The 144,179-nt window shown below is 44.1% G+C and overlaps 2 protein-coding genes across 6 annotated transcripts; both read left to right on the forward strand.

Moving 5' to 3' along the window:
- The first annotated feature begins 8,777 nt into the window (after positions 1 to 8,777).
- Positions 8,778 to 70,265, forward strand: F13A1 (coagulation factor XIII A chain). 4 transcript variants are annotated; one of them, XM_019287877.2, is made up of 15 exons: positions 8,778 to 9,070; positions 10,934 to 11,104; positions 17,005 to 17,193; positions 28,764 to 29,015; positions 35,528 to 35,646; positions 41,289 to 41,396; positions 43,894 to 44,068; positions 47,766 to 47,904; positions 54,189 to 54,292; positions 55,091 to 55,179; positions 56,033 to 56,186; positions 56,770 to 57,057; positions 61,253 to 61,413; positions 64,202 to 64,338; positions 68,310 to 70,265. In XM_019287877.2, the coding sequence occupies exons 2-15, from the start codon at positions 10,957 to 10,959 to the stop codon at positions 68,452 to 68,454; spliced, it is 2,208 nt and encodes a 735-aa protein (XP_019143422.1). In that variant the 5' UTR covers positions 8,778 to 9,070; positions 10,934 to 10,956; the 3' UTR covers positions 68,455 to 70,265. The 4 variants fall into 4 exon arrangements, with proteins under 4 accessions (XP_019143422.1, XP_019143421.3, XP_010401137.1 ...); XM_019287876.3 differs by having other exon boundaries at positions 8,948 to 9,070; positions 10,951 to 11,104; XM_010402835.3 differs by lacking the exon at positions 8,778 to 9,070 and adding an exon at positions 9,915 to 10,057.
- Positions 70,266 to 111,222: 40,957 nt separating this feature from the next.
- Positions 111,223 to 127,912, forward strand: NRN1 (neuritin 1). 2 transcript variants are annotated; one of them, XR_005601484.1, is made up of 6 exons: positions 111,223 to 111,794; positions 115,712 to 115,856; positions 118,693 to 119,404; positions 124,447 to 124,573; positions 125,768 to 125,818; positions 126,151 to 127,912. XR_005601484.1 is itself a non-coding variant. In XM_039549460.1 (3 exons), exons 1-3 carry the CDS (start codon positions 111,740 to 111,742, stop codon positions 118,922 to 118,924), a joined length of 432 nt encoding a protein of 143 aa, XP_039405394.1. In that variant the 5' UTR covers positions 111,223 to 111,739; the 3' UTR covers positions 118,925 to 119,877. The 2 variants fall into 2 exon arrangements, 1 of the variants encoding a protein (XP_039405394.1); XM_039549460.1 differs by lacking the exons at positions 124,447 to 124,573; positions 125,768 to 125,818; positions 126,151 to 127,912 and having other exon boundaries at positions 118,693 to 119,877.
- Positions 127,913 to 144,179: the final 16,267 nt, after the last annotated feature.

A 144,179-nucleotide genomic window follows, 5' to 3' on the forward strand; every position in this document is an offset into this window, starting at 1 on the left:
ATGTAATAGACTTCAGTTTAGAGGTACCAAGTTTGCAAAAAAACAACTTCTATTTAAATAATGTGTAGGAGTGAAAGCTTCCTGGTGAAGTGTATGTCTTTAGACTATCAGCTGATACTGGTAAGTACCATGACCAGCTGTTGCTTCAACATGAAGTGTTTTGCTTCTTTCAATTAATCAAGAGTCTCTTGGAAGTTGCCATAGCAGGACATTCATTACAGGGAGGTTTAATGAGTAGAATATTTGTCATTTGCATAGAGAGAGGCTTCAGCAGTGATAGCCAGGTACTCAGGCACTCTGTGTATCTGTTGGGTGAAGGAGGGGAGGCAGATGGGACCAATTTTTCACAATGTCTGACATTAAATTTCCCACGTGGTCTTCCAGACAGAGATTCAAAGAGGCTGGAACCTCCCTCTCCTGATGACTGTGAATGAAGACTGCAGTATACTCTGCTACAAGTCCATCTGCTCTTTAACGTTATTAAAAAAAAAACCCAAAAAAACCAGTGTGTTTTTACTTTGAATTTTCCAGCACCATTTATGAAGGCTCAAAAGGGATATTATTCATATGTTTCAGATGAAGAAAGCTGAACTGTCAAAGTAACAACAGACTTGAGAATAGCCAGTATTCTCCAAGGCATCAGTATTTAGAAGGACCTGGGAAAAGATCCTGTGCTTACCAGGAAATTTCACTGATCTCATCAAGCCCCAAAACACAGGAAGGAGAAAAAATCTGCACAAATGAAGAAGTGCCCAGCAGACCATGCTATCTTGTTGAAAACCCCAGTGGTAAAAATTGTTCATAAAATGAAAGGTATCTGCTTCTGTGGGATTATTTTTAGCAGTAAAAGAGTAGACAGTGTAAGACAAGTGAAGAGGGATTCCATAATTCCATAAATAACTGCAAGTGTTTCAGTTACATGTTTGGCATTGTCTTAATTGTTACAACAAACAGCACAAGATGACAAAAATTTAACACCTTTCTACTCAGAAGATAAACTGCTCTTAAAAAAGAGAGGAACCTAACTCATCTCTATGATTTCTAGTATCCCAGTTAATTAAAATGGACATGACTGGAGAAGCACAGACACCTGAGCAGCTTTCAAGACACTTTTCTGGCATATTCTTACTGACTCCAAGACCTTATTTCCAGCCACAGTGTCTGCTCATCTTAAGCCAACACCCTTCAAACCAACCTTCCCCAAAGGATCCAGCAGATATGGTCTGAGAAAAGAGCTGAGCACAAGCTGGTAGGTTCTCACTGCAGGGAGTTTTAAGTGCTGTGGGATTTAGTCAAACAGTAAAGTATAAGCTTCTATGATGACTCATCTGGTGTAAAACTAGTGCTAAGTATTGTACATAATTAAGACAACATTATTACAGTGAGATGGCACTTCTTTTTTTGGTGTGGTTAAAGTCTTGAAAAGGTGTAATGTTTTCAGCCTTCAGAGCTGTGAAGATGAGGAGTTCTGATAGGAGTTTGTTCTAAAAGATATCATGGCTCCAGTGAGTTTAGATCATAATTTGCGTTATTGCTGCAGCTTTGCATGCATACTTCTGTTGCCTTTGTGAAAAGCTGTGGTATTTGTGAGAATAAACACGACCTTAGAGTCGTGTTCATTAGATAACACTTGCAACACTGGCCTCTCTACACATTCCAAGGGTTTTCATAATTTTTATACCCACAAATCAAGCATTTCATTTTGAACCACATTTCTTGAAGAGGTCCTATTGGTTTTTCAAGTAACAGGCGCAAAAAATTATATTTGCCATTGAATGCAACAGAAAATGCTGGTGACAGTAGTGTCACTGAACTAGAGATTCAACAGTTGAACACTGACTGTCAGCAGGTACAGAAGTATTAGTAAGACATTGTCCCTACCAATGGGAAAAGTTGAACAAGTAGGTCATTCCAATTTGCTCATTTGCCCCAACTTTTTCCTTCAGAGGTCCACAAATCAACTTTGCTTTTAGTGAATGCATGTTCCTGGTTAAAATGTATTGTATAATAATAATGCCAAGAAATTCAGCTTATTGGTCATTCTAAAGCCATTTGTTCAAGTTACTTGGTTCTCATTATCCTTGACTAGAAACTCTGTGGTGCTATGATATTCTTTCTCTTCATTGATTATCTGTGACTTGCGAGGGAGAGGTGGTAAATCCGACTGCAAAATGGTGACATGGGCCATTTTAAGGGACAGGACTTTAAAAGAACCCATTTCCACCTGTGTGTTCCAATGGATGCCTTTGAAGTATGCTTATGCTCTTGGCTACTCCATCGGCTACTTCTTCAACCTAACTTTCACCACTTTTCTTATAGTTTCCTAACATGCTGTTTATACCATGTTTCATGCACATCTCCAAGGAATTATTTGTGTAAGTTACAGGAACTACAGTCTCAGGACGAATGCCAGGCAAACAGTGAACTTGGGGGAAGACATGTCAACTACAGCCAGTAAACCCTTTCTTTTTGTATGAGTTGAACAAACTATAATATTTTACAAGTCTGAAGATTAAGAATTCCAAGGGCCTTTCTGAAAAAAAAAAAAAGATCATTTAATATAAAAGATCAATTCCTGTTTTGTTTGTACTGCTGCTTTCCAGATGAGTTTCCAATCTATTAGTGAAGCAGTAAATGCTCCCCCAGCAACCAACCATCGATGTTTTGAAAGCAGTGTAAGGCTGTTGAAGAAAAGGGCTTGAAAGGAAAAGAGTGAAAGATCATACCATTCCTATGGTAGCTGCAAGAGTTTGTGAAGATTGCAGCTGAGAGAGAAATGGGCCAGAGACCAGAGAGAGACCAAGGCATCAAGGACAAGGTATCTGCCTGCAGAATTTTGTCCTAACATGCCTTCTTGCAACCTCACAGCCTAAACAGTGCAACTAAAACTTTGTAGGGTTGATCTGTCAGGGGCACACCATCAGAGGTGGAATTGTGTGAGAGGATGGATAAGTCTCAAATGGAGAGAGCACCTGTTGACCATGGTTATTACCTTGGACTTTGTTCAGCCCTGACAGGATTTACAGAGACTCTGGATGAGTAAGAGAAGTACTGTGCATGCCTATTCTTTGTATCATAGGGTTTTCACTTCAGCGGAGGGGCCAGGGACCTTGCTGTGGGTGCATGCCTGAGATGCACTCTCAGCTGCTCTGACTTTTATCTTTATTCCAACCATGAGCTCACTACAAGCCCAAAGGGAAAAGTATTTGTATTCCACTGTGCACATTGACAGTAATTTTGTGGATGCAGCACAGCACTGTAGAAAGAGACAGGTATATGGAGCATTTAGAAGGCAATAATTTCTTCTAACTTTTTTATTATTTTTTTTAGGCACACTGCAAAGGTTATAGTGGGAATAGCAAAGGAAAGAACTTGCAGACTTCACAAAAATCAAAGCCTACAGCTTGTGCTGGATGGGTTTATTTGGCACACATCTGTGATTATGAAACAAATTTTGAATTGCTTTTGAACTTCATCTGGATAATGATTCATTCTTTTGATTTCGCTTTTCCCTCCAGAACATCCGCCATTAACAATCCAACAAGTTGCAATGTTGTGCAATCCACATTTGAACCTATTTCTCAAAAGATTGCACATTTCCTTGAATAAACAATTACTCAGCTCATTTGCTCAGAGATAAGGTCAGTCTCGGGACTGAAAAATGAATCAACAACCTTCACTGGCAACCATGTTTGAAAGGGTCAAGAAGCAATTGCAGTAGAAACATGTTAAACTGCAACTTCATGTTGCAGAAATGCAACATCAGCAGGCAGCTTGAGTGTTTCTGTAGAAACAGATATTGTACAGCCTTGGTTTGGTTGAGTTGAGCCCATTACAGGGTTTAGGCACATGCCTGAAGATGGAATTACACGACAGAAGTTAAGATGTGCTTAAGTGTTTTGTTGTGTATGGGCCTACACACTGCATCTGTGTTTGTATTAAGAAGAAAAGCTGTTCTACAAGACATTCAGGCATTTTAAAATATATTTTTGTTCTGAACTGGAACAGGAAGTTTTATCTTTTAATGAAATTTAGGAGATCTTTAATTCCAGAAATCTTGTAATTGAGCATACTTGAAACATTCTGTGTCAGTAATGTTGAAACTATTTGAGACATTAAGATTGAAATATTGCATGTCCACATATGTTACTAAATTAATTAGAAGCAACTGCCGGGATTGCCTGGGTATGTATTACCACTGCCTGGATACAGAAAAGAGCTGTGGTCTGGTCTAGCTTCTTGGCTGAGATGCAATGTTCCATGAACATGCTTCTCAGCTGAGCAGTACAACAAGGGTATTCATCTGTGTATAAAGTAGACCCGGACCTACTAAACCCTGCTCAGTCCAACTGGACTTAGGTAGGGACATCTCAAGTGTCTTATACTAGGTCTCTGCTGCAAGTGCTTCAGGAATGCAGGACACAGACCCTGTGCTTGTGCTTGTAGGTGGTTTGGGTCTTCCTTGGCTTGTTGGTTCTGCCTTTGATGTATCCAAGATGATTCTTGGCAAGTCCAGGAGACATGGTAGTTTGGACACAGCACCATCATTTGCATCTGATGCTGTACATGATAAATGAGCCCCTCTGGAGCTGAGGGCTGCAGCTCTACAGTAACCAGCCTGGGTGCAGAACTAAGCTGCAGCTACTTAAGGTCAAGCTGAGTCTTTGCAGGAGCTTTAATGTTCCCTACAAGCCTGTTCTGCCATAAACATCCCACTACCTGAGGACTGCAGCCTGGCTTTAAACTTAAACCCTAAAATTTTAAAGTCAGAGCTAAGCATGTTTTGGTAACTTCTTACCAACTATATTACCAAAATCAATTGCCATTCTCTTGAAAAAGTTTCAGTATTGTGGAATCAGCCTTCACTATAAGGAGACTGATGTACTGGACAAAATTCAAGCAGCTCTGTGAGTATATAGCAAGAATGATAGACAAAGTCTTACCACACTGAATATGCTGTTTGTTCTGCCTCTCTAGATATAGTGGCTGTTCGAAAGGGGGTAGATACCTGGGAATAGTGTGTGAATGGGAATCATACTCTGTTCCCCTCTGTTTCCCCTGCTCTTCAAGTTACAGTCTCTTTTCTCAGTCTTATTGCATGACAGATCAAGTAGGGTTGATCCCCAGGCCAAGAGCTGGTTTGGGTAGGTGGGCTTAAGAAAACTGAAACAATTGCTTTAGATAGGAATATTTGCATGGCCCAAACATACGGCACCCATGGTGAAATTTATTCAGACAAATGTTTTACCTAAAATGGCCTTTCCTGCTTAAGTCTCTAGGTAGTTATGGCATTGCTTGGATGTCCTGCCCTTTTCTTCTGGGGTTGAAATAACTATCTGAGGTCCATAGCCTTTCTGTCCCTGTCAGCCTCTGGGTCAGCTGGCCAGCAGAGAAGTTGTCTAATCCCATTTTTGAGAGATGTTCTTTCATCCTTTAAGTCCTCAACTCCAGCAAAACATAAACCAGTAGATTTAGCTGGAGACTGTGAATATTGCCCCTTATGACAGACCCCTCTGCCCTTGCTTGACTTCTCTCTTACTCTTCCTGTAAGAAACTAGGGCAGTCCCTATAATCCAACCAACAAAATTCTTTGGGTTCAGATCTGATTAAGAATAGGAGCAGGAACCTGGATTCTATGTTCATAATATTTATTATTATTATTATTATTATTATTATTATTATTATTATTATTATTATTTTGCTGCAGTTACTACGTGTATTGTTATATTTCTGTCTGAAGAAACAGAACAGCTTCACAAATGAGTATAAAAAGATGCATGTGTTTTCCCAAACTTGTATGCATTTTACTGTAATCTGACGCTGACTGTAAGAAATACATTTTATAAAACTGGCAGTGGCAGACTTTTTCTGATAGAAAAAAAATGTATTGAACAACACACTGTGTATCACTGATAGTGACTTGCAGCAGTATTTCTATAAAAGTAAAGGATAATTTAGTACTTGAAAGTTAGGCCTCAAGACCAAAATAAAATGCTTTTCTGTTTCTGTACCTAGCCTAGGATATATCTCATCTCACTGCAGACATCAGCAGTGTAGACACATATGGCAAAACCCATCACCCCAAGCTCCCTTTGCAGTCAATACAGGGAGCAGGCACTTTTAGGCCATGATTCATCTGACCTATTTACATGTCTGCTGTAGGAGGAGATGAATCACTGCCTAGACTAGATCTGTGCGGAGGATAAAGGGAGCCTAAGATGGCCAGCACAGATGTAGATGCTTGTAAAGATCTACAGTTTGAGTTTAGGTTTTCAGTTTGGAACAACAATTTTTCAAAGAAGAGTAAAATTTCCTAAGCTGTGTTTTCCTCGAAAAATATGTGTATGAAGATATACATATATGGTATTTTTCTTCCTGCAACAGAAACATTTGCAACAATATCTTTTGAACACTGGCCTTATATCCCCTTCCAAATGTTCTGCCATCTGAAGAGCTGCCATTTTATCTCTCTCTGCCTCTGCCCCACACATACAGACATGTACACATACCATATTTCAGAGCTGGGCCTTCTGAATTTTCAGCATTAACTTAAAATATATTGCTCTGTGTGTGGCAGCCAGAGCTGCTGCTACACACAGATATATTAACTGGGTTTGTTTTTTTAAGAAAACCAAAGAAAAATATGCAAACCAAACCGCCAAACGAAGGTTTCTAAAATTTCCTTCTTTAAAAATAACATTTTTATTAGTTTGGTTTTTTTTCTTCTAACATCTGCTCTACCCTGCCTGCAGCTTTGGTGAGGCAGAGCATCATAGGAAGAGGAACATGAATTTCTGGGAGACAAGTACAGATGCAGAGGAAGCAGGAAGACAAGACTTGATCATCTAAGAAAGAGTGCAGGTTCCTAAGTAAAGCTCTGAGATGACAAGAGAGAGGCACAGTTGTGTTATTATGTATAGAAGGTCAGAGTTGAGAGAGTCTGGTTTCTCGAGGATGATGTCCTGGCAGGTACTCCTGTGCACATGCTGTAGTATAATGTTCCAGTGCATCCGTACATCCATCCACACTGCAAGTGGCACGGGGGTAACATTTTAAAAAAAGAAGAAGAAATGAAACTACCCTGTTGGAGAGCTTTACAATGCTCAGCTGCTCCCGAGGAGTGCTTGGTGTAGCTACAGCAGGCAAAACATCTCCCCCATCTAGACACTGGCACACAGCACAGCAACCCATTTATGTGAGCACCTGGTTGATCAGTTTGCCTGTGACAGATCTTGGCATACCCTCTCCTCTGGCTGTAAAGCTTTACTGACTTGTGTGTTTTTTCCCCCACAAATTCTTGTCTGGCATGGGAGGACTTGGAACAGAACAACACTGGCTCTAGCAACAACAGGAAAGTGCATTTTAGATAACCCTTTAGGGTGCAAGCTTTGCAGCCATTTAAGGGCTTTTCTGTGGGGTTAATGAGGAAGGGCTGTCCATCATCCAAAGTCTACTGCTGTGGGAAGGGTGCCTGTGACTGCAAAGGTCTTTGGCAAAGGCCATGAGCATCTGAAAGCTGCTCTGAGAAATGGATATGGGCTCACAGTTCCCCACAGGGTGCAGTGTAGAAGCGGCTTCAGGAAGAGAGCGCTCTTCCACTGGTCATCCCAGTGCATCATTCATTAAATATAACGCCCTACAGGAAAATCAGGGTTTCGTGCTTTCTGTACCCCCTCCTGCATCAGCCCTGACGTCAGTAGTTTGGAACCACGGAAGTTAAATTAAGGCCAATGCAGTCTAATAGGCAAGGGATAGCAAATGCTAAGAAGTCAAGGTAATGAGAAAACACCTGCCATCTGGAGCTGTCATACACATGAATTTACATCTCTCCCCACGAAATAAATAAATCACAGCCTACAAAACATTACTCTCCCTGGATGCAAAGTCCCACTCCTGCCACTGCCACCAAAAATTTTGGCCTCCCTACTTTCTGCGTGGTTGGTGGCTTCTGCCGAAAGCCCCAGGGTGACGTTCCTGGGTGCAGGGAGACATCTGCAACCGCTGCCTGCTCAGGCGCGATGGCTGGAGCGGGATCTGTTCTGCTGCATCCACTCGCTCCAGTCCTCACTCTGACGGAAAGTTTTCCTCCTGGCTCTGACAGCGCTGCAGCCACTTGGGGAAGCACATGACTTCCTTGGGAGAAGGTGTTTCTTATTTGTGTTGCAGGCCTCCAGCAGGCATGGCACCGAGGCAATATTTATATCAGTTTTTGTAACATCTTTGCAGCAGCTGCAATTTTGGGAACTGAAGTGCTGGCTGGAAGTGGAAGAGAGAGGCACAAAGCACAACATGCCACACAGAAATGTGGATGCAAGGGGAAAAAAAAAAGAAAAAAAAAAGTAAAGAAAAGAAAATTGGCAACCAGCCTCCTCCCCCAGAAAGCTCATTGTGTTCCCGGGTGCCAGGGGTGCTGCTTGCTCTCCAGATGGTTACCACAGGGCCCATCTGTGAAAAAGTGAGTCAATGGCAACTGCAGCTTCGGATGCGTGTGATGGGATCAGATCTGTCCCCTCAGGGTGCTTGCACTCCTGGGGGAGCAGGGCAGGGGAAGGGGAGTGCTCCAGCCAGGTGGCTTTCTGTGCTACAAGCCAAACAGTCTTCAGCAGTCTTCTTGTACCCTTCAGCTATGAGAAAGCGTAGTGCAACACTTATGCGCAGGTAACCAGGCTGCCCCCAAAACTGCTGCAGCCCCATGCTGTGCCTTGGCAATCAGCCCTAGCAAGCTCCTTATCCCAGCTGTAGTGCCATGCTGCTCCCAGGTGCCCAGCTCGGATCTCTGACCCACACTCTGCAGGTGTCCTGACCTCTGTGGAACCACCTTGCTGTGGCTGGGAAACCCCCAGGGAGGTAGGATGGAGGTCCTGTCTTCCAGATGATTTACTTGCTGCTTCCCATTACAGGAATGTGACTCAATTCTTTCCTTTTCTGCCCCCTGGCTTGATTTCAGTGGTGTTTAGCCAGGGGAGGTTTGAGGCTCTGGTGCTATGGGGTGAGAAGACATAGCTGCCTGAAAGACAGTAGAATCCTCTTCACTGTGTCTCCTTGTTCCTTCATCTGCCCTGCAGCAGAGGTGAGTAAGTGCCCTTGGTGGGTCCCATGTATGTAAGAGGGGCTGTCCACTGCCCATGAATGTTCTCAGTAGGTGGTTTCTACCTCTGCTGCCAAACAGCAGCAGCTGGCAGAACATAGGCCTGCCTGAATTCTTCCCTGTCCATTGCCTTTTCTCCATGTAGCTCCACTGGCCTGTGGAGTTGTCTGACAGAGGAGGTGTCACACAGTCCCCAGTTACCTTAGAGCTTGGTGAAACTGAAGAAAGTTGACATGAAGTTGAAAAGCTCCCACAAGCTGCTGTCCCAGACCTGTTAGGTGATGCACATTTTATCATGGGCAAGAGCTGAAGATCATTTGACCCAAATATAGCTGTGTGGTGCAAAATACCTTCATTGTCCTGGGCAGCACAAGGTCTCTAGAAAAAGCTGGGCTGACAATGAGCTCTCCATGTTCATGTGTCCTGCAGTCCTCTGAAAGGACTGCTGTGAGGACTAAGCAAGGGAACCATCCCTGTGTCTGCCTGGGAGGACCCTTGAAAACCTGCACACGAAGCTGCATCATAGGCTCCCTGAGGCAGACACCATCAAAGTCTGGCAACATGGTAAGCATGGCTTCTTGGACTATGTCTGTCAGAAAATCCTCTCCTGTCTCCCACTTCATATGCTCTTGTGCCATAAGCACTCCTACTTTGTCTCAAAAAGAACTGCAACTTCAGTGCCCAAGTTGTTTCCTTAGCACAAACACCCTGAAATGCTCCTGGTGAGCAGAGTTGCAGTGAGACAGGCAGGGAGGGGAGGGAGGAAAAAAAAACATGCCAGCTGTGGTGGCAGATCCTCCGAGGTGGCATGGGGAGGGCTTGACAAACCTTTCAGCACTGTCCTATTGCAACAGGAAGGAGGAGGATATACAGAGGTTACTTAAAAGCCTCCAACTTTTTCCCTGCTTCCATTGCACTGCAGAAATTCTGCAAGGGAGAAGGAAAAAAAAAAGACTATCTGAAAAGAAGGTACCCTTGATAACTAAAAAACCCCTTCCTTTTAGAGCTTACTTCTCTTAAATAATTTCTACATTTTCAATTGCTGTTTTCAGGGGCTTTGGGAAGAAGTTTTCCTCTCAGTCATTAATATTTTCTTAGAAGGGTGGCACGGCTTTTTTACTGCTACATGCTTACACTGAAATAGATGTGAAAGCAGTTTTGAGTAGCTCAAAAAGAAGTCTCTGATCAGCCTACATCTAAGATTTCCCTTAAGGACATTAGTGGGAGAGAAATAAGTGGATAAGTGCTTTTTTTCTTTTCCTTTTTTTCCATTTACTCCCCTCTCTCTTCCCCCCTCCCCCTCTTTTTCTCAAAAGTGGATTGTCTGGGTGCATAGGGACAAAAATACAATTCTCCACTAATCATCCACAGACTGTTGTAGGCTGTAGTATTTGGCTTGATTGAAGTATGACTTATAATGCCATTTTTATTAGGGAGAGGTAGTGTGTGATGCACTTTCTGAAAATATAATCTGCTATTTTGGATTCAATAATGCTGTTATGGAGTATGAGAGAGTGAATGATTTTCCAGTTCTTTTACCTGAAACTTCCTAATGTTTTTAGTGCCTTGCTTCTCCTAGGCAAATACTTCTGTGTTAGACTTCCCTCCCCTTCTCCCACCCCCTCCTTCTTCTCTTATTCATGTGTTTTGATGAACACAAAATGCCTTCCAATCCTTAGAGAGCTGTACTTATCATTAGACTGATGTTTTCTCCCTCTCAGGTTTTATTTAAGTAAGTCAAAATTGTGTAGCTCACTGACACCCCACATTGCTTTTGGCTTCTCCCATCTTGCATGTACCATGCTAGCTCATGTTTGCTTTTTCCTTGCACTCTTTCTTTCATAGTATTACACCTTCTTTAGTACAGGATGTCTGAAACAATGAGCACTAACGAGGAGAAGAAACTTCCGTTGAACGGGAGAAGAGCCATCCCACCAAACAACTCCAATGATGAAGAAAATGAGGTCCCTGAGATGGAGGCTTTTGGATTGATACCTAGAGGATTTAATCCTAGAGGTACAGTGTACAATTAAGCCATAAATTTATTTTTACATCTTCCATACTCTTCTCAGCACAGATCTGTGAACTAAATCCAAACCACTTTTTCCTTACATCTTTCCAACTCAGTTTTTCTTGCTGCTTATGGGAAAACTTACTGAAACCACCTGTATGCATGGAAATGTTAACACGGGTTATGAGTAGGGAAAACGAGGAGTGGAGAAGCTGAGTGACCAATTTTCAGCTTGAACTGTGAGACTGGTTAAAAAAAAGGCAAGAATGGGTTTTCCCAGTTTGATCGTAATCACAGAGTTACTTTAGGAATCTGCTGGCTTCAGGCACGGCTGTGGCAGCATTGGAGTAAAGGGCCAGAAGGAGTCTGTACTCTTAATGGCCCTTCTCATTTATATGGCCTTAAACTGCCTGTGAAACTGCTGCAAAATGTTGTCTCTCAGGGAAAACTTTTGCTATAGACATTCAGCTCACTCACAGAAAATATCATGAGACTAAAAGGAATACCCATATGATTATTTATTCTCCTGTGAAAAATGTTTCAATCATTTGACTGGGAAAACAAAACAACGTCATGGTAGAGGATAGACAAATCAAAGTTTTGTTCCCAGTGTCAGCTCTTTGGAGTCAACCAGAAATAAAAAATATGTAAGATTTGGTTAAAAGAAAACAGGATTAACTTCTGAATGACTCACTAATGAAATGATGTTAAATTTTTTGCCTATTTGAATTGAACAGCAGAACTTGTTGAACGTGGCAGCTCAGGGTAGCTGGATGTAATACTACTTAATGCTCATAGGGGAATTTTCAAGAGTTGAAGGAGTGCTTAACAAATGTGGACAAGAATTAATTACTGAATTTCACACATTGGGAAGCAGGCAAAGAGATTTTAAGCAACAAGTTGCAAAGCATTATTTCTGTAATCCTAATCATGTGCCTTAGCCACCCTCCCCACATGCCCTGCCCCACCCCCATTTAGCACACACACATTTCTTTTAAAAGCATTTATTTTTAAAAAATGCCTGAGAAAAGCAACTGGCATGTTAAGACTGCAGAAATTTTGCTTGAACCTATTCTGACAACCCTGTAGCTCTGGGGCAAGTGTGTGTGTTTAAATTGTCAAATGCAATGCAGTGCAGGTCCTGGCTAGACACTGTTTCAAACCTGATATGCTCACCGAAACTGGAGATGTTTAAGTGTGGGATACCTTAGAAGGAATGCAGCCTGTAGCTAAAGCCCACCAGTACCAGGAGAAAGATTCCTATTGCTTTTTGATGTGCTTCACATCAGGCTCTGAATGAAGTGTGGTGCTTGTGGGTGGCAGCCTCCTGCTTTTCAGAAATGCAGTGGCAACTTAGGAATGTCGGGTCAAGTGAGTTGAGGCAGCAACCCAGCATGTCCTTATGGTGATGCTCCTGTTGAGAAAAACATCCCTTGTCCAAAGCAAGAGCTTGTGTGGACATTGGGTAAACCTGGCTATGGGACTGGTATGGCTGGAAAATAAATCTGTGTGTGACAGCAAAATTCTTTTTGTACATCTGGATCAGCTCTGCTGTGCAATTCTCTCCAATGCTTGTAGCAAAAATATGCAAGGGGTGACCTGAAGGGTCACCGGAAAGGTTCCTGAAGGGACTGCAGCAGTGTTCCTGTTTTGGTGCACATCAGCTGTGATCTAAGCCGGTGCTACCAGCTGATGTTAGTGTGGTCCCTGGACATATTGTTTGGGGTAGGACGCTTAAGTCACCTGTCAGACCACGTTAAAGGTTTATTGCCCCATGGTGCTCAGCCTGACATTCAGGAGCTGAGCTTGCCCCGGAGCACTCTCAGTGCTGTGCTTGGGGGATAAAATGAGTGTCCACGGGTAGAGCAGGAGCAGCACAGCACGATGGGGCTCTAGAGCTGTGAGCACATCCTGGCAGAGAGCTGCTTGTGACACCTTCCCCTTCTCCTGCACACCCCTACACTTCTGCTTTGTCCAGATTTTTCTGTAGTGTTTCCCAGATTTTGTTGCCATAATACACTGAAAAAAAGTGTGCAAATGCTTTTATCTCTCCTGTTACAACTGAGGTGTTTTCTAGCCTTTGGACACCTGCTATAAACATCTAAACACCTGTGTCTTCACCTGTGTCAGATCATAGTCAACACCGAGCCATCCAGGGAGTGGAAGTGAGGGCACAGGTTGTCCAGGGAGTCACTGGACGTCAACTCCATGGTGATCTGTACCCTTCTCTCAGCTTCACCGACTGCAGCAACCAGCCATCAACTGGCCATAATAAGAAGTTACATACCAGGCTCACATCATTTAGATGCCTAAATTTAACTGAATTCTGCCCTTGATCTGTGCAGTGTAGGAGTCTACAGCTGAGCTAGTCACCCTCGTTTCCCTTGACAGCCAACAGAAAGAAACAGGCATTTTTAGGGTGTGATTCATTTGACCTATTTTAGCTACTACTCTCGGATGAGGTAAGACCCTGTGCTTGCCTAGCTCTCTGCTGACACCCATTTCTACTCCGCTGAATCACAGCCGGGACGAGCACGGCGGCCGCCAGGGCCGGCTGCGTCCCCAGCCCGGTCAGTGGGCTACCTGCTGCTGGAGCCGGCTCGCCTGCGGGAGGAGATACTCCCGAGGGGGACGGAGCGCTTCTTCAGCGAGAAGCCTGTGTCCCCGGGAACATCCCTGTGCCGTGTCCTCCCTCTGGCTCGTCCTGGCCAGCTCATCTCACCACAGTGTGTCGTGAGTGGGCTCGGCGGGAGGACGCAGCCCTGCCACCCCGCCCTTCTTCGCAAAGTCCGGCGACTCGCCAGGCATTCGTGCTTCCCCTGCTAGCGGAGTGATGGGCACTTCCTTTGGAAATTCACGCTAGTTTTTTTAGTAACTCAAAGCCCTTCCTCTCTGCTTGTCCGAGGAAACCTGATGTTTGAAGGCTATTCTTTTTATTTGAAAAACTGCTCAAGCTTGTGCTCATTTATTTCCCTGCAAGCATAACATTATAAAAGCTTTAAGAAATCGCACTGCTGCCTCTCGTGCAGCAAACCTTCTTGCACTGAACAACAGAACAGGCTACAGGCAAACCCTCAAGTGGACCTGACTTCAAAGGAGGCCTCGATGGCCACCTGTCAGTCACAAATAGATGAGCATCGCCTGGAGCTTTCCTTTGGATCACATCCTGATGCTGGTGTTAGCACATCCCATTACCCTGCTCATGTTTTGCCCTCTGTAATTACCATTACTGTAATTAGCACAGGCTCAGCCATGGCTTATCTTCGTCTGTCAAGCTTAATGTACATTTTAACACTGATACCAAAAATGAAGTATGTTTTCTGCAGATGTGTATGGCTGTGTTCTGACAGGAGCCATATAAAGTCCTGTGGTAAAATGAAGCAAATGCTGAACTGAAAGCCCCGGGTGGTTTAGCTCTGCCGTGCCTTGAAGACATGCAGAGGAAGGGTGGGTTCACTATTGCCTTTTATTGCAGAACAGGAGATGAAAATAAAACAAACACTCAGTTCTGGTTTTATGCCTTCTTGGAAGGAGGGAGAAGCTGAGCCAATTTCTTATTGATACTTCACTTCTCACAGAACCCCAAAATACACAGCTTTTACCTGTAGTGCTTTCCGCCCAGATGGGGTTGCGACATATAAGGGGAGAGACTCTCCCCTGCCCCTGCTTTAACCCTGTACTGGGAATTCCTGCCTCGTGTAATTGAATTGTGAATTTTGTCAGCATTTTTGAGACAGCATTGGTAAGTTTTTCAAGGAGGGAGGTGAAGACATGCCCTACTTCAGAGAGGGGCAATGAGAAGGATTTCTGAGCAAAGTGTTTCATGCAGACATCTCTGTAACTTCAGCCAGTGCTAAAGCCAGTGGGTTTTTACAGAAGTTACTCCAGAAGCTTGATGAATTGAGCAGAGAACAACAATAACATTGTCATGGGACTTTAGGCCTGACTCAGGATTGAACAGAGTATTCCAGCCTTTTTGCAGATTAGGGCTAGCAGGAGGCAGATGGTTTTGCGTTCAGTTATGCAGGGCTTTTCCATGAAAGGTTCCTTATCTTTCTGTGTCCTCAGGCATATTCCTTTCCTTCTGTTTCCTAAAAGACACGGCTAGGGATCTGAGGGGTGATGCAAGCAGGAGTGGGACCTACTCCCACTACCATTACTCCCCTGTCTCCCATTAGCTGTTGCCCAGAGCCCAGGCTGGGGCAGGTAAAGGACCATGCTTCCCATCCAGGGAAGGTGCTGACTGCAGGGCTCTGCTGCTTGTCAAGAACTGACAAATTAAAACAATGTGCAGAGCTCTAGTCTGAGCTTCTCTGAAAGGGGCCGTGTTCAGCCCTCAGTGACTTGAATGTCCGACTCATTTACTGGGCACATCATTCTTGCTCACAGTGTGCTTAGCAGAAGGCCAAATTAGCCACCATCACAAGTACACACAGCTCCACCAGCTGCTGTAAATGTGCACCTCTTTTTGCCAGGCATGAGTTTGGCTCTGTCACTAAGTGTAAAATGCAGGAATTAGCTTGTTTCTAACCGTCTGCACCTGGAACAACAAGCTGAGAGCTGCCAATCTAGCTTTACTCTTCTGTCTCTCTCCTGGTAGTGACTAGTAATGGACCTGCTCCTCCTGGCAGAGGTTTCATGATTATGTGCCTAAGCATGTAGGCAAAAGAACGATATCCAGTTCCTTTTCATGTGGTTTTTCATAGTGTGAGAATACTCCCATTGTGCAGATTCATGGTGTGGTACAGTCATGTCGCTTATGGTGACTGCGAGCACCTGTGGCTATCCCAGTGCCACCCCACACTGGTCATTAGCTGAACAAACTACTTCCAGTCTGCTATAACCCTTTAGACAGCCCTAAATTGAAGGGAGCAAAGCTTTTCCTGTGCATGTTGTAGATACCTACTGCTGCTTGCCTGTAACTCTATGCTGTAATTGTATGCTGTAATGTTATATTTAGTTTTCATAAGAAGACACTAATAACAGTGGAGGTGTACTGAGAAGCTGAGTCTAGACACATGCAGTACACCCAAACCTTATCTAATACAGGCAATCCAAGCTCTCAGCTGAGTGCAAGATCATTAACTGCCTCTCAGGCTCTTCAGCTCTCAGTACCAGTAGCATTTTGCAAGCAATGTATTTAAGTGTCACAAAGCCCTTGTGAATTTGCATTTTACAAGGTAGGGGCCTGCAAGAAAGGAGACACGATGCCCCAGCTGTCAAAGCCCCACTAATTGCTCCCGTAAACATGTGACAGCAAGGCCCAGACTTGAGGAAAGCTGATGCCAATGGAAAGTTGGGGGCCAGACTCTCCTTGGGGACATTCACCTTCCAACACCTAACTACTCTGTCTGTGGTTGCTTTCACCATGCATTAGAAGCCTTGCAGCCTCTGTGAAAATGGCAGGTTGTTACAGCAGGGATTACTGTAACACGCATATATCAAACCAGGAGTCCCGTGGAAAAGAAGTATATATGGATGGATTCTTGCTAGATGTTTCAGAGATCCTTATTTCTCCAGCCGCATGGCCGGGGCTCTGCTCAGGAACTCCTCCAGTCACGGGACCTGAGGGTCCTTCTGCCTGCGCCGGGGAACACAAACCAACCAATGGGGAATGAGGCTGACCAGCGGCAGGGAAACCCCGTGTCTCCCCCACCAGGACCCATCTCCCAGGGCTACATGGCAGGGGGGGAGACCCCAACAGCTGGTGGACAGAGAAGTGTCAGTCCAAAAGTCTCTGCTCAGCCAGGAGCATGTAAGCCCCACACAGGTCCAGCATGCTCTTGTTGCATGGTGTCCCTTTTCCGGAGAAGGGGAGGACATGGCCTCTAATGATGTTGATACCAATACTGACATTTCAACACACTGACTCCTTCCCCCTCTGTTCATCTATGTGTCTCTGCAGACTACTTGCGTGTTGAGGATATTTACATGTTCAAGGACCCTCATGAGATCAACAAGCAGGAGCACCACACTGACAAGTACTACAACCCCAAGCTGATAGTGCGTCGGGGACAGTCTTTCCAAATCCAGATTTACTTCAACCGGCCCTACAAGCCAGAGACGGACCAATTCTGGCTGGAGTTTTTGATGGGTGAGTGCCTGGCAAAGGTTGTGTCTTATCGGTAAAGCAATAGTCTCTCATAAACATGAACACAGCAGAACTTAATGGCTGGGTCTTTTCCTGTTATGATTGATAAACCATAAAAACAGGCCTAGCCATAGGCAAGGAAGTGTTTTTCTAAACAGGGTTTGAATCCTTTCTTGAGAAAATCAGCAGAATTTTGTGTGAGAGAAGAAGGAGCAAAATGTGGGGGTTTCTGTTTCGTAAGAAGCTGTACTTTTTTGAGCTTTCAAAGTTGTATCTGGTTAATGCTGTATGGCAATGCTGACAGGTAGGTGGAACAGGAAACATCTTTTGTTACTGTTTAGGAGATGTAGGGAGGAGGAGTCTGTTGTTTGCGGTGGGAGGGGTGAGTGTATAAACTGAGATAGCAAAATACTGATTGCATAAAGAGGGGAAGTTACACAGGGTGGAAGAATCTTGCAACTTTTCAGCCTGCATTCACAAGCAACTTAGTACCAAGAGAGAAAGTTCAGTGACTGTAATTTTGGACCAGAAACAGAACTGTGAATCATTACATCACTAAGGTTGGAAAAGACCTCTAAGATAATTGACTCTACATGTTACCCTAGCACTGCCATGTTTACCGCCAAACTATGTACCCAAGTAAGGGTTGTGATTCCACGACTTCCCTGGGCAGTCTATTCCGATGCATGACTATCCTTTCAGTGAAGAAATTTTCCTTAATATCGAATCTAAACCTCCCCTGGTACAACTTGAGACTATTTCCTCTTGTTCTATTGCTTGTTACCTGGGAGAAGAGACCAACCCTCTCCTTGCTATACCCTCCTTTCAGGCAGTTGTAGAGAGTGATGAGGTCTTCCCTGAGCCTCCTTTTCTCCAGGCTAAACACCCCCAGCTCCCTCAGCCACCCCTCATAGGACTTGTGTTCCAGACCCTTCCCCAATTCACTTGCTCTTCTCTGGACCTGCTCCAGCACCTCAATGTCTTTGTTGTAGTGAGGGCCCAGAACTGAACATGGGATTCGAGGTGTGGCCTCACCGGTGCTGAGAGACTTACTCAGGACAATTTGAGAGACTTTCTTGATTTATTGCTGAAAGAGCAAGAGAGTTTTTTGCCTCTTGCTGAGAAGTCTTCATCAGAGACCCAGGTCCTAAGGTGCCTGTGTACTCATTGAAGGTACAGGACTAGAGAAGAGCATGACCTCATATCCTCACTAGAAAAGGAGAGAAGCAAAAGGGTTTCCTGCTATGCTCCAAAGTTGCCCCCAGCAAATACTGGTCCCTACAGCGCAACTCTGGGAAACCCCCAGCTTAATCTAGATTCATTTTGGAGTTTCTGTGTTAAGACATCAGTGTTCCCCTTATAAAGTCTTTAAAGCAGGTTATAATTGGTGTTTTAATTTACTTTGCTGTGAGATGCAGCTCTGAAATTTGTAATGCTGAGTCTTTTCCATCATTGAATTATGATGATGTGGCCATTTATTAGATTTGTTGCCTTCTAAAACTAGATGGGTGTTTATCTCTTAAACATATGTGCAGTGAAAATGTTACTGTCTGCACATTTTTTTTCATGGGTCTCTTCTTTCTAATTTAAATTAGGGTTGGAAGGCATGTTATGACAGTCCAGTGAATGATTGGCTGAACAGCCACGAGTGCCTTTAAAAATTTAATATGCATAAATATCATTAGTTCTTTTGGGATTTAATTAAATTCAAGATTGTTCCCTTAATCTTTATATGTTTAAAACAAACAGCTGTATCAAGAAGAAGTGGAAAATGGAACATTTGGTTTTTATTGCACTCTGTGCAGTTTGCATTTGTTTTAATCAGATATTCTATATTGGAAGAAGAAAATTAACACTTCTTTTGACATTGCACTATCTGATTAAGAGAACACATTCACTTATTTTTCTGTTGCTCTCTCCTAACACATCCATCCATGGTACCTTGAATCTCTAAGCATGGGTAAAAATACTCTCATCTTCAGCCATGGTAGGAATGGGGTTAAATACAGCCTGAGCCAGGGGATTCTCTGCAATAAACACAGCTCTGAATGATTCCTTTGGAGTTAGCCCTGAGTCTGTGGTGGAATTCCCCTCTCTGTTCCCCTCTCTGTTCTTCACTGTTGCTGTCCTTCCTGTGAAATGTGATGGGTGTCCATGTGTGGTGGCTGACAATCAGCTGCAGGAAAGTGCTGCAGATACAGGATGATGTTCAATGCTATTGCCCTCCCCTGCTTTTTAAGTGTCTGCTTCTGTGAACACCACTGCCCTCTTGTTGCAAGGACTTAGCTCACAGAGATTCAGTCGGGAGGTGTTCAAGCTCCTCTTCTGGGAACTGGTCAACATTCAGCACTCTGCAAATGTTTCTCTTTGTGAACATGTGGTGAAAATGCAGTATATTTGTTCTCAGAGGCTAGCAACAGGAAGCAAAACAAAAACAGTCCACAATGGAGAAGGAAAATTCAGAAATCACATGCTTGACCCTTGCTACTTCTCCTTTTAGTATTAAGTCCAATGTTTAATGCTGAGAAGAGAAAGGAAATTTATCTTAGTTACAAAAGACAACTGCCTGCTGAATGTCTCAGTGCTGTGCTCTCAAACCTTTCGTCACAGGGAGATGTGGCCATTTTCATCCAGTTTTTTTCAGTTTGTCTTCCTGAAGAGCTGGCACTCACCTCCTGTACTCTTGTACACCTCTTGTACCTCTTGTACTGCCTGAACAGCAGAACCCAGTCCAAAGCTCTTGCCCAGGCTGCCTGTGAGCAAGGGGGAGAGGCAGGCACCTCCAAGCAGAGTTTAACCCTGCTGTCTTAAAGTGGGATGAACTCTCTTCTGGATTTTTTTTCCTTCCTCTATTGAGTCTCTCTCATAGACCAGACTGACTTCTAGAACATTGAAGGCAGGAGAGGTGAATCCTGCCCTTTGGTACTGTCAGGCAGAAGCTATCCATAGGGAGTGGCTCAGACAACAGCCCTAGAGCAGAGGCAGCTTGAGCTCAGAGAAGCTTTTTGTACTGAAAGGAATATACCTTCTAGGAATGTGCTGAGTTTGGGAGATTAAAATGATGGACACACAGAAATATTGGCAGGCTGTTGTAAGATGACCTTTCCAAGGAGCACTCTGTCTGCCTGAGCAGTAGATTTCAAATGGTGCAGCAGAACTGTTGAATAGAATAACCTAGATTGGAGGGGCCTCCGTAGGTCTCATCCCTAGCCCTTGGTCAAAGCAGGTCCAGCTTCTCCAGCATCTCTGGGTCTTTCCCTGTGAACAGGTTTTGAGTATCTCCAAGAGTGTGGATGTTGCCCCAAGCAATGTGGACCAGACTGTCCTGAACTGCAGAATTTTTTGAGTGGTTCAAGGTTCTGTTCTCATAAGGTACAAAGATACTCTATAGGGATGGCTGGCTTTGGCTCCCAGGGAATTCAGCTGGAGCTGGGAAAACTTGAAGTCTCCTTTTGCAGGGCTGTGCCTGCAGTGGGGGCTGTTTATACAACAGTGCCTATGAAGCTATTCAGAAGTTATTAGTTTCCAGCTCTGGGAAATTTCCCAGAGTTGACATTAATCCATCACAGAATTTTTATCCATTAAAGACTAATTTTGATCCTGAAAAATGTGACAGTTGTAATGGATTGATCATGTGGGTGTGCACAGAATTATTCTATTTCCGTTATTCCCTAAAATTTCCCTTCCCTTCTCTTTTTTTTTTCCCCTATTTTTTCTTCTTTTGCATCATTAAAAAGATGATTAATGAAGCAAGTAAAGCAAGTAGAGACTGCTTAATCCTTCTAACTGATAATGAATCAAGGGTACCTGGGACAAATGCTTCTTGTGTCATATGAAACCAGGTCTGTAACACTCACAGAACAATCTTTAATTACAATCTTATTTAATCCACAGTCCATTTAAATAACATTTACACAGAATTTAGAATTCATGAGTTAAATTGTATAAACAAATATATATATATATGTAAATATATAAATACATATGTGAATATATGAATAATTCGCCCCAATCTCTTGAAAGTCACTTTTACAGATATTCTTCTGTGATGGGTCCTTATGATGGAAGTCATTCTTGCTTTAACAGACTGTTTCCTGTAGAGTCATCAGTGGTGAAACTGACTGAAATGCTAATGTAAATTATCATAATTCAGTTTTGCACATAATCCTTCATTAAATTAGGACCATAGTTGCCTGCCAAAGTATGGAACACAATGAATGTGCCAAAAAATCCACATGGAAAAATATCCACTTATAAAGAGTAATTGGATGTAATTCCAGTTCTTGTGCTGGACCTCAGCCCCGCCACAGTACCTATGGTTTGAGAGCTGCTCCATCACCACATATTTCCTTTGTTTCTGCCTTCTGCCTGGTTTTTACAAGAAGAAAGGTGAGCATCACCACTTGGGAGATACTCATTTTGTTGCTCTGGAGTTGAGATGAAAGAGCCAGGGGAAGTGCGGATGCTGTGCTTACATCTAGTTCCTCACAGTGGGAATAATTTCAGTTTGTTTGGAGCCTCAGCCAACCCGGACTCCTTCACCCACCTTGATCTGTCCTGACTCCTGCCTTTGTGGTGATGGGGATATTTTGTGTTCCTCTTTGCTTTCCACGATGCAAGGCTTAGCCTGGCTGAGCACAGCTCCCACACCTGGGACAGCCAGTTTGGTGTGAGTGCTGAAAAGTTTCCACTGGCACTGCTGCACTGGTAGGGATTTCTCTGAAAAACAGATGAATGGGGAGATGAGTTTATACAGCCTTCACTCTTGCTTTTAGTAGTAGTTTCCAGTGCATGGCTGTAAATCCTTGTGGGGCTGATGAGTTTATATGTTCATCCTGACTCTAATGATGTATTTCCCCACATCCTCATAAATTGTTGTCTATTTGTGTTTTCCTTAAATGGCTTCATAAATCCATATATATTGGTCTAGCCCTAAATGTCATTATGAACGTTTTATTCATTGACGCACTTCTGGAATGACCATAAATTCCATTCCCCCAGGCTACCATCACCTTTCCACACGTGTGCATGTGTGGACACCCACGCACCTGTCCATATGCTCTCTTCAGGCTTCTATAAATCATTGGCTTCTGGCCTGAGATGAGAGGAGAGACTTACTGCTCATTTTTCCACAGTCTTCCCAAGCCAGCTCCAGAGGGATAGTTAGAAACACATCAAAGAAGCTAAGAACATAAAGATGTTAGAGCTGATCCCGTACGGCTTATTTAGGTGACACCAAATTCCCACTTATAGTCAGAGGGATAGCTGAGTTCAACTAAATAACTAAATGTCCAGTCCAGGATACACACACCAGAATCAATGGAGCTCTTCATACTGTCCTACAGTGTCCACAGCCTTTCCCTGTTTTCACAGCAGAGTTGGGCCAGGGATGATTCCAGTGTTATTGAGGTTTTGGTGATTTTGTCAGACAGTAATTCTGCCTTAGTGGGAAGTATTTCTACCTCTGCTCTTACCTGTCCTCCTCAGCAGCTCTGGGCAGGGCAGGTTGTAGCCAACAGAGGTGCTGGAACATGAGATATCCCCCAGCACTTGGGATGGGATTGTCGAGCTGAGTTCTGACTCTGGGTAAAAGTTTCTCTTTAGAAAACTTCGGATCTTCATGTTTTAGCAGCTTTCTTGGCACTATCAAGAGAACTAACTGGTCTAGAGGACACAACATGTTGATGTGTAACAACATTGCGTGTTTATTAGATCCCTGTTTCACAAAGAACAACAAAAAATTGAGCAGAGATACAGAAACACCTCATGGTCTAAACTTGAAGTCTCATTTTGTGATAGAAAAAATAATTTATTAGCAGTGGAACATATTTCTAGAGATTGACTCCCAACAGACAACAGACTTGTTTGCCAGCTCTTAGCAAACAACAAACCTCTCCACTTTCTGAACAAAAGCATTGGGGTATATTTTTCCTCCTCTCTGGAATTCCCAACCAGCCCCCAGAGGAGCAGAGAGGAGGGAGTCCCTCGAGGTGCTCTATAAATGCAGTATTTCATGCAAAGCAATCTTTATCATGCCAACTTTTGCACTGCTGCAGCAGCATCAAGTGGCACATAAAATCTAGCTGTATTTTTTAGTTGTTTTACTAGCTAAGGTGTGTGGCTCTGATGTGTGTTTTACAATTGTAAAGTGCTAGAAACATTCACTGCTGGGACAGAGTGGCCAGATGTTAAGTATTCATAACTGGAGCCATGAGGAAAACTTCTTTCTAGGTATTTGTGTTTACTACATCTCCAAGTTTGTATATAGCACTTCTGAAGGCAATGGAATTTGGGGGTGGAAGGAACCCCGATGAGATGTTAGAAATTAGAGACTACTGCTTTTAAGAAAAAATTCTTTCTTCTTCTTACTGCTTTTGATTGCTTGGAATTTTATTAGAGCATCTCTCCTGTTTCTTTATTCTTTATTTTACTCTGTGTTCCCTGTCATGAATCCCATGTGCTAACACCCATCTCCAAGGCTGCTTGCTATCAAAAGGCTTGCCTCTGCTACACTGTACAGCAGCTGTACTGGTGGCTTCCAGATCAAGCTTATTTATCAACATGTCACAATTATTATACTTCAATGTATGGCATTGAAATAGGTTCTTTACCCTTTATATGAAAGAGTGTATCTAGATAAAACAAATGAACCTATAGGAAAATTGTTAATTACTGTGTGTAATATGTATTCCAAAGGGAAACAGATTATTTGACTCCTTGAAAAGCCAATCTTCCAAGGAGGGTTCCTAAGAGACAAAGACTACTGAGAGATAACTTTGTTCACCTCCCTCTCTTCTGAGGTATCCCACTTCCATCAGGAAGGAAATGTCCTGTAAAGCTCACTAAATCTCTAATCTCTGTGCTACCAAACTTTCCCTCCTCACTGCTGGAAATAAAGCTCAGTTGTGTAGGACCTATCCAAGAGCACCTGCTGGTCCCTCCACTGTCTGTGCCAACAGCACAGCACTAACTCAGCTATGGCATTTATGAGCTGTTTAATGCACACACACAGCAATGTGCATGTCCACTGGGGATCAAGGGCAAAGCTAAACTAAACTAAATGTAGTCAGGAGCTTCCAGGCACTGGGCAGAGAAGGCGAAGGAGGAGAATAGTCTGAGCAAGCCCTGGGTCCTGTTAGTCACTCGCAGGGAACAGCAGCAGAATTGGATAACTGGAGGAGGAGTGCTTGTGTTTTGGCAGCTGAAGCCACTGTACCTATCTCTCACCCTCTCTCTATGTCTGTAAACCCCTCTCTGGTGTGGCAGTTTACCCAGAATTTAATACAGCTTGCCTCCGTGCCTCATGGGCCCAGAGCTGACATGCTAGGGAGATAAGGCGTATATGGAAAATAACTCACTTTGAATGCATGTGTGTGGCCCCCACCCTGTGTTTTAGATTGCTCATTATTTTGCTGCTACATAAATAGATTTTGGCAAGCTTTGACAAACACTGGACTTTGCTCTTTGCCCCTGTAAAGAGTCTATGAGTGACAGGAAACATCCCATGCATTCCCACATCCACACACACTTCAGTCATGGCACCTTTTGCCATGTAGATCTTCACTCACGTTTTTTTATTTATTTTATGACTGCCTTTAATAGCAACATCAGCTACTTTACTCCTCTTTTCCTGGGTACCTGGAAACACCAAGAAGTGTAAAGTTGAGCTCAGCTGCAACTGAAGTGAGAAGGAGCTTTAGAACCCCAGCTTAATTAGCTATGGAAACCAAGGTACAACAAGAAAGGATAAGAAAGAAGTATCAAAGGATTGCAGACCTGTGTACTGTGCATCAGGGGAAATAGATTTGTTTGTGCCATTAAAAGTTCTGTACAAGGGAGATTTCTGTAAAAAGTAATGTCTTCTGGCAGTGTTGTGGCTCAGGACCTAGCACTGAAATGCAGAGGGTTGGAGGCCCAAGAAAGGGGGTCACTGTGAGTTCTCTCCTGTCCTCTCCTGCTTCAAAGGCAGGACAGTCAGCAGCTTCCATTCAGTACATTATATCTTCGAAGGAGCCTATGAGAAATTCACCCAGTGCAGGAATCTCCAGACTTTCTGAGCTCACAGGCTGGATTTTCCCATTTCCATGTGCTGTTAGAGTGAGCAGACAGGGACATCCCAACAGCATGGTGACACGCAAAGACTTTGTCTGCCACAGAGCAATTGGCTGTGAAATGTCCTCGTGCAAGGGCCAGGGCCTCCTACACCCAAAGCAAACGTGAGCATTGGGGAGTGAGGCAATCACAAAGAACTGGCTGTGGAGCATGGTTCAGGTTGCCAACTCCTGCAGCAAATCAGAGCTGGAGAGATCTGAGCCAGCTGATGCTACTGGCATAATGTCAGCACCCTCCTGTCAGCATAAAAAGGGTTTATCTTGTCTACATGTCCTGGTCCTGACATGCACTCAAACTGCCTACTGCCTCTCCGTGGGTTGGGTTAGCACCAGAGACCCTTCAGAGAGTGCTCTGCCAGGCATTCACAGGCTTTTGGTAATGAGTCTTTGAATAGTATTGAATCTTCTTCCTTAGAGACTAAGCCAGAGAATGAAATCATCACTGTTATTCCTTCTGAGAAAGGGCCAACATTACAGATATCCCAACTATGAGCCAAAGTTGGCTCTACTTTTCCCCTGCAGCCAGAAATGTGTGCTCAAGATGTAGGTAAAGGTCAAAAGGCCAAGCCATCCTGATAGGACTTCCCTGCAAAGTTGATAAACATGGTACTGAGCCTATGTAAGAATTATTTTGCCAGCAAACTTAGCATGCAATGCCAAAGTTACTCAGCTTTACAGCGCTCTAATATCAAGACAACAGATGTGTGTATACGAGACTAGTGTGGCTGATGCTGTCAGATATCTAGATGTGCTTACAATGCAGCTCCACAAGCTCCTAACAGAAGTAACAATACCCTTACTCTTTCTTTTACAACCCCTTTTCTTCCATTTGCATTTTGTTTTGCTTGGTTTCTGGTTTGGTTTGGTTTTGTTTCAGAAGGTTAGGGAACCTGTCCCGTCTTCAAAGAAAACATTGCAAATTGCTCACTGTGCTCTTGAAGGCTCTGCCTATCTTCCCAAACTTCCTTGTGGGTTCAGGATTTATGTAACCATTAGCAAGCACCAAATCATGATCGTCTGTAAGGACCAAAAAATGTTCTCTTGCATTTACTATTTATAACACCTGAGAAGTATCCTGGCTTCTAGGATATCCCTCCCTGGCAAATCTGCTGTATCTGCAGGGATGCAGGCATTGCCCCAGAGCACCTTCTCCTCATGGGTGAGCAAGCTAATGCCGTGACCTCTTACTCTGTGGGACCAGCTGTGTGAGGCTCTGGGCTGAAGGGACCTTGCATACTCCTCAACAGCAACTACGTCTGCTCCTTGTGAAGCAAAAGGTATATTAGGGTGTCTTGTGGCTTTGCTTGTTTGGAAGGGAAAATGGGGTTTTGAGTTTTCAGAAAAAGTAAGAATACCAGAGGCTTGGTACTTCGCCAAACCTGCTTATGAGGTGCCAGTGGCAGTGGTCCCATAAGGACATCTTGAAACGTTTTCATGGCCGCTTTGAGATTCTATCTGGTTCCTGTAGGCAGATTTTCTGGGAAGTAATTCTGCAGTCTCCTCATGTACACGTGGCATACACAGACATGGCAGTGCAAAGTCACTGCCAGAGCACAGCTTCTCCTCTCCCCAATAGGCTCCTACACCGACATGCAGCTTCCAGCAAAGACAAGGATGTCAGTTCCTAACCATGTTAAAATAGTAATCTCTTCCCCCTCCCACCTTTCTGAAAGAGGTACGGGAGGTATTTTTAAAAGTAACACTTGTTAACAGTTTTCAAGGATATCAGTTCAACTACTTGGTTTGTTCTGCTGCTTTGTTTGCGCGGACAGCTTTTTTTAGAAAAAGATGATGTCAAAACTAGAAGCAAAATATCAACTGTAGAGGCAAGCTGGGTCATACACAGTTGCACTACAAAGAACAAGAATGTGTTCAGCTACCAGATCTGTTACCTCTATAGGCTCTTCTCTCTACACTGGCTTTCTTTTGATGGTTTATATTTGAAGTGGCCAGTGCTCTATCTTCTAGTGTTTTCTATTGATTTTGCTCTCTTATTCTAGTCCTTTATTCTTCTGTAGGGCTTTTCCTTCCATTGTGTTCCTCACTGATCTGAATGAGTTTCATGGGTTACAGCATCCCTGGCCTGCAGGGCAAAGTGGGCTATTTATGTGCACTGAATATCTGCAAAATGGAAATTCATGTGCTCAGAATAATCTCTTGGATGAAGCACAGTAGCCCCAGATTTCTCAGAAACACAAATGTCGTGGCAGCTTGCAAGCTTCAGATTTAAAGCTGGAGTTGTTCTTTCCCAAAATGTAGCAGTGTTCAGATCTGGGATTATCTTTACATCAGCTGTATAAAAATAAGCAAGCAAGAAAATCAACGCCCTTATGAGTTTAATTTTGAAGTTCTTAAATAGTAGGAATGAAAAATATAGAAGTCTGTCCCTCTGTCTGCCATCATTGCTTTTCATTACCCTATTTTTGAATGAGTCTGACTTTCAGCCTAAAATATGAAATGAAGAGTAGATTTGAGAATGAGATAAGGAACGCATCCTTCTCACAAGTGTCTCTTCTGTCTATGCTTCTGGTTGGCTTCCAGATTTAGTTTGGCTCTACCTCAGTCTCAAGGGGTGGAGCTTCACACAACTTTGAATCCTGGCAGTGTACATGTTTACATGTAGCCTATCCGTCTAGCTGCTTTTAGAGCTGGCAGAGTAAAATAAGCTCCTCTTGGGTGTGATTTGTCTTACTGTGAGGCAGAATCTCACGTGCAGTACTTTGGTGGTGTGTCATACTTTGGGACCCATTTCTGGCAGAGAAAGTCTGGTGATTCAGCCCCAGTGTGGTGGTTTATATTCTATAGCGTCCAGAGTTGGCTGCCATTAAGTCCCTGATGCTCGGGGGGAACCGAGCACTGGGTATCTGCAGGTGGACTCTCTTTGTGTTTCCTCCATCTGTGTGGACTTCAGGAAAGAGCGCTTGGTCTCTGCTTGGCAGTGCAGTAGTGCAGAGAAGAACAGGGTTCTGCTCTGCTAAAGAGCTCCAAAGCTGATGTCTGTGCCCTAGACGGCACTTGTGTGCTAGTGACAAGGGTGGTGGGTGCATCTGAACTGGGGAAAGGGCTCTTACCTAAACTCCTAAACTTACCAACCATGTAGCTGGTGTTGTTGACACCAAGGCAAGGAGCAAGCTGGAGTGCAGCTTGCTGCACTAGGATAAACAGTGGTGGCTCATGCTGGCAGGGCTATGCTCCTGGCAGTGCTCAAGCCAGTGATACTGAAGCTTGCTGGAGTGAAATGGGTGGAGGTGTGGACACAGGCTGCCTGTGGGGAGCTGTTGCAGGTATTTGTGTAGCTGTGCTGTCAAGTGACCAGGCCCTGTGCAGGGAAATGAGAGAGGTAGGTGATTTTTGCCCACTAAAACCTGCCTCCTCCATTGAAAATAAGACAAAGGGACAGAGGACTCCAAGGAAATTTAAAAACTGTCAAAATAAGGTGAACCTCTTCACTTCTCTCTCCAGGTCGCTACCCACAGCAAAACAAAGGCACCTACATCCCAATCCTAGTAGGCAATCTGCTGAAACCTGGTCAGTGGGGAGCCAAGATTATCCACAGGGAAAACAACTCCATTCGGCTGTCCATCATGTCCTCTCCCACCTGCATCATTGGGAAGTTTCGCCTGTATGTTGCTGTCTTGACTCCCTTTGGCATCCTTCGGACACGCAGGAATTCAGCAACTGACACATACATCCTGTTCAATCCCTGGTGCCAGAGTAAGTACCTGGTCAAAGGCTTACACTTTCTGCTGCTGGGCTCATCAGAGGATTGGTCCAGGAAGGGAAGCTTGGTACCGAGGAGGTTGGAGACATGTCAGTTTGGATCTGGAAAATTTACAGTAATTCTGCCAAAAGACAAGTCTTTCAGGCTGGGGACTAGCCCTGTGTGAGCAGGACTTCATGCTGGAAACCAGTGCCTGTGTTTTATCTAAACTGCAGTTTTATGAGGCCAAGCCTGTGTTTGCTGGCTCAGGCTCCATTTCTCATAGTAAACATACCGCAAGGCTTTACTCTGACTTGAACAGGCAACAGTGAGAGTCTCCAGTGTGCCTGTATGTGCCTTGAACAAGTCAATACAGGCACATTTTTTCCAGCATTTGGTGTGGGACAGGATGTGGTGGCCTCACATACTCTTGACTTATGTCTCGAATTGCCATGTTGGGGATTGAACATCTGCTGTCAAAATCTTGCAGGAATTCAGGGGGAGCTGCTGCTCCTGCACAGGTTGGGTGGAGCCAACTTTCTCAACCAGTGGCATCACTGGTGGTGCCTTCCTCCTGCTACATGACATTTGCCGTTATAACTTCCCCTTTAGCGGTGACTAATTAGCAACGGTGCCCTCTCTGAGGAACAAAACACTTTGCAAATGAGCCTTTTTTTATAATACAGCGGGTTGAAGAACAATTTATTTTTAAAAAAACTCCCAGGATCCTTGAAAGAAATCAGGCTTTACTCTGACAGGGTTTTATTTTACCCAATGAGCTCCAAGTCTGGCTTTCAGGAGAGGGCAAGGAGGACCAGAGAGGTTTGACTCCGCCTTCTGACAAGTTGTAGCACTGCCTCAGCCTCCAACACTTGAAAGGCTCCAAGTATTACAGTATATTTAGGTCACCAGCTAACTTTAATATCCTCCTGTACTTTCCTTCATTTTTCCATTCTTTTACCACAGTATTCGCATCAAATAATCCTGTACCAAACAAGGGCCTTCCTACCAAGTGACAAGTAAGTTTGGCATTATTAGTACAGCCATTATTCAGCTGCACTACTGTCAGTACATGAAATGATTTGTGCTGGATTCGTTACTTGCCCCTAGTCTGAGGGAATATAAGCAATGATTAGCTTATGCATTATTTAAGAAGATATAGATTAATGCTGAATAAAGCAGAGTTAGTTAAGTGGGAATAGGAGGGAAGGGCAGGGCCCAAGGCCCTGCCACACTGTGAGATACTTCTGAAAGCAGTGTAGGGCACCTCAGAGCAGTGTGCTAACAGTTTGCTCTGGAGGGTATGCGACAGAAAGAGAGGAGTCATTGCCAATGCTATGGCCCACTGGGAGCAGACAAAGGTTCTTAAGGTTTGTTTTGGCACCATCAGACTCACAGCTTCAACCACGGAGATGCAATTCTCCACCTAAAGGTAAAGCACTACTTGATTTTAGTCCTGGGTGTTGTAACAGCCAGCACAGTGACTCTGCAGTGGCTCAGCACATCTTTGGAAAGGGATAAATCCCAAGGAAAAAGCTTCTTAAATTGCCTCAGTTTGCCTCATGATTAGCAGACAAGCAGCTAGGGCTGCATGCAGTCCTAATGTGGAGACAAGATGTGTTGTGGGGGGGTTGGCTACCTCACTGTGGTGTGACTGGGACCACACAAGCTGATGTGAGGTGTTAGAGGGAACAACAGGAAATCAATCCCAACTTCACACCTCCTTGCCCAGCAGCTCTATGTGCTGACTGATCCACCTTTGTTCATGGCATTTGGACACTTTGCTCTCCTGTGCCCTCCTTCCCTCACACCTGAGCTGAATGAGCCCAAAAGCCAGCAAGATTAAAACCACAACATGGGAGTAAAGCCACAGGGAGCAAGACATGCAGCAGTTGCCTCCAGCGGCAGGCATTGTCAAGACTGATGGAAAAAGTCTGTCTTAGGAAACAAAAAATACTCTCTGTGCAGCAAGGACATGCTTTGTGACCCCAGATCCAGGGGAAGCAACTTGGGGACCACATTTTCCTCTCCAGCTTATGTTTTCAGATGTCTCAATGGCTTCAGGTCCTGTCCCTTGATGACTACTGTAGTTTTCATTTCCTGCATGTTTCATTTGGATTTGGATATATTCTCATTTCTTGTTGCTACTTTTACTCCTAGGTAGTTTGGGCTAATTGGCTCCTATATCTGTCTTTCCCTCCTTTCCTTGTGTTAGAAAATCAGGGACTGTTTCTTAATGCTTTATCCCCTGGCTAGAAAAGATTTTTCACTGGAATGACAAAAGGGTAGAAAAACTGAGGTAGTTAAAGTGCAGAGAAAACAATAGTTTGAAAATCTTCTAGGCTTGTTTGCTGGGTTAATAGCTAAGCAGAAAAGCCTGAGTGAAAAGCCTCATTAAAAAGAGAGAAGGCTGATGCCAGGAATGAATGGGGATTGTTACAGCAGGGAGCAGAGTATGGGCTCTAGTGCAGCTTTCGACTCATCATTTTGGAGGAACATCAATATGTCAGTATGAGCTTTTCTTTAAGACAGAGGCATTTGTGCCCTTTCTTATGACTCCTTTTCTCACTGTAGTTCAATTTTGACATATTTTCCCAGGCAGGGATGGTTTTTTTCCTGCCGCTTCAGAAGTTTGAATACTTTACCACTCAAGCTACAGAGCACTTTGCTTCCAAAATCATCATATGCTTTTATATATTTTAATCCTTTTAGCTACATTTAAGATTGACAACTAGGAATACTTTAAAGACAAAGGGCCTGATTCTGCAAAATTGTATACACCAGCCCCAAACAGCTGGGAATTCACCTAACTAGTGGATTGAGATTTCAATTACTCAGGTGAGATTTTCATTGCTTAATGAGCAAGGTAAAGTCTGTGAGCAGAGGCAGCATCCTTTCTTCAGCCAGCTGACATAGGTGGATAAAACAGATGTGCTTTTGGGCATGCAGAGCTCTCTTCAGTTCTGGAACAGAAGATACAAATGGCAAGTAGTTAAGGATAACTTCTTGGAATTTAACTAAACTCTTGGCAATATCAGACTACATGAAAGCGGAGAAGAGCTCCTTTGATCTGGATTCTGTGGGCTCTTTCCAAGGAGCTGTGAGCTCTTTCCAAGCAGGTGCTGAGTCCCTGCAACTTTCTGCTGGGGAACACCAAGTGCGTGTCAGGAAAAGACCTTGTACTGACTCCTGTGGCTCTCTCACAGGTGGAGGTGCACAGTGTAGCTGAGAAAGTTGCACACCCTGTGGGCTGAAGTGTGCGTTTCGCTCACCCAAGCCTCATGCAAAGCGTATTACATTTAAGGAATTAAATATATTGCAACTTTGTTGAGTCAGCTGTACATTTCTCCTGCTTAAATGTCCTAATAGAGTTTGAGGATTAGTAACATGTGGTTGACTTTGGACTCCTCTCACATGTTACCAGTCATCCAAATTTGGCCCAGTAACATTTTCTTACTTTTATAGGTAAATCCTAAATTAGATTGCTTGTGTCATAGATTCCACATGGGCAAAATTCACACAGAGCTTCATCCTTCTGCTGCATTAATGTAGGCAAGTACTAACACTATTCAAGGCAGCATACTGCTCTTGATCCTGGGTGGAGTGGTTTTTGTAGATAACTACGTTTAGTTCTTGCAGCTTGGGGTTTGTCACAGCACTGTCCTCTTCCCAGAATGAGCCCTGGGAGCCCAGCCTTACATTCCTGGATTCCTGCACATTGAAGGGAGGCTGTGAGCTCAGGGCAAGCCTGCTGCTTCTGCTTCCACCCATCTGCTGGTGCTGCTGTGCTCAGCTGTCACTGTCTGCGTGAAGAAATGGCTTTTCCAGCACCACAGGGTTGCTGTGCTGGGGTTGGGGTCCCTCCGTTCTGGGTAGAGTCCTCTTATGTTCATTCACCTTCCGAAATCGAAAGGGTTACTCTGCACTGCTCATGTCTTTAACAAGGGATTCCTTGCCTGCGATGCTGTCTTCACGTGAAGTGTATTTTCACCTTACCCAACTTCAAACGGAGTAGCATAGAAGCTAATTTGCTTCTTTGTAGCATTGCTGGTGTCTTAGTAAATTCCCAGGATAAAAGAAGTGAGTAAAAAAACTCCTGAACTGCTAGAGAAAAAGAACAAACAAACCCAGCACATTTCTGTGGAATTCTTCTGTTTGTCAGATGTGAGCCTCCACTTGCACAAAATAATTAGGAATTGCATTATGTAGAGCATGCTTAGCATCAAAGTAGTCACAAATGCCTCATATTTTCTTCTAAACAGTCTCGAGAGTAGTGAAAGCTGTCAAAAATCAAAGCAGCTGGCTTTTCTGTGAAACACAGAAGACCTTTTTACCTTATCAAAACCACAAATATTTAAAATAATCGACAGAGAAGTTAATCAATTTTCATCTGATTTAGCAAAGATCATGCAGTCTCAAAATAACATAAGCATCTCAATTGATACCAACAAGATCAATGTTGATATTTTTAATCCCCAAAAGAAAACAACAGCTGTCAAGAAGGCATATGCACACACTTCACTGAATGTGTAACTGTACAGAAGAAGGTGTGAATTCTCCTCTTTAAATGAACTCTCTGTACTATTTGTATGGATGGACTTTAATAAAATCCAAAGCTCAGTGAGAGAATGCAGATAATTGTTCAATGAGTAAATCAGGCAAATCCAGCCTAATGAAACAGAGCCTAGATGATCTGTAACATCTGTGATATTTTAAGTGGATGTTATGCAGGACTTGTTGGACCACAAAAAAGTCATGTAATACAGAGTTTCATAAGTATGAGAGTCCCTGCTTGCATAAATGGCTGCAGCCTTTTCATTCACTGTGAAGTTCTAACATTCTTTTTCACCTCATAGCCTCTGAATATAGTAAACCCATGATCATCCACTTTGTACCTGGGTGCAGGTTGACCAGGTCGTGGGTAGTGAGAAGCTTATAAAGAAACATCTTAATGGCTCAGCCTTTAGAAGCCAGGTGAATACCACCACCCTGCCAGATACAAGAGTGGGTCCCAGACCTGTCTCCTTCAGGTAAAACTCCATAAAGCCTCCGCTTGCTCCAAGTTGTACTTAGTCATCAGAGCCTGTGCAACAGCTGCCATAAAGCATAATGGCAAGCACTGATCTCCTCAAATGCAATACAGGCTTCTTGTATTTAACCCCTGCTTCTCTATCATTCTTTGCACACCAACGTGGAGGTCATTATGTAACATATCTATGCATAATCCCTTATATATGTATGGACATAGTTATATAAATTCAAGGAAAACAAAACTTCCAGAAGGGTCAGGTGTGTATATTGGCAAAGCCCTTCACCTAGCTGAAGCCAATGTCAGTCTCACCACTGATTTTTTTTGGTGGGCTCAGATTTAGCTTATTTTCAGCCAAATTGCAGTTTCATGGACAAATGAAGAAGCTTTTGAGGATGAAGTTTACCAGAGAGTGAAAATCTGATTTTCATTTCAACAAAATACAATGAATCAATAGGCTTTTAAAAGCTAAATGATCCTCTAGTAATTTGTAGTGGGGTGCTGAAGAAATCTACTATCACAGTAGTGAGTGGTAGTTTTGTACTAGCTCATATCACATTGTCAGAAGTTATTGCTTCCCTTTAATTTGCTATCTGGTACCGTGTTACTGATTTCCTCAAATTAATTAATTCCCATGCTGTTAACTGTTAAGCTGCATCTCTTAGTCTCAAAATACAAGCCTGGAGAGATATCTTCAACTGTTCTAGAATCATAGTATCATGGCCTGCTTCATACTTACCTGTGAATGTCTGAATAGTTTCATGTCATTCAGGGCTCCTTATGAATGTTAATAATTAGTTATTTACATATGTAAATCATGTTTGCAAGTTAAGTGTCCGTGCTTATGCTCTTGATTTTTGATATAAATCCAATCTAGAATGTACCCTTTGTATATGTTTTGATGAAGATCTTGTCCTATTACTTCCAGTTCTCACTTAGACACTTGAATTTCTTCTCATATGACCTGGTCAGTCATACTGATACTCCACTCAATAACTAATGTACAGAAAAAGCTACCAGACCTTTCTCTTAATATTTTATAAAAGCTGTATTCCATTTTTTTAATGCGCTACAGATTTTTCTTTAGATCTCTTGACCTGAGCTGCTTTCCATTGACATTAATAGGTTTGAAATTGTTCTTTGATCTGTTTGTACAGATGCGGAATTGCATCATGGTGCTCCAACTTTTAAATTAGTTGTACACAGTAATCATAAAATTCTTGATAAGATGTGACGTTTTAATCATACTTTACAGATCCTGAGAAAACAGGCAAGAGTTGTTTTTCCATCTTGCATGTTTTTAAGTTATGTACCATATTCCTAACTATGGTCATTACCTCCTTATTCCTGTACTCTGTTGAAGCAAGTAATGCTTTGTTTGATGGAAGAGGGGTACTTTTCATCAGAGATGACTGTATTATATGCTCAGATGTTTTATCTGTCCTATATGAAAATTAAACACTTGTGCTAACATTTATTTTTGGTAAATTAATGCAGTGGATGCCGTGTATCTGGATGATGAGAAAGAAAGGGAAGAATATGTCCTGAATGATGTTGGTATTGTATTCCATGGAAACGTCGAAGATATAAAATCAAGAAGCTGGAGTTACGGTCAGGTGAGCTGTTTAGATGTTCTCTGGCTGCTCCCAGTAGGACAGCAAATGAGTTTAATTGACACCAGACTGTGGTTGAGACTGTGGGCTCTGGAATGCATTATTGGTTTCTCCTTCAGAAAGATAAGGGGTATCATTTTAAAATTGTATGAAGTGGGTATAAGCCTAATCCAGAAAAGCAATGCTATAATAGCTGATATTTAAAGACCTTGTTTCAGGGGCATATTTAGGATACTAAGAGGCTGCCTGTTGGAAGTTATAATCATTAGCTGAGGTTTCCACAGGGCAGAGGTATTTCTGCTGCTGCATTATTGCTGCTTCAGGATCAAATCAATTTGGGAAAAGTAGAGTTGTTTGTTTTGTTTTTTTCATTTTTCAACAACAGTTTGTATTGCTTTTTGACCTTTCTTTTTAGTTTTAGCAACTTGGTGGAAATAATTCTGATCTTCTTGGGGGTCAGATAGTCACAAGTTTCCTGTGAAAAACTAGCATTTAATCCCAAAATTTTAAATTCTGGGGGAATCTTTCCCTTTTCTGCCTGGACCTGATAACATCAGTCTCCAGTGGCCTCTTGCAGTCTGGGGGAGACACCCTCCCCCAGGCTGGAGTGGGGTATTGGTGTGCCTTCAATAACACAGGATCATAGAATAATTTGGGCTGGAAGGGATTTTTAAAGATCATCTGGTTCCACCACCCCAGCATGGACATGGACGCCTTCCACTAGATCAGGTGCTCAGAGCCCTGTCCAGCCCGACCTGGAACACTTCCAGGGATGGGCCATCCACAGCTTCTCTGGGCAACGTGTGCCAGCAATTTACCACCTTCATTGTAAAAGCCTACTTTATGTGTAGTATAAGCCAACCCTCTTTTAGTTTAAAACCACTACCCCTTGTCTCAGACTTATTACTCGCCTATTTTACCTCAACCTTCTTGTAAGAATTAACCAGCTTCAAAATCCCCATGGGATGGAAGAGTTAATTTATTGTGTTAGAATGGGAAAAAGGCCTCGCCAAGCAGAATCAAAATGAGGGCAAAGCTGTAACCCTGGCTGTCACACAGAGGGGCTCCAATGGACAGGTATTGGACATGGTGAACTCATCTCATCTCCTGGATTTTCACAACAGCACAATTAAGAAGGTACTGAAGTATTTCACTACTACTCTGATGATGGATCCATTCAGTTTTTGCGGTGCCTCCCTAGCACAGCCTTGCAGAAGGGGCCTTGCTTTTTCTCCCTCAGCTCAACACAACCTCAAAGCCTGAGCTGGATGGATTTCCAGTGTGCTTGCCCTGGAGAGCTCTTTGAACTCACATCTCTCTTGTTTCCTTATTTAAGGGTACAATTTCATCATTTTTTTCCTGCGGCAGCACTGCCTGAGGGAGTTCCTGCCTCTGCACCATTCCTTTGGCTGTGTCAGTACCGTTATTTGCAGGGTGTGACTGGTTTCCTGACTGAGATAAGAACAACCGTTAAATAAGGAGTGGGGAAGAAATTCCGCAAGCTGATGGTGCCTCTGATACAAGAGACGTGGAACCAGATCTTGAGGCCAAAGCTGGGCATGCATTTAAGCTGACCAAAAATGCCCCCTCCTGGCCCTTCTTTCCCCCTGCAAGTGCTTTTGCAGCTGTGCAGCGACTCAGACAGGAGAGCTGATCTAGCTGAATAACTGTCTCCTTGATTTTTTTTTTCCCTGGGTTATTTCTTGGGCTTGCTCTGTTCCTAGATTTGGGATTCACTCCTTGACAGATGTAAGGGGAGGGAGAGAGAGGAATAAGTGGCTGGAGGTGGAAAGTGCCGCTTAAACCAGATGCTGGATTTATGTCCTAAGATGCTAAGTTTATGGCCTACGGTGGCTTGGCCTGAGGTGCTTATATTCTGCAAATCTGGCGTCTTCCTGACACAAACACCAGCCTCCCTTGAGAAACTGCATTATTTATTTGGTTTTGCTAGGAGGTAGTTCTGTCTGGGAGGTTAGGGCCTCTCCATAGTCCTTTGTCATGTACTTTCATTCCTGTGTTGACTGAAATCAGAGGACCTGATTTCCACCCTGTGCTGTGGTGCACCTTTTGCTATTGGCTGCCCATGTGAAAGCTGAGTGTGGCAGATGCAACTCAGCAGGCCCAGGCCAAGAGCTTTAATGGAATTCATAATTTTGTATGGGTTTAACAGGCATGTCAATCTGCAAACGAACAGAGAAATATTCTGCTGGTTCCCTTACTTTCGGTGAAATGGAGAACAGGATGTTCCTGATCTTACCCTGTCCATTTCCAACCATTAAAGACACATTTTTGGCAATTCTAGATGTTAGGAATGAGACCATTGCTGTGAGTAAAAGCTAGCAGCAAGGCCTATATTATGAATATATCATGCAAGTATGCTTTTTATATTTATGATTTATAGCCCTTTCCAACACGTAAGTAAAAAGCACAAGGCCACGCAGAGTCGTAGAGGTGAAAGGTATATGGTCATACACAGAAATGCAGATAGATTTGTGCATGGTAATGTTCTTAGGCTAAAAAATTGCTTAGGACAATGACAGCTGGAAACTTCAACTCAGGTTGCAAATTAAAAAGGAGCATAGAATTCCAAACTGGGTTACTAGTGGGAGACGGTTCTCATAGCTGCTGTCTGTAATGAGAAGCATCAATGCAAGAGGAAGAAAGGCAAGAAACATGGACAGAGGAAGAAAAAACAGCAGAACAGTTGAAACATGGCTTCAGTGAATGAGGATGGAGGTGTTCCTTGTAACATGGCTGTGATCCCTCCTAAGAAACTGTAAAAGGCAGTCGCTCAGAAAATTCCATGCAGGATTCAGGGGAAATTTGGCTTTGGAAGACATCTAGGCACATAGGAATGCTCTAGCTGAAAAATGTCAGAAGTTGGATGCTATCCTGATCATTTAATGTTGATTTTTGGTTTTGTGAGAAAAATAAAATAAAACAGATGGGCATAGATTTCTGTTGCCATTGTGATTTCTCTCGTGTCCACACATTGATCTGCTTTAGCTTGGAAACCCACTGTGCCTATGTAATTCTACAGCACGTGCATTTGGTCAAGTCAGACCACAGGCAACATGAGATCATGTCTGCCTGCAACTGACTGTGAGAAACACAGCCTGAAGTCAACCAGCGCAAAAAGTGATACAGCCCCTCTTACCTTGGTTTAAATGGAAGGTCATCTATTAGAAACAGGTTAGCACGCAGGAGGATGCCCAGGACAGCTACATGTGTTGCTCTGTAGCACAAGGCACATCTGTGTGCATTTCACCTGTGTTTTCTCATGCCTTATTTTCCACCCGCATTTTTTCCTATGTGGTTTTGCCAAAGTTCCTTGCTCTTGAAATAGGCTTATTTTCATTTCAGCTTTGGTGGAGCAGGCAGTGACTGTACCTGGATCAGGTTCACTCACCTATACTATCTGCTTACTACTGCTCTGGTTCCTCTGATCTTTCAGAGATGTTCAGCATTATAACTGCCATTTTTCTATTCCAGTTCCCTCTAGATAGGATTTTCTTGCCAAGAGTGAGGGCAGAAAATTGATTTAGTTTGTTTTAATATTTTTTAAACCCCTGAGTAGTTGAGAAGGGCAAAACTGGCCTTAGTGTTAAGGCTACTCTGCATCCTACACTACGGCAAACAGTGTAAGCCAGCTAGCCCTTGCAGCTTGTCCTCTCTCTTCCCTGTTAATCCAGTTATTACACAAGCATTCATGTCACTTGGTAAATGTTAAGGTGGAAGGCAACAACCCTGACAGCAATTTATTTCCTCTTTATTCTTTCTGTATATAGTGGCAAGATTGACAGTGTCTCATAAACTGTAGATGAGAGAAGTTTAATTTGCAGGGTAAACTTCTTATTGATCTAACCCAGGTCTGATTACTTGAAGTGCAGAAAGCAGATTTTGATCCTGCTAAAAGATTGTTGTGCCAGACCGGAAGAAAAGGGAATTTGAACCAGAAAGGACAGCTGTGAGGCCCCAGAGTTTACATTTTCTGTTGTGAGGATTCTCCTTGGGAAGGAGGATCCCCGCAGCCCAGTCATTCACCCGACATTCTTTGTGTCACATTGCAGTGGAGTGGACTGGGATGTGCAATTATTCAGCTTCCACGAAATGAAAAAATACTAGTAGTAGGTCTCTGAGAAACACTGAGGAACATTGATCCCTGTTTCCCTATTCCCAAACACCATGAATTCAGCTATGCTCGGACTATAAAGTGATCATTAGCAAATGCCTGCTCCAGAGAAAGTAATGCAGTGCAAGTGTGGGTGATAATGAGAGCGGTGTGCTGCCTTGGAGGACGTTTGCTGAAAAGGATCCATATGCCAGTGGCACCCTCAAGGCAGAAGCAAAGGACTTCTATTGGCCAGGAAATGGCTGAAGATGGTGAAACAAGATGATGCTTCCCCTTCCTGGCTTATGCCAGAGCTCAGCTGTTGCCTAGGATGTCACTTCTATCCCTCCCATCTTCCCTGCTGTATCAGCAGCAGTCTTTACTTTTTGGGGCTTCCTTTTCAGCTCTCTGACCTCACTCTTTGTGCTCCTCTCCTCAGACTTCCAAAGCAGCAGTTTGATCTGGGGTCTTGCTCACTTTCTTCAGGAGGCAAAATTCAGGACAGCCTTATCTGCCAAGGAGCCCTAAGCCAGGCTGGAGAGAGCTAGGAAATCAATCCAGCTCTAGTAGCAGCTTGAGAGCAAAAATCCTATTAGCATGAATCATATCTTTCAGGATGCTAGCACAGAACATAAAACCTAACACCATGGAGTTTCTGTCACAGCTTTGAATGTTAATATAAGTTTGTGTGTATCTAGAAAGTATTTGTTTTATTGTTGTGAATTTCCCTGTCTCCTACCATTTTCCAGGGGACAGAGGTATTTTCCTTTGCTATGCAGTTTCTCCTAAGGAAAATGAAATACATTGCAGGGCAAGTTCTGTGACAAATGGTTTCTGGTCTATTTAGACACCTCTGCCCTCAATTCATTCTTGTGCTTGTTCATGCTAGACTGAAAAAAATGTACATTTTCACTCTATTTTTGAAGAAGACTACTTTAGGTCACTTGGTATTTTTGATGTCTAAGTTTTGCAGACCAGGATTAATCTATATAATAAGCTTTTGGCTGGTCAATTTTAAACAGATTTTAAAAATAACTTTGAAATACAAGTGTCTTCAAATTACCACTGGCAAACCACTTATTGTTCAACTTCCCAGCAATGCACTGGCTGTGTTGGAGAAGTCCTGAAATTAATAGGTCTGGAATCTGTGAAGGACATAAAGTCCTTTGCAAGTAGACAAGCTTCTTGTAGTTATTATTATAATAGCCTGCTATTATATACTTGTTAGCATTTAAAATTTCGTGTCCTGTCAGAAAGTCTGTGTTGTCGTTTCAACCTTCTGGAAACTGGACTGAGATTGAATTGAAAATTACACTCTCTTCCCTCACAGCCTCTCACATTTTTATTTTTTTTCCCACACATGGGTGATTATTCCAGAAGAAAATTTCTATTGTTAAACACAGAGCTTTGATGTGACCAGCTAATTTTGAAACTGATCAGCAATTATAACAACAAGGAAAAACAGCTTTGCCTGTTCTTTCCAGAATAAAAAGAGACTCAAATATTCCTCTGTGTCCCTTTTTCTTTTATTTAGTTTGAAGAAAACGTTCTGGATGCTTGCCTGTTCCTGATGGACAAGGCAGAACTGGAGCTCTCTGGTCGTGGAAACCCAATCAAAATCTGCCGTGTTGCCTCAGCAGTGGTATGTAATGGATGCCTAATATGTGTCAGAAGGGACTCATAAATCAAAGCCGGGCTGATTTAACTGGCCCTCATGCCCTGATGTGCTCTCTACAATGCACAACAGATCAGTTGTCCATTCTGACAATTGTCCATTCTGGAGTCTGACATTGCATTTCTCTCCACTAAAGTTCAAGCAACTTCTGTTGGCTCATCGCCTTGTCCTGAGAATGGTGCCTGACTGGTGGGAAAACCACTTTCAGATGTTGCGCTCCAGGCATAAGCATTTCTTATGTGGCAATGTGCTTATTTTCCAGTAACTGATACAATTGAGAAAACTATTTCTGCTGTGGATAGTGCAGTGGCATGATGGGTGGAATTTTGGATGGGGAACTGAGGGACTTTATGTGGACTCCAGTGCTAACCTCAATGGGGTCTTAGAACACTGCAAGGGTGAATGTTGTTGTGCCTGATCCAAGCCCCAAATGACCTAATCAGGCTGAGAACAGTTATATAAGTGGGCTGCTTTGGCCCCAGAAGAAAACACTGTGGGAATTGTCCTCTTAAACATGAGGTCCACAAAACATACCCCACTCGGAATGAAAGCACCTAAAATAACCAAGGAGAAGACTTTCCAGACCTCCATTCTTTCCAGTTGCCAGGCACCAGGAATCATGTCATGGGTGCAAGAGCAGTCCCATCCCTAATATTTGAGATGCTAGACTCATCCAGGATGTGGAACACAGAGGCTGAGTCCTGTCTTTTGCCTTATTAGAGGTCTGAACCGATGCTTTCTGCTTCCCAGAATAATACTCTAGTCATTGAGCTAGAGTAATTAGATGTTCTCCCGAGCCAGCTACTAAAATAGACTGTCCACAAAGCATGGCTACTGGAGATAGATGATCCTTTAACCCATTTGTTATAGCATTTGCCCAGGCTTTAAGAAAATGAACTCTTTGTCTTAGATGACATTGAAGTGGGATCTCCAGCCTCTCAATCTTGCATGTTAAATAGAATAGCTTCAGCAAGAAATACTGAGAACACCTCTACTTCTCTCTGTCTTTTAACATTTCAGTTAGTTCTTTCACCCCAGACATCAGGAATACAGCTTTGGACCTTTGAATAGAAGAAAGAATCAAATGTGGTTTCCTCATTCCTGAACTAGTAGATGTAAAAAGTCCCTCATGTAAGGACTATGAAAGCCCCCAGGACAGAATAGCACAAAGTTTATGAATCCAAATTGGGCTTGGATAATTCTTAGGTTTTGAGCCGCTCAAACATTTTAGAGAGGTGGAGGAGTTCACCATTTGAAATCCAGGACTCAATACACTTTAGGCCTAGTCTGCAGAATTAGGCCATAACTGGGTAGAGGGTTTGGTCATTGAAATCTGGAACTGAGTAAGAAGTCAGAAAGAGGTTCTGAAGTCCCACCTGTGTTCCTTAACCCCATTCTTGCTCAAGTTGAAATGTGGTAGAGCTGAGTTAGTCTGAGGACATGCCCCTCATGCTGAAATCCTTCTGAGGCTTTCTGGTGTGGCAGAGCAGGTAGAGTCCCTCTCTTCTTCCACTCATTCCACTCAGTTAGAGTAGAGCCTGAAGATCAACATGCTGTCCTGTCCTTGAAGTGATTCTTTTCTTGGCATGTTTCCTACACCAGTGAGATGGGCACAACCCCTTAACCCTTTGGTTATGACTCTGAATACTTATCTCTGTTCAGTCCTAGAGTTCACAGGAAGTCGATTTTCTAATTATAAAACAGTAGTTAATGCAGCCAAAAGCTTTTAAATGAGAACTGTGATTTATTTGGCTGGCATGTAGCTGTTCCACATTAGCATAATTAAAAGGTACAGAGTGAATGAGCTTTTTGCACAGCTTCAACTGGCTTGGTTCAAATTGCAGCTAGGAGATGTATTGCTCGTTAATGCCTATCAGTATAGCCATTAGTCAGCAAAACTCTTTGCTTTGTCTAGTCTTACCAGAGGAAAACTTACACAGCAAATTCCTTCTTGTTTTCATGTGTACCAGACCAAAGAAATTAGTTTCTACTCTAAAAATAGCAGTAGACTGGTTCTCCTTTCAATCTCCTGTAAATCAGGAGTGATTTTATTAAAATCTCTGGACTGATACGGACAGAAGAACAGATGATGGAAAGAATACAGCTTAATATTTCTGAGGCTTGCTTATCAGTGTATAACTGATTGCATTTATTAAAAGTACATAGCAGTAAGCATGTTTAATGTTAATAAAACTTGTTAATTGGCAACATGGATACTCAGCGTGGTGATTTAATTTCAGATTTAAGTGTCTGATCTTCATTCAGAATTGTTCAGCGATGGAGAATCCATGGCCCTTAAGATTGTCTTATTTATGTCCTACCTTCAAAATGAAACACTTCTATCTTACTTTCTAACCTAAACTTGGCTATATTCACTCTCTCCCATCCTATCGGTCTGCTGGGTTAAGGAGGTTTTTATTATTCAGTCTCTGACATCCCTAATGCTCATTTCCTTTGATTTTAGATTAACTCCAGAGATGACAATGGTGTGATAGCTGGATCCTGGAATAATTCATATGATTATGGTGTTGCACCTTCAGCCTGGACGGGAAGTGTGGACATTCTCTTGGAGTATTACAGTTCTAAGCAACCTGTCCGATATGGCCAATGCTGGGTCTTCGCTGGTGTCTTCAACACGTGTAGGTATCAGTGAGAAAAGCTCCAAGCTGCTATGTGGCTCCTGCTTAACAGAGCTTTTAGGTAAACTTAACTAAAATACTTCCTAGCTCTGTGCTGCTCAGGAGTAAACAGCAGAGATACTTAAAAATACATGGCTAAAATAGATGGTCTTTAAATAAACCTCTGGTGTGTCCTTCAGGTCAGATGCTCATCCACATAAAACTGTTAACTATTTATTCGTTCAGTGAAATGTATTCAGTGACTCAGGAGGGTAAGTTTGTGAGAGAGAAAGTTGAGTCCTTCAGCACAGTCCACATTGCTGTCAAGAATTCTTAGATGGACAGGGTGCTTGTCATCTAGACCTAAAATATTGAATTACTACCCAATATGGAATATTGTGATCGTGTTTCTGCTCTAGAAAGGCCAAATCTCACCTGCTGAAGACTGCTCCTAGGAAAACTGAGGTGCACTGTCCCTGCACCTGTTTACTGAGCACTGTTAACATATTATATGGAGTTTATGAGCCAGAAGAATAGAGAAAACAATGGCCTAGTTTGTGACTTACGTAGTGCTACAAAGTCTAAACACATTTGGTCAAACAAGAGTTCCAGTGTTGCAGCAAACAGAGTGTTGCAGGTCATAAAAACCAGTGGGGAAAGCAGCATTGGGTTGGTCCCATATTTTGACTGTCTAGCACTTTCTAGCAACATCATCAGCTAATATACAGGAACATACTCTGTGGCCTCCTCTGGCATTTCTCCAATAGGTCCTTTCTGTGCTGGCGACCGCAGAGCTGGATGCAGCACTGCAGGTGGGGTCTCAGCAGAGAAGGGCAGAGGGGCAGAATCCCCTCCCTTGGCCTGCTGGCCACGCTGCTTTTGATGCAGCCCAGGATACAACTGGCTTTCTGGGCTGACAGCACACATTGCCTGCTTATGTTGAGCCTCTTGTCAATCAGCACCCTGAAGTCTTTCTCCCCAGGGCTGCTCTCAATCACTTCTTCCCCAGGCTGTATTTGTGCTTTGCCTTGACCCGTGTGTAGGACCTCGCACTTGGCTTTGTTGAACCTCATGAGGTTTGCACAGTCCCACCTCTCCAGCCTGTCCAGTCCCTCTGGATGCCGTCCCTTCCCTCCATCCTGTCAACTGCAGCACACAGCTTGATGTCGTCAGTGAACCTGCTGAGGGTGCCCTTGATCCACTGTCCATGTCACTGACAAAGATACTGAACAGCATCAACACCTGAGGAGTGCCACTCGTCACTGGTCATTGACCATTAGACAGCAAGTCTTTGAGTGCAATCATCCAGCCAATTCTTTATCCACCAGTTGGTCCATCCATCAAATCCATGTCTCTCCAATTTAGAGGCAAGGACATTGTATGGGACATTGTCAAATGTTTTGTGCAAATCCAGTTTCTTTCATATATCTGGAGAGGTTTCTTTTTTGATTTGGGAAGGTGCTGGCAAATGCTTTGTCCTTCAACACATGAAATGTTTCATTTTATTCCTGGTGCAGTGGGATAATGAGCAATCACCCATATCCAAAGAACCTGGGTGACATCTACCTCCTTCACTGCCTGAGGCTGCATGGTCTCTACTTGATGCTCCTCAGCCTCTGCACAACACAATAGGTTCAAAAAAGTTCATACAAATGTTTCTTATGGATGCAATTCCTCGCAGTGGATTCCATGGGCTGCTTTGTCTTCTCTGCCCGTTGCCTTATCCGGATTTCTCTAGATCACAGACAGACACACACACCAGTTCTCCCACCTTCCCCCCACACTTGCCCTGAATCACCACTACTCAATACTTTGCCTGCAGGCCTCTGTAAAACTGGGGCGATGCAGCAGAGGCCTGGAGCCTGCTGTGTTGAAGGAACAGGCATATTTATCTGGGGCAAAACTAGACTTGGTTTGCTGACTAAGTTACTCAAGTCAGAGACCTGGCACTTTGCACTGCTGCTAAGATTGCCAAAGTATAAAGTTTGTTGAGCATTATGAAATGAAAATATTGTCCAGTGGCTGACCTGATGATAGCCACTGACACATCCAGCTGCTGACCACTGCACAGAGGACAGCGAAGGTCCAATCAATCATGTGCAACTATCAGGGTTGTTTTGAGGTGTTTTTGAGTCTCAGCTGTCAATATTTTATCATTGTGACCAGTCCAGCTTTCCAAGGTTACTATATTGTGCACTCCAGATACTCATCTGATAAAAATGCAAAAACATTCCAAAAAATGGTCATTAATCTTGAAATTGTCAGACAAATTATTTCCAATGAGCCCTGATGGCTCATGTGCTGGAAGCCTGGGAGGGCACTTGAATTAAATTTAATCAATAGGTACATATGGTATTGGATGCATCCAGGTAATTTGTCATCCAGGAACTTGGAATGAATGTGCAGTGTTACACTTCATTGGGAGTCACAGTAGTGACAGTAATGAATATACAAAACGCAGCAGTAGCAGCAGGGCTGTTCAACTCTGCAGCATTGGAATTATTTTTAAGTAGGATTTTCAATATAAACCTTTTTCTTAAAAACCCCACAAACAGCCCCACAAAAAATCCACCCCAAAAACCACCACCACCACAAACCAACAAAAAAACAACCCCCCGCCCCCCCAAAAGAAACAAACCAAAAAAAAACCCCAAAAGAAACAAAACAAACCCTATCAACCACCAAAACCCCCTCAGCCTCTGTTTTCTCCCATACCATGTTGGCTCCTAAATTGAAAGCCAGGAACTTTTTTTGGCTGAGACAAAAAATGTCATCTGGAGTAGCTGAGATGATGTGTCACCCCACAGACCCACTCCCCTAACCTGGGGACGTGCTCCATGCCTATTTATCAGCCAGGGTACACAACAAACACAGAAGCCTATTGATGCACTCTTGCAGACCACAGACATAGCTGTAGCATTTCCATGGTTTTTCCACATTTCTTAAATTTACCGCTTGTTAAATGGTAAGAAGGGTCATGAGTGCTTTATTGTGATGGTGTGAGAGTTAGGGCTAGGGGCTTTTTTTTGATCCTCCTTTTAAGGTCTTTTATTGAGAGGGACTATCGACTCCAAAATGTTATTACTTAGTGGGGAATATGAATTATGTAGTACATTTTATTCAGATTGTCAAACCTTGTCATTTCAGTTGCAAATAATGCAGCTTTTCCCCATTGTTATCAATAATTTTCTGCTTTATTCTTTGTGTTCTCCAGATCCCTTCTGACAGCAGACATCAAACAGGAAAACTCCAAATCAATCAAAAGGAGATACTTTTTTATTACTTTTCTTTTTAGCATAGTCTCATAATTCTCCTGAGTTACTGATACTAAGAGACCTAATATGTTGTGTATTTCTTGCAAGATCAAACTTCTTTTTCTTTGTATCACATTTGGTCATGCAGCTGACCCACTGCACCCAGATTTGACCTGAAATTCTGCAGTGTGGTCCCTATGAAAGGCTGCTTTAAAACTATTGGTAATCAGATGCTTTGGTTATAACCATTGTACCATTACATGTTTTTAATGTTCATCATTTTGGGACCAAATAAAATATTTGGCATGTGCAATATAAAAACAGATAGGAGAAATTATTTGGGTTGATTTGACTGAGTTTTCCCGTTTTATTCTAGTTACTAATATTTCTGTCCTCTCATCCTGTCATCCATGAATGCAGTCTTCGTATTTGCCCTTCTCAGCATACCTCTGTCTTTGCCACAGTTCTGAGATGCTTGGGGATACCTGCAAGACTCGTTACCAACTATTCTTCTGCCCATGACAACAATGCCAATTTACGGCTGGACTTCTTTCTGGATGACGAAGGAAAAGTGGACACCAGACTTACAAAAGATTCTGTCTGGTGAGTCCTCCTGGAAAATGCCTTTAATGTGTCAATGATAAAAGTAGTAAAAAACATGATGGCAATACCTATGTTGTATTTATTTCTCTGTGCATTGAAGAACACTGCTGGCTGATGTGAAACAGAATGAATGGATTGTTGGTAGGCTGACTAATATGAAGCCCTTGTTGTGTAAACAGGCAAACCCTGGGGGATCCTGCTATTAATGTTACCATACATTGCACATTTAAGCATTCTGAGAGCTGGAATGGGCTTGTGCTCCTTACAGACAAGCTGTTTCTAAAAATGGGAGGGGGTAGAATGGGCACTTCTATTCTTCTGGAGCCAGGCTCCAAGAGGTACCTCAATATCTATGGAAAAACACCCTTCTTGATCTGCTTGTGCCCAGTTTCCACATTTGTAGACTGGTATTACTTTGTGTGCACACAGCCACTGTTGCAAAGAGGTGCTTTCCAAAATAAACCCAGTTCAGCTGAAAAAGAAACAAGTCAAGGTATCATACAAGATACTGAAATGCTATCACCGGATTTATAAAATGAAAACTCCCTAGGGCCGAGAGAAGGAGTTTACACATTCTTTTTGAGAAAGCAGTTCTCTAACTGGCACTTCAAACTCTTACTGTCTTCTGTCTGACAGGAGAAGTATAGCATGTATTGATTATATGCTGTGTGGGATATTGGCCCTCAAGTCTCTCCTCGTCAGAGTGAAGCAGTGAATGTGACCTCTACATTCCTATATTCAGGAGATACTTGTCCTATTCAATGTTAATATACCTGACTTGTGTCAGTGATATCTTCAACTCATTAGCAGAGCAGCTCATCAGCCTGTTTCATTAATAACTTAATCTGTGGAATTCTTTGTATTAAAAACTGTAATAAACCCACTATGTGGTAGAGGAAATGACTGAACCTGTTGCTGTGACATCTTTTATGTGAATTCTATAATCAAGAGAAAATCTAAGGAAAGCAGATTCATTTACATGTGACACTTGTGCCACAGCATGACAGAATAGTTGAGACTAGAAGGGACCCCTGAAAGTCCTCCAACCCTCCTGCTCAAAGCACAGTTAGCTCGAGCAGGTTGCTCAGGTCTGTGTCCAGCTGGGCTTTGAGTATCTCCGAGGATGGACACCCCACGACCTCTCTGGGAAATTTGTGCCTGTGCTCAGCCATTTCCACAGTAAAAAAAAGTGTTTCCTCATCCTCAGACTGATTTTTCCATGTTTCAGTATGTGCCCATTGCTTCTTGTCCTGTGCTTGGGCTACTGAGAAGAGTCTGGCTCTTTCTTCTTTCCTTCAACTCCCTAATCAGGCATTTACACACAAGGATAAGATCCTACTGAGCCTTCCCATCTTCAGACTGAGCAGTCCCAGCTGCCTTAGTTTCTCCTCATGTACAGTCTGTGTTGAATCAGCCATTCCTTCCAGGTTTCTATATCAGCAAACTTGCAGAGGGTACAGCGGGTCTCATAACCCCGGTCATTAATGAAGCTCTTAAATGGCGTCAGACCCAGTATCGACCCCTGGGGGACCCAACTAATGACTAAGCTTCAGCTGGGGTGATCACTACTGATCACAGCCCTCTGATCCCAGCGATTCAGCCACTTTTCAATATATCTTGCTGTCCACTTGTCTAGTCTATACTTCAGTGGTTTGTCTATGAGGATGTTCTGGGAGATGATGCTAAGGTCAAAAGGGCCAACCTCCATGCACTGGTCTCTGCTTTGTCCTTTCCGTCACTCATTTCATCAGAGAAGGCTCTCAGATTTGTCAGGCACAGCTGGCTGCTTGTAAATCCATGCTGACTATCGCCAATCACCTAGTCCTTAATATGTTTGGAAATGTTTTCCAGAAGAACTTGCTCTATAACCTTCGTAGAGATCAAAGTGAAGCTGACAAGTCTGTCTCTCCCTGGATACTCCTTCTCTCTCTTGAAGAATAGAGCAATATTTGATTTCTTCCAGTCTGCAGGAACTTCTCCAATTACCATGATCTTTTGAAGATAGATATGAGTGGTCTTACAGTAACTTTGGAAAGCTCCCTCAGCATTTTTGGTGAGATTACATCAGATTTTCCATCAGATCCATTGGACTTGTGTGTGTTCAGTTTGTTTAACTGTTTTCTGTCTTGTTACTTGTCTAGTTTTCATTATTCCAAACCTCCACACTGGTCCCATGGGCTGTGATTCCTGAGGGCAAATCTTAGCAGTAAAAACCAAGGTGAAGAAGGTATTGAATGCCTTCTCCTAATCCTTTGTCACCAGGTTGCCTGTTCTGTTCAACAACAGAGCCACATTCTGAAGTCGTCCTTTTGACACTGATGTGCTTGCATTACTTGCTGCTCTTCACATGCCTTGACATACTTTGTTTGCTCTGTTCTGGCTTTCCTGTACCTGTCCCTGCATGCTCAGACAGTTACTCTGTATTCTTCTTGGTCACCTGTCCCTGCTCCCCCCTCTTTTTTAAGCACCATTTTTTTATGTTTAATTGGGACCACCTTGTGCCACTTTTGGTTATTTTTCTGCACACAAGGATGGACCATTCTTAACTTTGGAGGAGGTGGTTCTTGAAAAACAACCAGCTCTTCTGCATCCATCTCCTACCCAGAACTGCCTCCCATGGGATTCTTCCAAGCAGGACCTTAAACACGTCAAAGCCTACTCTCCTGAAATCCAGAGCTGTGGTCCTGCTATTTGCCTTGTTCCCTCCTACTAGTACCCTTGGGCAGTTTTGCATGTGGTTTGTGAGACAGAAGGACCTCAACATGTCTCATGGGGCTGGTCCTTTTATGGCTCATAGAGCTGTAAAGGAGAAGTCTTCTATAACCTACTCTACCTGTAAAAGATATGAAACAAGACCCAGTGACTGGGCTAGTCAGTGCTATGTCCATACACACCCAGTAATGGATCATTGCTGCGCTTTAGAATTTTCACTGTCTCACCCCTTCTCTCCTTCTCCTAACCCGATCTTTGAAATTCATCTCACCAACTTTTGAAACTTCCTTTTACTTCCCTACCTCTCTTTTTGCCAGCTGTTTCCAAAGACTTCCTAATTTAATGTATTTTTCTCCCTTATTCTTTTGGGACAGGGTCAGATTATCCAAAATCATCCTAGCCCCACTGAAATCCATATGCAATTTTATACTAGCATTTCATCCTTCCATCCTGCATTTGCTTTTTTTTGGCTTGATAACTTCTCTAACTGCCTTGTTCATCCTTTTATCCTCCCTCTGCACTTATTAGTACATGGTGCACATAACCCTTTGGGCATGACTTAATATATACACCTCTTTTCATTTCTCCTCTGTGTCCTTTCTTTTCATTACTCTGTAACACTCCATGGTAGCCCACATGCTGACTTCTAATGACTTGTGTCTTAACCCTGATTTTATTTTTAATGTCTCTTTTATTTCTTTTTTTAAGAGGACAAGCTTGAGGTATTTATAATGATTTTTTAAAATGCATTTCTCACTTTTATTTATAATCTCTTGAAAACTGTAAGCAAAGCTCTTTTTCTTTATTAATATATCATTTCTATTGTACTCTAGCCTTGTACTGCTGGAGCTGATCTGTCTTCAGGTCTTAAATACTCTCAGACTTCAGGGATACTTGGAGCCAGGATTTTTAGTCCAATCAATCTCTGAGTGTGGGCTCCCTCTGAATGTTATCTGACATTTATTTATTTTTATTAAAGATCATCTTCTCCCTCAGGATAGGAAACAACAACACCACCAACAAAACACATATACAAAATTACACAGGCTTTGCAAAAAGTTATTTTTATAAATCTGGCTGGATTTGGGGCCATCAGTACTGTCTGTTCTCCTTGCCTTTCTTAATGATGATATAAAGACACTTAAAGAATATTTCTCTTGGATGGGAATCAAGACTCACTCCTACTGTGAGGTCCAAGCAAATAATCGTCAGTATCTCAGCAGAAACTTACTTGGTATCACCCACCCCCATGGGAGTTCCACATCCAGTCCTGTGGAGAAAGCCCTTCTGAGACCTCTGCTCTTCAATTTACTTCCAGGTCACTTTGCTCTAATTTCTCAGCAATATTATCAGTGCTCCTCTCGACCTCAATGCCTGAACTTGTTAGCTCATAAAAGGACAGCAGCTGCTTCTAGCATATGCCTGTCCCCTAAGCAATATGAACTACCCTTCCTGAATTGTCTTCCAGGCATAAAACCCACCTGGCCATCTTTTATTAATGTCCCCATTGCTTTGTTTAGTCTATCTGTAATTATCTCTGTAAATATTTAATGGTCACTACATTGATCTCTGTTGCCATTCTTGCTTTCTTTAATGTCTCAGGCTTGCTGTACAATAAAAGAATTACAGAATCAGTTGGACAAATTATGGTCATGCAATCAGCTCCTCAGCTGTGCTCAGTTCTATAGAGAAGTTTCTGCTACATTTGGAAAGGCAAATGTTTCCCTCACCCTCCTTTCCTTAATGCTCACTGCTTTACAAGCAGTGTCTTTCTGTCCATTCAGATTCCATATCCTCACGTGTATTTGTTATTTGCATGGCAGCAGTCCTAATGCAACTGCCATCCTTGTGTGTCCAGAAACCAGAGAGAAAGGTCCTGTCCCTAAGACAAATACAGAAAAAAATCTAGAAAAACTGCGTTACCTAATTGCAGAACTGAAGTAGATCTGCCATTTCACACACTGTTACCCCCCTCCCAGCCTTGTTTTTATCATCTTTTCCTTTTGCATGCTCTTCAGGTTCTTCTTTCACAGAATGCAAAGCCAGTGACACATCTGACTTTGATTCAAAGCGAACCAGTGAAGGCTTCAGGGCAGGGATTGTCTTTCTCATATGTTGGCAAAGCAGTTTTCAAATAACCACCTTCCACGAAGTTTGTCCCCATTCTCAGGTAGCCCTCAGCAAAGTTCTGTGTGCATGATTCAGCACTGAATACTCTCAGCAGCATCAAAAATTCTCTGAGCGTGCGTCATTTTCCTTGAATAATTCCTTTTTCTGTAGTGCTGCTTCATTAACTCTCCTAACTGACAAGTTTTACCCTGATCCAAGATTTCATTTCCACTTTGAAATGTCTTGTTAGACAAGCTTCAGATCCTTCTGACTCTGCTCCATAGCTGGTTTTCACCTATTATTAATGAAATGGTCAGAGTTTAACAATCCCCATTTTGGTTGCTAATATCATTGCGTGTACTAGAGGCTATATCAGCAGCTACACAGATGTAATTTTATTCAGATCTGCTGTAGGATATGTACAATTTGCAAGCAAAATTGCCCCTTTCTCTACTCTTTCCTTCTTTTATTTTTTTGCAGTAATGAAATTCAAACATTTTGCAGGCTTTACTGCGAGACCCTCTTTCCAGATTATTTTTTCTTCTTGCTTGTGCTCTCTCCCTTGAGCGTCGGTAGCATTGTAGGAAGTTACAACATCTGTCTGTCTTTTCTGCTCATCTTTGGAACACCCAGGGCAGACTGTGATGGTGCTGTACCGGTTTTTAAATTTTCTTGAGCATCCAGCCAGGTGAGAGCATTTTAACCCTGAGCACCTAGATGAACTACTCCCAGAATTTTACCTTTTGGGTCACTGTCCTGGGCCCTAAAGACTTGGGTTGGCCCACAGTGGTTGTGGGTGGGTTTTATGAAAAGATGTATGTTTTAGGAGATCTGACATCATGTACTGGCATGACACATGGGGAAAAACTTATAAGGAATCCACAGTGAGGATAGTTGTAGAAAGTCTTTTTCTCAACGAACATGGAAGCCAGCTGAGCATGCTTGTTTTGAGCCATTAAAACAAAAGTACACACTGTACATTGTGGAGTTGATCCCGAATCTCTTAATAAGAGACACCAAAGCTTCAGTCTGGATAATTAAAAAGCAGACCATGTTTCATTGGCTTGAAGATTGAAAGTTTGCTTTAGCAGGCAGATTGAAGTGGAGGTGTCTGGCTGGAAAGGGATTCTAGTTTGTGTAGCTTTTCATATACCCCAGCAATCTCCAAACAGTGGCATATTTTCTGAGATATCTACACTCAGAACACATTAGAAGAATCAAAAAAGCTTCTTCAACTTGCAGTCAGGAAACTACAATGAAGGATTTTGTCTTTCAGGTTTTAACAGATAGGTACCACACTTAAACACCTAAAAATCTGTTCTCTTAAAAGAGTCAACTTTTTTACTCCTGAATTGGAAAATGGTGTTATTTAAGCAATGCCAGGACATAAATACACAGGATTTGTTTTGGTCTGTGTGCTTCTTTCCAAGAATTTAATATACTGGTCCCATCTCTTGTCTAAGGAATTATCATTGCTGGAATGAAGCTTGGATGACCAGACCTGACCTTCCTGTTGGTTTTGGAGGCTGGCAGGTTGTTGATGGGACACCTCAAGAAACCAGTGATGGTAATATTGATTGAAGTCCTCCTTAGCTCACTTTCTAATGTTTGGGATCTCTGTTTCAAACAATGAGCTGATAATAGCTGAGCCAGTGGCACCTGGCACCATATGGCCAGTGACAATTTCTTGAGCCAAATAACCATACTCGCCTCAGGGCCTTCTCCTGCTTTGTTTTGAACTCTAAAATAAATCTGTCCTTATTATAACACTGCTGCCTGGGCACAAAATCCTGCATGAGAAAGGCCCTGTTTGGTACAGAAGGGATGTAATCCTGTTGCCAAAGAGGGCTTCTAACATTTTAGAGTACCTATACAGGAGCCTGATCAAATTAATTCTCCTTTATGTTATGAAGCCCTAACTAAAATTCATGAGCAGACAGTCGGCAGGAGAGAAAAAAGTGAGAAGTCACTGTTGTTTCTTCCCAGTCCTTAGTTTTCCAGCCCTTAAAATATAAATTCTCAAATTTATAGTGAGATCTTTCTCAGCCTGTGGTGTACCTGAGTCCTCCCAAAATTATCTGTTTTAACCAAAACCAGCTGTAACTATATTTTGAGCACTTGAGACTTACAGTGGATGTTACAGTGCCATTAAAGGTACCAAACCACCAGGTTGTTCCAGACTTGAGTCTGTGTTAACTATGGAGATGGTAAAAAAATTAAGCTTTTTGCTTCTTGGTCAAGAGTTTCTGTAAACTATTAAAAGAGTTCTTCAAGCCCCAAGAATTCTTTTTCTTTGAGAAAATATAATATTTTGACATGTTTTTAATGAATTTAGGCTCTCACTTTGTCTCTCTTCTCCCCATAGGTATGTACAGGTGTGGTCCAGCCTCAGTTCAAGCCATTAAACATGGTCACGTTTGCTTCCAATTTGATTCTCCTTTCGTCTATGCTGAGGTACAGACGAGAGAATTTTTACTGCAATGAATGATATCAGTGAGACCATAGCGAGACAAAAGATAGGGCTCCACTGCAATTTATGGATTGAGAAGTTACTTCATGTATGCTTCATGTCACAGAACAATCTCATCATTATATTTTGACATGCAGGCCAGTAGGTGTGATATGGGTCTGATGAATGACAGAGATTTCTCTAATCTCTTCCCCAATATAACAAGAAGAAAAAGCTGCTCTGACTTCATTGAAACTTCAGTCTGTGGTCATTTTTCCTTCCAAGATTCAGCTATGCTGAATGAGTCACTAGCTCTAGCTGCTCATCCTCTTTGCTCACCACATTCCTTTTGGCTGCTGTGGGCCATGGAGATCTCACATGGGTGATTTGACTGACAGATCGGAGAGGGAAATATCTCAGTAAGGAGATAGAGGGCCTGGTCTGGAGTTTTAACTTCTCGTATCACCAGAGGAGGCATGCCCAGAATCGCAACACTGCAGGACAAGTTTCTCTCTAATTGAATTGTAAATAGCTTAGGACAGAAAAGAATAAAGATATTTTATCTGTTAAGCATTCCCCTCTCTATTTCTAAAGCTTTTTGTTACAAGAAATGTGTAGCAGTGGTCTCCAAATCTGAATGACCTCTCCGTAGCCTTGTAAAGTTTACACTCTCTGTCATTCTGGAGCTGTGAATAGTAAAATTCATCTCAGCATATGACTAATTTTAAACATGAAATTTCAACATGAGTAATTAGTGGGACTTCAAGTCAACATGTCATTATTCTGGGGGAGATAGGCTGACTTCTCTTCCTCTCTCTACTTCCATATATCTCAATCTTCTTTCACTTAATTTCATAGGTGAATAGTGACATTTTTTACACAAAAATGGAGAAAAATGGAACCCAAGTGGTAGAAAAAATTGACACAACCCATATTGGCCAGCTGATTGTGACCAAGGAAGTTGGAGGTGATGGAATGATGGACATTACTGCGGAGTACAAGTTCCGAGAAGGTAACCTGAAATGGGCTGCAACCATATGGATGTAGACTTATCTCAGTCAGATCTTGGATGATGACTTGGAAACCTCTGTCACCAAAGGAGCTTCATGAACAGCTGCCTAAGTGCCCTCTGGAATTCTTTATTTGTAACTCCATCCCAGAAACACTGCAGATGCCTTGATCTTAAGGCACAAACAGAGCACAAACTTTGCTACTCAGAAATGCTTTAGACTAAGTAAGTTGTAGTGAAAATAAAGGCTAGTCATGGAGCAACTCAAAGCATTCAAAACAGTTCAAGGCATTCTGTACACATGTTTAGACATTTCTTATTCAGGCCAGAGGCTCACACAGAGTAAACCAGTGCAGATGTATTAATAGGAATTCAGCTACATCAATTTGTCTGATATGGCTTTAATACCAACTCCCTTGGTAGCTGTGAAGTTCTCCCACTGCTAGTGTTACCCCAGGAGGGTTCACTGTCCTCATCCATTCCTTTCAGCTACTACAAACCATGGAAGACACACCATTGTGATCGGTAGGTGGGCCAATGCTGCACTTCCATTTCTTTTCTAAATCTGGTTTTCATTCATTCCTAGGCTCAGATGAGGAGAGACTGGCTCTCGAGACTGCTGTGATGTATGGTGTTAAAAAGCAAAGTATCCAAGATACCACATACCAGCCACAGACGGATGTTGAAATGGACTTCCAAGCACAAAAGGCAGTCCTTGGCAATGACTTTAAAGTCACTATAACTTTCAGGAACAAGAGTCGCAACTCCTACACTGCTACTACCTACCTTTCAGGCAACATAGTGTTTTATACAGGAGTCACAAAAAGTGAATTCAAGAAACACTCTTTCAGTGCAAAACTGCAACCCTCTTCATGTAAGACTTGCATAGTTGTTTTATGTGTTATTAACTGCTAGGTTTTTCCTGTGTTATTAACTGTCACCAATTTTTCCACCCATGGGTAGAGTCAATTCTAGTAGCTATGGGTAGGATATTCTATTGGGTATCAGAAGGATCCAGTCCCTATTTTGGGCAGGATACCAGGATCATTTAAAGTTGAGGCTGTTTTCTTCAGGCTGTTTCTCCCTGCGTAATGCTCTTTTACGCCAAGCTGCATGTCTGGGAATTGTTAATTTTTCTTATTTAGTACAAAAGAAAGCAAAGGAGCACAGGTATTAAGATGCAAGGTATTGTTTTTCCTTTGAATTCCTTTATTTTCCTAGCAGCATCTCAGCAAGTGAAGGGGAAGTTCTAGTTCCACAGGGTGTCATGTACAGAGACAAAAAGGCGAATTTTTTGTCTTATCTGGTAGAAGCTGACAAGTTCCGAGTAGATTCAAGTGAATACCTGGCTTTGGAGGACTGTGTGATTCAGGATTTTGTATTTACAGTGATCTAAAAGGTTTATATATAATGAGAATATGCCATGATAGAACAGAGACATTTGTCAGCTGGGCAGGAAACCCAAAGGTGAGTTATCTTTACAGTTACAGCATTCACTTTTCCTAGTGCCCTCTGGAATGCGCTAGGGAGATCATGACTCCCACTTCTCATCAGAGAAGCAGTTCCTGGCAGACTAACTCAGGAGGCTGTGGGCAGGTTTTTGCACTGCTCAAAGTAGAGAAGAGGGATGTTCTCCTTTTTTAACTTGGACATAATCTATCTGTTTCCTGTCAGCCATTGCAGCTGCAGTGTATTTAGGGCCTGCTGTACTTCCAAGTGCTACCTAGCAGGCTCAAGCAACAACTGACTGCCAATCACTTGTTCTCCTGACAGGCCTGTGTCCTTGGTCAGTATTTCCAGCTCAGCAAAAGTAATGAGAACGTTGTCTTACAGAGGCGAAGTAGAGGATCCTCCACTTGAGTTCCCTGCTCAGAGAGTCAGCAGCCATGACTTTGCCTTCTAGGCACTGCTACTGGGCAAATCAATCTTTCTGAGCGCAGCAGGAAGGGCAGGACTTTGGGACCCCGAAGGATGGGCCTCCTGAGCTGGGTCTGCTGCTGCATCGCAGCAACCCTGGCTGACCTCTGAGCTTTCTGTCTTGTCTACCTCATCCCAGCTCAAGAGACACTGTGAACCCTCTTTCCTCAAAGAGGGCGAGTTTTGTCTCAGTGAGATGCCTCCATGGGATCACCATTCCTATCAGGCCACAAAAAAGCCCACCTCTGCTTTCTTCCTAACTTTGAACCTCATCTGAAACTGCACATTTTATTTGGAGCTGAAATATATTCTGCAGAAAATAGAAGTCCATTGATAAGGATCTACTGGTGAAGGTTAATAAAACTTCTTCCTCTGGTCTGTAACAAAGCCCTGAGAGCTGCTTGCTGATTCTTTCTAACTCCCTGGATCATTTGCAGGGGGCCTGGAAATGGGCACTGAGTTGTTCCAACATATGCTATCAAAACACAGTGTGAGGGTTTATAGTGACTTACATCAGATACTGCAAAACTTTTGGAGACTTGAATAGGTACAGCAAAAAAATTCAGTTTCAATAGCCTTGGTCTAAATTCTGTATGGCTTCTTTGATGAGGGAAAATTCAGTCATCTTGTAGGAGAAGTGCAAATACCTGCTACATTTTCTGGCTGTGATTTGTGCTTGGTTCCAGGACTTATTTATGTCTGCTCTTGCATCAAAGGTCTGTGTAGGGTATTACTACCTAATATACAGCTTCTGCAGTGCTTTGAGGGTCACCTGGCTCATCTCTGAAAGAAATGAAATGAATAGATGTTTAAACATCACTGAGCATCATAATTCATTTTTTCTAATTCAAGTAAATGCTTTGAAAAAAGCTTCTTGAAATTGTGCAGGAAACTCTGAATCAAGTGATGCTGAGTGAACACAGACTGGGGAGAGGCACCTGAAAGAACAGAACATGTATTTTTATGTATGTGTACCAAGAGTAAGTCCCCATCACTGCTTCTGGCCAATGAGACATTTTTAACGTTATTCCCACTTTTCAAGGTGGAAACTTGCTTATATCTGAACTACAGTCATCAACTTGTGGGGCACTCTGTCCTGCAATAGGACAAAAACTCCTCACAAATTACACCATTTCTGAAGGTGATACATGAAATTTGAGCATGAATTCTTTCACCTTTTCCTTGGAAAGAAGTACGTGTGGAATCAGGAATAGTGTCTGAGCAGGTGGGCAGTGTGAAGGGAGGCAGTGTGATTATCTGCAAGTGCATGAGAACACTCTGTCAGGGGTGTAGTGGGAGAGTACTTTCTGAGGCACCCAAGCAGGATTTGTAAGCTTTGTTCAGGGCAAGAAACATGTGTGTGTGTATATGTGTGCATGTGTATATGTGCGTGTACACTTGTGTGTATACACGTGTGTGTGTATATCTCTATATATGTATGTGTGTATATATGTAAATACATGTGTGTGTATATGTGTATATATATGTGTATGTATATATACAGAAGTAGCAAAGAATTACAAAGAATTACAATGCAATAAAGATGCATTGAAGGCATTCTTCCAGCCCGTACTACTAAAAGAATGAAGCAAACTAAGTTTTTAAACAGGAAACGAATGAATGTTTTTCAGAATAATGATTAAAGGAATTGTGTGGGTTGAAAACATCTTTGAGGATTTCAATAGCTTAAATCTTCCAGTGCCTTCAAAGGTGCTCTTGCATCTACTGAGTTATATTTAGTTTTCTCTTTTTTTTTAAAAGACTGTAAGGCAACTCAGTGTTGTGTCTCCCTTGGCTTTCCCAGATGCAGTAAGTGGTACTGGCAACTTACCAGCACAACCAGTGCTAAGGCAATGGAAGTCTATTCTTTTTTTTTCCCTGCAGTGATTAAATTGAAACAGAAGAGTTTGTTTTTTCTTCCATTGTAAAGTAAATTTCTCTTGGTTTGTAACTAATTATTTACTTATTTAATTCTCAGATGAGAAATACCTTGCCTGATTTATAATTTACAGTTAAGGGTATTATGGGAAATTCTTTTACACAAGATAAAAAGTGAGAGGGAGGAAGAAGGAGCACATCAAGTCAATTTAAGGCTGGCCTAGTAAATCCAGGTCAGGTGGCCACCAAGGGAATAGCTTTGAAACCAAATCAAGGAACTGGTTTTGATGTGAGTGGATCAAAAGAGTGAAAAGGGGTGAATGTCATTTACCCAACTGAGTTCAATTATCTCAGTGTTTACAGTGTATGTCACAAATACAATACAAATAATGGATAACAGTAATCATCATAGGTAGCAGATGGGAGATCTTGATGTGTTTACTACAGTTATAATGAATGTTTATAGAGAGAAGAGCTCCAGGTCTATATATTTTTCCTGGTCAGTTCGTTAGCAGGTTTGATTCTCTGCACCAAATTCTCACACCATTGTTGGCCTGGGAATTGCAGTTCAATATAGTTAAAATTAATGATTCCCTGCTTCTCAACTGTCTAGCCTACAGGGACTTGTTCCTTCCAATAATTATTGTCAGAGAGCATGTGAACCCTCTCTGGAGGGCATGCTGGTGACAGGAAGACCTTCTTGCTAAATTTCACAGGCAAGTCCAGTGTAGAACAAAGGCAGACATCCATTCATGTCCTGGAGAGCAGGTGATCTCCCAGATAGCCTGCATGGGTTCACATCCCCAAGTTGCTGCTCTGGTGGCATCCCTGTGCCAAGAAGAAAGGCAAAGAAAACACAGGAATAAAGTGAAATAGCAAACATTTACAGGAATGACACTCAAAAGCTGGTTTGGACCTTTGTGCCCAGTAGATATGTGTTTCCAGCCTTCCTTCTCACTTATTTTGTGGTAGCACCTAGAAACCTTCAACAGTCACCTGGGCCCATGCTGAGGGTACTGGGCAAAGGCTGTGCATAAACCCCACCCTTGGCCCTGGGAGCTCACAGCCTAAATGGAAAGAGGGAAAAATTAGAGGGAATATGGTTAAGTAAAGAAATGAAGTTAGTTTAGGGGAAAAAGATCAAAGCCGTTCTTTGACTCATAGTTCACCTTTTTTCCAAGGTACTCGTGTAACTGGCACGGGCCATGATGGGAGGAACAGTTAGTGATTAGATTGCTTCAGATGACTTTTTTCTTTCCTGTGTCTCCCCTCAGCCAGCTCTTTTGACATTGTGATCAAATCGAGTGAGTACATGAGTGACCTGCTGGAGCAAGCCTCCTTTCATTTCTTTGTGACTGCACGGATCAATGAAACGGGGAAGATTCTGGCCATGCAGAAGGCGATAGTCCTGGAAATTCCCACCCTGCGGATCAAGGTAGCTCAAGGGTGTGGTGGAAGGGATGGCTGTTCTCTACAAGGCTGTCATGCTGAATCGTGGGGTGGAAGAGTGTATGTGTGTGTGTGCACATTGGAGTGTCTAGCAGAGACCTTACAGAGCAGTGGCTAGCTGGAGTGTGTGAGGGTGTACGGGTGCATTATATAATGTACTGAGTGTCCCTACACTGAAAAGACAGCCAGACAGAGGCACTGGTAGTAAATACTGCAGTGATCTCAGTGGAGGAAAGAGGCGAAAAGATCTGAGAGAGCTGAAGACACTCAAAGGGTAAGAGAGATTACTCACTCAAGTTCTTTAACTACTTCAAAAGTCTATGCTATTTAAATCAGCACAGCACAGGGGCCTCTTGCTGAAGAGTGAGGAACACTGCTGTTGAAGTGATTTTGCTGGGAGAGCTTCTGCAGGTATTCTGGAAAGCTTCTCCAAACTTCAATGGGCAGCATTGATTTGGGACAATGTCTTAGGATTTCAGTGCTTTGCTGCCACTCTGACTGTACTGTCAGTGGTGTACCCTGAAAGCTGAAGCATTTCTGCAGACAGTGGTGTGGTACCCACGAAAATGGAGAAGAGTAATGCTTGTGATACTACAAGGAGCATGTGTTGTATGGCAAAGACAAGGCGGGGATTTAAACTTCTCAGTTCATAACTGAGCGTCCAAATAAATTGCAGTTTTCATAAGCACCAAACCTTCATCTGCTTTCAACGATGGAATTTGGATCTGCTTTTTTCCTAACACTAGAAAAAAAAAATCAGAACACCTGTTCAGGAAGCTTTATATAAGCATGAATACAGCTTTGTAAACTTAGGACCTCAAAAAAAAATCTAAGTTTATCCAACTTTTCCCCTCTATATATTTACTTGAACCAGTGCTCAGGTTTCCATATAATAATTTATGTAGCAACTGCAGCCTTATGCAGAAAAAGCTTTTTAAAAAACATGGATCAAAACTATGGCAAAATTTGCTAAAAAATCTACTCGGTTTCATGGTCTTCAGAAATACCATGATGTTCTGATCAGGTAATTGCATTTTTAAACAAAATGGTTTTGGTTTACTGAGCATTCTAGAGAGGACGTAGACAAGACAGATAAACTCTACTTCAAATACCTATCTTCAAAACCCAAATTTTAAAAGTAAAGAATTCTTTCAATTCAATACTTAAACAGAGCGTCTTATACATCATCTCAGATGTTCAACTTCAAAATAATTTATCCTCCCTGCTGTCCTGAAGAAAGGATTTTTAGCATATAGGATAGGCTGTTGTCCAAAACCTGTGTTTTCTAGTCAAACTAAGTTTCTCTCTTTTCTGTTTCTTTGTGATATATGAAAATACACTGAAATTTTAAAAGCTGGATTTTTTAAGATGTGTGTGTGTGCATGTGTGAGCATGTATTGATAGAGGAAATGTTGATTTATTGCTTTTTAAAGAAATTTGAGAAAGTTTATCTGTTTAGTTTTCTTGTCAAGTTTGTTCAGTGAACGTGACTGGCAGACCCAATTTCTTAATGTGAGAGTGAGAAAGAAGAATGAAAAATGTATCTCCCTCATGTCTTTGGATACACCTTTGATCTTTCTCTGTTGATCTAAGCAGATTGTCAGACTCAACAACTGAGGAAATTACACCATATTCTAACCTTGAGACCAGGTCACAAAAATAGGATCAGCAAATACATATCATGGTCTCAGCTGCATGTGAGACTTTGGGATGATTTTGAAGCACACCCAGTGATCTTAAATGGTCAATTGAAATAAGGAGGATAGAAGATCTCTAATCGGGCCAAGACTTCCAAAAATGCCACTGATTTCCTTTCGCACATTCAGATGGTCAAATGCTGTTGAGAGCTTAGATGTATCTCCTCCTGTACTCCAGTCATTTCATTGTTTTTTGGCACAGAGCAATCCCTTAGACCAGAGTCTATGCAGCTTTTTGCAAATGTCATACTTCCTTAAAACACCACTTTAAATTTATTGACAAGATACTTGTTCTTCTTAGTTACCATTCTCAAGGCCCTTTAGATCAGTTGGTGGGCCATGAAGTGGGCTGGCAGATCTGCCAGCCATAAGTTGAAAACCCTTTCCTGAGCAAAACAAATACATATATTCTGTGAGAAATGTTGAATTTTCAGGAGGGTGGAGAACCCCAAATCCCCATACATGTAGCCTTTGTTTAAAAACACATTTGTTTGGAGGTTTACTATTTTCCAGTGCAAAATGTACTGCTCTTTTGCTTACATAGGGTTTGGAGGAAAACTGGCCTTCAGGCCTCCATAGAGCACACATGCAGGGTTATAAAGCCTTCAGAGCATGAGAAGAGAATGCAAAAGCAAGGGGAAGATGGGCACGACATTTTTGAGGGTGCAACCACTGTAGCCTACTGTTTCTAACTTAGGATCTCCTCTGGAGCTTATGTCCTGAGCAGATCACTTCAGTGCTGCTGAGGAGCCTGAGGAGGGGGGCAGAGTCTGGGAGAGAGGCCCCCTCAGCTGGACTCACCCCCAGTTGGGCCGTCAGCTCCAGAGCTGTCCATGCAGATTTCTGGTTTTCTATGGAAATGAGGGCCTGCCTCTTGATCTGCCATGTGGTTTGAGGGAAAATTACAATGGGTGGAAAAATGCGCAGTGGTACCTATGAGCCCAGCCAACAATTTTCTTCTCACTCAGCTTCCTTTGCCTCATGCTGTTTCTCTGTGTGCTCCATTCTTCTGCCTTGCCAGTACTGTGTATCTGTTATTAGGAGTTTCTGGTGCATTATCCTTTCCTTGTCTTGCAGACCAAAGGTGAACTGGTAGCTGGTAAAGAAACGTCCGTGATTGTAGAATTCACCAATCCTCTGAAACAAACCCTGGAGAACGTCACACTCCGCCTCGAGGGACCTGGTGTGCTGAGAACAATAAAAAAGCAGTTCGGGTAGGGAAGAAAGCACAGCCAGCTGGGAGTTTGTCCCCTGCCTGCTCACAGTAGGAGCTCACAGGAGACACTTAACTGATGCTGTGCTGAGTAATTTAATTCAAACACTCTCTCTGTACTTTAAAATCCAATACACAGGGGAGCTATAGGTCTCAACAGTCAGTAGAAGTCGGGCTATCCAGAGAGATTGTGAGAGCATTTCATCTGTTCAGTACCAGGGTTGGAGGAATGGGTAGTGTTTGTAGGTAGCTGCTAGCATAGCCCAAGTTTACTTTTTCACTGTATTACATTATTTTTAGCACTTGACAATAGCACCTACAAGCCGCTATCACAGAGAGGAAGATTTATCCTACGCTTGAAGTGTTTACTGCCGCTCACTCAGCGTGTGCAAATTGAGTCCTGTGCTGTTTTTCGGAAAGGGCTTTTCTCCGCTCATGTTAATCATGATTATACAAGAGGTTCAGGTACCTCAGATGATCTTTTCAAGCTTATGTCAAGACACAAAATGTGTGTTGTTTGCAGAGCCTGCTGGCATAACTGTGGCATGTGTGTGAGCACACAGCTCCCCCCAGTAGCTCCACTGCACAGGGCTGCCCTGGCATACAGGTGTGTTCCCAGCACAGGGCACTCCCAGACCTGAGGAAAAGGAAAGCCACCTTCATTATTCTCAGCGTCACACATCACGCTGACACCATGATACCCCTACGCTAAGCAAGTTGTAAATCCTCTTTCCATTTGAGTTCAGTGTTATGATCTTAGCATTAGCCAAGGGTATATAACGGAGAAACTTGGAAAATTTTGAGGCTATTGCTTACTCTTGGGCATCTATCTGTCTGGGCTTAGTATCTATCATTACCTGAGCTGATGGTCCCCAGGTGTGTGCAAAAGGAGTTTGAAAAATTGCCAGTGCTTCAGCAGCTTCATAAATTGTCAGCATCCTCTGCAGCCGGCAGGGGAGGCCTGAGCCTGACTACGCCTGGGACAAGGATAAAAAGATCAGAACCAATCTCCAGAGTGGAGCTGATAGAAAAATGACTGTGAAAGGGCAACATACTGTGTTTGCTTTGTGCACATGGTATGTCACAGGTGCTGCTGAGCATGACTCAGCATGGTCCACAAGAGTTACACAAGTTGTAGCAATAGCCATCATTGCTGCCCAGCCGTGCCAGCCTCCCCTGTTGTTCTGCATCCTTTTTGATCCAAAAGCTGCTGTGGACTGCCCTCACCTTCAAGGATGCAGAAATTATCAGGTGCATCAAAGGCACAAGAGTTACGGGAGAAAAATGACTCATGGAACACACGTCATTTTCCTTAGAGTCACCATGTTTTCCCCTTTTCAGTAATGCCCTTGGAAACATTTAAAATGGAAATGGATCAGCTTAGTCATTTTAAGATTTAACTTCTCTGAGATGAATGTAGGATGCAGGTGATACACACAGAGGACAGAGCAAGGGGCAGTTGTAGTTTATTTAAATAATAATCACATTTGTCTCCATGCATTCAAAGTGATAAATGGCTCCAGTGTGGTGATGGCTCAGCATATTATACAGAATCATTCATCACTGAGTTCTCTCCCAGGAAAATCAGATCAGGGTAGCTTTACCCCATTTGCAAAGAGAATTAAACACATTCTAGGCTTTCCCCACCCTTCCAACATTTCCCTGTTTACCAGGGACTGTTTCATATGGGGTGGAGCTATTACAGTTCTTTGTGGGGAAAGGTTTTTTGACCTCTGTGTACTTTTAAGGTAGCTTTTCTGTATCACTTGAGCAGCTCCACAAAACTGGTCATGTGTGACCCGGCTGATACAACATTACTCTGGCAATGTAACGGCCTGGGGGCTTCAGTCTTGACCATTCATAACGTCTATATATCGATATAGATATTGATATTTAGTTATTAGGCTCAGACAGATGAGGAGCATGAGTTATGGAAAAGCCTGTGGCAGCAGCAATTCCTACGTGGGGCATAGTCTTTGCATGACAAATGAGAATTAACCAGGCAGTGATGGATAGCACTAAAAGGATTATAGCCAAGCATACTTTCACACTAGCAGGTAAGCCATTTTGGGTGTTTCTATATGTCAAAGCTAAGCTAGTATTAGCATTTGTAGTGAGAAGCAACTTGTTTTAGAATTAGAACAGTAGAGAGGCAGGAAAAGGTAGGTTTGGTTTCCCAGCACAGCTATTGTCTTCCTGCATGTGCACACACACACACACACACACATACACATATATATACACTCACACGTATATATATGTACTGAGATGATAGCACTAGAAAACAAGGATGATAGTGCTACCCTCTCTCACTGGAGCACTGCAAAGCTGTGGCCTAAAAACATTAATCCTTAGAGAATCTGGCCCCTCAACTGCTCAAGAAGTGCTCAAGAAGTCGGCACAGCAGACTTGTAGAATAACTTCTTCACTTTCCATTCAGATAATTCCTTGCAGATAATTCCCATAAACTCTAAAAGATATTTTACCTTCTTCAGCATTTGAAGTCATTGTTTTATCATGATGCCATTTTAGGGGGCATCTGGTGGATGCAAGCCAGCCAGCCGAGGGGAACAGAACCTCTCTCATTGAGAACAAAAATAAAAAGAGGGAAAACACTTGCTGGAAGTAGTCTGCACATGCTCACATCAAAAACATGACCTTCCTCTGCTTGTTTTTTCTAAAACTGGGTACATGCCCCAAGGTACCTCTATCTGTATATGCAAAATGCAATGCAGTGCCATGTAGAGATATCTAAGGTAACCTCTAAGGAGCTGGAATACCTGTCATTTTACCAGGGGCAGGCTTGCACTGAAGAAAATACTCAGGTGGGAGGATTCCAGGCTAGCTCATTTAGAGCTAATTAAGGTTTCTTGTCTTGTGGCAGCTTGTGCTAAGCCTGGGCAGACATTTCTGTCCTGACCCTGACATAGGACATGGCACCTGAGAACCAAATCCTACCAGATGAGAATTTGAAACAGTTACTGATTTACAGGCTTGCTTTGCTCTCACTTTGTTCAGTTGTTTTCAGGACACTGTAGCCACATGAGATAAGAACACTGCTTGAACTCATAACCCTCTTATTTAATGCTGAGGAAAAAATCATTCATTGTCATAAATAGCTCCCCACTACACTACTTTGTCCATTGGTTCCTTTGGAGCAGTTGTATCCCAGCATCCCCCAAACACAATCAATCAATCAATCAAAAAATATCAGCCTTCAAAATCTGCACAGAAAACCTTGTGAAAGCACTGAGAAAACACAGAAACCCAATACCTGAGGCTGTCCATGCATCTTAATTGTAGCAAAAAGAAAAATTGAAAATCAAGAGCAGTGGAGAATACTGTTGTTTTATATATGAGTTATCAGGAGTCATAAATAATGTAAAAGAGTAACCACCAGCAGGACTCCCAAGAATACTTTGTCTTGTTTGTATGGACATGAAGAAGTCATCTGAAGTGGCTGCTGAAGAGATCTGCTGATGTTACCCCTGTGGCAGGGTGGTTCAGGGTAGGAATGGCAGAGGGGTTCAGCATCTCATCAGCCCTGCATAGGGTTCACAGGGAATGACCTGGACACTTCATAGCAAGGACTTATTTAACCATTTAAGGAATCACCATCAGGCTATAGGCTATAGTAAACAGGAAAAATTGAATGATAAATTAGAAAATATATATGTTAGCTATAAAGAAGGTCATTCTGAAAGTGATCATGAGAGGAAGTGACAGAAAGCAGAAGAAAATGGATTCATTTCACAAATTTAAAATTAGCTTGGAGGAAAGGCTAGACAAGACTTTAGCAGGGTCAGTTCTGAGGAATAGAAGATAAGAGAGTAATTTATATAACACTTATGAGGATGAGATAAAAGATTTGAGACATGTTATACTATCCACCTTCAGTTTCTTCAGTTGTGTGTTAGGCTGAGAGCATTGGCTGACTGACCACAATATTGAAACTTTTCTTTTTTTATTCAGGAGAATCCCGATGAACTCTACATTGACCTGGGAAATAAAATGCATCCCAATGAGACCAGGTTTACGAAAGCTGATTGCAAGCCTGAGTTGTGATGCTTTGAGGCACGTGTATGGTGAGCTGAATGTCCAGATTCAGAAACCATGAGCCAAGGTGCTGCCTTCTTCTCTCATTTAGCTGTATTTCAAACTATCATGGTATGGGGTGGCTGAGGGAGAGGTATGAATCTGCTTATTGTTATTTTTGTCATCCTTGTGCTGAAAAAATTTGATAAAGCAAACTAATTGGTATGACTGGGAAGAGCATAAAAAAAGCACCTGGATGCCAAGTGATTCAAAATTAGATACATGTAATTAAAGGCAATTCTAGGTCATATTATTCCTGTAGTTCACTTGTATTTATGGTCCTCGGCATTAGTGCTGCAAGGGAATTTGAAAAGCTCCATTCGCCACAGTAATCTGAACTTTAGTTTTAATTAAGGCCTGATATTTCACTGAAAAGGGAAGAAAAAAAATAACCCAGTGTTATAAATTCTTAGACTGAATTACACAGAGCTATGGTAGATCATTCAGGCTGCAATAGAAAAAGGTATTTCTAGCTAAAGGGTCTGCTTTATCTTACAAATTAATAGTGTTCTGGTTCATGGAGAGCTCACTTTGCTGGAAGCATCTCTCAGGATGTTTTATCTCCAGAATATTCTCAGCCCCTTGTTTCATCTTGCAGCTTCCCTATGCTGTTTCTCCTCCTCTTTCATGTGTGCAGGCACCCACACATACTCGCTTCATAGCCTCATCCCACCCCGTATGCTGTTGATATGTTGTTCCTCTACTTTGCTGGATGAAAATCCAGAGTTTTTCTGCCTCTGCTCAGAGTTTATCACACAAAACCTGCATTTGCTGGTCATATCTCTTGTGTATGATATGTTCTCTCCTCACCCTTCTCTGCCTTTTTTTCTCTCCTGAGCCCACCCTGTAGACCCATTTCCCATGAGTATGTCAGGGGTGTTTGCTGTCCCACAGCAGTCCAGGCTGGCAAATGGGATGAAGGAGAGCAGAGTGGAGCAGGGAGCCTGAGGGTCTTCTCCTGACAGTCCCACAAGCCTAGCCAATACCCTGCACTGGAGCTGGGTGAGACTGAAAATATCGGTATGAGTTTAGACTAAAACATGCCTGAAAGTTTCCAAGAATCATGGCTAAAGCAGAACGAAGATCTGTAACATGAGTAACCCCAAGAATACAGAAGGATAGAAACTCATCTGGGAAGGGAATAAAGATGTATCCTGAGAGTCAGAAACTTACACAAGCTGCAGCAACTCCTCCCCTCTGGCCACAGTGTCCGTAAGAGCATATTGGGTATTAACAGCACAGGGGAGCCAGCTGAGCTTCTAAACTTAAAAGAAACCTCTTGCTCTTTGAACACTGGGGCTTTACTGCATGGCCGTGTCATTTGGTGGTGAAAAGCAAGGGAGATGCCTTCCCTTCTGCTCCTCTTGTTGCTACACATTGCCCATGGTACCTCCTGCAAAACCTACAATCAGCTGTTAAAGTCTTGGGAGAGGAGAAATGCAGCTGCTCTTTTTACTGAAATGTGGGGAACAAAGCAAAAATTCATACCACCTCATATACTCTGGGAGTACCCCAGGATCCAGGAAACCAGGCTTTTGGGGGCTTTCACTTCAGACATGGACACACCTTCATTTTATACAGCTTATATGACCACATTAGAAACTTTGCAATGTCAAAGTCTCCCATATAAGTCCTGTGGGGTTGAAGAGACTGAACAGTGTGTTGCCAGTGCCAGGTGACAATCCCTGTTAGGTAATTAAGCAGTCTTACCAAGGTCTACATCTTCTAATAAAATTATCCATTTTGTGCTCTTGCATATAAACCTGCTTTCTATTCCAGACATTTTATAAATACAGTGTAATAAGAATTTAAAATAAAGCGTGTCTGATTGCACTTGTGTGTTGTGTTCTGTATTTTGATCAATTATTTCTACATAGTAGACACCAGCTGCTGCATCTTCATTGCAAAAATTTAAAAATTCACTTCTGAGCCATGCTAATAACAGTGTCTTTTTTGGTGCTAAGGAGAAAAACTTATATTTATTTAAATGGAAAAAAAAATTACAGGCTCAGTTTAACTCTTTGCCTTTGTTTTTCCTTCTGTTTCAACAACTGACTACCTAATGAATTGGAGAAGGTGATGATTTCCAGAGAACATCACTAGTGCCAGGAAAAAGAATCCCTGGAATTTGCTTTAACTTGTCAGAGACCATTAAGGCACCAGTTTTCCCCTAATGAAACCTTACCTACATCCCATTACTAAGAAGTGCTTCTCTCAGCTAAGTATTTCAGGACTTTTACTAAGAGACATTAAGCTGAATGACCTTTGCCAAGAGACAGGAAGTATTTTTATCTATAGTTTGTAGGTGGGTATATTGAAGTGAAGTGATGGCTGAGAACAGAGACCAGGGATGTCCACAGCCCTTGGCACCACCAGCCCACTCACTGTGTACCGAGATGCTTACAAAAACCTAAGGACAAAATGAGGATGGCCTCTAGGATTTCAGCCACTCGTCAGCCCCTGCATGGACTGTCACATGCAACACAGGTAAAACCTGACTGGAGAAGCAGGGAGTGTTGTGTTTGCACTTTATGTACACACAGGGTGTGATCAATCAGTAATGAGGACAGATTGGCAACCTCAGACCTGGAGGAGCTCTGAACCTGAAAAGAGTTACAGAGTTCAAATTCTTCTGCTGAGTGTCTTTTTTGAGTGGGCTGAACTTTGGGTCCTCAACGCAGCCATCACAGGTCAGAGATGCACTCGGGAGGAAACAGTCCAAACCCAAACCTCTACTTCCACAGATCTCACAGTCCAGCAGCTCAGAGGTGCCAAATGCAAACAAAAGTCACTCCTGAAAGCACACCTCATTTGTTACCAACTTGTTACATCCAAGCTGTGAGGCAGGTTGCTCCAACAGCCATCAATTTGTCACATTACAAATCTTGCTATGATCAAAAGGAAACACACCTTACAGGCGGACTGGGAAGACTATATCGTTGGTCTTGTTAAAGATAATCTAATCAGAGAATTATTAGTAGCTGAAATAAATAGGATAGAATTATATTCTTGTATTTTTATTACAATGATAATAACATTTATAGTCCAAATTATATTAGTGTAGCGGGTTTGGTTTGTAACCAGGCAGAAACACCAATTTAGTGTAGTGGTTTGGTCCAAAATACTCATTACTGTTTACCTTCTGTGAGATAAGAATTAGGAGAAAAGCAAAGCAGGCACCAAACTTGAAAGAATATAAAGAAGTTTATTAACAGACCTAAAAGAAGAGGGAAAAAAAAATCATACCACACTTTCAGGACACTTCACCCCCCCCCCCCCCCCCCCCCCTTTCTCCCTTCTCCCACTGACAATGTAAAAAGACAACCCTTAAGATGTTCAGTCTGTTTACCACTTCCGTAATAGCCTTGTTCAGTCCATTTAGGAAGAGGAATCTCTCTTGCCCATGCTATGGAGGAATTATCACCACGAGACAGCCGCCCGGGTTGGTTCTCTGCTCGCATGTGAGTCCCTTCCCACAACTTGCAGCTTTTCCCACAACTGCTTTCAAGGGTCCAGTCTTGGGCCACTGGGGTACCATTTTAAGGTTGAGCCGTTCAGAAACAAAAGTTCTCTTCACCCATCTCTGGGAGCATTTCATCTCTAAGACCAGAGGCCCTTCTCCTTCCCTGGGAGCAAAGGGTCCTCCTCACCTTCATCTCTAGGACTATCTCTGGGAACATCTCTAGGAACTGAGGTCTTCCCCTTTCCATGTGGAGCAAAAGTCCTCATCGCTTCCATCTCACCCTGTTCAAGTTCTCATTAAATTACAGCTGCTTCAGCATCTGCCTATCTCAGCGCAGGTGCTTTTGCTCTCAAGTACAAGTTGAACGCTCCGCCCCCCATGCCTTCATGAAATTACAACGGGATACTCTGATATATCATAGCTTTACAACAGAATTTCAGCTTTAAGCATCTCCTCTTTCTCCTCCCTCAGGTTTTCAGCTCTTCACAGCACTAAAAGGGTTAATCTCACCCAGGCCTTGCAGCTGGAATGTCGCTTATCACTGTTGCTCACATGATGTTTGCTGGGCAGCTGTGGGCAGCTTTCGGCTGAATCTTGGCAGCACTGGAGAGGGGGAGCCGAGCCGTTCCGGCTGCCCACAGCAGGGCTGTGGGGGTGTTCCGCAGGTGGAACAGGGCCCATCGGCTCCAGGATGGCCATGGTCTGGCCCGGCCTGGCCCAAGCAGGGCCTGGGCCGGCCCCGCCGGCCCCCACACGGGACCCATAGCCACCTGTCCCAGCACCAGAAACGAGAGAGAGCTCTGCCTGGGATGTGTCTATTCTTAAGTGTGGATCACAGAGGCAGTCACAATTTTAAGTGGCTCAAAGAACTGTCCATATTCAAACTGGCCAGCTTCTGTCAGGTCATAGAGGAGCTGTAAGCACCCCTTTGCAAGAACATCACTTCTGGGACTATGTTTCCTAACCCATGACAATTAGGTAAAACTGGCACACAAACTTTATAGCATACTCCACTTTCTCTGCTTTTTTATGCACCTCTACACTGCCCCTGTGATGTCTTCAGTCTGTGTGGGGGTGTGTGTAACAGCAAGTCACCAGTGTCCCAGCTCCTCCACCAAGCAGAGTTTGATATCAGTGGGGAGAATTTATCTTCCTCTTCACTAGGATAAGCACAACAGAAAATTTCTTCCTTGTCACCCTATGATACATCAGAGATGATTTTTACGCACTTCCTAGTACACTCCACATCTTGTTCTTTTTTTATTGGTGCAGCTTCACAGTAGATCCTAATTTGCTACATGTGATGCATTTTACGTGTGTTGGGTACTCATTGTTTGGTCTCCTTTGTTACATCTAGAATTTGTCTTACCTACCTCCTAATGTTGCACCCTTTGACAACCACTTACTAACTACTGTTGAGCTGTTTGTAGCCTGAGGCCTCCCATATCATCCTACACCTGCACTGAGAAGGCCCCAGTTACCATCCCATCCAAATGAACCTTTATGCTGCATTTTATTTTGAGGCCATAAATAGTTCATTCTACACAGAATAACTACCTGCTCTTACTGTCTACTAGTTACAAAAAGGACGTACAACAACAAGCATTTCACCATTCAATTGGATAAAGCACAGCAAAAACTGAAAGAAAGCCAGTAGTAGATACCAGGTCATTAGAAAATTGCTCTTACAGGTAAAAAGCTTGACAAGCTCCGATGCCTGTGCTGCTAGGTTATCACCAAGGTGTGACCTTTCATAAGCAATGATAGCATCTGATTTGTGCACCAAAATGAGAGAATGTGACTGAGCATTAACTTTTCTAGTGACTGATACTACCAGTGATCTCTGGTTTGAACTGAAACTAATCAAGAAACACTCTTCCAAATCGGTGACACACCTGGCCCCCACCCTTTTCCATGGCTGGGCACCATCCTTCCTGCTATGCCCTTTTCTCAGCATATTGCTTTCATGTTTGTCCTTGTTTTTCCCAAGGAGAAGGCTGTGGCTGCTGGTGCTAGCTTCTGAATTTGAGTGATGGCACAACAGAGGGAGACAACCAGATCAGAGGAGGTGGGAAAACCAGAATTAATATCGCTGTTACAAAAGAGGAAAGTCTAAAGTGTACTGTAAGTGTTAATGGAAGGAGAGGAGTTGTCATGTATATTGGAGCTGGCATGATAGCTGGATGAGTAAGGGAGAGATGAATGTGCGCTGTGAGGAGATCCAGGCTGGGCTCAGCCTTTTCCATAAGTCACCTACAGCCCGACTCAAACATGGTTGTGCCTGTCTGGTCTCTGCAGGATTAGTCTGGGAATAAAAGGGACCCCTCACAAATACTCATGCAGCCCCTGCTTGGGTTTTGGCTACCACAGAGCAGACACAAAGCCCTGGTGTATGCTGGAAGGAGCACCACTCAAAGCCACAACACCACGTAGGCAGGATGTGATGGATGGGGAGGGAAAGAGGTCATTATGCAGTTGCTATCACCTGCAGCTTGCTGTCTCCTGCAGCCATAATCCCAGCGTATTGATTGTGTGAGAGTTTCCTCAGAATCCCCTAACTTATGGAAATGGTATAGATCAAGCTTTCAAGCTGGAAGTTATAAATATATCAGCTTACCCAAAAATCTTTTGAAGTGGATCCAACAGCAGTCAGACTGCTGAGAATTTTGTACTTCCAGGTGTGAAATGGGGGACACCCACAAGGTGATGGGGGAGGAAGAATGAGCACTCTCACTATCTACTAGCTAACTATTTTTTTCATTGCTGCCTGAGTTGTGAGTTATGAATCAGAGAACTGCGAGTTGGAAACATCATGAATTAAGTGATGAATCAGCGAATTGGCATGTTAGACTAATTTGTGCAAGGTTGGAAGTGTCTGTTTTCTTTTCTAGTATGTTCATAGAATAGAGTTTAATTTACAGAGTATGTTTTTCTGTAATTTCAAGCAATCCAAATGCATCATGACAACCTTAATTGAAGGAGTGGGAAACATCTGGTCTAGTGAAAAATGTAGTAGCAATGAGTGGTGTTGCAGATGCAAGTATTTTACTTATGCGATGGGAATATCCTGGTTGGGTACAAATGCAACATAGAATCTCTATTTAGTAGCTTTAGTGGCTCTTTTTTTTGTGATCTTTGAGACCTTCGTTAGATTTTGGCTTCTACCAAGGTGCAATTCCCAGGTGTGCTACCAACAGATACAATCAAACATTTCATGTTTACTTTGAACCTCATTCTCCCACTGACCTCCTTTGACATCACGTATCCCTTACTCTGGGAGAATCAGAGAGACCGTCTTCTCTCTCCAACATGTGACCTACAGATTCATAGACTTCTGAACTGCGTCTCACCCACATCACATCTTATTCAGATTTAGGAGTCCTACCTCAGTCATCTTGTGCATGGAAATTCTTCCATGTTCGTGATTTGTCTTGTTTCTCTCCTCTGAACCACTCTCAACATTATGTCACTTTAAGCACCATTAAAACACAGCAGTTTCAAGCATCTGCATTTTGAAAGGACACTGCTAATGAGTGACTGACCTACCTGTGCAGGGAAAATGTGGGTCTCTTGGGACCCAGATTCATTAGGTTAAACCTGGACTGAACTGTGGCTGAAACAGATTGAAAACCTGCTCTTGTTGCAAGATCTGTGCCATAAAGGTCGAACACATTTTGTGCTTTTGCATGCATTGTTTCATTAAATGCAAGTGTGACTGCCCTTGAAAAGACCATGATCATCTTTCTACAGCAGTTTACTGACAATAAGAAGAGCATTAACATTTGAAAACCAACTGATTTTTTCCTCACTATGCAGATTCATAGGATTCCGAGATGCTCTTAAATGTTATCTGCATGCTGCTCTTCTTCAAAGTGAATATGTCTCAGAATCTCAGTGGTTGTATGGTGCTCTTCAGGTTGTTTTATCTGATTACAAAATTCCTCTGCTTGGAAATAACCTGCAGAATAGTACTGAAATGCTGCTGTGAAATTCAGACAGAAAAACCTCACAGAGTAAGGGGCAAATCTAGTAAGCTGTAGCTCAATTTTAATATTCTTCATCTATATTTGCATTAGTAAGGTTTACAGGAACAGATATTTAGAGTGAAGCTGCTGGCACTGAGTTCCCAACAGCTACACTGTATTTTGGAGGGTTATATTAGACTTGCCATCTCTGGTCTCAATGGCTGTGAGCCCTTGGAGAGCCTTGAATGCACTCTTCGATTCCATCACTCTTCACTCTTCAATCAACTCAGACAAAACTGAGCTGATCAATGTGTGCTCTTAGATCACTGTGATAGGAACTAAAACACTGTAAGCCATTGCTTCAAAAACATGTTCCTGGTCAGAAGGTGTGAGGGATGGTCAAGAGCTCAGCATCTGTGACAGCTGCATGGCAAAGACCTGCCTGGGCAATGAGATCTGAGAGCATTGAAGCATTCAGTATTTTTCTGTGTAGGTGTATTGGTCCAAAAGTTCTCACACCACCACTGCTCACTCCAACAGGAGGTACAGTAAGTGCGCCTTCAGAAGTAATGGTAGGAATGCTTGGTAGTCCAGCTTTAAGGAAAAAATTCTCTAGTGTCCCACAGGTGTGGTTTTGCATCAGCAGGAATTGGTGGTGCTCTCTCCAGAGTAGAACACTAACCCCGTGTGGTCCCTGGAATTATCTTTATGCTTATCTAGCTGTATCTGTGCTTGTACCAAGACGCATGCTTTGGGAACTGGTGTCCTTTTAACCAAATGCTGTGTACTTCACTAGTGATGCACACTGCATCCAAATCCCCTTGGCAGCTGGAAAAGTTTGCCCTGCTACCTTGCTGTTTGCTTAAAAGTTTGTTGGGTTTGTTGTCCTTGAGCTAATTTAGGGACTGTTATAAAGATGATGTTTCAAAGCCTCTGCTGCTTAAACAGTTTAGTTTGTAGGAAGACATTTTCCTTTACTAAGATAAGCTTTGCACAGGGCCATTATAAACCCCACTGCAACATGCTGATGAATTATTTTCTGCCTTTCAACTGGTTTAAGTTAGGTAGCCACAGTTTTTGCAATATAAAACAATACTTTGTGCTCCAATCAGCTAGTTCTGGAGGAGCTTTTAAGTAATAAAACCTATTCCCAAAGCTCTGTTGACCTCATCAGCATTACTGGTGCCCAAGAAAAAAAATACCTTTGTGTTCAGAGACTCAGCATTGGGGAAGTGTCATCATCAAACTGCAAATTAACTTTCATCCAACTGTGGTTACAATTGAAAGTGTGAGGTTAAGCGAATGGGAAAAGCCACAATTTTGAGGAAAAGAGGGGGAAAAACGGACTTCAGACGAGGGGTGTAGGAATTTTAAAAAGTAAAAGAAACTCTACATGTGATTTTTACATATTTAGAAATTGAGTGGCAGGAAACAAATACAGCGAGGGACAGTGTTGAGGGAGAGAGGCAGAAGAGGCTGTATCTAGAACAACACAGACACGACAACAGGCAAACTGATTATGCCACTTTCTGAATCTGTAATTTCTGTCACCAAGTGGATCTCGGTTTCTTTATATCACTGCTCAAACAAACAGTGGTCAAATACCTCTTTTCCTGCAGCAGGAAAGGGACTTTATGGCTCACATCCCTTTTGGGTGCTTTTAATCCACAACAATTTGTTCATCCTATGGGTCTCTTTTGCACAAAACCTGTACCTAGAAAACAGGTGCTTAGAAACAAAGCATGGACTAAACTAATGATGATGGTGGGCCACAGCTGCAGGCTAAAGCTTTCCAAGATTTTAGCATCACATTGCCCCTAGTTCTGTCCAGTCAGGTCCGAGCATGTAAACACACTCTGGGAATTTTTCCTTTCTAGGCATGTGCCTTACCCTACTCAGGCTGGGTCTGTGTAGAAGACATTAGCAGGTGACAAAGCCAGGTGCTCAGAAACAGGAGTACGTGACTGATACTAAGTCAGCCCCTTTGCAGGGTGGTCATGACTACTGTATAGACCAAGTAATTACACCCTTTTTTCCACAGGAATAGTCTCTTCCTTGGCCAGGATGGATGGTGAGGTTGGGCAGGAAGGACTGTGATCTGAGTGCAGCCCCTGCCTGTTGGGTCCCAGTGTCATTCCTGCAGGAGTGAGGGAAAATTTAGTGGATAAGGGAAGGGACCAACAGAAGAACAAGATGAAGGCCATCACTATTTAGGCTGTGTGTGCCTTCCCTGGCAGTGCACTCCTCTGGTGATGGGCTGGTGGATCTTTTTGGGAGGAGCAATCAACTGTTTGTGGTTCTGGAAGATGGATTGCTGGCATAGCGCTCCTGGGTGCAGGAGTAGCCAACTCATTGCTTCGGGAGTGGCTAATGAGGGTCACGTGCTGAGTCCATTAAATGTGGCAGGGAGTGTAACTCCTCTCAAAAATCAGCTGTTAATTGAGCATCTCAGTTTTCCAGGTAACTTTGAGTTTCCCACCACCCTGTATGTAACAGGGCTTACCAGAAAAATGCAATCATGGTGTACAACAGAATGCCTACGAAGAAAGAGTAACTGCTTTCTGAGCATGGCTTGAAGAGCCAGTGGGTGGGAAGAGAGGACAAACTTGGGCCAAACTTGGTGCTCCTTGACCCCTTACCCCAGCCCTTTCTCTGTTTCCCTGGCCTTGCTGAATTTAGGGCAGAAACTTCAGACACATTGCAGAGCCCACAAAAGAACAAAAGCAGGGGATGTCATAGAGCTAAAGGGGAGAAAGCAAAACTCCTGGCCAAGGTTCAGGGTATCTGTGATCATTGTACTGGTGGTGAGATTCCCCCCTTTTGAAACTACTGTGGCAACACATGCTTGGGGCAGGCTGTCTGTGCTAGCAGCTTGAGAGTGGGAGTATCCCATGCTGCTTTCAGTGGGACTAGAGTGGCTGAAGTGATGGGCAACTGCAGTAACTAAATTTACAAAGACTTAATTGTCCAGTTCTTATAATTTTTTACTTTAATGATTTATAATATTAATTGATATTGCATATATGGGCAGTTGAACATTTTTATCTTCCGGTAGGATCAGGGCTTTCAGACAAATCCTGGTGAGCCTCCTTAGGGAAAGTTACCACCGCTGAGGCTGATGGACTTACAGTGTGGGACAGTCCAGAGGCTCTCAGTCCTTCAGTGCCACACTGAGCCTACCAGGTCTGAGCTTTGGTGCACCATAAAGCCAGGGTGATGGAGTTGGAGCTGGACTTAAAGGTTGATGTGGCTGGGAGGTAGCTGAGGTTAGTTTGGTAACTGCCTATATCAGCAGATACCAGAAATCCATTCTGCTCCCCTTTGCTTGGCCCATCACAGTCATCGGTGAGGGGAGAGAGTTTTGACTTTGTTCTTCACCTCTCCATCCCCTGAAAATAAAATAATACACATGGGGAAACATCAAATAATAAAAGATAACAATGTTTTTAGTCTTTGTTTTTATTTTTCGTGCTTCACTAATTTTGAGCTGTATTGTTGATGTCTAGCTGGGTTACAGTAGATTCATATTGCAATCCACCTTAATAGGTTCCTGGTAAAGGACATGGGCAATGAAGTCAGCTCCAGGAGCTCTTCCTATAGTACACCAGAAAAGATGAAAAATAACACAAAAAAAGTAGGTAAATCTTCTTCAGAAGTCTGGTTGTTGCTTCTCTTGTCACATATATTGACTTCAGGAGACTTCCAAAGCTTGGCTGGAGAATCAAAGGTAATAATGGGAATAAAATCAGAGAACCTGAACAAGGACCATAGCTCCATACTATAGGAATTAACTAAACCCATTCCTGAAGCCAGAGAAAGGGGAAAACATTTCTGGGGATCAGTCATTTGCCAAGGGAGGCAATGATGTCAACAAGATAGAACTGGAAGGTGATTCAGGATAAAGGAGTTCTGCAGCTGATTTTGTGGCATCCTTGTGCAAGTCTGTTCTCTGCTTTGTGTCCTGTTTTACAACCGGGATGGGTTCATACTGCTTGCAAGCATTGCCTGGAGCCATGGACCAATGCTGAGGCATAGACTGCTGAAAGTCATCCTCAGAACAACCACTGCTGTCTTTAAAAAAAAAAAAAAAAATTGCACTTGCAGGGAAACAAAAAATGGGGAGAAATAATAATAAACAACTTTCAAAGCATGAGCTAATTCTCACTTGGCTTCAAATTAAAAACTCTATGATGATCGAATAGTCATATGTTATTTTTTTTCCCCTAAGACTTGACATGGGCTATGGATTTTAAAAAAATATAAATCAGAAACAAGATATTATTACTCCAGGTTATTATAAATCCTGTATGTAACGTAGAAGTAGACAGAGGAGTTGAAGTTATTCCATATGTGACATCTCCAGCAACAATCATCCTAGATGGTTGCTGTCAGTGAGGGTTGATTTGCAGTGAGATATGGGGCTGCTTTTCAAAGGTACAAAGTGCTTGGCTCCTGCTAACTTCAGTGAAAGCACATGGTCCCTCCCAGGAAGAGGCATGTCTTACCAGAACACATACAAGAGCATTGTTAATGTGTCAGCTTTTAAAAGAATCAATATTAACTATGTTTTGTTGTTTTGTAAAGGTAGGTTAAAGTAATACGTGAAGCAGCTCCTGTGTCAGGGTTGGACTGGCTTACATCAGGTCTTGGTTTGGCTTTGTGCTCTTTATTGACTAAAACATAGTATTTGATTGCAACAGTGAGATCTACTTTTAATTAGCCCAAGTTGGATTCTTGTATCCAGGGTCTTTGATAAATTTACTTTGATACTAGTGCAAACGCTGAGCACACCATTGCTGTGTCATCTTTGACTCAGAAATTTCTCTTGAGAAGTACATCAATTGAGCATTTCTGTGTGACAAGCACAGTAAATCAACAGCTCCATACTCCAGCCAGGTTTTCTCATTTCATAAGAGACCAACATTTTTACTACTGCATCAGCCTTGAAAACACTTTTCACTTGTTTCCTCTTCTAACACTTTTGTAAGTCATCTCGAGTGTCTCACTACACTGGAGGCTGATCCAGAATGGCTCAGAGTGATGTGGAACAACACGGCAATACAATTTTTGGCACCCTAGAAGTACATACAGTGGCGTTGTGATGCCTCACAAAATTAGCCATAGCTCTACCTTCTTAAAAGCTTGTTTCATTCTGTTGCTACAGTCTTGATGGTTTCCTACTACCTTTGAGTCAGTCACTTCAGTTGATACTGATTCTAAAGCATCGCCAACAGTTTTCCCTTCAAACTGACCCACAGAATTTTGAAATATTAGCACATATACAGGTTGTTGATGTGAAAATGAATCAACTTTGTGGTAAAGTACATTACATATCCTGTAGCCTGAATGTTAAACTGGTCGTCTGGAGGTTTGATGGGAAGATCTGTAATACTTTTGAGGTCTGAGCCTAGCTCTGTTTGACTCAGTAGCCTTGAGTACATTATTGAGATCCCAAACAACTCAGAAAACAGGCACTGAGGTGTAAGGGCAAGAACACCAAAAGCCCAAGGTCCAGTGCTTCTCTGTTGCCATCTCTTCAATGCAAAAACTCTTTCCCTGCATTCATTTTATCTTAGAAGGTCTTCCAAGTAATTCCAGTTAAATGCTTGGGCACCATCAGCCAGAATGTCCTCAAGGACACACAAGCATTACACACATACACATGCATGCCCACCTTCAGGTGTCTTCAAAGCATTCACATATCCAAGGATGTTGAGCCCTGGCCCTTCGGTATCAAGTCGGTAAGAAAGCAGCTTACCTTTTTTTTTTAATGTCTATTCATAAATGTATAAAGGGTTTCACAAGAGCTACTGTGAAGAAATAATCTAATGTACCATATGGCAACAACCAGGCTAAGGTTATAGAAGCAGTAACAGGATCTGACCACTTTCTACAGGGTTAATATTTTTCTGGTAACTCCAGTCTATACCATGGCCTTTGCAGATCATTCTTCCTCTTTGCAGTGCACTTGCCGCAGAAGTCCCTGCCCAATCTCTCCATGTGGGCCCAGGGGTACACTTAAATACCCTTTGCATGAGAATTATCATCTGGGAGTCCGTCCTTTGGGTTCGGTGCTCATTTGCTGAATTCCCTGTGCTAGCAAACATAATATGCAAAATTATTGCCTGTGCTTTAAAGACCTGCTTACATCTTAAAAATAACTTTTTACAAAACAATTCTCCTTTACCTTTTCCCCTAAGCCAGACAACTCACTCATGTCCTGCGTTATATATATCTTTTTTCCTCATGCTTTCTTAATAATGGCAGTGGTATTTTTCTGGGAAAAGCTTCTTGCTTGTCAACAATTCCTCCTCTTCTGCAGCTTATTTCCTCATTGGGATCACAATTCTCTGCAATACCTTCATTGATCTCTTCTGCAACTGTTACTAAAACTTAGTTCTTTATACATAATGATCTGTAAATGTAAACTGGCAGAATTTTAGAAAACGACTAGCAATTTCTGCAAGTTCATGCTGCAAGAAAGCTTATTTTCCTGGAGAATGTTCCTCTGCCTTCTGAAAATAAGTTTTGCCCTCTAAAGTGTTTCAGGCTGCATGCCCATAATGAAGCTACCAAGTACCTACCATTCACTGGCCTGTGAGCCTGAGTGTGGAGCTTTGTGTCCAACTCAGCACACTGGAGGCACCTCTGCATCATCTCTACCAAGGCTGTGCCTCCAGTCCCCTCCACTTTCATGACTGCTGCACGAACCTTTGCAAGGCTACCACACCAACCAGTCCCCCCCACACACATACACCTTCTCATCCTCCCATACAAAGCCTTCAACACTTAACTTTCAGCCGGTGAACCTGCTAGCAAGGTTCCCAAACAGATGGCAAGTCTCACACATGAGACAAATTTCTATTTCTAGCCCCATTTTGCAGAACACAAGAGCTCTGGAAGAGGCTTGCTCACAGCCTCGCAGTGAAATCACGGAGTTGCAAGGAGCAGACGGATGTTTGGACCTCCCCAAGTGCCATCCTCCAGCCCTGAGGCCAGGGTGGGATCTGCCCTCTTGACAAGAGCTCTGCTGCCCTTTCAACCACTGCTGGCCAGCCACCCCAGGAGCTCATGCTGTCGAGCAAACCAGCAGTCATGCCTTTAAAAACTGAGTGGCCACAGGCCACAACAGATTAATTTTCAGGCTGAGTCTGACCTTCAGCCATGGGTTTCAAAATCCTGCATTAGACGACAAATATGCAGCATGAAAGGAACAAAAAGTGACCGGACAGTAAAAATGCACATTGTTCAAAGTGGAGAGCTGGTCTCTCCTCTGATTTTTTGGCTGTTCTTTTGTTTTAATCTGGCTATCTGACATACTGAGAGGGTCTCATGTGAGGGGAAGTGGTCTCCTTCCCTCTCAGAAAGGAAAAGTTTGTGGACACTGCACACAGTGACAGCTTTATCCTATCTCCAGTGCTTAGAAAGTTGTTTTGCTTGTGAAGTTGGGCAGGTGACAGCCAACTTTGGCAGACTGGTTGGAGAACAGTGGGAGGAGGTCCTTGATCCAAGGTATCACTGAGACCCTCAAAGGAAAGGTGGATGTCCTTACCCTCTCTGTACAGTGTAAGTGGAGTGATAGAAAGGGAATTGCCTCACCATGGCTGGGAGAGACCATCTGAGACAACTTCCAATCCTTCAGGCACAGAGAACAGCAATGTAGATCTGGGAAGGAGGGTGTATTTAGAGTTGCAGGTGCAAGAAGCTGTTGGGAGAGTTGACAACTGAGCTGTCAAAAATCTCCTGGGTAGGCAAGAAATGCAGGTTGTTGGTTACTTTGGCCACCACATGGTTGGACACTCAGGATGTGGTGACCGTTCCTCTGTGTGCAAAGCAAAACACCTGTACTATGGTGGCTTTGAAGCAGGTGTCTTGTGGGAGTGGATCCTTCACAAACTAGTTTTTTGTAGGCTGTTTTAATAAATCAAGAAAGCTTATTCTGACCAGCAATTCCTTGTTATTATTTCAGCTAACTGCGAACTCTGCTACTATTTTGGCTCAGCCACCTGCTCACAAAGCTTAGTTTGTTGCTAAGTGTCAAAATACCCTAAATCAGAACTGGTGTCTCAGCTAGCAACCAAGCAGCAGTAACACTAATGAGTCTGCAACATGATTTACATACAGGATCTCAGTGCCTGCTACTATAAGAAGAGCAACTATAGAGACTAGGAGGTCTGCATGAGCTTAAACAGAAAAATTTATCACAATTATCGTCAATTTTGGAAAAAAACCCACAAGTTCAGGGGGTTTAGAACATTTTAGTATCCTATATCTTCCTCCTGAATTACTGAAACTTTATTTTATGCTGACTTAAGAAGTCTTAAGTCAGTATTTTCCAGACATGTCCCAGAAATAGCTTTTGGACATTGTAGGGCTTTTTGTTTTTCTGTTTTTGACTAGAAATAAGTATTTTTATTTATGCAGGAGAAAGCAAAGGTACACGTAATTTTGAAGTATTTGACTCTAGAAGCATTATGGTGGGCAGGTCAGAATTTGGCTATCAGGATGTTTGGATTATGGCAGCACGCCAATTTGCTCCTTCTTTGTTAGCTCTGCTTGGCTCTGGCTATGATCTAGTCAACAAGGATTGGTTGCAAATCTCAGTAACATTGCTGGAAAGTGTTCATATGTGTGCAAGGGATGAGGCTCCAAACACCCGAATATTCATCAGCAATGACTCAGAGACCAGGAGACATTAACTCATAACAACACAAACTCGAGGCTGATGCTCCCAAACACAATTTGAAGTCTGGGATGGCTGTGGGAATTCATTACACAAACTAGCTGCTGTGGGCCAGCACCACTGAGAGTTGAGCAGTGGGACCAGCAGGGAGCATGGAACATCCACATACTCTCACCTGGGGCTCTTTTCCCTGGTGGCACTTGATAAATGCACAGGAAATGCTGACATTCAATTTTGACCTTCATTCTTTGAAAGCATAGAGGGAAAACTTAGAAAAAAAAAAGAAAGTGGATAATAATCTCTTTCCCTTTCTTTTCCTTGTTAAACCAGCAGGCTTTACCCAGCAGGCTGCCAAACAGTACAGGCCTGTTTTCCTCCTCTCTCTCTGTCCCAGCGGAATCACCAATACCTCAAACTGTGCCATGGTGGGAGACCTGCCTGGCAAATCCACTGCTCAGCAGCGGGGAGGTTGCAGGCATTTGCAACCAATGGGGCTGATTCAGAGAGGCTGTCAGAGCTGCCAGAATCAGGGCAGAAGGGTCAGAGGGTCTCAGCTTGGGAAGGAGGAATAACAGGTTAAAGCAGGCACAAGTGATTTGCAGCACCCAGAGTCAGCTTACTGGTACTCTAGCAGAGCTAAATGAAATCTCGTAGGAACACTTGATGCTTCGGTTGTAAAACTACACCTGGCTCAGCAAAGCACGAGAGCACTTGATGATGTCTACATATGAAGCAATCACACACTTGGCAACAGGATGAAGCAAGTTCATCCTGACAAGGGTATGTTGAAAAAACAAGGCCCCCTAGGAGGAAAATTTGGTATTTCCAATACCAAAGGGAGAGGAGAGGAGAGGAGAGGAGAGGAGAGGAGAGGAGAGGAGAGGAGAGGAGAGGAGAGGAGAGGAAGGAGAGGAGAGGAGAGGAGAGGAGAGGAGAGGAGAGGAGAGGAGAGGGAGGAGAGGAGAGGAGAGGAGAGGAGAGGAGAGGAGAGGAGAGGAGAGGAGAGGAGAGGAGAGGAGAGGAGAGGAGAGGAGAGGAGAGGAGAGGAGAGGAGAGGAGAGGAGAGGAGAGGAGAGGAGAGGAGAGGAGAGGAGAGGAGAGGAGAGGAGAGGAGAGGAGAGGAGAGGAGAGGAGAGGAGAGGAGAGAAGGATGGTATGTGGGGTGGAAAAGCAGTTTAAAGAACTGGAAATAATGTGACTTTCGTCTGTGAATGGCTTTTGTGAAAGTTCTCCCAGTCTGAGATAATTTTCCATGAAGGGATAAAAAGAAGCTATTGTTTAAATCCATTAAAGGTGGTGGAAGTAAACTACACATCAGTATTGCTCTCACCCTGTGCACAGAGGGAAGGAGGATTCATTTTTGGACAAATTAAAGCCTTGGTGCTGAAAGTTTGTCTTCAAGTTTAGGCAAGTAAAAACCCAAACCAAGCAAACAAAAAACCCCAACCAACCAAAAAACAAACAAAAAATCAACCCCAAATTGTGAAGAAGGAGGAAGGAAAAGAAGGGAGGAAGAAAGAATTCTAGAAAAGCTGCTCCCTTGCATAATGAGCCCAGGAGGTTTAGCTCCTCTGAACACTATTGATCAACATATGTAGATATTCAAGGAGAAATCCGTTTCCCACTGAAGTCATCTTTACTGCTGCTGTGGACTTCAATGATGCCACAATTTCATGTGTTCTGTTGCAAATGAAGTGTATGATGATTCAATGTATAAAACCCATCACAAAAGAAAGGGCCAAGGGTGCAGAGGGTCTATTCTTCATCCTAGATAAAACTGGGCACTCTGCACTGCAGAAACACATTTATAATAACATTTTTGGCATGGTGCACAGGAAGATAGCTTCATATATAGCCATTGGTGAAATAAGGAATATGAATAATCCCAACTCTCTTGCCATAAAAAGCCTTACTGTAAAAGCAAGAAACTAAATAAAATACATGTACTACCTCCTTTCTCCAGCCCCACATGATGTACAGAACAAAGGTATTTAAAACAGCTATAATTGGATAGACTGTAGCTTGAAAGTGTCCTGAAAGGACACAATTACAATAATCAATGCAATAATGTGGAATAAGACCTTGCATTATGCCTAGACCTGCACCTTTACTCAAAGGGTTTTCTCTCTAAAGCAAGAGCCCTGAAATCCAGGTTGTTTTGCATTCTGAGGCTACAGCTGACAAGCATATGAAGCAGCAGCTGCTCCATCATTGCTCCATTTCAGATGTCAAAGTCTGACCCTGTCAAACCCACTCACAGCCTCACATGTTCTGGTGAGGAGCTGGAGAAGTGCATGGACTTATTCACCAGAGCACTGTTCATTCATAACGAAGTCATCTGTGCTACCCACATCCATTAGCCAGAATTTGAAATACCACACAGAAAAGCAACTGCCTAAAATTTTCATGAACTGAGGTATTGGTCCTTGAGACATGAATGGAAAGAGAATCAGAAGTGCACTTGTGATGATGAGTCATGGGTTTAAAGGGATATTGCCAGGTAAATACTCCATTTGAGCCTTCCTCTTCCTATTACCAGCACTTACCTCACTGCACCATTAAAAATCTGCAGGGCTGTGTCCTTGCCTGGCAAATTCCAGCTGAGCACCCCAAGCCACCATTCCCTGCTCAAAGCCTAAATGGTCACACCAGGACTGAGAGCACAGCATGGCCTTTAATGTGAAGGATATTGCAGCACCAGTAAAGAGGTGTTCAGCTTTTCTGGATGGATATGCCATAAACCTGAAGGTGGCAGAAGGGCATGCATCCACCAAGAATTTCTCCAAAGACTGGGGGACATTATGGCCCATGAAGGGTCCATTTTCAGGACGGGCTTCTACACCAAAGCATGGGGTGGCCCTGCAAACACTCCGCTCGTGCCATGAGCTTGTAGCAAAGCAAGGAATGTTTCAACAAAGGTTTGAGAGAGACAATTACATGTAAAACCACCTAGGTTTCCAGAAGATTCCATATTAATACATATAGAGGAACTAATGCAATTGTCTAGTCAGCTACCCACCAGTGATGGAGGCTGCACAAATAAGGCAAATTGCTGGGTTTCCTGCTCACCCTTATGCTGGAGTATCTATATGAAGAGGACAAAACCTACATTTGGAAATGTTGGCTGGGAGAGAGATCTTTGGATGCCCCAGTCAGTCAGCTGTTCCTCACAGGTTGGAGCTACACCTCTTGCTTCAGGTAGTGAAGAGTTCAAAAGAGAATTAGCATTTTTTTCTTATAAAGAGAGGATTTCCATGAGAAGGGCTGGTAAATCCAGCCAGGTTGGTGGAGAAGGGACAGAAGAATCTGCCATGTGAAAAGAGAGGGGACAGAGAAGGGAAAACTATTAGAAGGGATAGAGTTGGAAGTGATGGAAAGAGAAAGAGGAATCTCAAAGTTGGCAGTAACATAGGTGTTACTAGTCATGGTGCAGAGTGATCTAGAAGCTTATAGAGAGAGAGGACTTTGCTGATGTATGCACAGAGATCATGTTCTTCTTGTCCCTTGTGAGGATCACAGTGAGCTGTCAGGGTCCCTAATGCCTCAGCACAGTTTGGGTGAAGGACCTGGATGGCCTCAGATGGACTACTGGTTTCCTCCAACCTAGTGGCAAGTTTATCATCAAGGTGGGCAATGCTGAGATACACCAAGGGTACCTTGTGCATGACCAATATGGCCAAGGTGCGTGAATAAATTTCCTGCACACATCAGTGGTGTCCCACTGGGTGATGGAGTGGTCAGGATACCACTGGAGAGGATAGTGTGTCCCACTGGTCGTCCCAGCACAACGGAGGTATGTCATACCTCCTGCATGCAGTAGTGGTCACTTGAGATACCTTAAACAGCCCCAACGTGTGGCTTGGGGAGCAGTGCATGGCTTTGCAGCTCTCTGCAAAGTTCGCCTGCCCTTGGACCTGGAAGGCAGCATGAATGCACATATTTATTTCCCAAAGTGGAGACCACAAGTACCTCTGAAGGCAACCTTTTACATCCAGACATCAGTGGGCCACTGTCAGGACAGATGCCTGTACAGATGCAAGGTGCTCTGGGTGCTAGAGGGATCTCATATCTCTGTTACTGCCATTTGGTCAAAAGAGGGGATTGTCCCCTTCTACTCCGTGCTGGTGCTGCCTCACCTCAAGTCCTGTGTGCAGTTTTGGGCAACACTATATAAGAAAGATACAGAGCTGTTAGAGAGCATCCAAAGGAAGGCTACAAAGATGGTGAAGGGCCTTGAGGGGAAGCCATATGAGGAGCAGCTGAGGTCACTTGTCTGTTCAGCCTGGAGGAGACTGAGAGGAGACCTCACTGCAGTCTACAGCTTTCTTATGAGGAGGAGGGGCAGGCACTGATCTCTTCTTTCCTGTGTTGACCAGTGACAGGACCCAAGGGAATGGCCTGAATTTGTGTTAGGGGTGGTTTAGGCTGGATATCAGGAAAAGGTTCTTAACTCAGAGGGTGGTTGGGGCACTGGAACAGGCTCCCCAGGGCAGCGGTCACAGCACCAAGCCTGACAGAGTTCAAGAAACACTTGGACAATGCTCTCAAGCACATGGTGTGACTCTTGGGGCTATCCTGAGCAGGGACAAGAGTTGGACTTTGATGATCTTTGTGGTCTCTGCCTCCTTAGGGTATTTTATAATTCTGATTCTCTGATCTTCCCAGTGGTGGTGCAGCACAGGGCAGGTGCCTCCTCAGCAACTGTATCCTGTGATGTTGTAGTGGGTTGAACCTGAGTTGATGGACAGTCTTTTAGACTAATGACGCTTCTCACAATTTACATATTTAAACCGCACGGAAAGGCGGGAATTGCCTTTTGTCCGAGCTCGCCTGCTGGATGGTGGCGGGGGGGTTCTGAGCCTCCGGGCCCCGCTGGGCCGGGCCGGGGTCACTGCCCCTTTCCCCCTTTCCCAACACTGCGGCACGGACCCTGGGTCGCTGCAGGGGGACTGTCCCAGAGCCGCAGGCAGCTTAAACCAGCCATACAGCTTAAACCAGCCATGGACTGCCACAGCTAAACCCATCCAGCGCGTCTTCTGGGGACAGGCGGGGCCCTCTCCTCTCCATGCGGAGCCGGCGGAGCCAGCGGGAGCCGGCAGAGCCTCCTGTTTGCAGCCAGCACACTTCGTGCTGAACTGAAGAGGACACCATGCAGCCAGCAGCACAAAGGGAGCGAGGCTTTCTCTACCATAAAGCCTGAACAAGAACACTCTTCAACATAGTGGCTTCAGAGTCAAAGAGAAGTGAGTCACGTGGGACGGAGCTGAGCATGGCGGCGGGAGAAAAGAGGGCGGTGCCGCGATTCTGGCGCGCAGCTTAAAAGAAACCTTCTTGCATGCCGTGGTAAGAAACTGTAATACCACAAACTGTTTGTCTCTTTAATCCATCTGAAGTACATGGGGGGATGAAGAATTCACGTGTGGCCTGTGAAGATGGTGAAGAGTGCCTATGCCAGGCTATATAGAAGCAGTGAGAGGCTTTTAGAGACTTGTGGCGAAGAAAGCCTTTGTGTGCAGGCCAAAATAACTTATCCTTAAAAAGATTAATAACCCCATGTGATGGCCCATGTCTTCCAGTGTGAAGGAACTGTGAGATTTTTTCATGGGAGAGATGTTTTACACCACAGCAGATTGATTGTTTCCGGGCGGGTCTGCTGTTAGTAGCAGTTTGGGAACCACCTGGAACTGAAGAAAACCCTTTTTTCCTTAAGCATAAGAGAGACTTTTCAAGAACTGCAACACTGACTAACATCCCATGTTCTGTTATCCTTTGTGCGAGTTGGGTAAAAGGAGAGAAGTGCTGAAAGGGGGGGGGGGGCGGTGTTTGCTTTAATTTCTTGTTATTTCTCTTTAGTTTTAATTCTATTAGTAATAAAACTCTTTCATTGTACTGCAACTGTTTAAGGTTTGTGCCTGCTTTGCTTTCTCCTAAATCTTATCTCACAGAAGGAAAATAAGTCATGAATATTTTGAACCAAAACCACTACAGATGTGCAGTATGGATGCCCTTGGCACAGACAGCTCATGAGGGGTGAGGACTCAGCAGAGCAGTGTCCATGGGCAGCCCTGTGTAGAGCATTTAGTTCAACTAAAGTCATTTAGTTCACCATTCCCTGCCTGCCTTATCTTCCATCAGCCATGCTGCCATGCATTATCTTCCATCCTCTATTGAAACTGCTGGTTCCTGGGGTGGGGCCACCTTCCATGAAGCATATTTTGTTCAATATCCAGCACTGCCATATTGTGGTCCATGACTTCTTGCTGGGAGTTGCAAGGCTCCATCACTGAACAGTAACTCAGCATAGATTAAGGAGCAGGGGGCAAGAGAGAAACATTTGAAAATATTGATGTCACAGACCTCCTCTCTTCCTCATGTTCTCTTTTCACTCTAGCTCTCTAACAAAAACCTTAATCTAAAAATAGTATCATAGAGAAGCCTTCTGCATTGACATGTGAAACAATCTTTGCCTAAATTTTGCAAGATATCATCAGCTTGTGGAGCCTGTCAGCGGGTCAGCTCTGTGACTGAAGTTTATTAGCAGGGCTGACAAGGTTGTGCCTGTCTGTCTGTGCCAGCAGCAAATCACGAGGTTTCCAAATCAGAGCCTCTTATTAACAGCAGTCCCTGTTCCTTGTTTTTATTTGTAGGACTGATTGAGGGCACTGTAAACCTGTAAGTGAGCAGTCCAAGGACGTGAGTTAGAGTCTGGGGGTCAGTGTCTGTGGGGAACAGCTTTGCAAGTGTGTGCACTGCCTGTGATTCCCCTGGTTTGCTGAGGTAGTAGCTCCAAAGTAAAGGAGCGTGTGAGGTAATACACAAGAGAAGTAGGCTACCCATGACTTCCTGGTATTCTTTAGCTCTCTTGCCTCTAGAGAATGGCACTCTTGGAAACACACAGCTGTCATCCAGACCTTATCAGATCTGATAGGTGGTTTGCCTGGGAAAAAAAAAGCTTTATTTACTGAATTCTGATGCTTCTTTACCAGATGACTCATTGTCGCACTTCTTTTCCCTCTTCTCACTGAACTAGAATCATGTAGCAAGTTGCTTTCATCCATTATGGCTTGTTGATAAGATGAAAGGACAAATTTTAAGCTTTTAAGATTTTTCTTATCCTATCAGAGATGAGCATCATTAAATTTTTCTCTCTGGTCAGCTGGTTGGCATTTGGAGCTGAGGAGTGCCATTTAGTATGAGTGACCTCACACCTGAAATTTAAATATTTTATAGAGTTCTTTGCATTGATTCTGGGACCCTCAAGTTGGGGGGATGAAGGTTGTTTGAATCCAGGTCTGCTTGCTGGATTTTAGCCAAGGACATTTGCACAAATATAATTCCTTGCTTATGACATTAAAAAAATCACACAAATTACAGTTTTCCCCATTGTTTCCCACAGACTGACCTAGCTCTCCAGGAAGGTGGCAAGAGAATTATTTGGTTTTAATTAGAATTGGATAAAGACTTCGAATACAATGGACCAACTATTTATTTTGCATGGAGTCGATGCAGTACAACTGGCTTCAATAAAGGTGTGCCAGTTTACAGCATGTGACAAACTGACAACATACAGCTCCTTAACGGCTAAAAAATGCACTAACTTTACAATCACAGGTTGATGTCAGCATTTGAGTGTCAAAACACTTGGATTTGAGCCATTTGAGGAAATAGGTGGGGTGGATAATGAAAACCAAGTGAATGTTTTTTCTTAATAGTAATTCCACCTCTGTTATTCTTTCATGTTAAATATCAAAATCCCAAATTTTTGCAGGTGAAACATTTTGGTGTGTGCTAGGCTGAAAGAAACACAGTCTAGTACAGACCTTCTCGTAGAGTATATCCCCCAGCTTTTAGACCAGAAGCAGTAATATTTGGTAGATTATGAAAGCTAGGCAGACAAATAGACCAAGCCTTTAATTACATGTCCTGGAGAATCTCTAGATCCTCTTAAATTGTTTTATTTTAATTTTATGAAATGAGAAAAATGTCCACATGTGGGTGGCTTGATTTGTATAGGAATAAGATGGAAGATTAAGACAAGAGCACTACTTTATTACATATATGTGTTTTCCTTACAGAAAAAAAAGGTAATTAGTTAATTAATTTAATTATACAGACCCATTTTAATAGCTTTTGATCATGTTAAATAATGACACAACACTTTTGAGGTAGAGTTCACCTAAGAAAGTCATCACAGTAGGCATTTAGGCTCAAAGGGGTGGCTGCAGTTAGCACACAGCAGGATTTTATGTAGATAGAATTAGGATATAGAAAATTGATTTTTAACCAACTATGAGGACCAAAAAAGAAAAATTATCATGCTCCTTAAGGGAATAGAAATGCAGTCACACCCATGGGAAGTGAATTAAACTTCATTTCTCAATGAAGCTGAACTTCAACAAGATTCAATAATTAAACTGCTTGCTTTAGCAGTCAGGATATTTACAGCCAAATTATTGTTTCTTCCTGCTTAATTTATAGGAAGGCATATTTGCATTCAGTGCTTGTCTAAGTCACAGCCACAACACAGCATTTTCTGCTTAGAGGCCAAAGGCTGGAGGGGAACCTGAGCACTTGACAGAAGCCGGAGGTCAAGCCCCACCACCTCGACTCGTGTTGGACCGCAGAGCCTGTCCCTCCAAGAACCACAGCCAGCCCTGCTTGTCACTAGCTATTCTCGTCAAATTAAGGGAAATTTTGAGACAGAAATGGCAACCCCTTTGAGGTTATATGTTTCACAGGCAGCTTATCTGTATTAAGTTGTGCCAGTATATATTGAACAAAACATTTGCCTTGGGCTCTGAGACAGTCTGATCGCTGTTATTAGCGCCTGGAAAAGCTTTCACAGGGAGTGGACCACTGTCACACAACAGCTGTCTGTCACCAGGGTGTTCTGAGGAGTTACAAGGAATGAGATGTTGGAGGCATGTGAGATTGATTGAGACTTGCCCTGAATTTGCAGCTTTTTCCTAGCGGTTCAAAGGCAATTTCTGTGATGCTCCATTCCTCCAGGCCTTAGGAATTAAAAATAGAGCAGGTCATTTGCACTGGCCTGAGCCCCACCACCACCATCATCAAACCTGTGAGCCGTCACCAGCTGGTTTCCTCTGGAATGCAAAGAAGCTGGTCCCAAAGGGGACATGGTGTACAATGCCCTGGGGCTGGCTGGCACCCCAGGCTCCTGGTGCAAAGCAGAGCTGCTGCTTCAAGCCTTCCTTGCACCACACAACAGAGCTGATCATCCCACTGCTGACCACAGAGCAGGAGCAACAAGTCTGAAGGAGAAGAGGGAGGAGAGGTGAAACAGCAAAGGCTGGGAAAAGAAGTGGATCTGAGCAGACAGAAAGAGAAGAGGAAGGAAAAGAATAAGGAAGGATGGCATTTGAGTGGACTGGTAAGGAGCAGAATAAATGTATCTGGGAAGAATTACATTTGCTCACTCCTTTCTAAATTAAGACTTGTAAACTAAAGTAAGGAAAATAATTGGGAAAACAAGAAGCAGGTGCAAAGCAGGATGCAATGTGTGGCTGGTAATGAGGAAGAGGATTTTTCTTCGTCATGCGGAGGAAATGCCAGGATAACAAGGGAATCAGATGCTGCTTCCTGGCAGCTTGAGTGAAAGGTAATGTCAGGAAGGGACATGACTTGTCACTTTTTATGATTTTTTCAGTCCCCATAATGGCCTTTTTTATCAGATTACAAGATTATCTGAACTGGAGAAAAGAGTGAAAATGGATGTCTTGCTGCATATGCATGAAGGACAGCAGGGCAACAGGGAAGTGGAGGAACTCAGATGGGTCCCAACTGGAGACAGAAGTTCTCTTCACCAGTGTGAAGAGAAATGCCAAAAGTTCTCTCACGGCTTGAGTACAAGCAAAATTCCTCCTCACCTTTTCAAAATCCCTTGAAAATTTGAAGCACTGGAAAAGTATTTTCAGTAAGATAAACAAGAAGGCTCGTCCCCAAATGGAGGTCTATATAGAAACAGAATACAGAGAGCTGTTTAAGGAATTGTTTCTTTTAAAAATTCAAATCTGTTGTAAGATTATTTGAAGGAATTTTTAGTTTTGTTATTACTTCAGAAGCTCCCTGAGCTGTGTGACTGGACTTGCAGCTCCCCTAGGTCTTCCTGCCCCAAGTTCGCACCTAATAAAGCAGTGACTGAGGGATGTTACCATAAGAAGGCTGCTCTTTGGCCGCTGAAGGAACAGAAAATTAGGTATCAGCCAAGCTGCTGTTGCAAAACACCACCATGATACCTACTGGACCCATGGCTGCGATAGCCACCAACTGGTCTTGTCAGTGAGGGCTGATATGTAGCTGAAAATTCAGACTCTGAGGATGTCCTGTTGGTCCAGCTGCATGAGCTTCCACACAGGTTCAAGCCAGCTGCACATACAGATGTGGAAATTACTTTTGTATGCAAGTTGTCCAAACCTCTTTTTGTGGCAAAACTTATATTTAAAAGCTTGCCATGGCTCTGTCTGTGTTCTCTCTCTGGGTTACTTTGTGATATTGCTAGCCAGAGGTCAGACAATACACTCCTGGCCTTGCCAGCATCAGGGTTTGACATGAGTCAGAAACTTTGAATGTATGGATTGATTCCATCAACAAGATGAAGCCACAATACCTCTTGGAGGAGCGTAATTTATTTCAAGGCCACTGGAAGGTACAGTGATCTTCTCCAAGAAGCAAACATCACCACCCTGGCTGCGTCTTCCAGCAGTCATCAAGCCATTACTACTTCAGCTTGGCAGCACCACCTGCAGCAGTGGCTAGAATATGACTCTGATTCCTGAAGTCACTCTCTCCCTCCTATGTAATTTTCATTCACTGCCTTATTTCTGTTCTTTTTGTTCTTGTTAGCTAATAACAAGCTAAGTCAAAGTCACCTTTTATCATGTGTGATCCAAAAAATATCCTAGAAGTAATACCCAGAACAGTGAAACATAATTAGAAGCTTGCCAGTTCCTGAAGCAGCTGTGATGATTCTGTGTTCCTCCAGACAGTTTGCTCAAAAAAAACCCAAACCCAGTGTGGAAGACGATAACCTTTGTGACAGGATTTGCTCTGGTTTTTTCTCACTTTGTATGTGGTTTGCATGTTGTCTCTCTAAAAGAGTAACCAGAATGAACAGCCACTGCCATAGGTCAGGAAGGATTCTCAACTCTTCCTCTCCCACAATGCAGGACACTGCAAGGCTAATCCTAAATTCACCAACAGTATAAGAAAATGTAAAATTTTCCTTCTAAATGGTAAGGGAGCAGAAAAAAAGGTGTTCATACAATAAAATTTACTGCCTTATATTTCAAGTGCTTTAACCACTTGCCCCTCCCTTTTTGTGTCTTCAAAAAGAAACTGAAAAATTCTTTAATGATGGCTCTTACTACAAAAACAAGCTAACAATCACTTGCTATAAAGCCCTGATTTAAAGTTGGTTGTTTAATCTTGCAGCAGTAAACCCAAGACTTTACGTGGGACGTAAACCTGATTCCTTCTTTAGCCCAAGACGCTCCTTTATCATCAACTCATATGCATCAAAAGGCAAAATTTAGCCTGGAGTAGCTCTTCTTTTATGATCATACATGTAAATATTACTTTTGTATCCCCTGAGGCCATCTAGATATTCTGAAGAAATTAGAGACAAAGATGGAGCAATTCTCAGCTCGAGTGATTAAATCAGCTTAATAGAAACCCAGGATCAAGGAAGAGCATTTCCTTCCTAACTCTCTGAGCTCCTGGTGGGCTCAGCTCTGGGGCAGGAATGAGCCACTAACCACATCCTTAATCACAGCTCCTGAGAGATGGCTTGTGTGTTGTCTGCTGCATTGTATAGGGTATGGCTCCCAGTTACAAAAGTCCAGACTAGGTTTACCCTAAGTTTATCAGACTAATTCAGATCTCACTAATTTAGATCTCACTTCAAAAACGAAAAAAGAATGCACCCCATGTGTGCCATGACTTTACACGATTTTCTTCCCTTTAAGGAAAAAAAGCATGCTAACAATTCAGCTGGTGCAAATTTCACTTAGTGTCTGAAATAACCAGAATGTATTTCAAAATAAATTCTTTACTTCTGCTGTAATTTTCCCCAGACCTGAAGAATAATGAACGGTTTTATGTCCCCCACCAGCTCTGTGGTTCCTCAGTGGAATTCTTCTCTCCAGCTTTCCAAGTTCAGTCACTTTCTCAAGATGCAATTTCAAGCTAATAATACTAATAGCTCTGTGCCTAGCAGTCCTCTACAGTCAAGGACCTGGAACAGGATTCACAGGGGACATGTTTGTTTTGGGTTTGTTGAGGGTTTTTTTGCCTCTTGTGACAAGTGCCATCATAGACTCAGAATTTTCTTAAGTCAGTGAAACTGCTTCTGGAGTTTGCTACAATGCTGTATTTTAAGTCTGTGCATTGATGATCTTTATACACTTATACCCTTATCCACTTTGTGGAGCTCATTACACCAACTGTCTGACCTTTCCTATAATGAAGTCAACATTCTGCTACTCTCACTACTCTCTCTTCTGTGTGACCCTCCCAGATCTATAGCAGGATTCTGTTGGGCAAAAAACTGGCCAACAGGTTGGCACAAAGGTATATAGTGAATGGAGTGACCTCAGGCTGGCAACCGGTCACCAGTGGGGTTCTGCATGGCTTTAGTCATGACCAGTGCTCCTCAACATCTTTATAAATGATGTGGACGTAGAACCAAAGGTATACAAAGTAATTTTGCTGATGATACTAAGTTGGGAGGAGCTGTTCACTCCCTTGAAGGCAGAGTGGCCCCTCAGAGAGACCTTGACAAATCAGAGAGATGGGCAATCACCTATTCTATGAAATTCAACAAGGGAAAGTGCCAGATTCTCTACCTGGGACAGGACAACCCTGATGTACGGACAGACTGGGGAATGAGAGGTTGGAGAGCAGCCCCATGGACAGGGACATGGGGGTCCTGGTTGATGGCAAGTTGAACATGGGTCAGCAGTGCCCTGGCAGCCAGGAGGGGCAGCCGTGTCCTGGGGGCATCAGGCACAGCATCACCAGCCAGGCAAGGGAGGGGATTGTCCCACTCTGCTCTGCACTGGGGCGGCCTCACCTCGAGTGCTGGGGGCAGTTTTGGGTGCCACAATATAAGAAGGATATAAAGCTATTAGAGAGCCTCCCAAGAAGGGCCACAAGGATGGTGAAGGGCCTTGAGGAAAAGCTGTATGAGAAGCAGCTGAGGTCACTTGGCTTGTTCAGCCTGGAGGAGAGGAGATGAAAGGAAGACCTCATTGCAGTCTACAGCTTCCACATGATGGGAAGAGGAGGGGCAGGCAGTGAGCTCTTCTCTCTGGTGACCAATGACAGAACCCAAGGGAATGTCCTTGTTTGTCCTTGACCCAAGGGAAGTTGTGTCAGGGAAAGTTTAGGTTGGGATATTAGAACCCCTAATAGGTTTGAGTGGTTGGGCACTGGAACAGGCTCCCCAGGGTAGCGGTCACAGCACCAGCCTGACAGAGTTCAAAAAGGGTTTGGACAACACTTTAAGGCACATGGTGTGACTCTTGGGGTGTCCTGATCAGGGCCAGAAGTTGGACTTCCATGATCTTTGTGGGTTCCTTCTAACTCAGGATCGTAGAATCATTTCATAGAATGGATTGAGCAGTAAGGGACTTTAGAGATCACCTACTTCCAACCCCCCTGCCATGGGCAGGGACACCTGCCACTAAGTAGCTAAGGAAGGCTGCTCAAAGCCTCATCCAGCCTGGGCTTGAACACTTAGTGGGTATGGGACAGCCATAACTTCTCTGGGCAACCTCTTCCAGTGCCCCACCACTCTCCCAGTAAAGAATTTCTTCCTAATATCTCATGTAAACCTACCCTCTTTCAGTTTGAAGTCTTTCCCTCTAGGTACTATGTACTATGACTACATGGCCTTGGATAAAGTCCCTCTCCAGCTCTCCTGCAGACCCACTTGAGGTACTGCAAGGTGCTGTAAAGTCTTCACTGGGCCTTCTCTTCTCCAGGCTGAACAACCCCAGCTCTCTCAGCCTGTCTTCACAGGAGAGGTGCTCCAGCACTCTGAGCACCTTCCCAGCCCTCCTCTGGTCTCACTCCAACAGGTCCATATATTGATGTTGAGAGCCTCAGAGCTGAATGCAGCACTCCAGGTGGGGTCTCACCAGAGCAGAGCAGAGGTGCAGAATTCTCTCTCAGGATATGGCTGGCTTTCTGGATTACAAGTGTGCATTTTCAGGTCATGTCAAGCTTCTTATTCACCAATGCTTCTCTTATTAAGAGCTGCTCTGAATACATTCTGGTAGTGCTTAGAATTGCCCTGACCCCAGTGCAGGACCTTGCACCTGAGATATTCTATGATTAAATAATTCTATGAGCCATCATGGGAGCTTTTCATCAAATGCAGTCCAAGATGGAGAGAGATACAACATGGATCCCTGGTAGTGGTAGCAGATGCCCTGTTCTGTTCCATTCAACTCACATGTGAAAGGACATGAGGGACCTCTGACAGGTAGCAGCTGCTGCTATAAAGAAGCATAGTACAGTGAGTGAAGCTGAAGATAGCTCCTCAAAAACCTGTAAATGTTAAAAACCAATGAATAAATCATAAATAGAATCACAATTTTCAACCCTACCAGTTTAAATAACATTGCTATGATTGATGTTTGATTGGAATCTCTTGGCCTGAAAGTCACACTGGGCTTAGCAGAGCAGAGTTTAAGCTCTGTCGTCTAGAGAGAGAGCTGAAACAACCTGGACCATCACCCAAAATACAGACAGCACACTGTGGCCAGTGAAAAGTCTTATGGTGTGACTGGCAATGCTTTACAAAGTGAGTTTGGATGAAGCACCTGTCTGTGAACAGAAGCAGTAAGAAAACAGGAAGAGGAAAGGAAGAGCATATCATAAAAGTTGAAAGTAAAGCAAAGGGGCATAAGTAAGAAAAAACTTTATTTTAAAGAAAATTTCTGAGTGGAAAAAACAAACAAACAACATAAAGCAATAAAACAGAAACATTATCTCCTGTTGGTGGATTCTTACCATACAAGGGAAAACAAGACATATTCCCACAATGGGTGGATCTGTTGGATCACATGAAAGAAACAACCAGCTCCATCAACCATTCTTCTAACAATCAGAAATCAGGGATGAAGAAAGTAACAGAAAGAACCAGGATTATATCCAGGCAGATCTGTTTTTTAAAGCCCAGGAGCTGCAAGGGCAAGAAATACAAGGTTAAATGTAGGTCAGCTGCAGAGCTGGAGGAGTCCCCAGTGAGCAGAGCACGGGCTAGGATTTGAGAAATAGGATAGCACTTCAGATTTATCTTCCACTTCACTGTGCTGCATTTTAGTCCCACTGATGTGAAAGAGAAATCTTTCCTACCTACCAAAGTAAGCTGTGAGGAATAAAGTAATTTAGCACTCTGGAGATTCACTGGTGTGATTTGCTGCCAGTTAGACAACAACTGAACACCTAGGAGAAAGGCCAGCTACGTTTTCATGTTATCTGGGACTCCTTTTCTTGGATAGAGCCTGAAAACCTACAATTTACAGCTCTTGAGCCCAAATATACTTGCAGTGCCAGACCTGAGTCTCACCAGAGCTGGTAGGAGTGTGGTCACCTGGGCAGACACTGAGGTGAAACAAGCCATAAGGTAATGCTGGTCCTAGTAGTGCCCAGCACTGCACCTGCATCAAAGGCTTCTAGCAACAGGCATGCTAATCAATGGAATTTACAACTAAATTATTGGGATAAGTAACAGATAAACTATACAACTTATTACATAAAATATAAAATTAAATGTTATTTGTGAACTAGGAAGTCCAGCATGAAGATTAAGCTCACTGTCCAAAGCAGCAGTGAAGGTCGACTCCCCTTCTCAGCCATGTCCCAGAAGCACCAAGACACACCTAATGTTCCTCACAAGATTGATGGGAGGGAGAGTTTCCTTAGTCATCCACAGAGAGCAGATAATGACATTTCCTCTGCTGTCTTTTCACAGGGTGGGAGGGAGGAGGCTGGCTGCATCTGCTACAGGACCTCACAGCAAGATGATGATAATAAGAGCCCCAGCAGCCCTTGCTGGTTGTTACCATCCCATCATCAGCAACCCTGAAACCATCAGCATCTCTCCTGTGCCTCTCATCTGACACTGTTCCTCACTGGACTCACACCAGCCATCAGAGCCTACCTGTACCACCACATTTAGCAGCAGCAGCCACATGTTTAACTAGCAATGAACTGCAGAAATTAGTAAGAGAAAGGAACAAATATGGATCTTCTAGGAGGTTTTAAGCTGCTTACCCAGTTTCTCTAGTTTTCCTAAGGTTGTCTTCTCATTCATAAAATTCTGGTCTAGACAGAAGAGGGTTTCCCAGTCTGCTTTGCTTGTAAAAGCACAGCACCTTAGGCAGGTAGGTAGACTTTTTCTTTAAAAAAGTTCATAGGTTGTTGCTGGCATGAAGCAGATTAAAGTCAGAGGCATGTGTTAAAACAATTGCACTGCAGAATTCTTCAAATTGAACAGTGTCCTTGTTAAAATATTTATAGAAGAATAATTTTTCAGATAAAAAAGCTAAATAGTCACAATAAATGCTTCCATGCCTTGAGTTTTGAAATAGGGTGTTTAAAAATAAAATTTAAAAATCCCCCAAACTGAAAATTCTGTACCAACAAGAAAGCCCAGTCTCAATGCAGAGGCTCATCTCTCTAAGAATCCTTGTCAGATTAACCTCAGACTTTACACACACAAAAATCCTTCTCTGCCTAGAGAAAGTAATTGAAAACTTGCGAGTAGAAAGCAGCTTTTACTCAGAAAGGTAGGAAAAGGAGACTTAGCTAGGTATAAAGCTAGGTGTAATCCTCAAAATGGAATCACTGGAATATTCTTAATATATGAAATATTTTAGGTTTTAAACTCTATACCTTGTAGTCTCACTGTATAGCATCTACAGATTGCTAGGCTTCCTATCGTTTTTCCTGATACTTTTTTCTGTTGGAAAACGTTAGAATGCAAACCCAATACAGCTGTAGTAGTTGAACAGCTGCCTCACTTTTAAGATGAATGGTGCAGCTTTGTCCTCAAATGCACTCACTGCTGACTGATGTAAGACACTCCCCAGGTGATCACATCCAACCTCCTATCTCTTGGAAGCTTCATCACTGGGAGATGAGGGGATGGCCTGGAGGGCCTGCAATAGCCTTTACCTGCTGGCCTGAAGGTCTTGCTGGAAAAAGATATGCCCAACCACAAGCAGTGCTATGAGCTGTGGTAAGTGGCCCTGCTTTTGTTTTCACAGAGAGAAGCCCAGTCCCACCCAGTTCTTCCCAACACTTCGTATTGCCTTGGTGCTTCTGGTCTTGGTGCTTCTTCAGCCTATGCAGCCAGTTAGAGACTTCACCAGGAGAGCAGAAATACCACCTGTTCCCTTACAATAGCAAAACCAGCCTCTTATGACTTTGGTGAGGGCTTGGAGGAGGTGAAATCCATGGCCTTCTCTGTCGAGCTTGGAGGTGAGTCTGCAAAGCATGAATGCTTAGCAGGAGCAGCCGAGGTCTGTCAAAGACTTGCATAAGCAGTTCACAGGCATGCAAACACAAAATATTGGCATTTCCTTCTGTTTCATTTCTTAGGCTGCTTGGTGCAGTCCCTCCTTTTGGTAACAGCAATTCTTGGTTGTATTTTTCCCCATTAGAGTTGTTGGATGCCAGTAAATTTGTTATATGTATCTTATTGCAATACAGCACACTGCTTCAGTTCTAGTACAATGTTCAGCACTTGCAGGAATTATATCAACTCTAGAAGAGTCTGATCCTGCTCTTATGGCAGGCAATGACAGGACTTTTCCATGAAACCCATACATGCTCGCTATCCATTTAATCACTCCTCAGAAGGCAATGAAAATAGCAAGTGGCAGGAGGCAGGCAGGAGAGGGGTGTTGTGCTGACACGGCTGCAGCCAGCTCTTGAGAGCAGCCCCAGCATTTAGACTGATCACAGCCCCAAAACACTGTCCTGGCAGTCAGGATCGACAGCATGGTGAGGTTTGTCCTCCCCTCCCATTTCCAACATAAGGTCAAACTGATCTGCTGTCCAGAGCCTGTGAACTGGGGATATGTGTTTGTTAGCGGTAGAAGCTGATCTCACTGTGATACATGGAATCCACTGCCCACCTAACACCTAAATTTCCTTTGGCCATTCTTCCTTTCCCTGCTCAGCCTGGCAATCTCAACCAAAGAATTCCCCTCACGAAAAACCCAAGCTGTGTGTTGCAGGGAACCCAGTTATGATACCAAAGCTGGAATCTGGGCACTAAGGCTGCTACTGTGAGTTTGCTAGTGAATTTCCCAAATACTTGGGTTTTTTTCATTTTAGGAAAATTAGAAGGAGAGACACTGGAAAATTCACAAGCACCTCATATACCTCTAAGTAAGTGTAAACACCTGGGGATGTTCAGTGACTAAGTTTAACAGCTTCATAGGAAGTCACTGGCTATTCAAACATGTTAGGTGTTAACAAGCTTAACAGGGCAAAAAATAACAATGATTCAGTAATTGGAGTATGGGATGCTTTTCTTCCTTGTTTCCCTCAAGATTGGAGGCAGCTTATGCACCTTCACCTGTCCAAGTTAAAAAAATAGTATTAAATGACCTTTTAGGAGCCCTTCAGCAGCTTGGCAATTGTGTCGTTCTAGTTCTTTCAACAATCAGATAGACTCGAGAGCAACGTTATTTCCCAGCCAGGGGAGTGTGGACCAAACTATTGCTTCTCACATAACCTGCTTCCTTGGACTCCTGAAACTCATACTGCACCAGCAGTGCTTTTCCCTGATGACAATTCAAAGCCTAGAGAGCTATGGTTTTTACCCTATTTAAAAATAAATACATGCTAATTATAGGACAAAAGTAAAAAATCTCCATTCTACTGTGCTGTGCAATTCTCCTGCTTGGCATGGGCAGAGGGTTCAATGCACCTTTGCTGTGAGCAATGGGGAGGGCTGAAAAGGAAAAATCAATGCCATTTCTTGTTCAATTAAGTTCATTGTGATTCAGAACCACCTCCTCACACTGCAGAGCCTGCAAGAGATCAGTGCTGCAATCACTACCTTTTAACAGCTTGCTTTCTCCGTCTGGACTGCACAAGTCACTCACTGGCAGGGCATCACACTCTGAGGAAAAGAAAAAAAGGGGGAAAGAAAAAAACTGTCCTTACGGGTAGCTCTGAAACATATTGTCGTGAATCACGGGTCTTCAGGTGGGCATTTCACAGAAGGGGAGGGAGGGCAGTTTCCTCAATGACTCATTTTATTTAGATGTCAGAACTACTGCTCTTTTTACCCTTCAGTAAAAAGTTCGCTCTCCTTGCTTCCTCGACGAGAAATATCTGCAGTACCTATCGTGCTGCTTGGTCTCGCTCAGCCTGAGCAGTGTCATGGTCTGGCTCAAAGACTTTTGGAAGTCAATAGAAAGTTTCTGAGGACTCTGTTGGATTACAGCTCAGATCAGCCCAGGAATCAGGGGCTATCAAGAGGTCATGACAAAGGATTTTTAGGGGCTCTCCCACCCTCTCCTTCACTTTCACTATTCTGAGGCCACTGTAAAAAAAAAAAGTCTGTGCAGTAGAATGGGGTAACCTGGAGAGTTTCCACACCTGAGCCCCAGCCTGCTGAGGATGCCAAGGTCTACCACGGTGCAGGGTGCCCCCTCAATGCCAGCACCAGCACCCCACAGGCCTGCTCAGCACCTCCCGAAAGAGGAGACCAGGATGCTTGTGAGCATGTCTCACTCTAGTGACAGGACAGACAAACTACAGCAGCCTGCCTCTTCCCAGCCTGCCTTTATTGGCTGCTGCCTGCTCCCCTGCTGGAAGGGGCTTGTCCAAGGCCCTTGGGGTCCAGTCCCCAAATTACTAGGGTCTAGCAGAGCAAACAGTTGATTACAAAACCCAAAGATGAGAATGATCAGGGATGGCACAGGCAAAGAACAACATGAGAAATGTTACTAGGCAAAGGTCTTTAGTGCTCACAAAGATGGTTTTAGGTCCTGGATGCATTTAAGCTAATGGCAGTGGTTAAGTGATGCATGAAACACCTTAGTTCACAGCCATCCACATCCCTTTCCAGCTTCTTCATTGCACTGCTAGATCACGCTCAGGAGCAAGACAAGTCCTCGAGGAGGCTGCTGGCTGTCTGGTGCTCTTACAGCCGTGGAACTGCTCTTGCCTTTTCCAGCTGCAATCATCTGCATGGCAGCTGACACGTGACAGTGATATTTGAGCTCATTGTGCCAATTGGGGCGTGCACAAAACAAATATGGCCCAAATGCAGGTTCTGAAGAAGGATGATTTTTAGTGAATGTATACTTCTCTGCTCAAGCCATGCCTTTGTGAAACCAGTTCACAGTACACATCAGGAAGAAGATTTCTACTCAGATTCACAGGACTTATCTCTGACCTTTCCCAGTTTCCAATGTCATAAATAGGTTCCTGAAGCTAACAGTAGAGAAGGGGGATGAAGAAGTTGCCTGTTCTCAGTTGCCTGTCTTTGCAAATCAGACTGCAGATGCATGTACAGACCCATCCTGTGTTTCCTTGTCACAGAGCCCTTTTCACCTCTGTACACATTCTTCCTCCCAGATTTCATCCTTCCCAGGAAAGTGAGATCTCGCTTGAAGTTCTCGCAGTGCCTGTGTGAGTGGCTGAACATCTGTCCTAGCAATGTTCTCATCAGCCCACAATTAATTAACACATTGGTTTCCTGCTCCCTAAAGCCCCAAGTTCCCCTGCAATTTTGGTTTTCGTGACTAAGGACTGATGAAGAAAAATGTTGAAGCAGTATCTTCCTATGATAGCTGGAAATCTGATAAGGTTGGTTCTTTAAATACATATTTATGGTTTTTTTCTAGAACAAATCATATTGACTGTTACAAAGAAAACTCAGAGTGGTATTTCAGTGATTGAAGTCCTGCTGTAACTGAAGGTTAATAGCTGCTGTGGCAGTAGATACTCTATAAATCAATGGCAGAAACACGTGAATCAGAATATCACCCCACTGAGGTACATCCCATTTCACTGTGGTCAATAGAAGTTGTGCTGCCAACATCCATGGAAGCAGGAAATGTTCACGTGTCAGCAAATTTTAATACTAGTTATTGATACATATTGAGGATATAGGTTTTATGCACCCAGTTTTTGTTCTGACAATGCCACTGTTTACTTGGGAATTGAAGTTTGGTTCTGAACCAAGATCCAGAATTTGGTTATTGGCATTTGCAACCAGAGAAGCTGAAATTATCTTAATGCCATGGGAGTGCATTCAAAGTTATTATCAGGCTCTCAGGATGATAAGTATCTGGGCCAAGGTGGCTATTAAGGATGTCAGAGAATGAACAACAGCTCTGGCATGATGCATACAGCTCATCACAAACCTTCCGATTCCTTATGTGGTGTGGATTTCACCATAATGAAGCAGTCACTGGAACAACCTCCAAAAGGGTGCGGTGGACTCCCCAGCATTGGAGGTTTCCAAGACACTACCTGACAGGATGCTAGATAGTCTCATCTAGATTCCCTTTTCCATCTAAAGTTGTAGCAGATGATCTCTGGAGGTCCCTTCCAACCCAAGTTGTCCTATGGTTCTGTAGGTATGACCATAGGTATGTCCTATGGTCCTATGTGTTCTATGGCAATAGTAATTCTGCATGGCAGGAAATCCACCAATACAGGCCTTCACACAGCCATTATCCAAGTCTATATACTTCCCTCCAGCCTATAATGAAAAGTTCATTACACTGTCCATCAGAATGTAAAAAAACCCCAAAGATTGGCTTTAGGCTTCTTGAAGGAAAATTTCAGTGGTAAAGATGCCAAGGGCTGATACTGCTTTTCTTCTGAGACTGCTTTACTGAAACCACCCCACTCTTTTGAAACATCCACAGGCATCTTAAGCAAATCATGTGTTGCAAACATAATTGTAGTGGGTGTGAACTCCATCTGGCTAGAGAAGCACAGGCTCGCATGCCTCCCCTCAGCTCGCCTGGGCTCAGCAGCAGAGCCAGTGCCACGATCCAACATAAAGGGGTCACGCTCATAAGCAGCATTTTGAGTGCATGCACAGGCACCCTCCTAAAAATATATCCCAGAGGAGTGCGGTTAAATGCAAACACTGCTCTTTCTGCAATAGATAGATCTTTCCTTACTGGATTGGCTGGCACAAGCTGATCATGGTCAAGTGATGCCTTGGATTTTGAAGACTGCTTTTTAAAAGGAAGAAGGTACTGAAGAATGAACATAGAGACCGAGCTTTTCAAATGAATGTAGAGGAGTCTGGCATTCTGGTATTCCCCTTTAAAAATCACAGAAGCTGGGCCTGAAGTTTCCATTATTCTAATCACTTTCTAAGTTTATATCAGATCATTATTTTAATGTTTCAAATAAGTTACAAATACCTTATCCAGCATTTTTCATTTTTTTAAGATTTGGTATCAAGCAATAATGTCCCTCTTACATCCACTCAGACATATACCTTTTTCTTTCCCAATTTTGTGTTTGAAACCAGAGCAACAGTTTACATTTCAGAAATATATTTTCACAAGCATGAAATGACAATGATTTTCATGGTGAATGATAACTGCCATTTTAATTCTAATTTCTAGAGAGATGTGGGACAAATTCTGGTGCATACCTTTAATTTTTTATGCTTAGCTAAAGTCAGACACATCCAGCCAGTAATGAAGCCAGGTATCCAGTGAACAAGACCATCCCAAAAAAACCCTTCAGAAGTCTGGTTGTTAGTGAAAGGTATTCCTTTAATCCTACCTGTCACATTTTCAGTGTGCTCTCATCATTTTTCTGCTTAAATATAATCTTGGAAGATCATACTTCGAACAGCTATTCATTTATCAGCTAGATTTCATATTTGCATTTACTTTTCTGGCTGGTCATCTTCCTCTAGGAAAGATAGCAGCTGAGGGCTGGGAGCCACAGCACGAACAAGGACAGCCACCTCTGCAGGACTGTAAAGCTGTCACTCAGTCCATCCCTCCTTCTCAGGAGACCTGCGAGACAGGAGGGTGTGGAGGCACAAGCCACTGGCTCCTGTTTCCATCAGCTTCTCCAGGGCCAGGTCTTTCTGGCTGACGGTGAGGGAGAGAAAAAGCGAGCGGTCACCTCCTGGTAGAGGCGGTGTTACTGCAGGATGAGCTAACAGCGAATACATTGCTCAACACCCATGGGAGGGACTTCTTAAATATCACCGTGATCACCGGACCCTCCCCTTCAACCTGAGACGATGCTTAGAATAAATCACTCTCTGACTGACAGCACCAAAGATTTAGTTTTTATCCCTATTACTAGCCTGAAAACATGAAATAAAAAGCCCATGGTGTGAGATGTTTGAAGAGATATTTTGCATTTTAAAAAAAGGATGAAGGGAAAAAGAATTTGTGGGGATACATACAGCTTTGCTGGGGAAAGCATCTCTCTGTTACCTTGAGCTGGCTGCCTCTTTCGAGTTTCAGCCATGACAGCCAGCAAGCCAAAAACTAAACGAGAAAACACGTCCTCTAAATGCGGTGGGTCCCCTTGTGGTAGATGATTTCGATGGAGCTAAGCTGGAATTAAATCAGCTGCCCTGCACACTGCTCTGTGCCCGGCAGCAACAGCCCAGGGCTGCCCACCCAAATATCCCCGCAGCCCCATGGGCACACGCAGCAGCCCACTCTGTGCCCGTCGCTATCTCTGGCAGAGCTATATCTGGCCAGCAGTCGTGGGCTCTGTCCGTCTGCCTCCGCCACGGCAGCAAGCACACACCACCACGGGATGACACAAGAGCCAACCCTAACAAGTGGAGCATGAGGCTGCTGCTGCCAGGATGGAGAGCTTTTTCTTAAAAAACAAGGGCAAAATCGTGCTGATGAGCAAATTGTCCTAACAGGAACTGAGCAGGGCAGCGTCAGACGTTCCTCTCCTTAATCACAGACTGATGTCTCTTAGAGACGGCTGATATTCAAGCACCTTCTAAAACATGACACCTCCTAATATCATGTTGGGAAAAAAAGAAAGGAAAAAAAGGACAGTTTGATAAACGACTGTCCCCACTTCATCCTGCTCCCCGGCTCCAATAGAGCTGAGAGTGCTGCTATTTGAGATGGGCAGAAACCGCTGGCTTTTGTTCAGAATCTATAGTGCAGTGGGCCCCTTCCTGGGGCAGGGAAGGTGGCAAGGCTGGAGCCAGGCTTGAATTTCAGACGGATCTGGACTGCCCCAAAAGTCAAGAACATTTAGAGGAATTTGGCCAGACCCTTTTCTCCTCTGTAATTGATGCCTCTAGCTGTGAGATCTCTTTGTTGTTGCTTGGCCAGAAATCCCCTAGAAATGCCTGTCCTTATGAGATTTGTGGCCAGATTGCCAGAGGCTACAGTCATTTCGGCAGAGATGGACATATCAAAAGCCAGATATTAAACTCTTCCTGATTGTGCATTGGAAACTGCCCCAAAGTTCATTCCAAAGCAGATTTGCAGAGTGTTGTGTTATGTTCAACCCAAGCCTCTTGGAGCCAGCCCAACCTTTAACCTGAAGCTGTAGCTTGTCTGCCCTCAGAAAAAAGGAGCAGACAAAACCATAGCAGATATGTATATGAATCAATAAGAAATAATAAACCAGTAAACCAATACGGTTATCAGCAGGGCAGAGAAGTGAAATGAAGAATTCCTCTTGCTGCAGTCTCCGCGATCTGGTGCTCCTGCAAAGGTACCTCATCCTTCTTAACAGCAAACACAGCCACAAATGGCCAAGCTGCCAAGAACTGCTAAGTCCAGTGTTTATACCCATGCACCTCAACCCACAGTCCTTTCATCCTCTTCCTATTTTATGCTGATAATGCACCAACTGTGAGATATAAAAGATCTTTTGGGCTATCCAACCTACCCCTCCTGGGAAAAGGACAGGACTTCACATTTTGATAACTGCTTGCATCTCTCCTATGCGTTACAAAATCACTCATCACCACAGCAGCAAAGAGCTGGGTAAAAGTGTTTTGCCTTAGTTTCACCTTAAACTCAAAACTTTTGCTGCTTTGAAGGAGAATTTTGTGCACAGTGCAAAGCTTAGTCTTAACCTCCTTGCCACTGCCAGTGTCTTCAGGAGTGTGTAAAAGACAACCCTACTCTGGGCTGCAGCTTTATGGTGGAGTGAATGGAAGGGCAAGCTGCCAGGGGACACGGCCCCACGGCCTGTGCCTCACACTTCATTCACTACTGTGTGCCCACGTGCTGAGCTGGTTCTGAGAGCTGGCTGAAAATGAACCTTTTTTTTTTTTTTAATTCCTCAGATTAGTTTTCAGCCAGCTCTGTCCTCTAGTTCTTCTCTCTGTCCATAGTGGAAATTTATAAATAGGAAGAAAAGGTGGAACAAAAAGAAATAATGGGAAGGCACAGAAGTGGCAAGCCAGCATTTTTCATCTGCAGGGCCCAGCTGATAGCTGGCGTAGTTACCCAAAATTACCCTTGCCTTTGAGCTGGAGAAACAGAGGTTGGGGGTTCATGATGGCTTTGAGGGGATGCACATGCAGGCTGCCACTGCACACATTAAGTAGACCTAAAGAGGCAGTGACATTCACCAGCTCTATTTTGTGAATGGAACTCTCAGCAAGGAAGCTTTCCCTCTTGCCCTCCAGTTTCTTTACTCCTAGTTGCATGGTCATTTAACCCCTTGCAATCCCTCTCCTTGCCAGGTGGGCTTCAGGAATTTGCAGCCCATGGGAGTCACGAGTACCCAGCCTGGCAGCTGCTGTCTGTCTGTCATTCAGGTCTGAGTATTGACACAAGTGGTTTGTAAAAGAGAGGGACCGGTAGCTGCTCCAGGACTCTGCAATACAGCCAGCACAGTAGGACTGCAGACTGGGTGGAAATGGGAGGAGTGGAAGCCAACAGGCATTTTCACTCCGACCAGCCCCCCTTTGGCTCCTGGAGATGCTACAGATGAGTGGTGAAGGTCAGAGCAGAGCTGGGGGGTAAACTTTGCAGTGAAAGAGCCACGGGAGAAGGCTGTAGGGGTTTTGTCTGATTACTTAGCACTGGGAGAAGCGCACGCTGGCACCTTGAGGTCCCTATCGTGCTGCTGGAGGGCATGGCCTTGAGGACGGGACTGGGAGGGTGCCTGGATGACGGAGTACCACAGAAGCCTTATCCCCGGTAGGGCTCATCGGAGCCTCGGACGGCCCCTTGCCCTCCACCCAGCCCCATCACACCTGATGGGTGTCCCAGAGGATGGGGTGCGATGGCTGGGTGCCATGGTCCCAAGCCGCAGGGCAGCCCCACCGCGACTCCCAGGGCTGTCCCCACGCGTGACCCTTTCGCCACGCCACCTCTGCGGTGTCACCGCGGGCTGCTGCCGCCGGGATTGAGCATCGGCAGAAAGGCCGGGAGAGACCAGCCCCCCTCCTTCCCCGCTCCCCCCAAACCGTCAGCCCGAGGGTGAACGTCATGGTGGGGGAGGGGCGGGCAGGGGAGGGCCCCCGCAACCGATCCCTGTCCCCCTGCCACCCTGCGCATGCGCGGGGGCCCGGGCCGGCCAGCCCCGACGGGGCGGCCCCGGGGGCGGGGGGGTTTCTGCCGTGCTATCCCCACCCCTGGGGGGCGGCTCCTCCGTGTGCGTGTCTGTGTGTGTGTGCCGTGTGTGTCTGTGTCTGTGGTGTCCCCTCCCGCCCCCGCAGCGCTCCCGCCCCGGGGGGACTGGTCCCGGCTGGCCGCCCCCATCGCCACCACACGGGGCAGGAGGAACGCGGGGAGCGGGGGGGAGTTTCTCGGCGATTTATGGGGCGGCGGGACACGGGGAGAGCGGGTAATTCAGCCTCTGATGCCTATAAATGGCGCTTCTCTTCCAAGGTGCACATTATATAAAAAAAAAATAAGGGGGGAAAAAACCCGGTCGGTGTCATCCCCCCACGTCAGGGCCGGTGGTGGGCGTGAGGCTGTACTTCCTCCGCCCCCTCCTAATGGAGCGAACCATTCCCAGCCAGCCTTCCTCGCCCTCTCCCGCTGCCTCCCTCTTCCTCTCCTTCTCCTCTTGTCTCCCCCCCTTGTCTGCAAAGTCCTCCGCTGCTCGGAACTTGTTGGCAATGTCTATTTTTCAGCTTTCCCCCACGTTCTCCAAAGTAACTATTTAAAGATCTGCAGCCGCAAATGGTTTTACTAAATGTAGGATGGGACTTAAGTTGAACGGCAGTTATATTTCTCTGATCCTTGCTGTACAGATAGGTAAGTGGACTGCCAAATTCCGTGTCAAGTTGTGCGCACCCCAGCCCGGCTGGTGCATGCAGGAGCGGAACGTCGGGATAACCTGCGCGGGGGGCCGCGGTGCGGGGCGGCGGCGGCGGGACCCTGCTCCCCGCGTTTCCCTTCGCGGTGGCAGCTTCGCGCTCCGGCACGCTGTCAGAGGCAGGGGAGTCCGCAGGAAAGGGAACCGGTTTCTGATTTCCCGTAAACCACTTTTGTTTTTTGTTTTCCTAAAGCGGTGCATGCTCACTCATACTTCGCTTTTTATTTCCCCCGCGCCTCTTCTTCCTTTTTTTCCCTCCTTTTCTCTCGGTCCCCACGAACGGTTGCGTTTGTAGTTGGTTTTCGGATATCCCCTGCATTCCCTTCCATGTACAATTTGGTGACTCCAGTGCTAAGAAATTCTCCCCCTCTCCCCGAGGGACAGAGAAATAAGAACCGGCGCAAAATGGCTTGCGAGAGATCCAGCTAGAAAGTTTTTTTGCAGAAAATCAAGGGGAGAAGTGAAGGGCTCCCTTTGGGAACTAGAAGGTTTTCCCATTTACAGAGCATCATAAAACCAAAGAAAACCCATCACTAAATTAAAATAAATATTCCACTCGAATGTGACGATTAAACAAATAAAAATTGCATTTAAAAATCGTGGAGTCCCACCGCCCAATCGTTAATTTTGTGCTTGGAGAAGACCTGTCAAAAATCGAGCAGGTCCAAAAATTTCTATATGTGCTGTTACCTAAAATAGATCAGGTTTCCTTTCATGCCGGTGTGTGTTTTGTGTGCTCGTTGCTGGTGTTTTTTAATATTTTGGGGTTTTCGCTGGTTGCTTTTGTTGGTTTGTTCTCGGGTTCATTTTATACATTTCTTTGCTGAAATTTTTTTTAGTTACGGACATTAAACAATCTCCAAGTTAATGACCACTTTGGTCCTATACAGGCAAATTTTAAAGATTATCTACTGGATAGGTAGATTCCCGAGCATGATCCAAAATTGGATTTTAAAGAAAGGGGGATTAAAGCACGTCTTTTATTATCTAGACTATCAGGTGTGAAGACCCCTTTGAAAATATTTGGCTGCAAAAGAATCCTGATACACTTAAAAAAAAAAAATAAATAAAGCTCGGCATTGCTATTTAGAGATCCTTTTGCTCGGTCACACTCCTCTCCAGAAAACCTCTGCAGCATTTTGTGGGTACCAAAGAAAGGAGAGGAGGAAAAAAGGAAAAAAAAAAAAAAAAAAAAGGAGGGGACAAGGGACAATTAGAAAGGGAGGCAAAATGTCTTGAACATTTCCTCTTCTAAAAAGGGGGAAAAAAAATATTGCAACGAAACGTTGACCTCTGGGAAATGTGTTTAAATGATGCAAACCCCTACATTCGCATTACCATTCCTTTTTAAATAGGGCTGAACTCTTCAGATGGCCAGTTTTTGTACTGTCAGAGAAAGAAGGGAGAAGGCTTTATTTGGATGATATCCTTAATTTCAATCTCTCAGTCCTTGCAATTTTTGTTTGTGTGTTCGTTCATTCGTTTGGAGGAGGAGCAGGATTTTCTTTCTTTTGTGTTTATTTGGTTCAGCCGAGGAAGGATTTTATTGAAATTTCAAAAGGCAGCTAGAGTCTCTGGGAAATGCCGTTCCCGGGCTGGCGTGAGCATGAGCAGTCATTTGGAAAGTTACCCCCAAATACTGCTGCACACCGCGGGGATGGTGGCGGTGCGGTGGCTTTGCGGTGCCCTGGAAGGGGACGGCTTTGAAGCTCGTGGAGGGCTTTTCTCCTCTCTGATCCTCCTTCGGTATTTCGGGTAATCTTCCCCCCACCTCCTCCACACCTCCCCACCCCCGGAATCAGCTTCTGGTTATCGGTGTGGGGTTTGCAAAGGGTCGTTGGCTTTGTCCCGTCCCCGCTAAAGGCTCGTGTGAAATGGGTGCTCGGCTCGTTCCCAAAATGTCTAGTGCACGGGGACTTAAAAAAAAAAAAAATAAGGGGGGGGGGAGGGGGGGATTTTATTTATTTATTTAGGCGTAGGAGATTGGAGCTGTCCGAAATCCTTGACATTTTGGGAGGTGACCGATGAGGGGTGTGGGGTGGGCTAAGTCTCCCATGAAGGGACAGAAGGGATAGAGCAGTCGCAGGACTGGGAGGACGGGGAATGGGTATCGGGAGGGGGCCCGGCCCGTCACGGAGGGCTGCTGCGGTCCTGCTGCATTGCACATTGCTGCACACTCTTATCTTTGAATGGGGGGTGTGGGGTGTGGAAGGTCGTGGCAACAGCAAGGCGCAAGCGACCTAGTTAATGAGAAATCCCGTTGTCTTTGAACCAGGCAGGAACCTTGTCTATCCGCTTTTGGCTTTTCCCCCATCTTTTTTTTTTTTTTCTTTTTTTTTTTTCTTTTCTTTTTTTTTTTTTAATTTTTTGGCGGGGTTTAGGGCAGCTTTGGACCGGGGATACCCTGTGCGGAGGCAGCGGCGCGGACAGACAGGACCAGGCTGTCCCTCGGGGGCGAGGGATGCTCGGCTCGCCACTGGTCCCAAACGTGACCCCCTCCCACACCCCAGCCCCGGCCTGCGGTTAGGGCTCCTCTTCGAACTCCGGATTTCAGCACAGCCCGACACTTTTTTGCAGAAATTCGTGGCAACTCCCCCTCCGTTAAAGCTGCTGGAGCGGGATGGCGCGGGTTTTATAGGACATGGTTTTACCCTCGGGATGGTCTTCGGTTCTTCTCTGTTTGTTTGCCTGGCTTTTTTTTCCTATCGTAGCCAATGTCTGGAGCCTGCTGGGGGTTTGATGCGATGGCTGGCGCTGGTGTGTGTGTGTGTGTGTGTGTGTGTGTGTGTGTAGAGGGGAGTGGCCACCAAGTCATGTTAGCGATGAATCAAACGGCAAGAGGAGGATTTGGGTTGAAACAGTGTCTTTTGGAGTCAGCCATTTAGCTTGTAACCGGTACCTGGCAAGGAAACACATACACACCGTCACAGCCATTCCCTGGGGACACGGCGCGGGAGGGGACCCCCACCCAACGCCCGACGGTGTGGGAGGCAAGCGGCTCCTCCTCAAGGGAGGGGAAGCCCCTTCCCGCCCCCGCTGGCCGCAGCGACGTCCCCAGGCCTAGGGACACCACGGCGTCCCCATCTCCCGTCACGGGCAGACAGCGGCTGGGAGTCAGCCCTCGCCGTGCCCGGGTACCCCCGCCCGCCGGGCGGCTGCGAGCATGTGCGGGATGCTGTGCGGCGGCACAGGCCCTGCCGCGGGTCCCGCGTCCCGTCCCGTCCCGTGCCCTCTCGGGGCAGCAGGAGGAGCCCCGCAACTCATTTTCTTCAGCCGTTTGCCCCGCTCCCCCAAACCCGCTGCCCCGGCATCCCTCGGGATGGCTCTAGTAAAGGGCGCTCGGTTCAGTACAACAGGAACCTACACAAGAGCAACCGCCTGCAAACTGCTTGCACGGTGTTTGCCCAGCGACCTGGGCGATAGGGAGCGTGTGCGTGTGCGTGCGCCTGCGTTTGTGCGGAGAAATGCTCCTACTGCTTCGAGGCGGAATTTTCCAACAAAGGATCAAGCCCGGGGAGAAGCAGGCAGCGCATCTTCACCTCCCCTCTTCCTCTCCCCGCAAAGAAATAGAAGAGGGAAAAACGGGAAAAAAAAAAAATCAACGCCACTAGTCCACAGGCACCGAACCCTCCGGTACTAAAAAAGCAAAGGGCGAAAAGCCCCTGGCTCACCTCCTCGAGTGGCCGACGGCGAGCCTGGCTCGGTCCCACCGCTCCTCTCCTGCCCCAGGTCGCGCCTTTAGCAAGGGCTGGGGGCGGGCCGGGGGGAGGAGGAGGGGAGAGGCGAGTCGGGGGCGGCGGGGCGGAGGGCCGGGGCGAGGGGGCGGCGGTGCTGACCTGTGCCCCTGCCCCCCCAGCGTACCTGGTGCAGGCGGTGAGAGCGGCGGGGCGGTGCGATGCGGTCTTTAGGGGCTTCTCGGACTGTTTGCTGCGGCTGGGCGATAACATGGCCAACTACCCGCAGGACCTGGACGACAAGAGAAATCTCCAAACGATCTGCGCGTAGGTCTTTCCTCTCTCCTTCGGGGCCGCGGGGGGACAATGGGACCAGGGCTGGGTAAGGGGGGGCGAGGCTGGATGGTGGCGGGAAGGAGGGAAGGAACAGAAGTAGCGCGAGGATACACTTTGGGGTTGGATTCTCCGCTCCAGGGTCCCTCCAAGCTCACTGCCACGGGGACAGGCCGGGCTTGGGGAACAGTGAAGTCTGGAGGGAATTTTTACAATGTCTTTTAATTTTTTTTTTTGCCTCCGTGAATCTGAGGTGTTTTTTCTGCTGGTTTGTTTTGGTTTGGTTTTTGTTTTGCTTTTTCTTTCTTTCCCTTCCCTACTTAGCTCCTCTTTCGTATTCTTTCCCTTCCCCCGCTCTGCACTGGGATGCTGTCATTAGCTGCACGGGTGTCGTTATCCCTTTCCTTATTGCTGCCTTCGGGACACACTCAGCGACAGGCTCCGGGCTTCCCCCGAGCGCCGCAGGCAGAGGCCGGTGGAAGGCTGCCCACCCGGGCCGGGGACAGCCGGCGCTGGGGAGGCGGCTTCCCGCAAAACAAAACGTAATTAAAAAGGAAAGAGCCCAGTCATGATATTAATCGCCCAGCGGCAGAGAGGCGGCCGTCCCAGCGCCAGCTCTCCTCTGCCTCCTCCACGGCCCCGGGAAAGCCCATTTGCCCCTAGTTTCACCCCGCTCCTGCCGCAGAGGGGACAAGAAGGAAAGGGCAACGATAAAGGGGAATAATAATAATAATAGTAATAATATTAATAGTAATAATAATAATAGTAACAACTACAATAACAGAAACAAAAATATTAGAGGGAGAAAAAGAACTCGCCTTGCAAAATCGTGTCCCGGACAGGGTGGAAGATACGGTCATTTTCGATATGTCGGGGAGGAAAAAAATATCCGCCACAAAACAACAAAACAAAAAACCCCAAAGTCAAACCACAAAAAAAAAAAAAAAAAAGCGGCTGCAGCACAGGATATTCTCCTTGTTTTTCGGCGCAAACTCCCCCCAATAAAAACAAACAAACAAACAAACAAAAAAATCATATTTAGAAATGAGATAATGTCTTTAGACATAAGCGAGTTTGGAATCGTTCTGGTTTTTTTTATTTTGCTCTGCAAAATTCAGAAAACAAAAGACATTAAATGGGATGGTGAGAAGGAGAGGAAAGGAGAGGAAAGGAGAGGAAAGGAGAGGAAAGGAGAGTGAGGGGGGGAGGAAAGGAAAGGAAGGGAAAGGAAAGGAAAGGAAAGGAAAGGAAAGGAAAGGAAAGGAAAGGAAAGGAAAGGAAAGGAAAGGAAAGGAAAGGAAAGGAAAGGAAAGGAAAGGAAAGGAAAGGAAAGGAAAGGAAAGGAAAGGAAAGGAAAGGAAAGGAAAGGAAAGGAAAGGAAAGGAAAGGAAAGGAAAGGAAAGGAAAGGAAAGGAAAGGAAAGGAAAGGAAAGGAAAAAGGAAGAGAAAGGAAAAAGGAAGAGAAAGGAAGAGAAAGGAAAAGAGAGAAGAGACTCTGTAACACTCCCCTCTTCCTACCTAGACATTTCTGAGTCAAACACCTAATAAGGCTGGCACCTCGCTGTAAATACTGGGCTGCAGTTTACTTTGTGTCCTGCAAGAGAAATAAGTACCCAGGGGCAGCAGCGTCCTGATATGATGTCTTTTGCCCTCGAGTGCCAGACCAGATGTGATCCTGATCTGTAAAAAGTAACTCTTTTCCAAGACCCTTTTCCTGACCACCTCCCACCGTCCGATTGCTTTTGCCCTGTGCCGGGATGTGTATTGAAAGAAGACGGTGAAAGATTTAATTTTCCTTTGGGAGATGCAATTACAGCAGAAATACTGCAGGAGAGGCACACTCTCAGACTCTGGCTTCTCAGTATCTCATTATTTATTACAAATGTAGCAAACATTGGGAGTCTACAACCATCTTAGAGTGCTCATAAATTAGAAGCTGTAGGACTACTTCGAAAAAAAAAAACCAGGGAAAGAAAGAAAATCAAGACCCAGTTTTGCAGACGTCTGCCTTGAGGCGTGGGGGAAATAGAAGGCAGAGGGCAGATTCGGGGTGATTTTCGATAACACAGACACGGAGAGGAAAGATCCTCCTGTATCCTCCCTATGTGGTCCATGGGACGACGGGTCCTGCCCCGGCGACAAACGCTGGTCCCATCCCCGTGAAGAAAGAAATTGAAAGAAAAAGGGAAAATTTGTGCAAATAGCTGGAAATTATCCTAGGAAGGAGAATCCCTTCGCTGCCTATAGACCCCTGGCCACGGATCAGGGGTTCCTCCCGCCGCCCTGCTGCGGGTCGCTGAGAGGCGCCCAGACAGGAAAGATGCTCTTTCCTTCTTCTCCTACTCTTCCTGCTTCTCCTACTTTTGCTCCTTGCCATTTTACTGCAGTAAGGGCCCTTTCCTGCCCCGAGGAATCCCCCCCCTAGGGTTTCAATGCGCCGCACCCGAACGGCGCCTTTCCCACCCCCGTCTGCCCTCTCCCACCGGTGACGAGAAACCCTCGGGACGCCCGTGGGCTCCTAGGCTGGCTTCTGACAGCCGAGGGGTGCTTGTCCCCCACCCCGTCAGGCAAAGACCCCTCCGCCACAGACCCAGCAAAGCAATTTTTGCAGTACCCCGCCCGGGCTGGTGCCGAAGGCGGGGTTGGGGATGGGGGGGACCCCCGAAACCACAGCCAGCGGCTCCTCCCCGCTGGCCCAGCCTCCCTTTTAGGCATGCCCGGCTCGGCTCCGCCAGCGGGAGGAGGGGGCGGCGGGCCCCAGGGGCGGGCCCCCTCCCCGGGAAGGTGGACGCGTGCCTGTTTTGACGCCGGCTGCTCTCCCCTCCTGCAGGTACTGGGATGATTTCCACGCCTGCACCCTCACAGCGCTCACCGATTGCCAGGAAGGAGCGACAGACCTCTGGGAGAAATTGAGACGGGAATCCAAAAACCTCGATTTCCAAGGCAGCTTATTTGAACTGTGCGGAGGCGGCAGCGGCGCGGCACCGTCCCTCCTCCCGCCGGCCTTGCCCCTGCTCCTGGCGGCTCTGTGGGCCGCCCTAGTGACCTGGCTGCCTTTCTAGGGGGGCGAGCACACTCACACCCACACCCTCTCCATGTGCTGGATCTATAGAGGAAGTGTCCATCCGTTGCTTTGGGGACGTTGTGCTTTTCTGTGGTTGATGATGATGATGATGGTGGTGGTGGTGGCTGATGATGGTGAAACATCCATGTAGGACTGTGGAAGCGTTCTCCCCTTTTTTTTTTTTTTCTTTTTTTGTGTTTTATTTGCCAAATCTTACCAAACAGGCAGCGGCGCGCAGCCCAAATCGGACCTCAGCTTTACTATCGCTTCGAATCAAAAATAGAAAAAAATATAAAGAAACAAACTCGAGCCCTCGTTGTGCAAACGCAATCTCAGGAACGGCTCTGGGCCACCTACTGCTAAGGCTGTAACCGGCCGGGTACCTCCCGGCGAGCCACGGGCTCCGCTAAAAATGTGGCAGTGTGCGAGGCGAGAACAAAAACCGCAGACAGGAAAAGGCACTGGCGAGAAATCCAAGGTAGATGTCCACGTGTGAAGCATATGGTGAATAATTCACAATCTCTCATCTTTCCTCCACAGTCGCTTGTTTTTTTGGTCATTCCACTAAAAAAAAAATTAAAAAATAAATAAAAAAGAGCATTTTTCCTCAAGGGGAAAAGAGAGCGAGAGAGGGAGAGAAAGAGAGGGAAACGAACAGCTAAGGAAGGAAGGAGCAAGAGAAAGAAAGACGTATCTAAATGACCGGAGAAATGAAGGAATGCTGCTAACATCTCTGAGAGTTTACCTTTACTTGCTGTTCGAAGGCATCTTTCCGAATTCACTGCCTTTAATTTTTTCCTCCTCTTTGTTTTAGATGTTACACATACCAGTGAAATACCTGAATATCCAACCGTAGAGATCACAAAAAGGGGGCTTAAATGTAAACCTAAAGGAAAAAAAAAAACAAAAAACCAACGACAACAGCAAAATGATTTTGAAAAAAAAAAAAAAGCCTTGATTTTAAAAGAGAAGAAAAATGTAATTTAAACAAAAGTTTATTATAAAGTCAATTCAGCAAAAAATAACAAAAAAAGATTTGTTACAAAGTATAGACAGAAGTATAAAATAAAAATTATTGTTTGAAATGAGGGTGTCGTCCTTTTTATAAAATATACCTAGAGTATCTTGGAAAGGACAGGGCTTTTAAGGCAAGGAAGTCTAAATCTTGAACCCATCCCTTGACGTACACGGCAATTTCAGTTCAAACAAGGACAGGGTGGCTGAATCGCTAAGTCGAAGCCTTTCTTTCTCTCTCTTTTTTTTTTTCCTTCTTCTTTCTTTTCCTCCTTAAAAATATGCTGTAAAACCTCCCACCCTCCTCCTCCTCCTCCCGAAGCCGCGAACCGCAGCACCCCCGTTTCCCGGCCGCCCGGGACTGGCGCAGGGAGCCCCGCGCAGCGGCGGGGGCGGGCGGCGCGGCTCTCCCGCGGGCGCGGAGCGGGGCCGAGCCCCGGCGGAGGGAAGGCAGCAACCACCATTAAGGAGGAGGCTGCGGAGCCGGAGCCGGGGCGCAGAGGAGCCCTTTCATAATTAATAAGGCAGCTCAGCCGAAGGAGCAAGGGGAAGGGGGGACGGGGTATTGATTTCGCAGCAGAAGCTGCTCTAACCTCGGCTATTTATAGACGCCTGATGCCTTTATAAAGAAATACACATCAAAGAGTAAACACGTCCTTTTTACTTATAAGACCAGAGCCCAGCTGGCGATCGGGGATGGGTGGGTGATGGGGAGGTAGGGACCACGAATTGGTGCGAGGTGATTTATTCCGCTGGGGAGCCGTTGCCTGTGCAGTAGCTCTCCTTTGCCAATGTGTAGGGTGGCAGGGTCTCTCTTTCGCCCCCTCTCCCTGCTCCCTCCCTTCCCAAAGTCCGCAATGTAATGTGTAAGCAATAGCAAATGTAACAGTTCATAAATCAAACAGTGGGTCGCAAGCCAATCTGCATTTCCCAAACGGATTGAATCCCAGCAACGAATGTGCTCAGGAACTGGAGCCAGGCGCCTTTACCACTGGAAGCAATGTTGATTTTTTAATGATAAAATACATTATGCTTGTGTTGGGGGGGCTTTGCAGAGCTCAGCCTCGCTTCGGCAGACACAGGTCTGCTTGAATTTCGTTTTACTTTGGCCTCCCTCTAGACTCAATCCCCACCACCGCCACCAGAAAAAAAAAAAAAAAAAAAAAAAAAGAAAACCCTGGAGAGCAGAGCTTTGTTTAAATGGTTTGGGTTATTTTCCCTCCCCACAGAGGATCTAGACCTAAATTGATTTTTCTGTGCACATCTCTGTATTCATGAGGTCAGGCGCTGCTGTTATGGTTTCCTGTAGCACGAAATGCCAGATGCCGAGGACAGAGGGGAGAAAGAGACCTTGCTTTGGTGCGAGGGGCTCCGCAGCCTGCTGTTTGCGCCGGCTGTGCCCCGGGGACCCCCGCTGGCGGCCGGCAACGCGCCCCGCTCCGCCCCGGGGTGCCCGGGCTCCGGTCCCGCCCGCTGCCGGCATCCCCCGGCTCCGCGTCGGGCGTGCTCCCGCCGCCGCCCCCGCCTTCCTGGCTGCTGGACGGAGGAAGATGGAAGGGAGCCTACCACCTTTCCCTCACCCCACAGAAGAAAGCTGAAACGCCCTAATAAGGGGTGATTTCCAGCTCATTAGCGGACTCGAGTTATCTCCGTGTGAAGTTCAATTACTAATGAATAATCTCTCCGTAATTAGCACATCCCCCAATTAACCCTCCGTTGAGGAGAATAATAAACGGTGGCAAACCAGTGAAAAACAGCCGAGCTGGTGGGGAGGGTGCCCGGTGGTCGTTCCCGGGCCCCTTTCCTCCCCCCTGTCTCCCCCTGGACTCTCCTGTTTGGGGCTCCCAATTGTCGGGCACTCATCCCCGGGTCACAAACCGGCCACCGGGCCTGCCGAGCTAGCCGGGATGCACTAACCTGCATTGCACCCCGGGATTTCCTGCACAGGCGGCAGGGACGGCAACAAACCCCGGTCCCGCCGGCTCAGCTCCCCCTGGACAAAATGGCAAGCGAGGCTCTCCCCGCCGGCAGCTCCGTGGTTTTTTCAGGGGACACGAGCAATCAACAAACTCCCCCTTCCCTTCCGCCCGTTCATTTTATAAGAGCCCTTCAGTGCGCAAGGCATTGGTTGTTCCCTTTTCTGCCCCTTTAAGGGGTCGTTTCTGAAGCCTGAGTGCAATGGTGGATTTTATGTATTTATTTTTTTCGACCACAGAGACGGAGGGTTGCTCTGCCTTGCCTTGTTGTGAGGCCAAGGAAACATGAGCCCTCCGCCAAGTCCCAGAAAGGCACTGAGTGTACTGGACTTGCCTCCTGCCGCCTTGCACCTGTAGGGTTTGTAAAGGCTGCGGGAAAGGTTGGGGTGTCTCTTGCCAGGCTGGTCCAACTGCCCCAGGCAGCGGCTGCTGTGGCAAGAGCTGGAAGAGGTTCAAGCCTCTAACATCCCTTCTTAACTCCTGGGCAAACGTGAGCTGGTGAACTGGAGAGGGGAAAAACGCAACAGAAAAGCGTTTAAACCTTGACAGTGACCACAGTAAAATTATCCCCTGCCTAAAAGAAAATGCACACACATGCACGCATGGTGGGGGAAGAAAATAAGCATGAATGCAGACCAACTGGGAAAAAAAACAGAGCTGAAACAAAAGACACGCCGGTGCATTTCTAGCTGGCTAGATAATCAGGAAGGGTTGCAGCCATTGCGGCTCTGCCTGCCCTAATTCCTATCCCCAGCTCCGACTGAGCAACCGCAGCCCCGCAGTCCCCGGAGGGCCGCAGAGCGCTGGCTCCTTCCCCGGCAGCGCTGGATGCACCCGTGCTTGGCAGGCGGCTGCTCTCCTGCGGCCTCGCTCCCCCTTTTAGCAGCCTGGCCGAGCCCTGCAGGGAGGGCTGTGCCTTGCCCCTGCTCGGGCTGCCCTCTGAGACGGCGAGACCCTGCCAGCAGTGGGCTGAGGTGGTGGCGGTCAATTATTTTGCTCTAAGGGAAAAAAAAAAAAAAAAAGACCTTTTCCCATCTGTTCAAAGGCTGTAACAAGGAGATGGAGTGGGCCTGCACTGGGAGCAAAAGCTTGAGCCAGGACACACAAAATTGAGGAAAAAACTATCTGAGCAGTAGTGAGGGCAGACTGGTTGGTGCTTATGGAGGGAGCAGGGCGGCATGGTATGAAAGTAAGGTGCAATATCCATTTCTCACAGGACTTTCTGGTGGCTATGCCCACTTCTCAGAGGATGCAGCCAGATGCTGCTGGTCCTCGGCTCATTTGCACAGTCGAGGGATGAATGGATTGGTGACTCTTCCAGCCCTCTTCCTCTCCAGGGTCCTTTTAAAATCTGTGCAGTTGCTGTCCTGCCCAGTGAAACCCAGTAAGTTCTGTGAAGGGCTGACAACCTAAGGAGAGAGAGAACAGTTCAGCCTTTCTATTCATCAGGACTGATTCATTAATGGTTAGTGCCATTAGGTGCACTACAGTAGTGCCTGAGGGCCCCAATTAAAGGAAAAGTGAGCTTGTTAAATCCAGAAAGCCAGATTCTCCCTTTGATACTCCTGCCTGATGCAGAGGTGGTGCCTCCAGGGTGGGCAGCAGGAACAGCCCTGGCTTTCTATGTGAGCAGCCTCTGTGCCTTCCCCCCTCCCTCCTCCAGCTTTTCCCTCTCCCTTGCCTTAGTTGCAGATCCTGCTTACAGGGTGCTGCAGAACAAGGCTGTTGCAGGAGTTGGCTGGCAGGACTTGCAGGAGGAGGTGGCAAATCAGCTTATTTTTCTGAGCCACTTCATTCTTCATCACAAGTGGGTTTGGGTGGGCTTTTTTTGGTTTAGGTTTTGGGTTTTTTTGGGCAGGGTTGAGAGCAGGCAAAGTGGTGGGGATTGCAGAGGAGTCTGTTATGAAATCAGATGCGATTTTAGATGTCTGAAAGAGTTTCTTTAGGCTAAAGGCAGCTGAAGATCAATTGCACTGTTGGCAAATGGGCTTCCAGCTGGCTGGTGCCTCTCTTGAGGGACAGTTTCAACCCAGGGCCCATTGCCATGATAGTACAGGAAGGGGCTTTCCTTTGCTTTGGGCTAAGGATCTTCTGCTGCCCAGTTCCACCAGTGAGAAGAGAAGCTGGAGATGATGTGGGAGAGTGACAACAGCACTGTTATTGGTGAGTTATTGGCTGTTCCTTTCCCCTCAAATCCCCATGATGGGTCTGTGCTAGAAGATTTTACTCAAAGCCCCATACTCCTGAACTATGGGTTCGCTAACAAATGGGCAGACTGCGCTGGCACAGGCTTTGCCTTTCAGGAGGTACTGAAGAAATAGGTCTAAATGGATCAAATTCTCAGAAACCCAGCCTATGGCTTGTGACTTAGCTTTTTAGGCTTTATTGTTTGTTTTATTTTGTTTCTTTGTTTGCTTATCTCCAAAGCTGATATGAAGAAAAGATGGAAACAGCCTCCTGAAGGTCAAGGTGAGGCTGACCAACACCTGAGTGCTGGCATTCACCAGCAGTAATAAATCCCTGCTCATAGGTGCTGGAAGTCTCTTCAGCCAGAGAAACAACATTGCTGCAGGGGACAAACAACTAGTCCTGACCTTCTTTACACAGCCATTCTCTGGGAAAAAGTATCCCCTGAAGTCAATGTGCGTTCTGCCCAGGTAAGGATTTTGAGTGCTCGGTTTTACCTCAGACAGGAATGTTGTCCCAATATGAACTCCAGGTTCATGCCACTGAAATACAAAGAGCTTTGTGTGTGCATCGTGGATTGCACCTCCAGATTTCTTGCCAATGATACCAATTTATTAAGGACTGTGGAGAACGTACTAAATCTCTCAAGCATCAAAGATCAAATCTAGATCAAACCTGCAGGGTACTTTTATTTTTTACCAGGAAGCAGCCTCAAGAGTGGATGGGCAGTACATCCTTCAATACCACTTTAATACCACCAATTTCTTTAACACTTTGGAAACTACTGGATATTCAAACTGTTCCTCCCCAAGGCAGCAAACAAAACCCTCAAAACCTCAGTCAACCAAAGTAAAAAACCAAGTAACCAACCAAAAAACCATTAGTAACTATAGCAAAGAAACAGTCACTGATACTGATAGGAGTCATTTTAATCAGATTTATCCCACCTTAAACCTATTTTGCTGCAGACACTGTCAGTAAGCTTCTTTCAGATGTACATGGTCTAATTCTGCCAAATGCACCCTTCCAAGAGTCAAACCATGTGTCTAGTATCGTCTCTCTTTGTCACAACTGCTAACAGAAGTACTTCTGACAATAGCAGTACCTTAAGTACAAGAAGTTTTGCAGTAAATTGTCAGTTTGATATTTGTGCTTCTTTTAATGTGTTTTATTTTGACTGGGTAGTGTAGGAGGTCTTATCCATTCCTGTGCTCCCCTGAGGCACTTTTAATTTTCCAGTCCTCTGGCACAAGCTGCCTTTTGCAAAGGAATGATTCCTGTAAAGCCACTGCCTCATTTTGTTTCCCATATTCTAAGAAATCCTTAAATTATGCTGTCAGATGAAAAATCCAGAACATATTTTGTTAGCATGGAACATTGGTCACATTAGTTTCGCAACGCCTCATTGAAGGATCCAATACGTCAGAAAATTGTCCTAAGCTTTGCTTTCTATTGAGGCTTAATAGGTGCCCTTGTCCCTTTTACTAGACCCATGATGCAAGACTTGTTTTTGTTCTGTTGCCAAGACATTTCACTTGATCTCCTTCACCCTTACTCCTAGTGTCCATTAAATGGGAGTAGCACTTTGAGACCTTTGAGATTTGTGAAAAATGCCACGAGGAGATAGGCTTTATTAATTAGAAAAATCTTATTTTATCTTTTAGCTTTCATCAGAAGAAAACCGCCCAGATTGAAATGACAACAACAAATAATAGGTAAAGGATGCTCCCCTGTTGCTTCACAGATCTGTTACGTGACAGAGAACATTCATCCCTGGGAGCAGGAGAGTTGTGTTTCATGTCCCTCTCCAAAGAAGCCTCATCTTAAAGAAGGCTGTAGCAGCCCAGCCTCATGCAGATGCTGCGCTGCAGGCATTTCAGGCTATGAATTTCAGCCCGTGCCCTTGGCTAGACTGTCGAGGGCAGGTTGCCATCCCTGTCCTTGCAGAGATCTCAGTTCATTTTCAGCCATGTCGCTCACTGCTCACAAGCCCCATTTTGCTGTGCATCAAGAGTTCATTTAATTACCTTCCCTCCATTTTCTTTAGGTGTTGGTGATTTGCACTCTCTCCACCTCCATCAGATATCTGGCACATCAATACTTAGAAGGCTTAGGAGAAGAAGAAAACATCAAAAACAAGAAGAAAACACAAAAAGTTGCACAACTCTCCAGTCTTCATTTTAGTGTCAGCTGTGGTTAGTTTGTTGTTTTTCTTTTTTTCTGTAAGATGAGTGATTTCCACTTCTTTTTGAATCCTACCTGTGCAAATACCTTGTTTTTCTCCCTAGCAAGTGTTAACAAGGAACTGCAAGGGTTTTGTCCAGGCTCAGTAGTCAGGCAGTCCTGGGGTGGCTGAATTCTAGGAAAAACCACAGCAGGAACAAACAAGAGCCAGCCTACGCACCAGGCACAGCTTTTGCTGGTCTTCAGCTTATGTTCCAGCTCACACTCGTGGTAAATGAATCGCAGTTAGCAACAAATGCAAGGAGCGCAGACCCTGGACGCTTCATCATGGAGCTGCCCTTAGAAATGATGGTCCATTATGAGGCAGCTTCACCCTCCTCAGTGGAGCTGTGCCAGCTCACAGCAATTCAGGACTTGCTCTGCTCACTGAAGTCCGTGCTCTGAAGTTTCCAATCTCATCCTTTTTGTGAACCAGATCATGCAAATGGGGGCACCGGAGTCACAGGGAAGTCGAGTTCCACACAAGTACTGGCATGAGAAGGAGCAGCAATTAGCTCTAAATTCACTCTACCAGCCTGTCATTTCTGAGCTCTCCCCTGCTGCTCTGCAACTGGAAGCCTTGTGCTCTAGAAGAAGGGGAGAAGAACATTTTGCTCATGCTCATATTAATCAAGTCATCTTGTGAGCTGCTGAATCTGTGAAATTGTATCTCCCATGGAGTTCAGTGGTAATGACTGTCTTCAATGTGGACTCTCTGGTGTCTAATAATACAGTTATATTTCTGCAGTGGATGCACTCCCGGCATTTTTTCTCCTCCTCCTGCCTACTTCCACAACACTTGTAGGCAGCTCAAACCTTTGAGACTTCTATCCCCTGTCAAGTTTGATCAAACTCAGTTCACAGGCTCAAAAAATTATTTAGGAGGGACCGACTGGCACTTGCACAGACAGTGTGATCTCATAAGCTTCCTTTCCTTGGGAAACTAGGCTACCAACCTAGCAACAGGGCGAAAAAAAAGCCATCCTGCTAGCAAAAAGGACCTAAACACCAGGAGGAAAGAGGAGAGGTGGGAGAGGAAAGTGAAGCCGTTTTGAAGGGAAAAAAATCGCTGCCTTGTGGCTGCAGAGCTCTCACACACTTAAAGGGCCAGCCTTGGAGAGACATGCTGGAGAAAATATTCTCCAGGAGATGGAAAGTTCTCTCATGAAAATTGGTAAGGGAGAGAAATGACCTGGATTCATCTCACCACCTGGCATGCTAAATGGATATCTATATGGTAAGGATCGTCTCCAGTGACACCTGTTTTTCTCTGTGGACTAGAGGAAGACACAGACACAATTAGCATGCAACCTGTATGCCTGCAGTATCTAAAGCGAGGTGTGTCCTATCCCAAAGGGAATGATCTTCTTCCCGCTCTCCCCTTCAGACCAAAGTTTTCCATGGTGCTGCTGCAGGGTTTGTTACTTCATGTACTACATTTGTACTTTAGAAAAGCTGCTGTGTGTCTTAATAGCTGCAGATGTATGCATGGTTTTACTGGGCATTTATTATCACTTATCCTCTTTGCACTGAAACCTTTCCTGTCCTTGTATCTTATGGAATAAAATTCTTTAAGTGAGCTTTAATGATTCTATGATTCTACTTCTTTATAAATTAGGGAGCTGTCTTCCCACTTTTATTTGCTATCACACAGTGTCTGAGGCTGTCAAAAGTATTATAGTGCATACTCATATAAATTGATATTTAATTTCAGTAATTATAATGTCACTAATTGTGTTTTTGCACCTGATGCAATTACTCACATTCATCTATTGAATTCTGCTTTGTTCTTTCTAGATTTAGGCGTTCCCCTGCTCTTTAATCTTCTCTGCCTATGGTAGATCATATACACAATGAAACTCAGAAAAAAAGGCTCAGAGCTTCCCATCAATTTCTGTGTGCCAAATGAATGGGATAGTTTGGAACTCTGTGTGTAGCTGGAGTGCAGGATATGCTCAAAATCCCACTGACTATTTTCATGTAATTTTTATGAGGCTTAGAGGGAATCATGTTATCCAAATATTGCACAGTGCAATTGTTTGTACCGGCCTACTCCTAAAGGTTTTCTAATTTTTAGAGGGCTTCTTTGCTTGTAGCCTTTCACTTAAAATTACTACAGGGCTGCTGTGGCAGCCCCTTTCACCTGGCTTCACAGCCCTCTTTTCCTCACAGCCTTGCAGGGGTGCATTTTTTATGCCATATTCCCTGGGAAAAAGCTTCCTATATCTCAGCCATCCTCCTGTGCTCCTCTCCTCTACCTTCTCATCACGTTGCTGTCAAGTTATAATTCATATCATTCAGCACTGAAGTTCCCAAACTCTCTCCACTTGGTGCCTTCTAGACTGATGAGTACATATTAGAACAAATATTACATATAAAGAGTGTATAGTAGTAATTTTAATATAAATAATACCTAATTATAAATGCATATGAGGTGTATCAGCCAATCAGCGTGCAACATTCCTACTCGATCAAGCATAATCCAGCCAGTGCCAGTGCTGCCATCAGACAAAGATCACTGGAAGGCAGCTTGAGCAGGCTTTAATGAATTAATGAATAATTTTACTAGGGGCTGGTTGTTGATATGACAGCCATCTCCTGCTGCACTGGAGCAGACACTAGGAGAGAGCGGCCACCTGAGGACTCCCGACTGCATCCCGTCTGGCTACAATTTTCCTTTTAACCTTGAACCTCGTGTATGCCATCAGCTACAAAATCAGTGAATAAAGCATGTCCTTCGTGTCTGTCAACCTGCCTGAACTTTCTCTGTGTTAAAGTGCAAAGTAAAAAAATAATCTGGGCTTCAGAATTCCCCCTCTGTCCCAGCAGAGTTTGAGGATAGCGTTCCCTCTTCTCAAAGATGCCCAAGACTCATTGGCCTCTGGGTTATAGTCCACACAGAAACTTCTTTTGGTCCTATTTCATTAAAACAAAACCTTCAGTGGGCAGTACATCTTTATTTTTATTGCCACATGTCAATATTATTGCCATCCATTATTTCACTTTAGGAGTGGCTTTATTATTCTAGCTTGAAAACTGTTCCCAACTGTCTTAAATTAAACCAACATAAATTTAATTTAACCTGAAGGGAATGGCTACCTCCCAGACAGCTGCTATGCTTCTCTCTGCTGCTAGCAGTGTGTAGTGCTCCAAATGTCATGTCCTATGACACAGTGAAGGCTGCATCTGGGCCTGAGTGTCCATGTGGTAGTGAGCACTTACTTCACTCAGTTTTTCTAGTTTAGCTCATCTACAAAACAAGCCCTTTGATTGGGTGACCGAATTCACCACTTGGTACAAATGTGTGTACTCTAGAGACCATGTCAGAACAGTGGGGCCTGCGCTGGGCACCCAGCAGGCAATGAGGTACAGTGACAGCAGACGTGTTATGCAAACTGCTGCTTGTACAGGTTTTTGAATAAACTTTTGTTTTTGCTTCTTTGGAGCAAAGACCAAGAGGCCTGCAGAGATCCTCTCTAGGAAAAAAATGCCTAGAACAACATTAAAAGGTAATTTGTGCTGATATGTCTGGAGAACTCAACCTTAACAATAAGGTGAGTCACCTAAAAGAGGACCTACAGCCCTTAAAACAAATATATCTGAACAAAACCTTGTTGATAACAGGTATTTCCTGATGATGTTCATCTATCAGAAATTACATGGATCACACATGAACATCAAGATCTCTTATGGGTCTCTTCAAGCCTTTTTCACAGCTTTCTAGAAATCCAACGGGATAAATAAATATCATCAGGAAATACTTGCTCTTTTAAAATATTTGCAGAATATCTTTGCAGAACATGTTCTTTTGGTTAAATAAACTATTATTTGGTCATCAGTCATTACCACTACTGAATTAATGAAAATGACTGTTGACCAGTTTTCTGAAGTCTTACAGGGGCAAAGACTTGCTAACAAATACATGAAGTTTCTCTTGCACTGGAAAGTCAGCGTATGTTGCTTTGGGATCAGAGTGAGAGAAGAAGCTTCAGCACATGAAGATGTGTTGGACATCTGCACACAACCTGCTATCCAAGTCCTCTCAGTCAGATCCACCATGTCCTCAAATGGCTACGCTTCTCTTCCAGGGCTTTTTTGCAGCACACCTTTCTTCAGCAGCGTTACGAACCATATTCCCCTCACCAACCATAAATGAGACCTCCAGATGTCAAACCCTGTAACAGGGATAGTGTCTCTTGGCACCACATCCTGAAGAGCTGATGGACTCCCAGAAAAAGGAGCAGATTACAAGGCAGTGGAGCTTTAGTATTTTTACACCATGACAAGGAAACTTGAGTTACTTACAGAAGCTGCCTCAGAGAATAAAAGTGTAGGAGGAAACACAGTCAAGAGGAAAAGGTTTACCCTGGATATTTACATTCAGTGTACAGGAAAGATGCAGATGTTTGCCCCACTTTTATGTGCAAACAGCACCTGGCTTTACCACGTGAACTTAGCACCTTGTTTGGAGGAGCTGAGGCCCCATGAACTCTGCATTTGGCACCAAAGAAAGTAAGTCCTTGGGGGCTGTGGAGCCCTGAGAGAGAGTTTTAAATATGTATTTAAAGGTCAGACAGCAGCTTTAGCAACTCATTTTAGCTTTTTTTTTTCTCTGACATATTCCTAAAATGGGCTTAGACTCTGGACGCACCTGTTAAAGAGGATAGCATGAACAAAATCTTCTATGATCATAAAAGTGGAGTTTCAAATCTCATATTTTTTGAGAAATATAGAAGACAAATTTAGAGCAAAAGAATACACTGACTGCAGCTGGAAGTATTGCACTTGGTAATATGGAACCTGCCCGAGGAATAGACAGAACATATTTCATGTATTATTTTCTAGGTCAATGAAACTCCAAATACAAATGAACTGTCAGAAAGTTTCCTTGGGTTTATGGCACTGGTGGAAATCCTGAGTGCCTCTGGACTTGATTTTCAAAAGTTCCAGGTCCTCTCAGTTCCCAGGGTTATTACAGCTGGAACTGTGGCTGCTTCAAGTTTAAGCCCAGCTTGAATTAGAGATTTCAAGATGATAATGAACTATTTTGTTCTTAAGCTGGTGTGCAGATATGGGTTAGCTGTAGCTTTGAGTTCCATGTTTTAACTGCCTCAGGGTTGGATTGATAGGAAGATTATTTTTGAAAGAAAACAAAAACTAATGCTTGTGTAGAAAAGTGTGAATATAGGCTATTTTTAGTGGGTTTTGTGCTGTATCCCATCACCTTTACCTGTCCTCCCTGAAAGGCAGGCTTGGTAGTATGCACTGGTATTGTCTGAAGCTAGCTCTTGTTCATAGGCTTAGCCAAACTCCCTTAGGTAATGTTTATGCACTTGTATCTCCAGGCAGTTCTGACACAGTGCCTCAGGAGCAGGAGAGGCCTGTCCTGAATCTCCCCTGAGATCAGCTGATGGAGCAATGTTAGATAATGCAAGTCTCCAAGTAAGTTTCACACTCAGAGTTGCAAATTCTTCCTCAAGAAGTTTATATTCTCCCTGCACTTGTCAATCCACATGCCAAAACTGTTCTGCCAACCTGCCACTGAAGCCCTGCTTCTGTGTCCTCTTTTGCATGTTCAGATCCCCAGGACAGGCTGAGCCCAGGTGACAGATGCAGTGGGGCATCATGTGAGATGCAGGATGGGAATGACCCTCACACACTTTACCTTCAGCCAGCTGTCCCCTGGCAGCAGCTCCTGCGCTGGATGCCACCCCACAGCACATGGGAATAGAGTCACTGGTGCTGTGGGGTAGGAGCAAGAGGGAGCAATCCCAGACCCATGTCCAGCTGGCACAGATCTGGGTGGGACCAGCCTCCATGTCCCCAGAACCCAGCCTGGCATTGCCTTCTGGAAACACCTGCTTTCCTCTGAGCATCGACCAGGAAGTCTCTGTAATACTACAGTGTATTATCTCTGTAGTATTACAGAGAAATCTCTGTAGATCTCTCTGTAAATCTCTGTAGATACCTACAGTGGCCTAAAAGAATCAAAGTGGTCGAGATGACCTGAAATCATGAATAGCACACGCAGGTGCTTTAATCCTGTCAAGGGTAGGGTGTTTTTCCACTTCTGCATGTAAACTAGAGACCAGAGACCTAATTACCTCACGACTTTCCTTAAGATGATAGCAATTATTTATTTTAAAGTGCTTCGGGTTAGGCTAAGAGAATGAAAAATATAGAGGAAAGCCAAGTTCTGAGCTTTGTGGCTTTTTATTTCTGCAGAAGTACATTGTTAAAGGATTCCTGAGCAATGCCTGGAGTCCTTGGCTGCATGAAGGGGGCAAAAAGAGGTGAACTGCTTTGTCTGTTGAGTATGAGGCTATGCAATGATAGATCGTCCCAGATGACTTGTCAAGTACCTCTACAGAGAAGGGACAAATACAGAATAAGGGCAGCATCACTCAATAAAATTTGCAAAACTGAAAGATTAGAAAAGAGCATTTGCAACCCACTAAATGTTCCTTCATAGCTTTGTTGCCTGACAACTTGGCTGAGCAGCAATACCATGCCCTTTCACAGGCTCCTGTGGAAAAGTCTCATCTAGCTCTGGGCTTTCACTTGCAGCTGGAACATTTTGTCAAATGCCTCTTCATTTGCTTAGCTGCTCAACAGGTGAGCACACCAGCCAGTATTCTTAACATAAGCAGACAACCTAACCAGTATTAATGGTGTAATGCTGCTTCCCTCTTGCAGAGCATGGTACAGACTTAAACATGCGCAGCATTAAGTGAAATCACCCACAGGATCTTCAGCAGCACTTCCTGAAACACTCTCCTACTGTTGGCAAGGGCACCCAGAGCCCTCTGGGAGAGGTTTGAGCAAGTGTGGCTGATTCACCTACATCATATCTCTGGGCTGAGTTGTTTCCAGTCATCTCTTCCTGATTAACACCCTGTGAGGAAGCTGTTATTGAGAAATCAGTGCATTGTTCCTGCTTAGCTCAACCTTTCAGCTGCTCTTAAGAAACAGCAATGGCACTTTATATTTGCACCTTACCTTAATGAGTGATAACTTGCAAGTGTGGACAAATCCTGGGATACATGATTCATTACCTTAGAGGAGTGAGAGCAATGTAATGAATATGCTGAGTGACCCAAGAGAGAATCTTTTATCCAGTCGTTTCATGGAGGGGATCTGAAATGAATTTTACCTTGGAGATTTTGGGGAAGAGAAATGGGGTTGTTTACTTCACTTGATCAGTAAAAACAAAGGAAAGAAACCAAAGGAAACCAAACCAGCATTTTGACGGGATACCCTGTTTACATTGTTCTTGCAGAATAAATTGGGGAAAATACCATTTCATTCTCATATAGATTGTCTTCTACAGATGTTCTCACTGCAGAGGGCTATCAGTTTTAGTGGCATCCATATCTGTGGCAGGAGCACTCATGGATAGCAGCCATACCTCAGATGTAGGAGGAGGAAGACTGCCAAGTTACCTGGGCTCTCATCAGTCAGACTGAAGATGGGCAGTTAGATATTCACTCATGTATGAGAAGTAAATTGTCTTGCGTCAAATCTTTCATACGTCCAGTAATTGACAAGCACCCAGAAGAAAATGGCATTTCTGGGAAGAGAAAAGAAGCAGCTCCTTATCAAGTGTGTATGCATGTGACTTGGCCCCCTGAGGAGATCTACAAGGGCCAGGCTTCCATGGCCCTTTTCCCCTAAATAAGCCACACTGTTTATCCTTGTACCTTTATAGCCATCGGGCAGCATCGCCCAGTGTTTGTTTCTCATTTTTTCCCCATGGAGATAAGCCAGAGAATCCTGTGGTATTCCTGCGAGGGCTGCAGTGTTGCAGAGGTGAGATCCTTTGTGCAGATGGACAAAAACCATGGGTTGTGTGGGCTGGGGAAGGTCTCCTGCCCTTCAGTGCACCAGAGCTGGGTGAAGAGAGCAAAATCACAAGCATTTTGCAGTGGTTATTCCCTTTGTGCTTTGTTTTGTTTGCAAAAGGAGACAGGGAACTTCATGGTAGTTAAGATGAATTATTTGCATCTCTGGCTTTTTTTGAGCCAAGAGTGTCCATTTTTATGGCTGAACTGGTTTCCGAGAGCTGATTCACATCTGGACTATTTTCTGACCCATGTAGGGACCCTCCACAGCAAAGTCCATGCTCCTATACAGCTGATGTCCATAGTTCCCTCTGCTGTTGTGGCTGGGGGGTCCTTCCCACTACCCCAAAAAGACCTCGTGCTGCAGCAGATTTCTCTTCTGGATATCTCTCTACTACTGATGCAGCCTGAAAACTTGAATGGACAGTTCTACTCCTTGTGCTCAGAGTGAGACTTGGTGTCCTAACTCATTCAACAACCCACTGAAAATCAGCCGGCCAGTCTGCAAGGTGAATCTGGAAGGTCCTGTAAGGAAAGGACCTTGATCTGTGCTCAGTCTGGAAGGTCCTGTAAGGAAAGAACCTTGATCTGTGCTCAGTCTGCAAATCCCAAACACTGGTATACTAAAGGACTGTGGCCCTGAGAGCTCAGGAGCAAACTATAGGCTCAGTGAGATGGGTCAAGCCACAATAAACGAGTTGATCATTGACCTTGTCTCATTTTCCTGTTTGTGAATTACCTAAGAATGCACTTGCTGTTTTCAAAGGGTAGGTCAACCTGTTTTAACTAAAATTTGTGGTTCTTAGCTTTGCTTTTTTTAATGCTTAGAAGGAAGAAACAGAGCTGCGGGAATAATAAAGCAGCATGACCACGAACACCATATAAAGCTCTAGAGAGGAGGCATGGCAGAAGACACAGTAAAGGTCAAATTCCACTGCACTTTTTAAATCTAAAATGGAATTTTCTGTCTATGTGTGTGTTCTTAAATGACCTTTGTTTTTGTAATGATCTCTCTTTAAAAAAACCTGAGTGCACAGGGGGTTGAAAAGCTCTGCCACTGTTCACTCTTGTATTCCAGAAAGTCAGTGGAAGTGACTGCTGCAAAACAGGGCATGGTGGGCATGGTGGGGAGAGGGACAGTGGGGATACACAGGTGTGACAACACCAGCATCACACATTGCCAGATCCTGGTGTCCATTCCCACCTCCTCCTGTGTGCTGAGTGCACAGGACCTTTAAGCTGGTCAGACTTTGCAGAGGTGATGTCGCTACCTTGATTTACATCACAGCACTGTGTAACAAACTGTTTTTCAGCCCAACGAGGAGGTGGACATGCATAGCAAAGCATGGAAATGGGTTTGGTACTGTCACATGGGACATCTCAACAAGCACAGCTTTAACCACAGGGGCTTTGCTTACAGCTGAGCCTACAGCTTCATTCTCTAAATAGTCTTTGATGCTATCTTCTTCTTTTTTCAAATGCTTCTGCCTCCCACATAGGCATACACACCACAGAAATGTTGGCAGGACTTCTAGGTCATCTACATCCACGTGCTCTGGGCTGCACTGTTAGAGGCAACAGTTCAGAGAGGGCACCACAAACTGGAAATATTTCCTAGCAGAACAACAAGGAAATTTATGATGTGAGAAGCAACTCACTAATCTTTTTCATAAAATATCCCAGATCCACATAGGACACTTATAATCTAGCAGCAGTTAGCTCTCTGCCACATGTGGAAATTTAGTTAGCCTGTTCTTAGCTAATAGGTGAAAAGTAAATTAGTACTTGTTATTTAATAGTAGGATGATGAAATATGGGTTACTCCACACTTGACTCTGTGTCCTAGATAGTAACGCATGAATTTTTTAATAGGATCCACTTTCCTTATATTCAAAATCAGTCATGAGAGTGATAAATGAGGCTAATAATAAACAAACCTTGCAAAGGCCTTTGGGACCTCACAGAAACAAGGTTCAGATGGCTGCACAGTGACGGAGATTCCCCACAGCTCACGTAGAGGAATGACTGCCAAGTGTTAGCAGTCACATAGCGGCAGCTCCCAGAGGACATTTCTTCACAATGGCATAACAGCCTCAGCCAAGGTAGAAGTATGTAAAATCCAGGTTAGGAAGTCCTGTGGTTTCTCACTGTTTTGTATTAATATATTTTCTCATGAGAAAAATTACTCTGCACATGCCTGATTTTCATGTTTGTCCTCCCCATGACCCTGCAATGGTCCTGAGTTGAAGGCAGGCTACTGGGATTATGAGCCAGATAAGCTGCTGCTGCTACAACTACCAAATGAAATAAAGGAGACAGAATAGCAGTCTCCTCATTTTTAAGGTAATTAGCAATAGAGAAGATTTATGGCCCCTGCCTTTATTGACTGTTTAATTTATTGGGCAAATAGCCCTGTGACAGAAACAAATGTAAACTGAGTAGAAGTATTCCAGTGAAAGATCAGACTGGAAAATGTCTTTCAAATAGGAGTTGAAAAACGTTGCATGGAGATGCAAGACTTTATCTTGTAAACATCTTGTTCACCACTTACGTCTGTAGTAGCTGGTGGCACCCTGCATGTAGCATAACCCTGAGTTTGGCTGGACAGCCACAGATTACAGGGGACTCTTGATCAGGCTTCAGGTGCATGCAAAAGGCTAAAGTTTCTCCTCTGAAATGACAGCTCAGAGGGCAAAATTATAGATTCCTAATTATTATAGATGCAGAGAAAATGAGGATCTAGAATTATTGTGGGTCATTAATAATTATTACCTAGATTCCTCAAAAAATATAAAAGGTCTTATTCCCCTATCTACAATGCTGCAATGCAACATCCATCCATTTCAGGTCTGGGGAAAGGCTGACAGAATGAGAGGCCACTGGCTCCAGCCCTTCAGGCTGTGGCCTGGTATGGTGTGGCAGATGGAAGCCAAGGGCAGATGTGTCCTCCCATGGTATTTCCCACATCCCTTCCCACCAGGCCCTAGGGCTAAGATGGAGGGAGCCTCACAAGGAGCTCCCTCAGCAGCTGGTGTGTACTTGTGAGGGAGAAATGACATTTTGGAGCAGGCATTTGGCAGGCTGGGATTTAAAAACACGAAGGGGTTATTGCAGGAATCTCACAAGCACATGTCATATACAATGTGGAAAAGATGTCACAAGATTATCGATGAGGGTAGGTCATTAACCAAGGGTGACATGTATTTTGGTGGATGATTGCCAACTGAAATGACCATCTGTGTCAAATGAAATTAAACTGGCCATCAGTACAATTGTCAGTTAAAAATTAAAAAGAAATCAGGGAAGAAAGGATTTATTTTATGAACTGTCAGTTCACTTCTACATGTCTGAAAACCTGGGCTCACCACCAAGTGGATGGTGAGCACATACTTAAACTGCAGCATTCAACCCATCTCTACAAGGTTAGGAGAGCTCTTGGTATGCTAAAAATTCAGAATAAAGCTCAAACGCTTTTACTGGCAGCATACTTGATTGTTGGCAGGATCAAAATCTCAGATTATTTTTAATAACTAACCCATGTCTATGGTTGAACCCAGTTAAAAATCAGTTTTGCAAGGAAGAGAAACTTTTTCATCTACATTTTCCTACGAAAAAAGGTATTACTCTCAGTGCAGAGTACCCTACCTCATTTACAAAACCAACCAAACAAAAAAGCTGAGCATGATTTCAGCAAAAGAAAAGTCTCTTTGTGGGAAGTTTCTAATTTTCTTTAACAAAGACAACAAAGTTTTATGATTGTCCTTAATAAATGAAAAACCATCTCCCACCTGCTCCTTTTTTGACTGAAGCTATTTCAGCCATATCTACCTGAAAATACCTTTTCCTGTGAGGAATGAAGCTGGAGGATGAGGTGTGCCAGCCTAGTCCTTTTGCCTGTGCCATTCTAGTCCCTCAGGCCTCAATCTGTTTATTGTTATTTGGCTAAGAAGAGGTGCTATGGCAAGGAAAAGACTGCCTGGTTTGTTTTTCCACCTGAAAGACAGGATTTCCCCTATTGTCTCTTGGCGTGAGAAGCTGTGTTTGGTTCTCTCTCTCATCTCGTGTAGTGAGGACTCCCCATCCTATTTCAGTCTGCTGAAGTCACCACCTTCTCCTAGAGCACTGCAATTAAAGCAGCTTAACGAGTTTGCATACGTCAGCCAAATTTCCTTCAGTGGCATTTAGTCTAATGTAATTTATCTCACAGTTGCTATGGATTAATGCATAGGATCAGCTCCTGTTGTTCACCTTATGCCTGGTAATAGGCATTACGTTGCTGCCATCAGATGCTGTGTCTGAGCCCTCAAGCCCTGGGGAAGCAGCCTCAGCTGCTGCACTGAAGTCAGTGTGTTGCCTGTTTAATTGTCCGACATTATCTGGCCAAGAGTGGCCAGACTGGACCCCTCTGTGGAAAAAGGAAAAAACCTTCGGCATGACACAGACTGCCCCTCCTACAGATCACATCCGAAGTACAGAAGTTTAAATCCTGAGACTTGTGATCATCTTCTTTTCAGTCCTCCTCTTTCATTTTCCAGGATTGAATTTTCTCAGTCCAGTTATTCTTTTTCATCCTGGAAGCATCTCCCTCATTAAAACCTCCAACCAGAGGAGAATATATATGTGACACCACTGAGAAATGTGGGTGGTCTGTCCTTGGCCACCAGGTAACCCACTGTTCGGGCATTGCTGTCTTTCCACAGGCTTCCCACGGGTTTACTGAAGTCTCAACTTGGAGTTTAGACCAAAACAAATGAACAAATGAAAAAAAAGGTGATAAACAGTTATGAACAGAAACTCTGTCACACTGAAAGCCTGATGTTTTCCTATCTATCTTGGCTGAAGACATTTATTGACTCCCTTGATTATCTTAGCTTTGAAGGTCTATCATTTTGGTAGCCTGTGGAGGGAAATTGATGCCCTGATAACACAGATACCATCAGTGGAAATTTTGCTGAGGAAGAACTCACTGGAGCAAATCAAATCCTGAATAGTAACCAGCTTCCCACATCTGTAAGTATTTGCTTTAGGGCTAAAACATTTCACACTCAGTGCAAACCCACATGTAGTTAGAAAACGATAGGAATATTCCCACAAATGTCCAGTGTCAGTATTCAATTTGTGCCAGCTCTGAGGATGAAAGCCTCTCTGCAGTGCAATAGCAGCATGCCTCTTAACCTAGGAGGGTTTAGGGAGTGTGAGCATTACGAGATTCATTCTCTGAAAATATACAGAAATATACTTCTGGAGGAGTACAGTGAAGCATATTTTCACATAATGTCCATGAATATTTGCTGAAATCGGATTTTGAATTGACTGTCATGAAGAGTCAGAAAAGACACCCAGCTGTTGGTGCTGATCCCATACAGTCAGGCAACACAAATGTAGCATTCAATAGTGTTGGTCCAGGCAGTTTGAACCAGAAATATTCTTTAATGCTTGCAAAGCAATTAACAAAAAAATACTCCTGGGCTAGATGGGGGAGTTTCATTTGCAATAAGCTATTCATATGATTAATGATTCATTAAAAATTAGTCTACATCATCCAATCACAAAGCGTTTCTTGTTAGGGAGTCAAAAAAATAAGAGAAAGGGAATAATTTTCGTTATAATTATGGCAAGAAGGCTATGAATGATGATGCACTGAAAAACTTTACACGTCTCTGTACAGTAAAAATTAGTCTCACCTTTTCCCCCTGCTCTTTCATAATTTAAAACTCACTTGCTTTTAAAAGTTCAAGCCTGTCATGTAGTTAATCCTCACTGAGAGCTAGTGTAGATGACATGTTTGAAAATAATTGGTTTTAAGAATAAGAAAGTTATCAGTGCTCAAATTTGCTGGCTTCTTTTAGAGAAGACATTCTCTAGAAGACGTTCCCTACAAGGCAGGAAATTGTGTTGCTGATCCTACTCTTGCAAGTGGATTTAATAAAACACAGCTCAAAACAGTTCAATTATAATTTGACTTGAAAACAAACTTTGTTTCTATTGTCACCTTTTATTATCAACCACTATACAAGCTTCCTTTTATCTTAATGATACAGCACCACTCATGAAAATCTGTTTCAATTGACCATTCTTGCAGCCACCTGAGTGTTACAGTCAAATACCTCTCTAAATTAAAAGAATGATAAGATCGACTATCCAAAGTATTCAAGTTTGAAAAGTTGAGGGAAACTTAGAAACTGTATCTTTATGTTGAAAATTATGCTTCATTTATGTGATGGCGTGCCATATTTTCAAAAAAAGTGTTGTCCAAATACACCATTTTTCAATATTTCTTTGACGGGAAATGAAATGTTCAGCACATGTTACAAAACACCAAATGGAATCTTATTTAATTTTATCCTGGATATTTCCAACACATTCTGATTTTAATACTTGAGCAGAGATAAGGCAATGATACACTTATTTCCACAGCACTGTGAGGGGAAAGTGGTAGAGGCAGTAAAGTCTTGCTTGTGAATTTAGTGATCATGAACACCCGATGTACAATTTCAGTATTCACGTAATTTTGTTCAAATAGTAGTTCCCATCTTAGAAATGCAGTCCTGGAGAGGATGTCCTAGATGATGCAATCCAGGGTCCTGCGCTGGCAGACAATGGCTTTGTAGAGTCCCTCTCATCAATTGCTCAAGCTGCACCTCAAAGCTAATTGGGTTATTTTGGGTTCACAGCATCCTGTGGAAGCCTCTGCTAGGACTCCATCACTCTGACAGCAGAAGGAGCTTCTCATTTCCAGTCTAGACTGACTCCCAGACATTTTAAAACCATTTGCTATCATGCTAAACTGACTTTTTAAAGCAACCCTTTTCCCTCACTGGGATACTTTCAGATAGCAATTCTACCTTTTTTCAGCCTTTTTTGTTGCTAGGCTAAACAAGACAAATTCAGACTTCTCTCAGACGACAGCCAGCCATCTCCCTCTGTGTCCCTGCCCTGCTCCTCCTACAGTTGAAGTGCATTGTTCTTAAAATGGGGAAACCAGATCTGAACTTAAGCCCATCATAGGGTCATCTTCCAAAAAAAGTATTATGCTCAGGCTAGGTTATAAAGAAATTAAAACAGACATTTAGCATGGAAAGGTTCAGGGAGCCTTGCGGTGGCAGGACCAGTTTCAGAGCAACACCAGTAGTTCCAGACCAAGGATGGAGCCTGAGACTCGGCTTGTGGTGAGGCTGAGCTATTGTCTGTAGGTTCACAGAGACATCCAGTAGCTCAAGGAGCCAACTCTGACCCTAGCTAAGGGGAGGGGGTGAAATCTCCACTTTAGAGTCTCGGTTATTCTGAATAAAGTCAATGGGTCTGGGGTGAGGGAGCTGCTGCAGTTTTGGGCCTTTTTCTGCTACCTGCATAGGTTTCCTGACGGAGGAGATGTGCAGGATGACATAGATGGCACAGGACATGAAAAATATCATCTGAAGAGAAAAAAGTGTTCTTAGACATTACAGCCCTTTGGTCAGCCTTCTGTCTTTTTAGCACCATCCGTATCTTGAGTCAGTTCTCTAAGTAAGTAAATGCTTTATTCTCTCTAACTGTGTTTCTTTCCCTTTCTACACTGCTTTTGTAATGTTGTCAAAAAAGGCAGTCAAGCTTTGGGGATGTTGGGAAAGCAGGTTAACACAGGCACAGATGCATCTGCTGCCACTATCTCTGTGAGGCCTCAGAAGCTTTTACAGCTCAGATACTTATCACAAAATTGGCGGTTGCGAAAGCTTCTCTATCTATCATTTATGGTATTTCAAATGAGAAATACATACAAACAAACATAATATCATCCAGGATACAGGTACACAGTGATCAAAGATCAGTGACTTATAAGCAGCCAGGAAAGCAAACCTTTCTGGAGACACTGTTATGCAGAACAACACATAAACTCAGTTGAAATGTCTGATACATATAAAAGTTTGCAGGAAAGAGTCCCAGGCATAGATAGAATTGCTACAGCCAAATCCCTTCTCTTAACACCTATTCATAAAAGTAGGTCCCCAGCTGCAAGAATCATTGCCCCAGGAAGTGAAAGATGCATTGCAGAGATTTTGGTCTGGATAGGCTCTTGCTCACTCCCTCGGTTTCATTCAGTGTTGTTAAAAATGCCCTACTGCATCCTGGAGGTAGCGGATGAAAGAAAATCTGTGCCTATCCTTTACACATTGGTTGTTTATGAGCTTGAAACACATACAGAGGTTCTTCTGAGTGTATGTGTATGGGTATGTATATATGTATACATATATATGTACAGATCTTTGTATGTATATATGTATGTATACACACATAAATGTACGTAGTGTGTGTTACAGACATGGGCCAAGTTTGTTATAATAATTATATGCAACAATTAAAGAGAGTCATGAGGCACTGGCACAGGTTGCCCAGGAAAGCTGTGGATGCCCCACCCCTGGAAGTGTTCGAAGCCAGGTTGGATGAGGCTTTGAGCAACCTGGTCTAGTGGAAGGTGTCCCTGCCCACGGCAGGGGGTTTGGAACTGGATGATCTTTAAGGTCCCTTCCAACCCTAACCATTCTATGACTCTATGACATCATTCTGTGAACTACAGGACTGTATACGAGACTGGGTAATGCCAAGTAAATGTCAGTAATGACAGTGCTGACAGGTTGATGAAAATAAAGGTTTCTCTGTCACTGAGCTGGACTTTCAAGTATCTACTTGACTGCACATCTAGCTGTCTATCTAGATATACACAAATTAAATAGGTCAACAAGTTTCTTGCAAACCCTAATAGTTTTGAAATGGCAAGCACGCACCAGACAAATGCCTATCAGGATAGTTACTGGTGGAAACCAGGTGTTTTGTAGCCACTTGGTGAGAAATGGTGCAATGGATCAGAAAGCATGCTCATACATATGTATCAAATGTAAGTATTCCACAAGGCATGGCTCATGTTTGTGTTCTTCCTTCTGGACAGTTAGACCTCACTGGTAATATTTTGTGTAGCAATATAGATAGCATGGTTCAACAGTTCTGATGCTTGCTACACTGACATCTCTGATGGTGAGCTGAGTGTCTAGACAGACAGGTCAGGAGGTGAGGTAGAGGCTTGGAGGAAAGGCCAGACACAGCCCAGTTCCCTGTAGGTGGATGTTTGCAGGTCACTGCTCTAGCCCACACAGTAGTTAATTCTGCTACTCCTTACCCCAGAGATGCAGGTTATGGAGATGGGAGGAGGGACAGAAAGATTGCACCTTCTGTTCTTGTGAGTTTGTTATCCCTGTTACTCACTGAGTTCCCATAGAGGATAGCAAAAGGGAAAATGGTGATCTTCTCCTGCAAAAAATGCAAAGTGATGTAGTGCCTCAAAGTCCGTCAGGATAGACAGTTCCTCAGACAGACAACTGATCTCCAACCACGGCACCTCAGGGCAGCCTCTCTGATCATTTCCACTTCCTCAAGATATTTTTCCTTTCTACCAGAGCAGCCACAATATTTGTAGTTGGTGAAAGACAGTGTAAAGGGGCTGCTGACACCTGCAGATGGCTACATGAGTTACGGCACAGAACAAACTAATCAGAGAGATGCAGAGCAGATTTTATTTTCCCATCTGTGGGATGCATACTGGGCTCCACATTCCTGTAAAAGAAAACATTAAAACCATCCGCTGTCTCTGGAAAATTGCTGAACGACAGCGTGGGGAATAGGGTGTTTCTCACTGACAGGGCTGTCTACTAAATAGGAGCTAGCTCCAGTCAGCTTACCTGTGCTGAACAAGAGTAAATGAGTTGACTACACATGTGTTTGCATCTGCACGGTGAGGTGTAGCTCCTGGGCCCTGGTGCAAGGAAGGAAATGTGATTCCCCACTCCAGTTGTTCACTTACACCTTTCCACCTTCAGCCCACCACCTGAGCTTCCTGTGTCCTGAGATCATGTGCAGCTGAATATCTCACACCTGAGAGACAAGCTGCCACTATGGGCACATTAGGGAAATCTGGTAAAAATCAAGTGTTCCAAAAAGTAACTGTGGTGCTTGGGCTCCTTACCACCCAGCTCTTTGGCAA

The sequence above is a fragment of the Corvus cornix genome, chromosome 2, assembly GCF_000738735.6.
Source record: "Corvus cornix cornix isolate S_Up_H32 chromosome 2, ASM73873v5, whole genome shotgun sequence".
Taxonomy (NCBI): domain Eukaryota; kingdom Metazoa; phylum Chordata; class Aves; order Passeriformes; family Corvidae; genus Corvus; species Corvus cornix.

Bases quoted from the DNA above. Each gene is read 5' to 3' on its own strand.
- F13A1 (XM_019287877.2), top strand. From the start codon at position 10,957: ATGTCTGAAACAATGAGCACTAACGAGGAGAAGAAACTTCCGTTGAAC. The intron at 41,397-43,893 runs GTATGTAATGGA...CTTTGATTTTAG, and splicing joins GCCGTGTTGCCTCAGCAGTG to ATTAACTCCAGAGATGACAA. The intron at 64,339-68,309 runs GTAGGGAAGAAA...TTTTTTATTCAG, and splicing joins ACAATAAAAAAGCAGTTCGG to GAGAATCCCGATGAACTCTA.
- NRN1 (XM_039549460.1), top strand. From the start codon at position 111,740: ATGGGACTTAAGTTGAACGGCAGTTATATTTCTCTGATCCTTGCTGTA. The intron at 111,795-115,711 runs GTAAGTGGACTG...CTGCCCCCCCAG, and splicing joins GATCCTTGCTGTACAGATAG to CGTACCTGGTGCAGGCGGTG. The intron at 115,857-118,692 runs GTAGGTCTTTCC...CCCCTCCTGCAG, and splicing joins AATCTCCAAACGATCTGCGC to GTACTGGGATGATTTCCACG.